This window comes from Aplidium turbinatum, chromosome 4, assembly GCF_918807975.1.
Source record: "Aplidium turbinatum chromosome 4, kaAplTurb1.1, whole genome shotgun sequence".
Classification (NCBI taxonomy): domain Eukaryota; kingdom Metazoa; phylum Chordata; class Ascidiacea; order Aplousobranchia; family Polyclinidae; genus Aplidium; species Aplidium turbinatum.
In genome coordinates this window covers 10,905,908-11,027,803 of record NC_137475.1, presented here as the reverse complement: position 1 = coordinate 11,027,803, position 121,896 = coordinate 10,905,908, and the positions used below count along the sequence as shown (strand labels likewise).

Below are 121,896 nucleotides of genomic sequence, written 5' to 3'. Positions count from 1 at the left end.
CTCGGCGCGCCAACGTCTCCAAATCATCACCCGCATGCGCGGCTAGAATGCGCCTAACGTCAGTCGGTAACTTGCCCAAAAACAATTCACGCAACAAGGATGTATTTTCTCTAGCAGCACTACCCAAAAGTCGTCTTATTTTAGTTAAATGAGTCGATGGCCTTTCGGCTCCGAGAGGAGTCTTGTGGAACAAGGCACTCACACGGTCTCCTTCAGTGAGACCAAACTCGCGCAGGAGGGCCCGTTTAAGTATGGCATAGGGGTCGTAACAACCGTCACGGTCGACGACGGCGCCGGCGACCCTATGCAATTGCTGCTCGTTGAGTGCTTGTATAACTAAGTCATCGTTCGTCAGTATTATCAATGGCCCTATTTCTAAAGAAGCTTTCGACTAGCTCAATCCAAAGGGATACGTCCGTCTCGAAGAACCTCGGCAACGACATGCCATAGGGCCTGGGATGCCTGCAGACACCACAATCCAGTGTCTGAAGGGAGTCGTCCGGACGGGGGCGAAACACATTGTCATCGCTGCTGTCAAGACGCCACGATCGCGCGCCACGAGTAAGGCGACGACCAAAGACGACAGCGACGAGGGAAATAAAAAGGCTTACGGCTACTACGATAATGTAAAAAGAGTATTCAAACATCATGAATTAACTTAACTTGAATCCCACGGCGTCGTCGTTGAAGGAACGTCCGATGAAAGGCAGGCTTGTTATAATCCGTGATGTAATCCAAAATAATCCAGTGCATCCAGTGATCAGTTCACATTTAGTCAATTCACAGTTAAGTCAAGTGGTTAATTCACAGTGAGATCACGTCGTTACAATTCACAGTTAGCAAATCACGTCGGGGTCACCATAAATATGTAGCGGACGCTGCTTTCAGCATATCCACCCATACACAGCCATCAGTGGGATGGCAACATTCCTGGGCGAAGTCGGCAAGGAATGATGGACACGAGGTCGACTACGCTGCTGTATTGTTGCTAATTCAAACTCAGAAGATCGATGCTTGCTCACAACGTAATTGTTTATAGGTTTTAATCTTCGATCCAGCAACACAGAAAGTAAAGGAAAACACCAGAATCATTAAAGCTCCACCACCAACAACTGGATACGAAATGTTGTCGCTGCTACATTATTAACAATAAACTGATCCAAACGTCATCCTGGCAGTGCCAAAAAATATAGAAACAGTAGCAACAACGAAACTGATATATTGCTTTAGTTTAGAATTACCAAGACTGATTTCTTGATACTGGTTTTAAGTTCTGATTTTAGATATTGCATTCAACTGATTTTCATATTGAAAGAAACGACTTTTCATATTGAACAAAAACTCAACAAACTGATTCCATATTAAACCAACTCTGATTTTTCATATCGCAAAACTGAACAAACTCTGATAACTCTGATTTTTCATAGCGCAAAACTTAACACACTCTGATTTAAAATCATGAGCTAAACTTCTTTAAGAAGGTTCTAGTGTGGGATTGCGAGTTTTACATGCGATCACACAACGCAACACGACTGCAAATCTACATAACGATGAACCAAGGTAGGAATTCGGCATAGTGAAGTTGATTACTGAAGTTGCATTCCCGATTACTGGATTGAATTCCCGAGACGTGCAGTTATGCGCTCAAGGCGGAGCCTTCTGGACAAATCTAGTGACGTGTACGTGTGACGTCAGAGACGACAGAGCTCTCTAGCGCTACAGACGCTATGGTGCAGACATGTTGCGTTGGGGCTTGGCAGAGAGTGCTGCTTGTGAGTGTGGCGAAATGCAGACGGCAGCCCACATTATCAAGGATTGCCGGCTATATAGATCACCCCATGGTATGGAAGGCCTAATTTCCATCGATGACGACACCAGGCAGTGGCTAACCAACGGATGCCCTGACATATAGCGACAATACGAGAGAGAGAGAGAGGTTGATTGGTTTTGAATCTTCATCCTCGGACTAACAAAGCCTTGATAAAATTCCTGGTAGTTTCGCATACTTGTAGAGACTTTTGACGCTGAGCCGGTTACCGAGATTGGCAGAGTGAAGTTTTCCAATTGTTGAAGTGTTGTTGCCGGGAAATTATATCCTCCAGCACTAGTTGCCGCCGAATGATAATGAAGAGCATTCCTGAAAGGCGTTGCTCAAGCGCACACTCCGAGAGCCGAACCGAATTGAATTTGAAAGAATAGGCTACCTACTAGGTTAACAAATAAATCGGACTGAAAAGACGAAATCTAAATGAATCGAATTGTCTGGCAATAGGCTACGTACTGTTTTGAAAGTAACTCACTTCCAAATGAGGCTACTCGAAAAACAATAGGCAATACAAGATAAAGCACAAAGATTAATTTGACTTGGCCACCGTGGAAAATATTTACCGTATTGAGTTAGGTATCAAAATAATGAAAAATCAACACAGGTTAGGCTACAGTAGGATATAACTTGCTATAAGTAGGCTAGGCTATATTTCTTTACTTCACAAAATAATGCAAGCTAGATGCTAACGACCTTTCTTTGTCGTGCAATGGGCGTAGTCTATGTTTGGCAATGGGAAAAATCATTAGGACTAAGCTGGACTAAGCTTGTGAAAAGTCGCAATTGCCGCAAAGCACAGATAACTCATTTAGTCTATATTATATAGGCTGCACTTTTGCACTTATAGGCAGAGATGTACGTATACGCCGCAGACTTGCGGCGTAGACTTTTTGTTTACGCTTACGGCCACACAGTGGCGTAGCCAAGGGGGGGGGGGGGTTGGGGGTTACAACCCCCCCTTTGGCACGCGTGTGACGTCACGATATTGAGAATGATGCTTTCAGTCTAAAAAAAATTGCCTAATTTTATACAAAACTGCATTAAAAGAGCGAGTTTTTCCAATACCAAACATTCAAACATCTCAGCCAGGAATTAGCAACAAGAAAACATAGAGACTTAGCTTTAGTTCCGAAAAATGCCGAAGAAAACATGATCTTATCCTTTTGCTATGCCACCGGACAGCACCATTTTACAAGAATATTCATACCCACATTTTTGTTGAAAATGCTCTCAGAATGCACCAAATTCAAAGTAATTTTTCAAAAATTTCTGGAGGAGGCCCCCCAGACCCCCCGCCGCTGAGTCGTCAAAACCCCCACTTTTTAAATTCCTGGCTACGCCACTGCGGCCACATATCTTTGGATAGTTTGCGCTTGAGGCTACGCCGTAAAGTTTTCGCGGATTTTTAGCGCATAGCGTCAACGCATACTTTTTAATGTCTTTTTTTCGCTACAACACGCCAATATCTTCCAGCGCTGCAGTTGAAAGAATGTTTTCAATGGGCAAAGACATATTGGAACCGAAACACAGCAAAATTACAGATGAACACTTTCAGATGCTTGTGTTTCTTTGTGGAAATTCATAATAAAACTTGTTTGTTTCGAGTGGTTTATACCGTGTGAATGATTGGCACCTAGCAAACAAAATGAGTTTACGCTAGTGTATGCGCTGACGCCGCCAACTTTTTTTACAAGTTACGTTGACGCATACGGCGTATGGTTTTTCGAACGTTTGCGTTTACGCTGACGGCGTCAATATTTTTTGTATGCGCGTACATCACTGCTTATAGGCCTACTAATGTAGGATAATATAGTTTCGGGAGATGCTAATGGTTACTATTGGTTACTATTGCTGGTTACTATTGTTGCTGGTTACTACTATTGCTATATGGTTACTATTGCTAATTTTTAAATACCTCGGATTACTATCTGAAACTGGACTCTATAGTCAATGATAAATCGAAGTTTGAACGAATTTCAGACAGCGGCAAATCACATCCCATCATTTCGAAAGAAAAGTCAATTGCGTACCACATCCGTAAGTACTTTAAAGACTTCGACAAATAATTGATAACGAAACTAATTCCATCGGGCAGTAACCCCGGTAAATTATACGGCTTGGTAAAAGTGCACAAGGAAGGTAACCCTCTTCGGCCTGTTGTTTCTATGATAGGCTCTCCGGAATATGAACTGGCAAAATTCTTAGATAGCGTGATCAAACCGTACATTCCAAATTCGTATATGCTTAACTCCACAAATCATTTTTTAGAAAAACTAAAAGATTATTCTCCGTCTTCCGGACAGATGATGGTTAGTTTTGATGTTAAATCTCTGTTTACGAACGTACCTTTGAAAGAGACTGTTGACATCATTGCTGACTACATTTATTCGGAAACAAAACCCACTCAATTACCTTTCAAGCGTGACGTATTTGTCAAGTTAATGACTTTAGCTACCAAAGGCATATTTATGTATAAAAACCAATTGTTTAAACAAATTGACGGCGTTGCCATGGGATCTCCATTGGGCCCTACTATTGCTAATTTTTTTCTGGCACACTTGGAAACAAAACTGGTTAAAAAGCATCTTACATTTCACCCAAAGTTGTTCTTACGGTACATTGATGACATTTTTGCGGTATTTAATAAGGATACGTCTTGTGCGGCCTTTTTAGAATTGCTGAACTCTCAACATAAAAACATCAAATTTACAATTGAAAAAGCACGCGAAACTTTGCCTTTTTTGGACGTTGAAATTAAAATTAATGCTACCGAATTTGATACTTGGGTTTGGCGCAAACCAACCCATACTGGTTTGTTTTTGAATTTTGATGCACTATGCCCATCGAAATGGAAATCTGGTCTGATCATGTGCCTATTAGCTCGGGCTAAAATGATTTGCTGTAATGATGCTCTTTTTAATATTGAAACAGAGAAATTAAAACAAATGTGCTATAATAATGGTTATCCAAAATTATACTTTGAAAAAATATTGAATCGCTTTATCTCCACGAATTCCGACCAACAAGAAAAGGCTGAAAATGAGTTAAATATGAAGCGTTGTTTGTCCATTCCGTTTGTGGGAAAAGATTCTAAAACGTTTGCTCGCAAAATCGGACAGTTTATGAAAAGTAAATTTGATGTGGACGTTTTTCCTGTTTATAAAACATTCAAAATCAGTTCGTATTTTCAACTAAAGTCCCAGACGCCTTCGCCTCTCTGTTCAAATGTCGTATACAGTTTTACATGTCCGTGTGATTCGGCATTGACATACATCGGTATGTCCACCAGACATTTGACCACGAGAGTACGGGAGCATTTGAACTTTAGAGACTTAAAGAATAGTGCCATCAAAGACCATATTATGGAGTGTTCCTTTTGCACAAATCGAAAATTCTCTGCTGACTCATTTAAAATTTTACGCAAAGGCAAATCCCAATTTGACACAAAAATTCAGGAAGCGCTATTAGCCTAATCAAACGCTACGACCCAAATTTAAACAAACAATTATTTGCTGGCGGCGCGTCCATTCTACTAAACATTTACTAAGTTAGATGGATCACGTTCCCTGTGGTGCTAATTCGTTTGTAGTCATGTGGTTGCCTTTTTCTAATGTAGCCTAATTTTGTTTTCCGTCCGTCTGTTTGTTTTCCACACTATTGCTTTTAACCGCTGCGTATTTCTTGATGCTTACAATTAGTTAGCTAGTTACCTTCAAGAAGTTGAAATTTATTGCATTTTATTAATATTTTCAGATTCCTGATGAGGGCTTAGGTTAAGCCGAAAACGTTTGAATGTTAAACTATTTTGTAAATATGTAAAAAATATATACTGTTGTAATGCTCAACCCTGTGGTATTGTTGTGTCTTGCCTGTCTAATGTAGGATAGTCATCTCTTTGTAGAAACGCAAACCAGCAAAAGCTCGATTAGCCTACGAGCAATAGCTCGATTAGCCTACTCATAGGATTGGCAGCCCAAGTAGGCTATTTTTCTTTTAAAAGCATACTAAATGAAATTTTCAAGCGGAATTAAGCATTAAAATGCGTAAACTGAACATTCAAGAATACATTTCAAAAAAATTACCGAAAAAAAAAATGTTTTCAATGGCACTGCCAAGGCCCAAAGTCCAATGTTTCATTTATTTTTTATTTTTTTCAAAATGACCAAAAAGTGCAAACACTGCTCGAGAATACGTCACTATCGACAGCAATAACAAAAGCCACGTTACCACTTCTGATGTTTCAACATCAGATCTGATGTTTGAGCAAACTGTCTGATGTTTTGATGTTGAAATCTGCTGTTTTGATGTACATACACCTACATAGCTTGCAGTTAAATCGCTCGCAGTAACAACTGTTGCGCAATCAACTGATTGCTCGCCTATAGTGACGTAGACTGTACAGTCGCACGCTTCGCTGCTCACGCCTATTATTATTTTGAAAGCTCTGACAAAAAAGGGCGCGGAATGCTGATCAGGCCGCAATGGAGCAAAATTTTATTGAAAATCGTTTTATGGTAGAATGTTAAACACAAAGAACGTGTACAATCGCCAAGACAGGCTTTTCCTTTAATATCCTTTTAAATATCGCTTTCATTCATTAATATTTGTTTACTTCGCCAAGGCACAGACATAGCAACACATTCAAAGAAGGCTGTGTCAGTTGGCTTCTGTGATACATCGATTCGCCCCGTTATCTCAGTGGTTGAGCGCCCGAATCAAGGTCATGCGGTGTTAGTAGCCTACGACTCTTGGGGTGTGCACTTGAGCAACGCATTTCAGGAATGCTTTCTATTCTGCGGCACTTAGAGTATAAAATAATTCCCCATAAACGGTTTCTCTTTATCTCTTTCCCAGCCACAACAATCGGAAACTTCCCTTTATCAATCTGTTAACTGGCCTTGAGTACCTTAAACATACGATTTTGACACCAACAAAGCAAAAGATGCCAAAATCGGTTCAAAAATTCAAACGATTCAAAAATTAAAACGTGCATCAATAAAACAGTGTTTTGAAATCGCCATCTTAAATTTGCACAGCCACAGAACCGAAAAGAGAAGAAACCATAATTTGCTATGAGTTTTGAACAATGTATGTCGAAGGTCATGAAGAACAATGTTTTGACCCACTGGGTCTCATCAGTACAGCGTTAATGCGATTGACGAGGCACAAAACACATTCAATAAAAAAGAATTGTCGTGTTTTCCCTTTGTTTTCTGAAAAAAAAAATCTAGCCAATTTTCAGTTTTGTCAAGAGCTTGTCAGTTGCACGGTTTTCCCGCGGAAGGCAGAATTGGCATAGTTTTGTTGTGAACTGTTGAAGTTCTGATTCAGTTCATTCAGTTGTTTTTACTTCTGACCATCACAGCAAAAACAATACACGTCGACGTAGCAAAGGTCAACAAAAAAGTAAAAGCGACAAAACGTGAACGTTAAAACGTGCTCGTGACTGAAGTGAGTTATTAATTTGAAAGAAATTTGGCATGGTTGCAACACCTTCAGAAAAAAATATGATTAGTGATGCACCAGAGACAACTTTTGGCCGGATGTTATGCGAGAGAATTGCAACTCTGGCCGAAGCTTTGGCTTTTAGTAATATGGTGTATGTGCAATATCTGTTGCATTGCGCATGGCTCACTACTTGCAGTTTGAGCACTTTGCAGTTGCAGTCTTCGAAATTAGCATATTTTTACTTCGGCAAAAACGTTGCCGAAGCCAAACGACAAAAGTTGAAATTGCCTCGGCAATTTGCTGTGAACGTTTATTACAAAAAAATTGTAGGCTACCACAACATGTAAAACAAAAAGCGAAAAATATAATAGAGTACCGGTAGTCTATCAAGACCGCATTGTTTGATTTGTTGTGATGTAATAATACCAAAAGTAGCGATAAAGTGAGCAACGCGATACGCACGCTGTTACAATAATTCATGTTGAATAACTCACGGGGGGGGGGGGGAGTATGTTAATTTTGGGTTGATTCAACGTTCGAGTCAGCACAAATAAATTTAATTTTCCCGACCGGTTGTATTGCGTAACAACAATGCCCAATAAGAAATGACAATGACGACGTCATTTCTTAAGACGCTTGAAGCTTAAAGACGCAAAACTGCCCGTTCATGAACGCGCGATGTCATAATGATCGGAAGCATTACTTTTCTTCACTGCCGAAGTACCATTTATCCAATTTTGTACTTCTTTTTTAACTGGGCCCGTAACTTTTCTAATTCCGATTTGTTTCCGTCATAAAATTCTTTACAACTTTGCAAAATACTACACTAACTTTTCCTTCTGTCCCCTCTGTTTCATAACCTATATTAGGTAAATTCCACTTCTTAACTGTATCTTCCTTTACCATGATTTATATTGACAATGACACTGGTAAAGAACAAGCATTCAATGAAAGAATAACTTTTGCGTAACAATTAAGCCAGTATTTATAAGGTTGCAAACTTTTTTTATAGTTCACATGAGCATTGTCAGCGCATAAAATTGCATCTGTTGTTGTTACGCAACCAGACATCTATCACAAACCGCAATTAACAAAGCTCACTCTAAAGGTTAACCCGTTAACCTATTACTTACATGTATTCGACGTCTGTTGATGTTGTGTGGTTCGTTGTGAAAGCGGCGCAATCATTTCTGATACAGCTGGACGAGATAACGGAAGGCGAAGCGCGATAAGGAGTAAATGTTTACAGGGTTATTTTTGTAATATTGTGGTCCCTACAAGCGCTCGTGTTGCCTCGGCATTTTTATTGCAGAGGCTAATGTGCCATTCATGCATCTGCCTCGGCGATTGCCGAGGCTGATTGAATTTCATTCATTAATAATAATATTTGTTTACTTCGCCAAGATTCTATTTAAATAAGGCCCTTATGATGATCCATTAAAGGTGAAACAGGCTGTTATGGATTCAGATAGTAATAACTATATTTGATTTAATTCGCTCTGCTTTGCTTTTTTGCTTAGCATTGAGCACTTTTTGTAGTATTAATAGTTTTTATTGTTTTTAATACTTATATTATTTATCTGATCTCCTGTTTACCCCAATAGCTCAGTTGGTTAACGCATGACTTCGTAAAGGAAAAAGCTTCAAGATCAAGTGGCGCCTCTACTCTTGGAGTGTGTGCTTGAGCAACGCGTTGTAAAGATTGCTCCTAATTCAGGCACCTAATGAATGGAATAATTTCGCGGCAACAATGCTTCAACAGTTGGAAACTTCACTCTGTCAATCTCAGTGAATGGTTCAGCCTAATATTGTGCTGATCTTATTTGTTGTTTTTTAGCTGTTGTTGCATTACATTAGCATATAGGCCTAAGGTAAATTATGGATGAGCTGTATGAATCACCTCGCCCAAGGGTAACTGCTGCTATGCTGCCACAGTATGTTGGAAAGTATGTAACAATGATGGGAACTGTTGATCCAAGTCAGATTTCATCGGATGGAAATTCTTTTAGACTGTCAGTAGCTAAGCAAACATATGTTGAAGTATTAATGAACACACCACTGAACGAATTGTTAGATGATGTTGTTGAAGTGACCGGAAAAGTGGATACCAATGGCAATTTGCATTGTGTTGTATACCATAAGCTAAAATCCACTACACCTATGAATATGGAAGACTACAACAATGCTATTGAAATGATTAATAATGATAAGAGCATTTTTACCTATGCCAGTTAATTATCACACACAATTATCTTTTGGGTTTATTTTAAATAAAAAAAACTTGCTTGCATTGTAGAAATTGTATTATTCAAACTGTTTTATAGCTTGTACAAGCTTTCCATATGTCTGAGCTATGTTTAAGCTTCAGCTCTTCTGCTATTAATTCATCATCTGGAAAATTTATAATGCTGTCCCACTCTTTTGACACAAATATTTTGATGCATCACAACTTTCTACTGTTTTGTGAATTCATGGCCAATACTTTTGTTAACTTCCAGTGCATATATATTTTACTGCCATATACATGTTTATTTCTGTTGTTTTTAGAAAGAGATAGATACTCAACATAACACACCAAAGTTGTACTCGTAGTATGATAGTATCAGTTTTGAAAAGTCTCAATAACTGCCGGTTTTTTCTTATTCATTATATTCCATATATATATACATGATTTTGCTTCATCTGTGGTATTTGTGTCATAAAATAGACACTCTTAAACTAAATGTTATAAAAAGCAATCATGCCATTTTTGTTTTCATTTCATTACACTGAAGTTTATATGGTTGAAGTATGAAAAGAGACAACAACATTTCATTAAATTAAGTTACCTTCAGTTTATTTTCAATGTAAGCAGTCATAATTATGATGGTTTCTAATTCATGTCTTTGTAGTCACAGTGTTACAGTGGTTAAATTGAAAATAAATGGCAGCACTGCGCTTACTTGCTCGTGGTAATAATTATTTAAGCAATGTTCGGCAACTTTCTGTTGCACTGAGACATTCTTCAGGTAAGCAAAGCAAAATCTTTTATTTATTTATTTTACATCTTTTACTTGCTAGTTCATGGATGCAACCTAGTTCGTACCATGAACAGTTCGGACCGTCAGTTCGTACCTTCAAAAGATCGAAAGAAAAAATTAAAAACAGCCGAAGTCGCTGATCGCAGTTTCCGCAATCATTTTAAAATTTTCCCCCTGAAAAGATTAAGAAAAAAATAGCTCAAAGCCGAAGTCCGCTGATCGCAGTTTCCGCAACGATTTTTCCGCAGTTTCTGCTAACCCTAACTCTAACCATAGAGTAATCTATGCTCTAACCCTAACCCTCGCTGATCGCAGTTTCCGCAAAATTTTTTCCGCAGTTTCCGTTTACCCTTACCCTAATTCTAACCATAGAGTATTCTATGCTCTAACCCTCGCTGATCGCAGTTTCCGCAAACATTTTTCCGCAGTTTCCGCTAACCTTTACCCTAACCATAGAGTAATCTATGTTCTAACCCTCGCTGATCGCAGTTTCCGCAAACATTTTTCCGCAGTTTCCGCTTACCCTAACTCTAACCATAGAGTAATCTATGCTCTAACCCTCGCTGATCGCAGTTTCCGCAAACATTTTTCCGCAGTTTTGCAGTTTCCGCTAACTGCAGTTTCCGCTAACCCTAACCCTCGAGTTTGTTATTTGTTTCCAATTGTTTGGGGAAACTCCGATCAGCGACTTCGGCTTTGTGCTATTAAACTGCGATCAGCGACTTCGGCTTTTTTTAATTTTTTCTCTCGATCTTTTCAGGGTACAAACTGACTGTACGAATGGTTCAAGGTACGAACTAGGTTGCACCCCTAGTTCATCAACGGCTGCATCGGCTATGATACTGTAGTAGTAGTACTTGCTATAAAATATGAAAAGCGTGCTACTGTACTTCATTTTTTTCTGCATTTTCTTCTAAGATTAAAAATACGTTCATCATAATTAGAGATGTACTGATACCAATATTTTGGCCGATACCGATATCACTTTTTTAGGCCGATACCGATATTTTGGCCGATACTTTAGTGTTACAAAAAGAAGCAATTTTGGTATTTGCAAGTAATTATATCAAATGCTAAGTTTTACCTTATTTACATAAAACTATTAAAAAAAGCTTTGAATTGGCGACTGACACTGACACAGTGACAAATTAGTCTAAAACTAAAAAATCCCCTAAATTCAAAATTAGTTGTGTTCAAGTTTGGCGCTTACAATAAATAAATTCCAAAATACGCCACAAAACCAACCAAATTTGGAAATTTATAGAGCAGCAAGGGGAACTTTAAATGGGCAACATTAGGTGCCAAAGGGGGCATTTTTACGTCATTATGAGTGACAATGAACGGAATTGGAAGTCCTTGGCACTTGAAGATTCAAGAATCCAATCCCAACTCAATATTGTGTCGTAATAGTAGGTTTTAGTAATGAAAGGCTTCCGTGATTGAGAACTGGGGTATAAGGGAAGAAACATGATATCATTATCATAATTGGGGTTTCTGAAAAATTAATACAGGGTTTGCGCAAACTCTCCAAATAGGCAATCATAATTGATAATAAGATGTAAAATGTAAACCAAGTCATTTGTGTAGTCGTACAAAAACTATTCGACAAGTAATATGCAACCTAAGGGCGGTAGGCACTTTAACATACTGATATCCCATTGAACCACGAACCATCAACCAATCAGAAGCTACGCTGTTCATGACATCATCAAGGTTGCGTTTCTCGGAACAAAGGAAAAATGCAACTTCCCACCACTGCTATTGCTCTTGTTTGTTGTGTAATTACCAAAAAAAGTTTAAAGTAATAATCAACTCTCTGGCTGAATGCTGAAATGGCCACAATTGGACGGACAACCTAACATCTGATGGTTCGGGTTCGTTCAATTGGATATCAGTATGTCCAAGGTTCTACCCCTAAGGGCGCTTGTCGTTTGGTTGAGAAGCTTTTGCCAGGCCAAGACTACTAAGGTAGCAAAAATGTATAATTTTGCATCGTTTTTACGTTGCTAAACGTTTAAAAAACCCATGTAACTTGGTTGTTTTTAGTAAGCTGGTTCTATCAGTTTGTGATTTAATTTCCACCTTTCGTTGTAATAAACTCATCAAGCTTAAACAATGTCAGAGTAGGCTAAGTAGGCTGCGCAACAAACTCCCACAGCCACAGTTATCACCACTTGCTGCTGACAAGTCAAAGAACGTCTATGTCTTTTGATGTTGCCTATTTGCGTTGCATTTTTGTGTTTTTTTATAGTGATACTTGCTCTTCGCTATTTCTGTTACGTTTAGATGATGTCACGTTGTTATGCCGATTTGAGATATAATAATTTAATTCATGACGTTGTATGGATGAAAAACTTTTACAAGTTTTATACTCTGCTGAGAGTAAAAAAGAAACACAAATGATAAATATTGGAGAAATTGAGTCTCCTTACACAACTTAAGAATCGAACAACGCAAAACCGCTGAAACAAAATGTTTTGTTTAAGTGAAAGAATCACTCTAAGCAACCAATGTTAAAACTTGCGCGCAAGAAGTCATGGGAGTGTGACGTAGCAAAAATTTGAACAGGTTGTTATTTTTCTACATCAATGTGACGTTAGTTACTACTTTAAAAAAATTATATCTTTGCTTCTGTAGAAAATCCGCAGCAAACGCCTTTTTTTACGTGTTTAGTATCGGCCACAGTATCGGCCAAATTTTGCCGATACCGATACTCAAAAAATGGCCGATAGCACCGATACCGATATATCGGTACATCTCTAATCATAATATAATTTTTGGCATATCATCTTTTTGACTATGTTTATCCAAAGTGATTCATATATAATCTATATGTCACTCTCAGTCTTTCAATTCTCGTGAATTTGGCAGTTATTGCATCACTGAGCAAGTGAGCATGAATATACTTTCAATCTATATGAAGAATGAAAATTCATTGTTTGAATTATATTATATAAATTAAATTTTCCTCTCAAATATGTATGTGACACAACTAGCACTGTATTCTTATGTGTGCACCTACTTTATACAGGGCCAAAGGTAAGTCGAAAAAATGAAGAAATAAAATTTTGTGAACATGATCCAGACCTGAAAAGCTGACTACATGTTAAGTAACGCATTTTACACATTTCTTTTTGACATCATCTGCTTAGCTTTGTTAATCGCAGTGAACACTCTGTTATGATGTTAATAATATCTGTTGCATTTTATGTTATGTCCGAACCAATTTATGTTTTTAAAGTTGTACGCTACTCAAACCTGTCTTAAGCTTTCTGCTGTATCTATATAGGCTACAATGCAGTTTACTTTACACGTATGGCTGAATAATTTTGTATTATTAATCAGGTTGTTTCTTCTGCTGTCCAAAGTAAGAGACACTTCAACAACAACAATGTTGTCTATCAATCTAACAACAAAATGACCCCAGCTGACATAAGGCAGGCTATGAGTTACATTTGGTATTCTTTTTATTTATGTATTTGAAATAAAGTCACCTGGACTGTTATGATTTTTCGTGAATTAATGTCTATACAAACTACATAGTACATATTTTAGAATAATGTGCCATTTTTTCCCTGACAATGTTTTATTTTTCAGGCAACAATGGGAAGCGGTCAGTGGTTCCAATCCAAGGTTAGCTTTTAATGTGGAAAAAATGTCTGAATTACTTGATCATGACAACCACAAAATGAGGAAGGACTTTCGAGCATTTATGAGCGATCCAGTTATGACGCCACGGTATGACATTTCCTTGGCAGAAGAAAGGGACATTGCTCTTCAACGGTTGCAAAGGATCTGTGATGTGAGTGTATTTTTACTCTATTTTTAATTCATTGTATAGCAATAGACGACTAGACGTGGTATTATTTCGATTTCATTGGGACCTTTTTAAAAAGCTTTTATTCAAAGAATGAATATTAGTATGAGGTAGTAGATTTCAAGAGAAAGTTGGTTCGGAAGAAATGATAAAATCTAGTTTATTTATTTTGCCAATGAATTGTTTTCAATCACTAGATTTTTCTATTTTTAAGTTTATGTTTAGAACGATTTTATTTCGGTTACCGACTTTTGGCACAACCCGCTGCGGATTTTTGCAGCCCATGAGATATCAGCCATCATTGACCCAGCCATGACTACAAAAATGACAGTAAGTAACGTTATTGCAATTTTATTTTTTTGAGATTGGTAACTCAATCACACAAGGCATTTGAGTTGGTGTAGGTACTGGCACATAGCTTTTGTGGGAGTGAGCTCTATACAACGCAATTTTTGACTACTTTGCAATATGTAGCCTACTTTGTTTTTTATTACATTTACATGTCTTGCTTGAAATCTACTCAGCTAGTAAGTCAGTTGTTTTTGCAATACATTAATTTAGCGACTGATTGATTTACTGCCTGGATTACTTATTATTTGGTTGGTAGTTTATTTGTTGGTTTATCATATCAATTGTCATTTCTACAATGTTTCAAAAGGAAAGAATTCGGTGTCTTTGATTTTTGCTTATTGCACTTTTACATATTTAATGTATTGTATATAATTTGTTTAGGTTCAGTTTAACCTGTTTGGTGGGACGGTGATTAAACTGGGCACGAAGATACACCATGACAAACTGATTAAAGGTTAGTTCAAGTGGTCCTTGACTATGTAATCATTAACGCATTGTTCGAATCAAAGGTTACGATTACCGATTTGTTCTGCGGCAGGAATTGACTCGCTCAAAGATATTGGATGCTTTGGATTGACCGAGCTGGGCTACGGCAACAATGCGGTGGAGATGGAAACTACGGCTGTTTATGATAAAGTACGTTCTGCTGATGACGTGTAATGTAATATCGTCATGGAAATGTGTGCTTTCTTTCTCTGGCAGTATGGTACTCGTACCTGGTTCCTTGGTTGAAGTCATAGTTTGAGGAAGACCTCAAACGCTTCCATGATTGCTCCTCTATTCATTAATTGGAGATGTGAAATTTACTTATAACATTAGATTTTCTTTAGAATTAAGAAAATTTGACCATTCCATAACCATCTTTTTTGGAGCTTATCTATACCGTGCTTGGCTTATGTTTGACTATCGTAGTTTAGGTTTGTGTTGTTTGTTTGACTTGCACGCGAGACATCAGGCGTGAAAATGTTTCAAAGTAACGCTATTAGTTAGGCCATTGGCGAATCCATGAACTAGCATTTAAACAAATACAAAAACGTAATAGGGTCATTCCATGCCAAATGAGCAAATTGGTTACACCACACCACATGTCATAGATTTTTTTGAAATTTGGCATACTTGTAGATGTCAAAAAAATATGAAGAATACAAAAAAAATTTTGAAAAAATTTAAATATTAGCAGAGTTATGGTCATTAGTAAAATCACCATTTTTGCCTGTTCCGCTTCAGTGATGTTGTCCAATTTCCTATAGTATTTCTAATTTCTTAACCTATGATCAAACAAAATGGCTGAAAATTGCTAAACAGACATTTTAAGATCCAAGGAAACCAAAAATGTAAATTAAAAAGTTGACAGAGAACTTCTTGATATGATTATAAAGGTTTCAACTTGCTACATGCATTTTTCGGAGGCCAAACTTTGAGGGCTTTAAAAAAAATGGGTATAAAAATTAAGAACTGAAATTCACATGTATTGGACTTATACCAATACTCTTTCATGTCAAATAAAAAAATTGAATTAATTTTGATAACTACTATGATAAAATAAAGCAATAGTTTTTTTTCAAGTCTAAACCTTAAACCATTTGACCAGGTTAACACTCACAATAGTATTTCAAAATTTTTTTTAATGTAATATAATTTATGTTGTGGAACCAGTTTTCTTCCTATAGGATTCATCAGCACAACTGGATCGAAACGAAAAAATTACAGAAGATTACTATTAGCACAACTAGCCCAAAAAAAACGCAAATTTACATGTTAAATAAATAAAAAAATAAAAGTCACTGAATGTCCAAAACCTTCATATCCTTGCTTTATTCTTTATCATTTCTTTTTTTTCTTCATAGTATTGCTAAATATACCAAATACAGAAAATATTGCAACATTTTGATACGGTAACTTACTAAAACTGTCCGTACAAGCAGCAGTAAAAAGTAGAATAATTGAGATGAAATTTACAAGTATCATTAAGAAATGCTTATGACGGTGCAATATGGAACAAACGCTTCTATTACATCATCATGCTAAACTTGCAAGATGCAAAAGGTTAGCAATCAATGCGGCAGAAATAGGTGACAAGGGATGGAAAAACTAGAAAAACCAATCTATGATCAAAAGTGAGAAAAACTAACTGGTAAAGGTGATCAGGTACTATGACACTTCCTCAAATGGGCGATCAACCTAACGCAGAAAGCAATCATTAAGAAAATAAATCAATAGTTTTTTTTCAAGTCTAAACCTTAAACCATTTGACCAGGTTAACACTCACAATAGTATTTCAAAATTTTTTTTAATGTAATATAATTTATGTTGTGGAACCTTTAAAAATTACATTTACATTAAAAACTTTTTTTAATGTAATATAATTTATGTTGTACTATGATAAAAGCTAGATTTTCTGACTTGCAAATTTTGACCTTTTTTACACTCATTGTTCAAGATTTTTGTCTATGACATCACAATTTACATTATTGCTTGTGGATGACATCACAATGTACATATTGTTTGTCATAATGCAGCTCATGAATGAATTGAATACTGGTAATACACTAAGGTTTAACGTTGTAGGCCATGCACTATAGTAGTTATCATATTATTAGTACTACATTAGTTTTACAATAACACAATTGTTATGGATTCATCACAGCATTATGACATTGGAAAAAAATAAGGTATTGTACCATAAAAATTCACTTTGCTAGAAGCATTGGGTTTTTGGACATTGGTGGACTTGCAGAAACAGATGAACATGTTTATTATGAACCTTGACATTTCTCTGCTTCAAGCAGGTAGACGGGCTTTGAACACTTGAACAGTGGGAAAAGTATCTTTTCTGGTTGCAAGATCTGTGGAGCATGTTAGGAATAATACATTGCTAATAGGACAACCTAAAATTGAAATCACAGTTAAAAGAGTAATTAACTCAATAACTCTACAAGTTACCACTACTATGGTGCATGGCCTACTGCACTAAACCTTAGTGTATTACCAGTATTCAATTCATTCATGAGCTACATAACAATTGTCATGACAAACAATATGTAAATTGTGATGTCATCAACAAGCAATAATGTAAATTGTGATGTCATAGACAAAAATCTTAAACAATGAGTGTAAAAAAAGCCAAAATTTGCAAGTCAGAAAATCTAACTTTTATCATAGTAGTTATCAAAATTAATTCAATTTTTTTATTTGACATGAAAGTGTATTGGTATAAGTATAAAACATGTGAATTTCAGTTCTTAATTTTTATACCCATTTTTTTTATAGGCCCCCAAAGTTTGGCCTCCGAAAAATGCATGTAGCAAGTTGAAACCTTTATAATCATATCAAGAAGTTCTCTGTCAACTTTTTAGTTTACATTTTTGGATTCCTTGGATCTTAAAATGTCTGTTTAGCAATTTTCAGCCATATTGTATGATCGTAGGATAAGAAATTAGAAATATGACAAAAAATTGGACAAAATCACTGAAGTGGAACAGGCAAAAATGGTGATTTTTCCAATGCCCATAACTCCACCAATGTTTGAAATTTTTCAAAAATTTTTTTTGCATTCTTTATATTTCTTCGACATCTACAAGTATGCCAAATTTCAATAAAATCTATGACATGTGGTGTAATTTTTCCAAAAAATTTGCTCATTTGGCATGGAATGACCCAATATGTAATGTGTCATGGTTTGTTGTTTCATTTAGGAGACCAAAGAATTTATCGTAAACACTCCTTCCACTTTGGCGCAAAAGTACTGGATTACTAACGGTGCTGTACATGCCAAACACATTATTGTGTTTGCTCAAGTAAGCAACCAAGCGTTTGTCATTGCTAGCGGTTGACATCAAATGGTTTGATTGTAAATTTCTTGTCAATTAAGTTTCCTCAAAGCTTTTTTTACTGTTATGAAATATATAAGAACCTGCTCTACATTGCCTGCATCAACAACTTGTTTCACTCTATCAATGGGTTCGCATACCTTAAGACTAGGCTTGCTTGAACCGGCTGAATCTCACCACTGGTGATATCAGAGAATATTAAAACCGTCATTATCTACCGTAACGTTAAATCAACATTTTTTTAAGAGTTTGTGTCTATAACTTGCAGAAAGCTGCCAAAGAAATGCAAAAGAATTTGTGTCTATAACTCAATCTCACATGTTTTTCGCCATTGAGTGAACTTCATACCTCTTTCAATGCCCATAACTTTCGCTTTGTGTACAAAATGTATGCAAAACCCACAACACAGAACCAAGAGTTAAGGTTTCGTTGCTTTTGTGGGTAAACTTGTGATGAGGAAGGTGTTGGTCTTAATTTTTATCCACGTTACTTTTAAACGTCATGATTTTCTTTTGGGTGTGTAGTTGCAAGTAGATGGAGATTGGAAGGGGATTCATGGAATCCTTGTGCCCATCCGAGACGATGACATGAAGGTCATGCCAGGAGTACGAGTGGAGGACATGGGACACAAGATGGCTTTGAATGGAGTTGATAACGCCAAGTTGTTTTTCGACAATGTTCGTGTTCCAAGAGAAAATTTGTTAAACAAGTAAATGTACTTTTTTGTTCAGGGAATGAATGATTTTACATGAACATTACCTACTACAGATAGTCTATCCAGACAGAAAATCAGCCGTTTTATACATTGATTTAACGTCTGCAGACGTTGAATTAATGTAAAACACAACCGGTTTGCTGTCTGGGTACTGAGTGTTGTTACCTTATGTGTGAACTGCTTATGCGTAGTTTTCAGATTATTTGTATTTTGAGATCTTTTCGTGTCTACTTATCCAATCCAAGGGTGTTTTTCATCCTAAAGTGAAGTTGGTGCACTCAACAATCAATATCATTGCGAAACAAAGCGCAACTGATGAAGATCAATCTATATTTAAGAAATATCTTCTAACAATGTACCGTAACAATGAAAAATATCTAACAATCCGCAGATACTCTGACGTCAGTGAAGACGGAACGTTCACAACTTCAATCAAAGGGAACCGGGATCGATTCCTCACCGTTGCAGATCAGTTGCTTTCTGGTAGGATTTGTATTGCTTCGATGTCAATGGGAGCTGCAAAAGCCAGTTTGACCATCGCACTGAGATATGCAGCTACCCGTCTCACTGTCGGGCCGCGAGGAAAATCAGACATGCCGATTTTAGCTTACCAGGTTGGATTGTATTTGGAACATTATGAATGAATAGTTTTGTCAAGCAGTGTTCACTGTTCAGTACATAAGTGGAATACGTATACGCATTATGCAGTTTAGGATTTCACGTACGTGTTGGATTTTCTTGTATACCGGTATCTGTATCCAATATCCATACATTACACTGGAGCAAATGTTTTCATAAAGGATTTTTAAACTAAAGTGACACAAAGCAGACAAAAGTGGCTCGAAGGGTAATTTTTTTTCTAGAAAGCGAATCCCCTGTTTGATGCTGAACCACTAAATATGCATGCATGAATAAATAAAATAATATGCATGCATGAAAAAATATGCATGATTTTTAGTAAGTGCCAACATTGTAATTTTTTACAGCTACAACAACGAGCCTTGATTCCTCTTCTGGCTCGAACCTACGTCATGAATATCGCGCTTGATTACGTCAAAGAGCGTTGGGCTGTCACTCAAAACAGCGACAGGGTCGATCCGAAGCTACACAGCGAAGTCGTCACTTTGTGCTGTGTAATCAAGGCTCTTGTTGGCTGGCATGTTGGAGAAGTCACGACGGTATCCCGTGAGAGATGCGGGGGACAGGTATTAGTTGTATTCCGTGCGCGTTGCTGGTGTGCTGGTCTGAAAACTGAAAAGTTTGGCTGTTTATCAGGATAATTATTGTTTCTAGCACTAGTTGCAACGTTCACCTGATAAAAGTAAAAACGAAGACAAATGAGTTGATTTATTGCTTCACTGACGTTTCGCGCACCATGACAATGCGCATCCTCAGAGCGAATAACATACAAAACAAAATTTACGAAATTTTATACTGCAGTGCAGTTGAAGGCAAGAGAATGTTGTGAGATAGCACATAAAGTTCAAAATAGGAGATAGAAAACTGTGTTCGCTTCTTGCTAATCGCCATACCAGATAGGTTACTTTTTTCATGGAATTTTCAAACCGTTTAGTTGTATTGGAGTATTTGAAGAAGCCATTACTATGGACTTCATACTTCAATTGTAAACTACATTGTTTAACTGTATCAAAATCACTGCTCCAATTCGTTTGTCAAATTGGCCTATTGCCTGCGCTAAGTGGATTTCCTTAGATTAAAGTTACTTAAATCGGTTTATCATATTTCAATATGGATCTGTTTTGCCATATGGCCTGATGAAGTAAAGTAATTTGAACCTTTAAAATACGTTGCTTAAGTTTCCATCATATCTTCCAGGGTTACTTGAGTTGCAACCGATTCGGTTCCTTCCTCGGCTCAGCACACGCTTCCATGACGGCAGAAGGTGACAACAGCGTTCTGATGCAGGTAGCAGGCTGCTTTAGTTGATAAAATGCATTTGTTTGTGACGTGTTAGCAAGCTTACCTTACCAAGCTTAGGTGATATTTGGCCAATGTTGGCATTCATCAACACTACCATTTAAATACAGTATTTATACTGTATGTTTGCAGAAAGTTGCCAAGGAAAAGCTCGGAGTGTTTAAACCGAAGAAACTGGACCCAGTGCCTGAGGGTAGGCGGATGTGTTTTACTTAAACTAACGCGGAATAACAATTCCGCGATGCTTTATTAGTATGGATAACCATAAGTAACTAAGAGATTGATATCCAATGCTTTGTGTCGGCTACGATGAAAACAATTGGTTAGTTTTGCTTTTACAAAATAACAACTCGCACTGGAGAAGCTTTCATAAGGTTCCATTGTATGAAAATTACTGCGCCTGTGCGAATACATTGGTCAATCATCTTTCTCAGTTAAGGGATTTTCTTTCAAAACCCACGACCATGAAATCTTAAACGCCGGCTGGAGGGACGTTGTTGAGCCGGTATATGGATAAAAGACCTTTGGGTTCATTTACTCACTTATTGCACAACGGGTTTTGATCTCTAGATCTCAAGAACGATGAATATCTCCACTTCCTCCTGGAAGCGAGGGAGCTGACTAGATTTTCCGAGCTAGCGATGAAACTGATGAAGGCGGGAAAAGAAGGTCTTTTTGAAACGTGGATGATGCAAGAAAGCGATCTAGTTCAGGTTGGTGAATATTAAAGTGTTGTTAATATGTTTATTGCTGATTTGTCTACTGCCGTAAGAGCACAATTTTTTTATTTCAATACATGCTTCGAATTAGCTTTGTTGGATGGATCGCTGGTGTATTCATTGCTCAGCATGGACAAAAGTGTTAGTTGTGCTTTTTGTTTTCTGAAAAATTATCCTTCCACAGTCTGCTTTCTTGTGACGTAGGTTAGTTGAATGTCATGAGAATAGAGTTTTGTAGTTTAATCTTCTGCAGTCGCCTGAAACTTTGCACGAAAATGAAATTCAAAAACGTCTCATCTACACTTATTTTACAATATTTAGTTTTTTCAGTGTCACCTATATTGGTGAAAAATATCCATTCTCATTGTATTGAATTCAGGCAATAGGGTCCTCCAGCAATTAAAAATAATCCATTAACTTCTTTTACTCAGGGAGCAGCTTACGCGTTTGGTGAGCTTTTAATATCACAGCAAGTCAAAGCAGCGTTGAATTCACCAAGCACAGACGAGTCTCTCAAGCCGATCTTGTCGGAGCTCCGAAGGTTGTTTTTGCTTGATGCAATCTTGAGAGACCTCGGCTGGTTCGCTGCCTACGAGCTGATATCACCAAATGCCGCCAAACAAGTAAGGCTCCAAAGCTCACAAACTTGTAGTTGGTTTGAGACTTTCCGCTTAAATAAATGGTTTGGGTTTGGTTTTTGAATCTTTATTCTCGGACTGACAAAGTTTCGCATACTTGCAGCTAGGCTTTTGACGCAGGGCCGATTACCGAGATTGACAGAGTGAAGTTTTCCGATTGTTGAAGTGTTGTTGCCGAGGAATCATCCATCCATTAAGTGCCGCTGAATAGAGAGCCGTCCTTAGAATGCGTTGCTCAAGCGCATACCCCTAGAGACGAATCAGCGTCGGTTCACGAAGTCACGCGCTAACCTACTGAGCTATAGGGGAGGACAAATAATATGTACCTGTAGGAAAAAAAATTACGGCATATTTTCACTTGTCTTCTCCAACCCAACAAAAGTAGGTTATGTTGTTCACTTGGCATGATTATGTGTCTGATCTGATGGAGACGTCCAAATCTCTTTTGATGCTCTGCAAGTGAACACAGCCTACTGGATTGTTTCGAAAAATCCTCGTTAGTTCTATCTGTCACAAAGCTTAAATGATTGAGCATGATTAAAATTCCTTTTTTACATTACTTTGGTGTTAGCGATAACGCCACTTTCTCTGACCTTTAAACTTTTATTATTAGGTCAACGAAGAGACTGCTGAGTCATGCCGCACTATAGCGCCCCATGCTTTGCGTCTTTGCGAAGCTTTTCAACTAACCGACGCCATGCTATCCGCTCCCATAGCCCTGGACTGGGTTGATTATAATGTTGGAGATAACAGGGGTGAAGTTTGATGCCTTCGCAAGAACAATTGGACCATTCTAAAATATGCAACACTGAATGAATGTTTGGCGACAAAAATTTTCCATTGATATTTCTCTTTTTGTTTCTAAATCTATTTAATTATCGCTTTGTATTCTTTGTTTTTCAATTTTGTGATTTCACAAGGCCTATTGTTACGTAAAACATAAAGGATCCAATGTAAAATGAGAGGGATCTTTGAAGCATGCTTGGACACTATTAGTGATACCCATAGCGAACTGTTCCATTTTAATTCTAATATTTTTTCACGCATTTGCCAGGTAGACGAGAGCTATCTTGATTTTTTTCTTACCCCGTATTAGATGTCTGTATTAGATGTCATCTAATTGTGAGAAGATCTATTCGTTGGTTTTCGCAAAAGCAAATATAAATCGTTTATATGATGGTGGTGCCATACTTTGTTGATGCTAATTTCTATTATACTCCGTATGTCCCGATGAGAAATATAATGGTTTTATTGAAGGGCTGGTGCGTGCGGCTTTCTTGAAAAAACAAACAAACATAGTCTGAAATTGAGTACAAGGCTTGTAACGTTACCGTCAGCAGCGAATATCTAACGTTGGCAATCGTCGATTTGAAATGGCGGGAGTACAGTAGCGTAATAATTGCATAGCTCGGTCACTAACAAAAAACATACGGTAAGCTACTTTTTATGCTTTTCCTGATTCGACTATCGACCCCACAAAATAATCCATTTGAACGAATCGTTATCACAGACAGCTCAGCCAGGTGTAAGTTTTCTTGAATGCTGTACAGGAACTTCTCTGAATATTTTAAAGATTTAATTCTACAAGAATGTTCAAATTGACATCATCGTTCTAAAGTGCTCGTTTGAATGGCTTCTTGCACGGCTGTGCGGAGGTCAAGGATAACTTTCGTCGGATCATTACTTTTCATGATGGCTGAACCTGATACGATCATGTTGGCGCCTGGAATAGCAAAATATCTTTGTCACAACACCTACGTCAACTTGCAAGATCAGCTGTACAGCTTTAGGTGTAAATCTAAAGTAAGATTTCGAATCTTTTAATATCACGTCTGATGTTGCCCCTTAGCTACAGAAATTTCGGTTAAATTCCATGCAGAGCTTAACCACCAAAGGACTCGATGCAAAGCTTTTTGAAACACTGTTTAATTACTTTTGCAATAGCCTATACAATACATCAACACTCTGTAGTTAATTTAATCCCGACAATGTAAACACCTTTCATTTGCTTTGTATCATTCATGAACAAATTGGCAGGAACCCACCACTGCAACTTTACCAGTCCTTGAAAAGTAATTTTGAAATAATAATACGTGTTTTGATGTTAGGTGTTTTTGCGGTGTACCTATCGCAGATATACGGTATGTTGCTCTCAGCGCTTTACAAAGCAGACAGTGTCAAGCACAACCGAGTAAGGAAATACAGGACTGCTAACAAATTAGTTACGGTGCCGTAGGGTGGAAGCAGAATTTTATCGCCAATTAAAAACCTTTCACCTGCTTCTGCACAGTACTGGATTGTGTTAAGCCCCACTCCGCCGTCGACACCAATATCAAGGGAAGGGTAGGTTTTCCTCAATTCTTGTACCTACGAGACAAAAATTTCACGAAAAACGTAATTTAGATCAGACTACCATGACCACAGAGGTGTCTAAACTAGTAGTCAACTAAAGCTTCACAAGTTAATTAACCTCAGCTCAAACGAAGCACATTCAGTATGAGTAACTAATGGCTAGCAGTAGGCTAATATTAAAGTGCCTCTGACAGGTAAATAAATTCGCTAAATTTACCTAAGATACCAAAAAGATGACACTAACAAACTTCCCTGACCAGCAAATCGTAAAAAATATCAACAGGCTACTAAGTTACACGCTTGCAAACTTTCGTTGACATCGGCGAATTTGGCACTCATTCAATTGCGAAAATAAAAACGGCAACACCGCTGTGACGTCACAGTAAGCGGGAAGAATACATTCTTTCTCTGTAATGACTTGGTAAAGTATGGTACGGCTACTGCAAAACGTGAATGTGTGGGGCTCTGTTGGTCTAAAGCATGTGCAAATTAAGAATTACCGAAATGAAAAAGTGAACTTATTATTACTATCAGGTTTCGATCAAATAGGTTGAGTTTACTTTTATCAAACAGCATCTCAATTCAATTGAAATTGCAGTTTCATAGGGCTACAATTTTCATACTTTTTTATTTGTCCTAATCTGGCTATAGACATTTGCAGTGTAACAACAGTATCTCACAAACAGTACCTTTAAATTATGGTTGAGGCAATGCCTACAAATTGCTGTTTATGTGACATTGTCAGTGACAAAGACCGTGTGCTTTTCCCACTTTCCCACAAAAGAAGGTACTGAGAAGAAAATGGTCAAAGTTTTCTTCAAGTGTTTGAAAACTGGTCGTATATGTTCACTTCACTGAAGATGATTTTGTTAATACCACTCAAGTAAAAATGCCTACAGGCATGTGTTGGAGTGTATACTACAAGGTGATGCTTTCGGAAGCAACAATCGGATTGTGATGCCGTCATGCATTGTTTGGCGAATCCGAAACATTTTTCCAGATCCAGATGGCCGTTACACAGGATTTCAATGGCCAACTGATGGCACATTATGAGAGAGAACTTTTATTTATTTTTGAATAGTGATGATGAATTAAATATGAATAGTGATTCGTACGATTTCTTCATTTTTCGCTTCAAGTATATTTTAGGTTTTGTAGGAACGTCTCCAGTACAGTTTTATTAAACTGCAAAAAACAATAAATCTTCGAAAAAAGCAACCGCTTTTACCAACTACGACCAAACTGTGATCCACCAATTACATCTAGGAAGCGTTTGTTTCATCCGTTGCTACCGACGTCCACTTAGGATGACGTAATACCACCAAAGTCGTCCCAGAGCAGTAAAATATGGAGTTTTGCCTGTGGTGGCGCTGCGGAGCAGTCGTTTGATTAAATTACGCCCTAACCAGTCGAGCTACGAGGTTAAGATTAAAAAGTTCGCAAATTCTGCGTTAGGAAATGCTTTAAAAAGTTACTATACTTGGATCCAACCTGTCAAGGGCACTTTAAGTACGGTGCGGTACTGGTGTATGAAGTAAATTACAGTAGAATTCGCCTATAACGGCTTCGTTTATAACGTCAATTCGCCTATTACGTCACATTTCGCTCGGTCCCGGCAGAATTCCTATCTTTTACGTACATTGTAGTTCCGCTACAACAGCATCGCCTATAACGTCAATTCGCATGTAACAGCACCCTTTATTGGTCCCCAGACGTCTTTTGTTCGTTTATAACGTCACTTTAAGCCATCACCTTCACCACGAACTGTCAGTCTTTTAATCCAGTTAGCGCTGCTGTTTGCAAAATGTCTTCCCTTTATTTTGCTACGTCGTTTGCAGCAGGGACTTTAATTAACTGAATTAACTTTTTTCCCGCGGTGAAAAACTATCACGTGTAAAAACTTCTCTACTACTGTATGTAACGAGCTGTATTGCGCAAATTTCCTGTACCTTTCGCTGTAGGTTATTTTTTTTTAAACAATTTCTTTGTTTACTGTATTTTCTGCGTGACTTTTGTCAGTTTGGTGGTACACAGTAAATCTGACTGGATTATACACCTCTTTCTTTAATCAAAAGACAGTTTTAGAATAGTTTGCGGTAGTTCGTCTATAACGTCAATTCGGCTATAACGTCAGTTTTTGCAATCCCCTAGAGGTGCCGTTATAGGCGAATTCTACTGTAGTAGGATGATGAAAAGACTCCAGTAATGGTGAAAGAGATTTCTGTCCAAGGGGAAAAAAACTTGGGAGACCACAGAAGAGTTGGTAAGAAAAGACATAGACACATGGCAACTAGACAGAATCACTCCCAACAATCGGGAAGGATGAAGACAGGGATGCATAGTATAAACAACGAGATGTATGGATTTCACTGGATGCGGCAAGATTGAAGATAGGTAGAATGGATGATGAAGTATACAGTATCTTGAGTATATAATGATATTGATTAGGTTCACAACATAACATAAACGCAACACCGGCAACAGTAACGTTACCTTTTCCATCATGGGCTGCATGAAAGACTGTCCACCAAAACCAGGCTCCACGGTCATGACAAGCGCAACATCAGCCATTTGTGTGTGCATCAGATCAATTAGTTCCTTGACTGGAGTCCCTGGTTTGATAGCACAACCAGCCTTCATACCTACGTCTCGAATCTAGTACGAGACAAGTGTTTAACATCGAGCGCAAGGCTGTATTTATGAAGTCACTATGAAGTTATAGGCAACAATGTTCTTTGCACATATAAAGCAGAACAGGTAAGCGCCAGCACATCTTTCGATGCTTTCTTTCGTGAATAGCTCAAAACTTACTCATTAAAAAATGTTTTCTTAAATCCCACAACCAGAACATCATTGATCAAGTTAATAGTGATACAGAATGCAGTCAAGTAAAGTGTACCATTTTCTGTTGGTTCGCCTCTTGGAATGTGCGCTTAAGCAACACATTTTGATTTAAATGCGGTTTGTTAAGGTGCATGTTTGCATATAATATTCATGAGCTCATTTAGTTTCTCACTTTTTTAATCCAACTGGCTGGAGGAATTTAAATTATTGCATTATCATATGAAACACTCTACAATGCAACCATAAAATAGATTACTATCTTTGTGTAACTACCAAATGAAGAAGGCTTTTTGATGACGTAAGAAGTACAAGCAAAAAACTTGAAACGTTGAATGATTTTGTGAAACTTTTTAGGCTATGAAAGACTGCATCTTTATCAGCAAAAATAAACAAAGATCTGCCACTCAGGGAGCAGTGAGATGGTGCAGCGGATAAGGCGCTCACTTACCAATCATGCAATCCTGGTTCAACTCTCGGCTTAGGAAAACGTCCTCGGCAGACGCCTTTGCCTCGGTCTGTCTCGCGCCAATCCAAGAATTTCACCTCAAGCTGGTTGCTAAACAACACCGCTCATCTCTACCCAGGGTGTAATAAATTGGGTGGGCATAGTTGCTGAAGGAAAGGTGGCCGAGAGAAAGGAACTGGCCACCCTACTCTCATTAGTGCCAAAGGCTTAGTATAATGACTCTTAATGAGAACCTTATCTTCTCATCCCCGATGCTTGGATCAAGTATGAGACTCACCTTTACCTTATCACTCAGGAAAAGGCAATGAAGCTAAAATATACCTCTTTAATCAATTGCTGAGGATTTTGTGACGCTTCAATATGAAAAGTGTAAATGTTGGCGCCGGCATCTGCCATAGACTTGACCCACTGGTCAGGCTTTGCCACCATCATGTGTACTTCACAAGTTGGAGTTTGTCCAACAGTTTTCCTGTGGAACAATATTTTTAAGAGTCAACTAGTGGATTCAAATATAAGTGTAGCTGTATTTTCAACAGCAAACACTTTTAAAATATTAAAAAAGCAACAAGAACTCATAATCAGGGATGTCTTTTACAAGAACATAATTCAAAAATATATAATACATAAATGAAATAGCCTACTACAAAAACTACACTACCTCACTACATAACTTTCTAGTGCAGTAAGATGGAAAGCAATAGACTGAAAAGGAAGGATATGATATATAAACAATAGTACGCATGATAAATATATAAATCAGAAGCATGCAATTGACACATTTTCAATTTCAGATAGGCTAGCCTACACACATTATAATATATATTCTAAAAATAAAAACTTTTGTAACAGATAGTGGACCTAATGCACTCAACCACAGGATGACCAAACGTGAGATTGGGAACGAAATGACCATCCATGACATCAAGATGTAAATAATCTGCTCCACACTTCAGCATTCTTTCACATTCATCACCAAGATGTGCCAAATCACTATTCAAAATTGATGGGCCAATACGACACTGATAGGCACACATTTTGCTCTTACTTATTGACAAATGTTATATGACCTATAAGTAAAGATCATGTTGGAATTACCTTAAGCCCCATGAGTCTATCAAATTACCCATTGGTCACGTCAAATTACCTATAAGTTGCGCTAACCCAGGCCTCAAAACTGAAGGCGGCCATCGCCGCGATTAACCTACAAAAACCAACATTTTGTCCGCCGGGTCTCGCCCTTCCGTCGGCTGCATTTGTCCGCCATGAAGTTCCGAAAAAAAATCTACGCAAACGGCCTTGTGAATAAAGTACTTTGCCACTTATAATCACAAAGGATTAGAAAGCAACCAAAGCACCCGATAAATCACAATACACACTGTCTATTAGAGTGGTTCAAAAAAACACAATTTTCTCGGAATCTTCCTCCACAAGGCTTAAAATGTGCCATTTCCCCATAGAAGTGCCCTTGCAAAAAATTAGACTGATTAGAAGTTGTTTAAAGGTCAATCAGATTTTCACTTTTTTACCACATTCTGCCTATGTCAAACCCTATCGCACACAGGCCGATATTGTGTACAAGACTTACAGAGAGGGAAATGCCCCGATTGCCCCCTATTGTTTTGAAAACCACAGCAGAGAATGAGCTAGACTTCTATATGATGCAGAATTAAACTTCGTGTGTATGTAAACAGATTTATTAACTTAACACCCAGACCCAGCAAAGCAAAAATCTTATTTCCATACTAAACTATCGGCAATTCGGCATCTACAATTTTTATTGAAAAACACTCGAAACCGGCAGTAGTCTCATCAGTCATCACTTCAATTATTTTGATAGGTTAAATAAGTTTAAACATAATACAATTTTCCTTTTATCACAAAGAGACATCCATCAATATCACAATAATTGAATTAAAATACAATGTTAACATCAAGGACTGTGGTGTTAAATCAGATATGACATTCGGCCACTGTTTTCGTCACAGTCTCATTTCAGGCTTTGTTGAGATTAAGGTTGCTTTGGTTGGCACCGGAAACATTTTCCTGTGGATGCTTACTAACTGCAGTAGGTACTGGTACTGTTTCTGAGTCTCATGAAAATGATTGAAGTGATGACTGATGAGACTACTGCCGGCTTCGAGTGTTTTTCAATAATAGTGGTAGATGCCGAATTGCCGATAGTTTAGTATGGAAATAAGATTTTTGCTTTGCTGGGTCTGGGTGTTAAGTTAATAAATCTGTTTACATACACACTAAGTTTAATTCTGCATCATATAGAAGTCTAGCTCATTTTCTGCTGTGGTTTTCAAGGTGATAGCACCCTCTCTGTAAGTCTTGTACACAATATCGGCCTGTGTGCGATAGGGTTTGACATAGGCAGAATGTGGTAAAAAAAGTGAAAATCTGATTGACCTTTAAACGACTTCCAATCAGTCTAATTTTTTGCAAGGGCATTTCTATGGGGAAATGGCACATTTTAAGCCTTGTGGAGGAAGATTCCGAGAAAATTGTATTTTTTTGAACCACTCTACTGTCTATGCTTGAATTGTTTTTATTGATTGATCCAGCAGGACGGTGATGTCTGACATAAGCAGGATGCAAGTGACATCACAATGTACTTTATTGATGCGATATATTCAGTCTTCAAAATTAGCGTCGGCAATGCGTGAATGGATCATTCAACGTTGTTAGATGTCAAATTAATGTAAAACGAACGTAAATTTCTTATTGGGCATTGTTGTTACGCAATATAGCACGCCGAAAAATTAAATCAATTTGTGCTGACTCGAACGTTGAATCAACCTAATTTATTTAAGGTGAATTACGTGTGACGTGCGTATCTTGTTGCTCGCTTTATCGCTACTTTTGGTATTATTACATCACAACAAATCAAACAGTGCGGTAGTGATAAACTACTCTAGTATATATATTTTTCGCTTCTTGTTTTACATGTTTTAGTACAATTGTTTCGTAATAAACGTTTACAGCAATTGCCGAGGCAATTTCAACTTTTGTCGTTTGGCCTCGGCAACGTTTCTGTCGAAGTAAAAATGTGCTAATTTTGAAGACTGTACGTTGATGCATGTCGAAGTTCCGATGGCCGCCATGTGCTTGTGATTGGCCGCCGAACAGCTTGCTTCAGTCGGACACGTTTGGCCGCCAGAAAAAAAAAGTTGTTTCGAGGCCTGGCTAACCCATGAGTCATACCCATAACTTCCATATAAGTCCAGCAGAATTACTCATAAGTCTGGGCGAATTACCCATCAGTTGAGTCAAATTACCCATACGCATTACGCACCTTTAAGAATGATCATCGAATTACCTATAAGTTACATCAAATTACCCATTACCCAAGTCCGTTGAATTACCCAATAGTCACATCAGTAATTCGGCTGGTTTTATGGGTCATTTGATGTGACTTATGGGTAAGTCGATGTCACTTATGAGTAATTCGACCCGACTTATGAGCCATTCGACATTGATGTGATGTATTTGTGAGTAATTCGCCGGACTTGTGGGAAATTTGAAGGACGTATAGGTGAGTCGACATGGCTTATGGGTAATTCGACGTGGCTCATGGGTAATTTGTGGCATGAGAATCTCAAAGGTCACTGCATTAAATGGAGTTAAACAGATCACATGATGCGGTATATACTATAGCTACAAATAGGCAAAGTACAAAAAACTAATTTTAATTGGATAAATATGTTAAATTTGATTGCGTTTCTCAGCTCCGTATACCTATCTATGCACTTAACTTGAAATTAGACTTAATTCTGTTAACAAATTGCAATTACTAGTAATAACAAAAACTAAAAAAAAAATTAAACAAATTGCATACAATTCAGAAATTAGAATCTGCCCAGTTAGCTCAGTGGTTATACGCCTGTCTCAAGATCATGTGGCGCTGGTTCGACTCTCGGGTTGTGCACTTGAGCAATGCATTTCAGGACTGCTCCCTATTCAGAGACAACTAGTGAATAGAATAATTTCCCAGAAAGCAGCAACAACACTTCAACAATCAGAAAACTTCACTCTGTCAATCTCAGTAATCGACCTTGCGTCAAGAGCCTCTACAACTATGCAAAACTACCAGGAATAATCTATCAAGGCTTTGTCAGTCTGAGGATAAAAATACAAAATCAAACCAAACCACATTTTGCTGTTATCTCTGTATGCAGGTAGGCATTTAAACATAACAAGTTTTGTAAGACAGATGAATCATTGGACCAATGAAAAGTTACAGGAACAGCATTTCATCCAATCAGAAGTTGTAGGGAAAACATTTCCGAAATAAAGTTAATTAAGTCAAATTTTCGTCATCAACATCTTGGCGTAGAGCGTTAAGACAGTGGCATAATACGGTATTCATTTTGATGATGGGTGTTCGATTGGCATCTAAACCATAACTTTTTCTTTGTTCTGTTATTACTTAACAAAGTTCAAAGTAGGATCAACTCTCTGGCTGAATGCTAGAAGGGTCACAATTGGACGTAGTCACTTAAACATGTTCTGATTGGTTAGAGGTGTCAACAGGTCTTACAGGGAATTGTCATGTTTAAGTGGCTACCGTACCCTGTCTGCACTCTGCAGTCCTGTTTTTTTTTTTTTTTCAGTCATTTATTGGTTATTGACCAATTCTTTAGCAAAATGTCTGAAAAAAATACTGTCAATTCGGTCAAAATGTCCGAAAAATATACAGTCAATTCGGTCAAAATGTCCAAAAAAAAACAACGTTTCTCAGCAAAACTTAATGTTGTAGCTAGTCAGGAAGTGCAAATTTTGGTTTGTATCAGCCACTGGAAAGGAAATATTTTTATAAACCGAAATAAATGAAAAATGACCGAATTTTTTTAAGTCATTTCGGACAAATGACCAAAAAGTCTCAGCGAAAAAAAACCCAGCTGCAGTCTCTAAATAACTCAAGTCAACTCTAAAAGTACTTTGTATCAGTTCAGTTTATTTTTGTTTTGTTGGCGAAAAATAAAAAACAAAATTATACAAAAACAAGAAAATAAATCAATAGCTTTTTTTCCTTGGTCTGAACCTTAAAACATTTGACCAGGCTTCCATAACATAAATTTATCTTATTGAAATACTATTGTGTGTGTTAGCCTGGTCAAATGTTTTAAGGTTCAGACCAAGGAAAAAAAGCTATTGATTTATTTTCTTAGTGATATTGCTTTCTGTATTAGGTAGATCGCCCATTTGAGGAAGTGTCATAGTACCAGATCACCTTTTTCAGTTGGTTTTTCCCATTTTTGATTATACAAAAACACAAATAATTTGCACAAGAATGGCAACGAAAGACCAAAAGGTCACCAAAGTCAGCTGCCACCCAAAAGTATCATACTGTTATATAAGTTCTAACGTCCGCGTTTTGTCGCCTTTACCTTTTCTAGACCTCTGCTATGTTTGGCATATTTTGTTCTTTCGTTGAGATGGTCAGAAATAAAAACAAACTGAACTAAAGTGGACTGTCACTGTCTGAGTGTCAGAGTTGCCAACCTTTGAAAATGCTTCCAGCCCAAACTGTTTGTTTGTTTGTTTATCTTTATCCTGCATTGCGGGAAAGCGGACTTGAGCGCTATGCATCGGTGTACGCCTTCCGACATACACCTGACCCACGCTGCAGCCGACGGCAATGTCAGTTTCCGGTTGTCTACTCTACTTATGACTTAAATTTGGTACTACCCATTACTCAAAATCGATCACTAGGTAGAGGCAATTATCGTTAAGTTTCTTGCCCAGAGAAACAACAGCAAGTGCGGGTGGCTGGAGTCGAACATGCAGGCTCTCGACTGCGAGCCCAACGCGCTAACCACTCTGATTCGCAAGACAACGCAAATAAAAAAATGAAAATAAACACAAAAGTAGAGAAAATATTAAAAATTAAATTTCTATCTCTATATTAGTGGGAGGGGGGTAATTTTGCATTAGTTACCCCCCACTCCAATTGGTGGGGGGTAATCACCCCCGCGGTCCCCCTCTAACGGAGCCCATGAATGGCTGACATGACAGCACTAGAGCAGCAACTTACAGCGTCAGCATTCTATACAACCTACCTCAACCTTACTAAAGTACATTTGAATTTCGACTACATTCTTTCCTTTTAACAAGTTTTAGCAATCTCATGTTGTTTTGAGACACATTACTTAAACCAGCCCAACAACGCAACCTTCAAAAAAATTCTGCAACTCAGGACGAAAACCAGCCCGATTGGGCTTGAAAACCGTAAGGTTGGCAACTCTGCTAAGTGTCCGCACTCAGCAGAGTTGCCAACCTTGCGGTTTTCACGCCCAATTGATGGCGTAACCCAAAGGTTTAAAATATTCATCGTTAGAACAGTGTTACCATTATCTTAGAATTGTACAACCACCAAACCTAGAAGCAAGATAGAAAAAACAAAATTTTTGTGAAAATATTCCTACAATTAACACTTGCCAGTGCAAGGAGATGTCATCGAGGTCATCATTATTACACATTGATTGTTGCCTGGTGTATAAAAAAAATTATCGTCAAGTGATTTTCTATGACGAAGCAAAAAAGTAGAAAAATGTGCGACTGGTAGGCTATAGAAATTTCTATTTTTTTACTTGCTTTAAGCTATGCTTTTGTTGTTTAAAGGCCGAGTTGAGATGTAGGGGAGATCCTCCAACAATGCCCAGTGTCCTACAGTGCTCAACCTCCGTTTTTGGCGCAATGCATTCTGATTTAACGCTTTAACGAGTTTGAGGTATTGCCACGTGACCAATGATATCCCAGTCACAACTTGAAGGCTTAACTAAAGACAGGCAGCTAGCTGCGAAAGGATGTCAAATTTGAAGGAAATTATTGTTATTTTACAAAAAAGGAAAACCGTGCTCATCAAATCAACATTAACTATACCGGTATCAGATATTTAGCAATGCCATTGTAAATAGATAGCCTATAGTCTTATATGTTAGGCCTACGTTTTGGCAAGACATAACTGCAACAATTAGGAAGTTACAGCTTGTTTTGTTCAAAATGGTGTCAGTGCCCACCAACGATAGTTCCAACAGTGCTCAGGGTGGGCACTGTTGGAACCTTGCAGAAAAAAATTGTCAGCTGACAACTCGGTAGGATAGATGGTCTGTAGGCTATTAGCTTGATCAAAACTACATTATCAAACGTTTTACGGTTCTCCATTTTTAGTTTTCTCCCTTGACTACATATGTGTAGAGTGTAGCCTATAGCCTACGTATAACTTAATTGCCTATTGTTGCATAGTGATCTAGAAAGTGGTCAAACATTCTCCGGAAATCATGAAAAGAGCTTGCAAAGAAGTCCGTACCGATAGAAAGTCTATCAATTATGTTTCCAAAGATTTCGGCATTTCTCGCAGGACACTGAGGCGTTAGTTAGAAACGTGCACCAACAATGAGTTAGAAACTTTAGCACTGAAAAACGTTCAACCGAACTAGGCCTATAGGCTAGGCTACTGTTAACAGAATATTCTCCAACGAAGAAGAGAGGAAGCTTTGTGAATATCTTCAAGACGCGCAAAGCATCACTTTGGCTACAGGACCAAGACAGCTAGAATAGGCTACTGGCATTCGAACTTGCTGTAAAATAGGCTACAATAAAAAAAAATGCCGAAATGTTGCTGGAACGAAAATAAAACTTCTGGAAAGAAATGGTTCCGGTTTTTCATGCTAGTTAGTAGTTAGGCCTAGTAGACTGCTTACAAAATAAAGATCGGTTTCGACAATATTGGAATTGCTATTGATGTGTTCTTCAATGTGTTTACAGAAAGTGGGCACTGTGGGAACCCTACATGGGCAGTGTTAGGCATTCGTGTCCTAGGCTACAGTGCCCACTTTTTTTAAGCATTTTTATATTGCGATTATGCAAATACTGCTTATCGTAGAATTTAAACTAAACTATCAATAAATAGCATAAAGATAGTACTAAGACATAGCGTAGAAAGATGAATATTGTGGACAAGCTTTTGAGGAAAAATTTCAAATATTTAGAAAAACTGGGCACTGTTGGGCTATCTCCCCTATAATTAAAGCAAAACTACGATACTGTCAACCGAGGTGAACCACTTGCTTGAATAACCGATCTATTTTTTACTGGTGTATAATCCTATTTTTAGTAGGCTATAGTTTTTCACAGTGTGTTGGTCTACTCGCTGTAATTTAACGAGACTAACTTGGCTTTTCAATAAGATTTGATTTTGGTGAGTTGGTTATCAGTTTTATGTTCAAAAGTTTTTAACATAAAACTTTGTTTCATTTGGACCAAGAATTATTTTTCGATATATTATTTCAAAATCGTAGCTATTTGTTCTCGTAATGCGCTTAAAAATATGAAATCTAGATAATGTTACAACGAAACAAGAAAGCGTCATGAAGTGCTAAATCTTCTTCGTCGTATGAGCTGTTCTTCTGGACTATATGTTTGGGCATGATGTCATCAGCCACTCGACAGTCTCGTCATCCAGGGCCTTCAGTCCAAGCGCTCCATGAAATGGGGACCACGTGAAGGTGCTTGTCTTCCAACACCTGTCGAGGGCAACATCTCTGGTGAGTTTACCCCAGAAGAATTTGCCTCCGTCCTCCAGCACCTAAAGCCAGGCAAATCCCCGGGACTTGACCACTGTTCCAGCCAATTATTCACCAAATCAAACGTCATATAAAACCGTTATGGTCTACTTAACCTAGCTGGCATCTTACGTCATGGAAATTGCTAGAAAATGTCCAAATATTGCACCATCGGTCGTAAGACCTGATGAAATATTGCATTAGCCGCTTGAACACCTGTTTGAATGACTTCATAATTGTTGTAGAACCCTGTGTTCTACGTAGCAAGCGATTTCACCTATTGAGATCTCTCGCCAAACCCGAACAGCTAAGATAAGACGATGCGGCTTTCTTAGGCAATTGGGTCGCTAATCTTCTCGTCTGCAGGTGCCAAACGAAATGCTCTCAAGTGATTTCTATTAAAATATCCAACGTCTCCACTCAAATAGACAATGCACTTCCAATAGACAAATTCGAGACAAGCAACGTATCAAATTAAAAATATAAAGAGATTTCGAATAGTTGTGGCAAACACCTACAACGAGCTTAAATCTGAAAGATAGTACAAATCTATTACTGTTTATATTCATGCCATAAATGAAGCTGCACTAAAAGTACGAATACATGCTATGCTCACATCAAGCTACTAAACTGGTCAAATAAATTGGACGAAGGATGGAAAGCGCTTTCGACTGGACAATTGTGCGCTTAGGAAGCAGTGGCCCATATCATACTAAATACATAGAAGTTACGTTGGACATCAAAACACAGACATCATAGCGAGAGAGAAAGAAAGTTGCTGTCCTATGACTCCACATGATTCAACGCCGCGGCGCCGCCACTCTGGCGACAAATGTAAACCTAAACATGACGTTGTCAGGACGAATATTTACGCAATATCTACTTAACATTAAAATCAGAGAGAAAGCATTACAACCGGCCCGAACCGACGATGTGTTTGTAACATACCGGCCCCAAAATGATGATGAGAATTCTCATTTTCTAATAACAAACACAAACATACACAGTTTGTACAAATACGCACATACACAAGTAAATTGCAACTTTGACCTCAAGAGTTGCCAGGAAAGTTCACATAATTATGATGTAACGTGGTGTCACGATTGCAGTTTGGAGTTAACACTTTACGCGCCTTCGGAAAGACACAATCTGCGAATGTCCCGCTGTAAAGTCGAATCTGCCGTGCGCACACGGGCTCGTCGAACGAAACCGTCCTTGTCAGGAAGTACCTCTTCAATAATGCCTTTGGGCCAAAGGCCACGTCTACAAGTGTTGTCGACCACAAGAACCAAGTCTCCTACCGACATATTTCTGACTGGTTGAAGCCATTTTCGCCGCCTTTGCAGCAAAGAGAGATATTCCTTCAACCACCTCTTCCAGAATTGGTCAGCCAGCAATTTTTCCTTTAGTCCAACCAACCTTTTCTCCGCCATAGAACGGTTGTATGGCAGCTTAACATCGGTTTTCCATGGTAAGCCTATAGAAAAGTGTCTCTCTTCCCTTTTAATGGTATCCTGCATGATGCTCAGTGCTTGTTTGTCTTCTGCAGAGTGAGTTGTGATGTCACTATACTGATCTTCTACAAATTCTTTTTCAAACATTCTTTGCTTTTGGACATGTAGATTCTCCGGTTGAGACGTTACAAAATTTACAAAACAACCTGTGTCACGATTCTGTCCACCAGGAAGCGACTCGCGACCAACCAGAGCCCAGCCAAGTCCAGTCTTCACTGCTCTTGGCTGATCTACTCCTTTTTTTCGGATTTTGTGAATATCATGCACTTCTTGCGCACCGGCCCCGATCAGCATATCCACTTCATCTCTATGAAACGATGGCATGGTTCTCTTGGGTGCATCAAAACCATCGCGAATGGTAGTTGCCACGAGATGCATGGCTTGCATCAAACAATTGTCCGTGTTCTGCCCGCGAGGTTGATACTCTGTCGCCGGCCCCGTGATCTCACACGGACTGTATTGTAACACCTGAGCAACTGGAGCATTCTGACTTGACTTTTCCAACGTTGGAGGTATGAAACCTTTAGCCAGAAGTTGCTCGCAATCTAGCGAAAACTGAGAAGGATGCGAAAACCCCGGGGGTGGTCTAGTAGATACTTCGCACTCAGCCGGGCTGATAGGCATCGACAGGTTGAGTGCACTACCATTATCCTTCAACTCAGCAAGGCGGATGGAAGGAGTTGGCTGAGGTTGTGGACGTTTTTCCAGTTCCGAGTTTCCATAAGAAACAGACTGAGTTGAGTCTGAATGGAAAACATCCTCAAAAACTGGGTCATCAGGTTGTTCTTCAACATTAATGGGGGAATTTGATCTCAGAGACTTCAGTTCCTCTTCGATCTTGCTTGTCTCGATCTCATACTCTAAGGCTTCTTTCTTGGCGGCAAGCCTTTCTTCTTCTTCTTCTATTGCTCGCAACGCTTTCTTTCTTTGCATGAGCAGTTCTAGAGCCTTTTTCTTCTGGAGAAGTTCGACCTCTTTGGCGGCTCTTCTGCTGCTGCTTGCATTGGACGAGCTCGATGATGTTCTGGGCATCATAAATTTTAAAGGAATATCACGACGTCTTATTCAAATAGAATGTGAACGAACTTGAGCCCTGCACTCACGTCGTTGAAATAATGTAATAGACTGTTGAAAATAATTCAACCACTATTCGAAATAATGAAGAACCCTGTGTTCTACGTAGCAAGCGATTTCACCTATTGAGATCTCTCGCCAAACCCGAACAGCTAAGATAAGACGATGCGGCTTTCTTAGGCAATTGGGTCGCTAATCTTCTCGTCTGCAGGTGCCAAACGAAATGCTCTCAAGTGATTTCTATTAAAATATCCAACGTCTCCACTCAAATAGACAATGCACTTCCAATAGACAAATTCGAGACAAGCAACGTATCAAATTAAAAATATAAAGAGATTTCGAATAGTTGTGGCAAACACCTACAACGAGCTTAAATCTGAAAGATAGTACAAATCTATTACTGTTTATATTCATGCCATAAATGAAGCTGCACTAAAAGTACGAATACATGCTATGCTCACATCAAGCTACTAAACTGGTCAAATAAATTGGACGAAGGATGGAAAGCGCTTTCGACTGGACAATTGTGCGCTTAGGAAGCAGTGGCCCATATCATACTAAATACATAGAAGTTACGTTGGACATCAAAACACAGACATCATAGCGAGAGAGAAAGAAAGTTGCTGTCCTATGACTCCACATGATTCAACGCCGCGGCGCCGCCACTCTGGCGACAAATGTAAACCTAAACATGACGTTGTCAGGACGAATATTTACGCAATATCTACTTAACATTAAAATCAGAGAGAAAGCATTACAACCGGCCCGAACCGACGATGTGTTTGTAACAATTGTCTTTCATTATTGCGTCACAGTTACTGTCTACGTGCATTTGAGATATCGCAAATTATTCTAGTCATTCGTAAAATTGTTTGTTGGAAGTCAGTCGCAAGTTTAACTGTTTGCTTGGTGCTTGCTAGCTGGACAAATTTTCCGTCTTTTAACCAAGTAATCTGTTCTGTAGTGACAGTTTTAGAGGCGTACGGTGTTGCGTCCCATTTTCGATAGCCGCGGGCTAATTTTACAGGAATACACTTTTTGAATAGACGTTTCGAGGAGTGTTTCTTTTTCGGTCATTACATGCAGACGAACGGATCCGGGAACTTTATGTTACAATTTTCCCACGAAGAGATTATGGTTTACCGCTGTGACCAACCACCTATGCCCGGAACTAATACTCCAAGCTGCCCCCTCTATGAGGTCCTGGTTAAAAGAATTCCTTTCCTGCTGCTTGCGTCACCTGCGCATCCCAAGAATCTGGAGAAGAGCCCTAGTGGTTGCAGTCCCAAAGCCGAAGAAGCCCCCAGGGGATCCGAAGAGCTACCGCCCCATCTCTCTGCTCTGTATCCCCTTCAAGATACTCGAAAGACTTATCTACGCCCGTGTCGAACCGATAATAGACCCTCAGCTCCCTCGGGAACAAGCCGGCTTTCAAGATCAACTGTAGACCAGGTCACTCTGATGACCCAAGACATCGAGGACAGCTTCTCGGCAAAAAAGAAGGCTGGCGCCGTGTTTGTCGATCTCACAGCTGTCTACGACACTGTATGGCACAGCGGCCTTACCTGCAAACTACTCCGTCTCCTTCCTGACAGGCACATGGTCCATATGATTATGGAACTTGTGCAAAACCGCAGCTTTACCCTTTCCACCGGTAGCGGCCGACGAAGTAGACTACGTCGACTCAGGAACGGCGTCCCACAGGGCTCTGTCCTGGCTCCCCTCCTCTTTAACACTTACATCTATGACCTGCCTGACACCATCTCCAGGAAGTATGCTTATGCAGACGATCTGGCTCTCCTGCATCCAGCCGGAGATTGGCAGTCAATGGAGAGGAACCTAAGCCAGGACATGTCAACTATATCAACATATCTCCAGAAATGGAAGCTACAGCTCAGCAAGGCAAAGACAGTGTCGGCGGCCTTCCACCTAAACAACAAGGAAGCAAAACGTGAGATCAACATTACCACCGATGACGAACACCTCCCCTACTGCGCCGAACCCACCTACCTCGGCGTAACCCTGGACAGGTCACTCACGTACCGACGACACCTGGAGTCACTGCGCAAAAACTATCTGCGCGCGTTGCACTTTTGAGGCGGCTGGCGGGTTCCGGCTGGGGAGCTGATGCGAAAACCCTTCACACAGCTACCTTGGCCCTTGTCCATTCTACCGCTGAGTACTGCCCACCAGTGTGGTGCCGCAGCTCTCACACCCGCCACATTGACACCGCCATCAATGACGCACTACGCACTGTGACTGGATGCCTGCGTCCCACTCCAACGGACTGCCTTCCCATCCTTGCAGGCATCCAACCTGCTGAGCTTCGCCGTAAAGGAGCCATGATTTCCCTTGCTCGTCGCGCACTGGACCCCGACCACTTCCTCCACAGTACATTCCAGCGCCTACCTGGAGGACAGCAGCGACTGAAATCAAGACGCCCATTTGTGCCCGCCGCACGACAGCTTCTGAACAACGTTGAAGATCTTGGAATAAGTGCGGCACACTGGACGAACTACACATGGAACATGGAGTGGCAAAACAACACCTCCCGACTCCGTGATTTCCTACCCGACGTCGATCCCCACCCTCCGGGAATGTCCCTCGCAAGTGCTAAATGAAAGACCTACAAACGTTCGAAAAACCATATGCCGTATGCGTCAACGTAACTTGTAAAAACAATTGGCAGCGTCAGCGCATACACTAGCGTAAACTCATTTTGTTTGCTCGGTGCCAAACATTCACACGGTACAAACCAATCGAAACAAACAAGTTTTATTTTGAATTTCCACGAAGAAACACAAGCATCTGAAAGTGTTCATCTGACATTTTGCTGCGTTTTGGTTTCAATATGTCTTTGCCCATTGAAAACATTCTTTCAACTGCAGTGCTGGAAGGTATTGGCGTGTGGTAACGAAAAAAAAGACATTAAAAAGTATGCGTTGACGCTATGCGGTAAAAATCCGCAAAAACTTTACGGCGTAGCCTAAAGCGACCACTATCCAAAAAATAGGCATAGGAATAAAGGTTGCGATGAAACCCTATCTGACAATAGGTAAATATACCTTTCTTCAGCTAAAGACCCCATGAAAGAAGGTGAAGTTTCTGGATTGATCTACCAAGTTCCGTGTCATGACTGTGATTTAATCTACATTGGACAGACAAAACGTGATCTCAAATCAAGAATCAACGCGCACCAAAGAGCTATTAAATTTCAACGTCCGGAGCAGTCCGCTCTATGCAAACACTCTATAAATTCAGACCATAAAATTACTTGGACCAACGCTACCATTCTTAAAACTGAAAAGGATTATACAAAAAGATTGTTTATAGAAAAGTGGTAGGCCTACATAAACCAGAAAGCACAACATGTTCTTAACCAGAAAGATGGTCAGAACTTCCCCTCTGTGTACAAAAAATTACTTTAACTTTACCTTTTCCTTTGCTCAGAGCTTTTTCTCTATCGTTGTTGTTGCTAATCCCTTTTTCTGTCTGGTCTGATGTCTTTTCAACGTTTCTTGACGGTGGCCCTAAAGATAGATAAATTTACGCTGTTGGAAAGTAGCTTACTGCTGGTTTTAGGCTTTCACTGTATTCAGTTTAACCTGCAGTCATCTTGTTGCGTGTTTTAAATCTGATTCTTGCTGCTTTACTTTATTCATTTTATCAATAGCCTATGTTTTTGTGTTGTGCCATCGTTGCTGAACAGGTTGTGTTAACCTGTTTTAGCCACCTTGATAAAGTCAGTCGTGCTGACTGACGAAACGTCGGAAATACAAAAAGCTAGTTATCATCTTTAACATCAGGAGGTGACCTAGTAAATAGTCACCAGAAGAACGCAAGTTACTTTAATTATCCAAAAAAATGTGGCCGTAAGCGTTAGCGTAAACAAAAGTCTACGCCGCAAGTCTACGGCGTAGAATTTGCGGCGTATACGTACATCTCTGATGAAATATAGTTTCGCGTAACCTAGGTGTGTTTAAAGCAAAATGCAGTGTAGGCCTATTTCAAAATTTTGCTTCTGTTACATAGGCCTATAATTCTTTGCCTTGGTTTTCTTTTCGTGTGAAACTTTTTAAACAAAAATGTCTTGCTCTATTCGCGTCAAACACGTCAAGTTTATAGCGATTTGATCATGTTTCAACAAAAGCAATCAAAGTTTGTTTTCAATAAAATAGGCCTATCACAAATTTGTAGCTCAATACGCAAGGTTGGAAGTAACGACTAGTTGTTACTATTCGATTGCATTATTCGTTGCTTTCTGAATATCGAATGCTTATAGCCTACCCATTCCTTTTAAAAATAAACATCGAATGCGCGTTATTCACTGCTTTTTTATGTAAGCAACGAAATCATTATTCATTTTTCCCTAATCGATAGGCTATTTAGGAGAACTGCTGAATCAATTTTTGTTGTTTACTTACTTCGTCGTTAAACGAATTTACGAGATAGTTTTCGGATTACTATCCGACCTAGTTCTCTTCCGGTTTTCGAACTTTAAAGGGTTGTGGAAAACTTGCGGCAACACAGTTCAGAAAAACCATGCCAGTGAGAATCGTAAACGGTGTTGCCAACCTTGCAGTTTTCTCGCAAGTTTATTTACTCGAGTTTGCGTATTTTTTTTTAATTTGCGGGTTGCTTGTTTTTGGGATTGTTTTTTAGCCAGTCAAACTTTTTTGACTTGTTTTTGACACTGAAATTGCGAGGTTTTTATTGTAATCAACATTGTAGGCTATCCCTTCTTTTCAAGATAATTATTGCTTGGAATGGCGTAAACAAATGTCATTCTTGAAATAAACGTGATGTACAAAGGTTGTATTGAAAATTCTTAACTGCTAAACTACGTGCTTTATTCTAATTGGTATTGGTTGCAAATTATTGGGCTTGTTTTTGTGCTGATTTTCCTGTTTTGGCCTTGTTTTTTAGATTCACTTGCTTGTTTTCAAAAAAAAAACTGGCATCACTGGTCGTTAACTACGCAAATACAATATTTTTAGTAATTGCTAGTATTCATTGCTTTTTTTAAGTATCGATAGCGGAAAGTCATTGCTTTTTTGGGCAATATCGAATAGTGAAATAGTCATTGCTTTTTGACTAACGACTTCCAACCTTGTCAATACGGTTTAGCTTTGTTTTGTCGGTAGTTTTTTGAAGATTTGTTTGCGAGCCAATAGAACTTGCTTGGTCGAAACGCTGTGTCAAAAAAGTATGGCCTAAGCCTGTGAGATATTTGCAGAATTTTTAGAATTGTTTTTACCATTGACGTAACTTACCAATTGTTTTTGCTTAAGTTAGAACAAAAGTAAGTCACTAGGTTGCAACAGCAACAAGTAACCTACTCCAGAGGCAGAGGTGGGCATCCGCTACTTTAAAAGTAGCTCACTATTTGCTACCGCTACTCGAGCTAAAGTAGCTCGCGCTACCGCTACCCGCTACCGATCAAATCGATAAAAGGATGGTGCTACTCGCTATCGCTACTTTTGTCTTAAACTGACACAGAAAGCACTTTCTTGTGACGTCAAAATGACCTTGAAAACCAATGATATCATTCGCCTTACACTGCAATTTCAACGTCGTTATAGAAAACACGTTCTAAGCAAATTTAGTGTCACTCATCTTACAAAAACTCGAGCATTTAGAAATGCGAGTCGCTGAGTTCTTTCGCTTTGGCTTCAGCACGTCTTTTCCAGCGGAGAAAGGTCTCTCTACCGCAGCACTGGAAGGAATGAGGAGTTGCATTTAATGAAGAGACGTTTTAAATCGTCACTTGGAAAGCTAAAGGACTTGCTTCCGACTAAAAAAAGGTCTCCACAATTGACTTGTATTTCCGTACCGACGTTTGATACGATGGCACCAAGTCCAATAGGCTACACTAAAAATTCATCTTCGGAGTCGTGACTGGTGTTGGACTAGAGATTGGCAAATTTTAAATAGTGGGTTCGAATCGATTCAAATCCTAAACTACTTAAATAATTCGAATCTAGAAATAAGATTAGGTATGTAGCCTATTTTTTTTTTATCACGTCAGATTTAAGCTTACGTTATTTTCACTGATGGACTGAACAACCTTAGTGGCCGAGGCCCGAGGGGCACTGCCGGTTTTGGGGTGTGCAAACCGTGCGATCGCACAGGGCCCGCAAATTAGGAGCCCCGCAATTTACTCAGAAAATGCTGTAATTTTTGTCATTTCTAATGGAAAAAATTCAATTCGATACACAAGCAAGTACCGGTATCCTTGAAGTCAGTTGCGGCTTTAGGGTGAGGCAAGTGCTGAGATTGTCGCGTCGGGCCACCTTTACAAGCTTACTTTACAAGCTTACAAGTTTTTGGCCACTTACGACATTTCACTATGTGCCAAATACTGTAGTTAACATTGCACTGTGACAACAGAATTTCGTTTTATGGCAATTGCATTTAAATAGAATACATGTTACTTTCAATATAAAACCATCGTTATTATGCCATATCAGGGATCAGTAATGTACGCGCATACAAAAAATATTGACGCGGTCAGCGTAAACGCAAACGTTCGAAAAACCATACGCCGTATGCGTCAACGTAACTTCTAAAAAAAAGTTGGCAGCGTCAGCGCATACACTAGCGTAAACTCATTTTGTTTGCTAGGTGCCAAACATTCACACGGTATAAACCACTCGAAGTAAACAAGTTTTATTTTGAATTTCCACGAAGAAACACAAGCATTTGAAAGTGTTCATCTGACATTTTGCTGTCTTTTGGTTTCAATATGTCTTTGCCCATTGAAAACATTCTTTCAACTTATTCAAAATTTGGGAAGTTTAAGAAAAAAATGCAAACAACAGCTAAGACATTAAAAAGTATGCATTGACGCTATGCGCTAAAAAACCGCGAAAACTTTACGGCGTAGTCTCAAGCGACAACTATCCAAAAAAATGTGGCCGCAAGCGTTAGTGTAAACAAAAAGTCTGCGCCGCAAGTCTACGGCGTATACGTACATCTCTGTCAGGGATATCTATAACTATAGTAGTTATAGATATCCCTGTGCCATATAAATGTAGTTTTAAAACTAAAAATTTAAAGGGCCCGGATTTTTTAAACGCCATGTATCAAACTGCTTAATATTCTATGAATTCAGAAAACTTCACTCTTGTGAAAATTTAAATGCATGTCACTTCCAGTATTAAACTATCATTATAATGCCCTGTATGCATGTAATTTTTAAAATCTAATATTGTGGGGGATTTTTTTTTCAAAACTCCATGTACCAAATGTTTAACACTGCTCAGTGACAACAGAAAATTTTAAACGAAACTACATTAAAAGAGCAAGTTTTGCCAATAACAAACATTCAAATATCTCAGCCAGAAATTAGCAACAAGAAAACATAGAGACTCAGTTTTATTTCCGAATACTGTCAATGAAAACATGATCTTATCCTTTTGCTATGCCCCCGGACAGCACCATTTTACAGTAATATTCATACCCAAATTTTTGTTGAACATGCTCTGAGAATGCACCAAATTCAAAGTAATTTTTCAAAATTTTTTGGTGGAGGCCTCCAGACACCCCGCCGCTGGATGTCGTCTTCGGTGAACATGCCACCAGGCTTCGCCCGCCGGCCGTCAAAAAACCTCTCTTCCCCTTTCAAAATACCTAGCTACGCTACTGAATTGGATCATTGTTATTAGGGCGGGCCTGCAAAGCGTATTCCGCACAGGGCCCGAAATTCCATAAGACCGGCACTGCGAAGGGTTTCGGCTTTGGTGCTGGTAGATCTGAGATCGACTCCAGCTCGGGTCAAAACAACGACTTTAAAAACGGTTGTGTTCTTTCTTGCATAACACATTGAGAATAAGTTGGGTAATAATGTGATGACGTTGTAAACCTGATATAAAATTAACCTGTTAAGTGTGCATGACAACAATTGTCGTCCAAGACAGTCGTTCTTGCTGTGCGTAAGGCAACGATTATTATTTTCGTGATCGCAGCTAATTCATGGCACTTTTAATTTCGCTTTGTCCGAACGGCACTATGAAGAAACCGAGGAACATTGTTTCCAATGAGAATTACAGTCTGACAGAAATAACGCAGTGATAATGCGATTACATTACAAAACATTAGTCCAATATTGACTTTTCCGAAATGGTCAAAATGAAAAAAAAAAAAAAATTAAAACAAAAGCTTGTCGCGCTGTGGCCTAGGGATTCCTCAATACTCTACAAAGTAATAACGCGACGAAAAACGCTCGGTGTTGCTAACATTACATGCGCACAGTAACTGGAGTTGCTAAAAATTATTAAGCATTTAACGGATTAAAAATGAGCCCTGTCGCAAAAAGACCGTAGCTGTTGTAGAGCGACAATAAATAAAACCACCCAGACAGCAAATCAAGTGTTTTTTACGTTTGCAGACTTTGAATCAAAGAAAAAAAAATGATTGATTTGTTGTCTAGGCATAACATTATCATTACTGATGGACTGCGCGCGAGTAGTGCAACAAATAAGTCACACAACAGCCCGCACGTTGATTTGCATCGCAGTTGCCCGCTTTGAGATTCCCCACAGAATTGTGATAATCTTATTTTGGAGTTGCCAGTATTTGCTCGACATTTCACAAATACGGGTAGCCTATTGAGTGCACGATTCTTAATAAAGTTAATAAGTTTGACAGCATCTTGTACAGAAGTGTTAATAAATGCAGTGGTTTAGTGCAATTATGCAGTTTAGTGCAAAATTGCTATAGGCCTACTCTCTACGACCCCTGAAATTCGAAATTCGACCCCTTGCGGAGTTGCGACCTCTAGTTTGGGAAGCCCTGGTATATAACACAAAAAGGAAAGTTTTTCTGACAAATTTCATTTAAGTTACAGGTTGTTATCGTCTTGACGCTAAATGTGACAAAATCGTCACATGAAGCTGCCTTTGAGCTTCACTCGATATGCACCAATGAACTTGCTGAACTTCATGTGCGACGGATTCGTTCTTTTTTGTGCGTCATTAAGCTCAATTCTGTTATCTAGCGGTAAAAGCGTTGGCCTACTTGTCAGCAATTTCGACAATTTTCTTGTTTTTGACTTGTAGCCTAATTAGTGGACAGCTCATTTAGCTGCATTTTTAGTGAGAACTTTGCATGAAATAATTGTTTGCTATGTTGAAAAAAATTAGACGTTATAAAGTATTATCACTTTACGTATGCGCCTTCAGTATTTTAAGATTATTAGGTCAATAGACGGCGGTAGGATGGCGCAGCGGATAAGGCACGCGCTTTCCAATCATGCAATCCTGGTTCGACTCCCGGCTTAAGCTGGTTGTTGAAAAACACCGCTCTCCTCTACCCAGCGTGTAATAAGTTGGGTGGGCGTAGTTGCTAAAGGAAAGGCGGTCGAGAGAAAGGAACTGGCCACCCTACTCTCATTAGCGCCGAAGGCTATAATGAAAACCTTATCTTTCATCCTCCGATTGTTAGATCAAGCATGGGACTCACCTTTACCGTTTAGGTCAATAGGCCTACATGACTTTGGTCACATACATGTTGTTTGGTGGTTGATCTCGTCATTAGTGTACGGTTTGAAACACTCTCTCCTAGCTGGTCACAGCGGTAAACCATAATCTTTTCGTGGGAAAATTGTAACATATAAGATTCCCGAATCCGTTCGTCTGCATGTAATGACCGAAAAAGAAACACTCCTTCGAAACGTCTATTCAAATTTGTATTTCTGTAAAATTAGCCACCTGGCTGTCGAAATTGGATGCAACGCCGTACACCACTAAAACTTGTCACTACAGAACAGATTACTTAGATAAAAGACGGAAAATTTGTCCAGCTAGCAAGCACCAAGCAAACAGTTAAACTTGCGACTGACTTCCAACAAACAATTTTACGAATGACCAGAATAGATAGCAATATCTCAAATGCACGTACGCAGTACTGTGACGCAATAGTGAAAGACATTGTCACGCAATTCAAACCGGTGTTCAAAGGTAGTGATGCAATATTTAATCAGGTCTTACGACCGATGGTGCAATATTTGGACATTGTAAGATATTTTCTCTTCACTTTCTAAGTTTTGAAGTTCACGTGTTTACGAGTGATAATATATTGATAAATGCCCTTTTTTGACGGCATAGTAGCTTTCTCCTGGCGATTGATCAACCGTAATTGATGTACTGGAAAGTTGCTTAGCTTAAAACAATATAGAAAAAACACTTTATTTTGGAAAACATTTTGGTGATTTCATATGCCCTTGCAAAACACGGTGGCTCCAAGTTTATTGTGACGTAACGATTTATTGAAATCATCGTCCCTTGGGATCTTAGTTTATCGCGTACGGAAACAACATTCCGTGATTCATGGAAAATATTGTGTTCGATTTGTTGCTTCTTTATTATAATTTGGGAACTTCAAAACATGTAAAAATTTATCTTAAATAAGCCCACTTGTGCCTTAAATATTATCAGACAGTTTGTAGCCAACGTTGGGCAAAAGTTCTGTTCATCTGTGAACTTGGGTTGTTTTGTCAGCCAGTTCGGACTTATTTAGTAAGTCGAGATTTGTAGAATTCGGGCAAGCAGCTTTAAAGAGATTGCTTCATGTGAGTACCGTACAAATTGATTGCTAATTTGTAAATTTAGCCTTTGCTACTGTATGTGTTAATAGTCTGACGTATCTAAGCTGAACATATCTATCACTATCAGTTTTGTACGCGCTGTGTTCACTTGTAAAAGGGCTTACTTAATGACACAGCTTTATTGTGCATGATCTACGTATTTTCGACGTATCGTAACGCGTTAATTTCATTTGTTATAGCTGAATTGTAACCGCATTGGAATCCTGTGTAAAGAATTTCAGACTGTTGCTGTTGTCGCAATTCACCGGCTTACTTGGCAAAAATTGGTATGAACATTTTAATTATGTGGAATTTATTGCTGATTTAATTCACACTATCTGTCCGTAAAGCGCTAAAGGTCGACGCATATTCACGATGGATGTAGCAATGTAAAAAACTCACATTAATCATTATTGCCTTGTACTGTAGTTTTAGGCAAATGCGTGATTTGTGCTTTTATGTTATTTCAGAAAACGACTTCTTTGATCACACTCCTGTTCTGATCACTCGGGATTGTGGTTTGAGAGACTGTTGGCAAAAACGTCAAGTATCATTGTTATTTCGCTCCAATTTAATAAACCATTTCCATCTATATTCGACAACAGTCGGATTGCCTTTGCGGTCGAGCCTAGTGATAGAGGATAATATCACATTAGTTTTCAATTTTCTTGCCGTGGGTCGGCAGATTTGTTTTCGTTATTCCTATTGCCTTTGGTAGGCAATATTAGTTTTCAATTTGTCGCCGTGGGTCGGCAAAGTAGTTTTCTTTATTTCTTGTTGCCTGTGTTAGGCAATAATTAGTTTCACTCTCTTGCCGTGGGACGGCAGATTTGCTGTTTATTTCCCCCTGCACTCTGTAGGCAAATTAGTATCTCGTGCTCTAAAGTCGGCACACTAGTTTTCGGGTTTCTTTTGCCTATTGGTAGGCAATTAGTTCTAGTGTCGTTGCTGACTATCTGTTCACTGTTTTGCAAATTGCTTATCAAGAAACTGCCCTTGGATAGGTGATTTTTAGGCTTCCCATTCCTTTGTTACTTTATTATCCTTCGTAGACTTGTGCCAATATTTGCTGTTGATTACTTCTCATCTTCTACATTGAAACTTTCAGCACTACTGTAAATAACGATGTCTCAAACAACAGAAACTCCAAATGAGCAGGAAAATCCATCTTCTGAGGAAACCCAGAACCTTCCATCGGTTTCAGCGTCGGTTTCGCCGGAAACTCATCATGTCGAGGAATTCTCTCCTGACAAAGCAACGCGAGAAGACAAAAGGTTAGCCTCTTGGTTCGTTTTGTGCCAGAAAGCTGCAAAAGCTAAGAGTCTTGTAGAATTTAAAAACGCTGAAGAGTCGTTTCAGCGAGTTTATGACCGGCTGTTACCAATGATGGAGGCTCACTTAAAAACTTTTAAATACGCAAATGATGAGTTTTGCGAACTAGAAGCGATGAAGCAGGCTTGGATTCAAAGGAAATTGGACATTAGCGTTGCTCGAGCAGAACTGAGCGCCGAACCCGAGCCGCATGTCGAACGTTCAGCTTTGCGAGAAACGCCAGCGGCTAGTGTGGTGTATAGTCGCCGATCGAAGAGGTCTAGCCGTTCTCGCTCTTCGTGTAGCACATCTGCCAGTGAAAGGCAGAGAACGGAGGCGGCACTAGCCAAGAAGCTTGCCGAACTTAAGTTGAAAAGCATAGAAGAAGAGCAAAGATTGCGGGCTCAAGAATCTCAGCTGCGGGCCCAAGAATCTCAGTTACAAGCAGATAGGGAACGATTCGAGGCCAAATTGGCTGTCGAGACAGCAAAAGCGCAGTTAGAAGTTTTGGACCAGTCTGAAGAATGCAGACGGTCCACGTCTCTAGCCAGCTTATGCGAGGACCAAGTGGATTCTGGCACACCGAAGGTGCCGGACTGCCAGCCTGGTCTTGCGCTATCTGGTAGAGCGGATGCTAGTAGGCATGTGGGTCAGGTGGATCTCGGTACAGGAAAGGTGCCCGAATTCCAGCCTGACCGTGCTATGACTGAGGTAAATAAAACTGTTCGTTTTCAGCCCTCGGACTCTGAAATTTTGCCTTGCATTGTGAAAGCTGTTGGCGAGGGCATGTGCATGCCTAAGCCAGAGCACATGACATTTTCAGGCGAGCCAATTGAGTATTGGACCTTTATTCGCCATTTCGAGACCCATTTGGAGAGTCGAGCTCACACCGATGGAATGCGAATGACTCTACTATTGCAGCAGTGCCGAGGGAAAGCCAAGCACTTAATCGAGCATTGTTCGATTATCGACTCCAGTGGAGGATACGCAGAAGCGAGGAAACTTCTGCACGACAATTATGGCGTGCCCCATATTGTCGCTAGGTCTTTCGTTACAAGGCTCATGGGAAGGCCTGATATAAAGAGCGAAGACGCGTTGGGCATGCGCGATTATTCCCAACTCTTACGTCAGTGTTCACTGGTGCTAGGGAAGCTCGAAAACTTGGGCGACCTTAACACAGTGGATACCATGGTGATGCTGGCTGCCAAGTTGCCGATGGAAACGCAGAAGGGCTGGAGGCGCCGCACTGCTAACATTATGCTGCAGTCAGGGAGACAAGCTACATTTAACGACTTTGTAGGGTTTGTGGAAGAAGAATCGAGAGTATTAAACGCTTTTGGAGGTTTACTGTGCAGGTCGGTGAAACGAGATCAAAGGGTCCCTGCCAGCCCCCGATATACCCAGAAGAGCTCTTGTTCTGCCGTTGAAGCGACGGTTGCTTCACGGCCGAGGATGGCATGCTACCTTTGCAACGGACCGCATCCAATAGGTAGATGCAATGAATTTCTGAAAAAGTCAATTTCTAATCGCAGGGACTTCATCAGACATAAAGGAAGGTGTTACAACTGTTTTAGCGACAAACACGTTGTCAGGTCTTGTGATAGACCACCGGCTTGCACAGTAACGGGTTGTGGACGTCGCCACAACACTCTGCTGCACGAGGAAATGAGACCTACTGGCTCGAGGCAGCAGATTGACTTTTCACAAAGTCCCAGTAACAATGATCAAACCATAGAAAATAGCAATAATGGCAGGCCAGCCACCATTGCTAAGTGCGAAACGCTGCCTGAGCAAAGGGATAATTTCTTTTTCTGCGTTATCCCGGTCAAGGTTTATTACGAAAATAAATGCTTGACCGTTAACGCATTTTTAGACACCGGAAGTGACACCACGTTTTGCACCACGTCACTGGTGAAGAAATTGGGTTTAAGAGGTCAGCCAGACAGAATCCAATTGACAACTGTGGGCCAAATGCCGAGATCGGTTGATTGCCGAAAATTAGATTTTAAAATTCGGCCGCTAGATGACACTGATGAGCTGGATATAAGACAAGCGGTGTCGCTGGACGATTTGGCGTTCAGAAACAATCGTCCTTTAACAGATTCAGATATAGAAGCATGGCCTCACCTGAAGGGTATCCAGTTCCCTCACCTGGATACTGAAGAGGTCTCATTACTAATAGGCACTGACGTTCCATATGCTCATAGGCATCTGGATTCGAGGTATGGAGGGAGAAGAGATCCCTGTGCATTAAAGACTCCTTTAGGATGGAGCGTGATTGGACCCGGAATCAAGCGGGCAAACTCAAAACAGGCAATGGTTAATCTAATAAGCCAATATCAGGTACAGAACTCCCAGACAATCTTTAGGGACGTAGATTTTCCTACTTCAGTGGAGGACAGGAAGGGCCGTGATGATGACCGCGCAGATGCGGCACGGTACCTCCCTCATGACCCAGTGTTCGACCAAAATAAGTCAGACGCAGTAAAAATTGTTTCCGATTGTGTGGCCCAACACAGAGGAATTTCATTAGACAATGTATTGATGCAAGGGCCATTGTACCAGCCCGATGTAGACGAATGGAGGGAGCGGTTCCCTCAACTCTTTGAATTGCAGAGTGCCACTTTGCAACATTGTTTAAAGTCATTGCAGTTAGGTAGGGTGAGCATAGACCGACTGCATTACTTTTTCGACGCTTTCAATCAAAATTACAGCGCGATTTCGTATCCGCACTCTGTTAATGATAACTTTACAGACACCTTGAGGGTAGAAGGACGCTTGGAGAATACAGCGAGTCCTTGCAATATCAAACATCCAATCATTCTTTCGTATTCAAGTCAATCTAAAATTTCGTTTATTTTGAAGCAGAATCTCCATGTTGGTCATGCAGGAATAGCACACACTTGGACGTCTTTGCATGAGCGGTTTAACTTCTTCAAGGATTCCGCCGCTGTGCGGAAGATCGTTAGCAGCCATGTGACAACAGGAGAGCAGAAGATGACTGATCTACCTGATGTTTGTCTACGCTCTGAGAAGCTTCTTTTCAGTTCTGTCGGAATCGACTACTTCGGACCCTTCATGGTTAAGCAGGGAAGGAGCATGGTAAAAAGGTATGGATGCATTTTCACTTGCTTAACTATGAGGGTTGTCCACTTAAAGATTGTCTATGACATGTCTACTGACGCATTTCTTAATGCTTTTCGACTGTTCGCTGCCAGACGGGGAAATCCTAAGGAAGTGTTTAGTGATAATGGCACCAATTTTGTCGGTGCACATCGCGTATTAAAGGATTGTTTGAGATCTTTACAGGACCCCAGCATTGAACAATACTTTCGACGAAAAGCAATGAGGTGGAATTTCAATCCACCAGGGGCGTCTCACTTCGGAGGCGTTTGGGAACGAATGATCCGCTCGGTTCGACTGATTCTCGATTTTATGCTCTCCAAGTTCGGCACACTGACGGACGACACGCTGAACACCTTCATGATTGAAGTGGAGAACATCCTGAACTCACGACCGCTGGTTCCAGTGAACTACAATTCGACGGATCAACAACCACTGACACCAAATCATTTATTACGACACAATTTGGAGAGTGATCCTCCAATGCTTTCCGTGAAGGCAAACGAAAAAGACTGCTATGCGCGACGACAATGGCGAAGAGTTCATTTCCTAGCCGATGAGTTCTGGCGAAGGTGGAAAAAGGAGTATCTATACCAACAATCGCTTTGAGACAAAAATGGCCGGACCGAAAATGCAACTTCGAGACGAATGACGTCGTCTTAATTGTTGACGATAATTTTCCACGACGACGTTGGACTATGGGAAGAATCATCCATACATATCCAAATAAGCACGGAGTAGTGCGACAAGTAGATGTTCGAGTCGGTACCGGCATCCTGAGAAGGCCGATTGCAAAGCTGTGTCTTATCTGCAAGCCAGCCGAGGCCTCAAATGATACTGCAATCAACGCAAATTCTGTATAGATCGAAGCAGTGCAAGAACTGCGATTTCATGCGCTTCTACGAAGCAATTGCCTGGATTTGAGGGCAAATAATAGACGCTTTGCTGATTTTATGAACGCTCTGCTGATCCGTTGCTGCGGGAACCCGATGTACCGGAAGTCAATTGTGGATTGTATTTTTCGCGGTATCTACGCATTGTCGTTCCTGCATGCGGTGTGGAGACAACAATGAGTAGATACATAATGTTTCGTATCTGTGTTTTATGACTCGCTTCAGTATTGCAGCCGTAGAGTTTTTTGCCTTTACCCTTCGTAATTGCGAAAATATCTTGTTCCACGTTAAAAATAGGCTTGCATAGTTTTCCTATTTTTGGAGGGAGTGTAAGATATTTTCTCTTCACTTTCTAAGTTTTGAAGTTCACGTGTTTACGAGTGATAATATATTGATAAATGCCCTTTTTTGACGGCATAGTAGCTTTCTCCTGGCGATTGATCAACCGTAATTGATGTACTGGAAAGTTGCTTAGCTTAAAACAATATAGAAAAAACACTTTATTTTGGAAAACATTTTGGTGATTTCATATGCCCTTGCAAAACACGGTGGCTCCAAGTTTATTGTGACGTAACGATTTATTGAAATCATCGTCCCTTGGGATCTTAGTTTATCGCGTACGGAAACAACATTCCGTGATTCATGGAAAATATTGTGTTCGATTTGTTGCTTCTTTATTATAATTTGGGAACTTCAAAACATGTAAAAATTTATCTTAAATAAGCCCACTTGTGCCTTAAATATTATCAGACAGTTTGTAGCCAACGTTGGGCAAAAGTTCTGTTCATCTGTGAACTTGGGTTGTTTTGTCAGCCAGTTCGGACTTATTTAGTAAGTCGAGATTTGTAGAATTCGGGCAAGCAGCTTTAAAGAGATTGCTTCATGTGAGTACCGTACAAATTGATTGCTAATTTGTAAATTTAGCCTTTGCTACTGTATGTGTTAATAGTCTGACGTATCTAAGCTGAACATATCTATCACTATCAGTTTTGTACGCGCTGTGTTCACTTGTAAAAGGGCTTACTTAATGACACAGCTTTATTGTGCATGATCTACGTATTTTCGACGTATCGTAACGCGTTAATTTCATTTGTTATAGCTGAATTGTAACCGCATTGGAATCCTGTGTAAAGAATTTCAGACTGTTGCTGTTGTCGCAATTCACCGGCTTACTTGGCAAAAATTGGTATGAACATTTTAATTATGTGGAATTTATTGCTGATTTAATTCACACTATCTGTCCGTAAAGCGCTAAAGGTCGACGCATATTCACGATGGATGTAGCAATGTAAAAAACTCACATTAATCATTATTGCCTTGTACTGTAGTTTTAGGCAAATGCGTGATTTGTGCTTTTATGTTATTTCAGAAAACGACTTCTTTGATCACACTCCTGTTCTGATCACTCGGGATTGTGGTTTGAGAGACTGTTGGCAAAAACGTCAAGTATCATTGTTATTTCGCTCCAATTTAATAAACCATTTCCATCTATATTCGACAACAGTCGGATTGCCTTTGCGGTCGAGCCTAGTGATAGAGGATAATATCACAACATTTTCTAGCAATTTCCATGACGTAAGATGCCAGCTAGGTTAAGTAGACCATAACGGTTTTTATATGACGTTTGATTTGGTGAACAAAATTGTCGGGAACATAGCGGCCCCTAGTTATGACAGTCTAGCATGGCATAACTAAAAAAGAATTGACGACAATTGTGAGCCAATGAATAAAAACACACGATACACAAATTGTTTGAATCACTCACTTTTAAGTTAATACGTAAATACAAAGGGCATGCAAAGAATGAACAACAATACGGGATAATACACTACGATACATGAAATTGGTACCATAGGTACATGCTAAAATGACGCTATATACAATGGTTGCGATAATAACCGACTGTTCCGGGCTCAGACAAGGGTCGGCCACCGCAGACAAAACCAGGGTCAAACCCTAACACTTAGGTGTTCTTTACGGGGGCGAGGCACGAAATATCCCTCAACACATAGTCTACTTTCACTTTCCCCGTACTCTCATCATAGTTGCAGACGGCAACTTTAGCTCTACGAACCACAGGCTTCCCTTTCCTAATTTGTGGAACTACCTCATGCACCCTCCCAAGTTGATACTTCCCACGTTTACCAATGTCTTGGAGAGAACCTACCACTACAAGTTGACCAGGCTCCAAATTCTCGGCCATTTTTAACCATTTTTTCCGGCCCTGAAGCCCTGGCAAGTAAAAATCTATCCATTTGCTCCAAAACTGCTGAAAAAGTGACAAATTGAACCGATAATCCCTTCTTAGTTGGTCACGATCATGTGGTTGCCCAACAGCACAGTATGGGTCTAAGTATGGGGTCAAAAGTGAGGCAGGGGTGATGACAGTAAAATCCCTAGGGTCGTCACTCAAAGGTACCAAAGGGCGTTCGTTCACGATCCGAACGGCACTGCCTGTGTACGTAAGCAGTTCAATAAAATTGGGCTTACGTATTTGTTATAGTCGTCATCTACGTTGAATATATGTAACTCGTGACCAGCGTCACTACATAATCACCGTTCAGCGTTTTCTGGTACAGACGTTGGAATTGATTACCACCGCACTGCGCGTGTAATCAATTGAGCGTTCTGTACCAAGTTCCTTAGTTGATTGTTTTGCGTTTCTTTCTTACTATATATTGCGTTGATTTTATACACTGAATCAGTAAGTAACAAGAGGTAAATGGTTTTCTCACTTGGTTGGCTATCGCTACAATTATTATTGTTTATTTTATATTAAACGTCTGGAAATACAACAGACATTTAACTGGCGTCGCCGGCAGGATCTTTACAGAATTTTTACAGGATTTTAGAAACATGGAGAAACTGATCGAAGTCCTGCAACAACAAATTGTCAACCAAGAACGTCAGACGAAGGAGCAAATTGCCAGACAAGAAGAACGTCACCAGGAACGTCAAGAAGAACAAGAAAGGCGCCACCAAGAACAACTACGAGAAATACGAGCCCAAACTGCGAGATCACAGCCAACAACAATACAACAACAGGTATCTTTACCTAAGTTCGTAGCGTTCGAAGCCACCACTGAACTGTGGGCAGACTATTGGAAGAGGTTTAACACCTTTGTAGCAGCACATTCAGTCGCACAAGACAAAATGCCGCAGGTTTTTCTCACCAATCAATCACCTACAATCTACAAAATGTTAACAAATTTGGCTGCGCAGGAAACAAACCCAAAAGAAGTCAACGATCTCACCATGACGGAAATTACAAATTACATGGCTCAACAATTCGACCCAAAACGTTTCATCGTGAGGGAGCGATTCCGTTTCTGGAGCGAAATGAAGCGCAAGCCCGGTGAAACAGCTCAAGAACTAGCCATCCGCATACGCCAGGCAGCTGCCACCTGTGACTTCTCGTCCATTTCAAATCCATTGGACGAAGCTTTACGTACTCGTTTTATTTGTTCAATAGGTAACGAGGCGGTGCTTAAGGCGTTATTCAAAATCAGAGCTGATGAACTTACTTTCAAACGTGCGGTGGAGGTTGCATCAGAAACCGAAGAGGCAGCCAAGGTGGCTAAAGAAACTGTTTACGGCACTCCACCAGCACCAGTTGCGAAAGTAAGGACCATCAGCAAACCTCCAAAAACTAGGCAACTTACAAGTACTTTCTTTACTTCTAAAAATAAAGAATGCTATCGCTGTGGTAATTCCAACCACAACGCCAATGACTGTAGGTTTAAGAAAGCCACTTGCCATTTCTGCAATATTACGGGACACTTACAGAGTGTTTGCCGAAAGAAAGATAGACAGTTCAAACCTTCTAAGATAAATTGTATCGAGGAAATTAACATGCTTTCTAGTTCTTGCAGAAAACCTCGAAATTCAAAGTTGGAAGTACCGATCTCCATTAATTCGGTAACCACACACTTAGAACTGGACACTGCTACGAATGGAAATTTCCTTTCCAGCGACGTCTGGACTCGGGTAGGCGCACCTCAACTGCAAGCACCAGTGTCGCAGTTCCAATCTGCTACCAAGCATCTAGTACCAATCACGGGTTCTTTCACGGCCCAGGTAACTTGTCCTTCCACGGGAAGGTCAGATAATATTTCTTTTGTAGTCACGACAGTCAAAGGACTAAACTTGCTAGGTCGTGATGCAATCTCGTCTTTAGGGATTTCTATCGATAAATTCCTTCTGTCTAACTGTTCTACTTTACAGAGCATCCAGTCATGCGACAAGCCTGATAAGAGTCTGGAGAAGGCATGCTCCCTCTTATGTGACGAGTTCAAAGATGTTTTTAAGCCTGAACTCGGGTGCTTACGAGATTATGAACTAGACATAGATTTTAAGTCTGATGCTAAACCTGTTTTTCTAAAACCTAGGCCTGTACCTTTCGCGCTAAAGGAGGACTTAGCACAAGCCTATGATTCGGGCATTGCACGTGGTGTATGGACACCAGTTCAGTTTTGCGATTGGAGCACACCGGTTGTTCCAGTCCGTAAGCCTTCAAACTCTTCAGGAGCGAAGGCCAAGTTACGCATTTGTGGCGATTATTCAGTCACGGTGAACCCTTCCCTGGAGACCCATCGTCACCCGTTACCCTTACCAGAAGACTTAATGCAAAAGTTGGGTGGTGGGTATGGTTTCAGCAAGATAGACTTGGCTGATGCCTACAATCAGATTCGACTTGGTCCTGACAGTCGAAAACGACTCGCATTAAGCACTCACCGTGGCGTACTTTTACAAAATGTTTTACCTTTTGGCATATCTTCTGCTCCAGGGTATTTTCAGAAGATCATGGACGACCTTACAGCCGACCTTCCAGGGGTTGCAGTCTACCTAGACGACATTCTTGTCAGTGGCACTACTGCTGAGGAGCATCTCCAGAATCTTAAACGGCTCCTCGATCGACTTCACTCAAAAGGCCTGAGGTGTAGGAAAGACAAGTGTAAGTTTGCACAACCTCAGGTAGAGTATCTCGGACACATTTTGTCCAGGCAGGGCATCTCCAAAGGTCCCAAGGTAAACGCCGTACTGGAGATGTCTGCCCCCACTGACGTATCTTCTCTTCGTTCGTTTTTAGGTTCCTTACAATTTTACTCGAAGTTTCTACCGTTGAACGCTTCTACTGTAGCAGAACCACTACACCATCTCACGAAAAAGGACATTCCTTGGAGATGGGGAAAACAAGAGGAAAACTCTTTTGTTCAGCTGAAGCATTATCTTTCTACTGATGAGGTTCTTACACATTTCAATGCTTCACTTCCGGTAGGTATCGCATGTGATGCTTCTAGTGTGGGCATCGGTGCTACTTTGTTTCACCGTTACCCAGATGGCACAGAACGGCCTATAGCAAACGTTTCAAAAGTATTAACAGCCTCTCAGAGAAACTATAGTCAAATTCAGAAAGAGGCTTTGTCGATAATTTTTGCGCTAAAGAAATTCTATCAATATCTTTTTGGTAGATCATTTATTTTGGTCACAGATCATAAACCATTGCTTAGTCTTTTTGGCCCGACCAAATCGACACCTTCTTTGGCAGCAAATCGTTTGGCTCGTTGGGCACTCTTTTTGTCGCAATTTACATACACTATTGAGTACAGGAAGACAAAGGATCATTAAAACGCTGATGCTTTGAGTCGCTTACCAGCAGGAGGGGATAAAGTCTTCAATGAAGAGGAAAGTGCGGATGACATTGATATCGTCTGTGCTATCGATGCTTTGGATTTGCAGGTCCAGACCCCAAATGCCGCCTCACTGCGTAAAGAATCTTCTAAAGATCCTATCATTTCCACGGTAATGCGTTTCATTCATGAAGGATGGCCGGCCAAGTCTTCTCCACAAGACCCGGTCGAACCGTTTCGTAAGTACGCAGACTCTCTTTCTACTTGTTACGGATGTCTACTTTACGGTTCCAGAGTGGTCATCCCTTCCAAACTTCGTCCTTCCGTCCTTCAGTTGCTTCATGAAGGACATTTCGGCATTGAGAGAATGAAGCAGTTGGCAAGAACGTCCGTCTACTGGCCAAACATCGATCGAGACATCGCGGAACTTTGTCACAAGTGCAGTACCTGTGGCGAATATCAACAGCAATCTAAAACCCAGGTCCAATCATGGACGGTTCCAGAAGCACCGTGGAGTCGCTTGCACATAGATCATGCGGTAGAATTCATGGGTTACCATTGGTTACTCAGCATTGATGCTTTTTCTAAATACCCATGTATTCATGCTACTACTTCCTTATCTTCAACAGCTACTATCAACCTGCTAGAAGAAGATTTTGCTCATTTCGGCTATCCCCATACTGTAGTTACCGATAATGCTACTACTTTTAAATCCACAGAATTTCAAACTTTCTGTAAGGAGAGGGGTATGGTACACGTCACGGGTGCACCTTACCATCCGGAAACCAATGGAGCGGCGGAGCGCCTCGTACGTACGTTCAAGCAAGCACTTCGCAAATCTTCCCTGCCCCCGAAACAAGCCGTCTTGGAATTCCTACAGCAGTATCGACGCACGCCAACTCCGAGTGGCTACTCTCCAAGCCAATTACTCAACAATCGTCAGATTCGAACCAAGATCGACACGCTTCTCCCCACATCGTCTCAAGTGGTACCCCGACAGAAACCTCACAACACGGACGCCTCCGAAGGTACAAACCGGCATTTCAAACCGGGAGATCCCTGTTACGCGCTATCATTCACTCCACGACGGAGCCAGGATCCTCGTTGGGTTCCAGCCGAGGTGATCAAGCGACAGGGTAGCCGAATCTTCCTGGTACGTCTGCTGCCACATGGTCCGACGTGGAGGCGCCATATGGACCAACTGCAACCTCGCTATGCATCATCGGAGGACCAGGAGCCGGGAGATACTCCTGCACCAACAATCGACTCTTCCGCTGTCTCCACCTCAGCCCGAACGAATTCGGACGACACACCGACTGTACCGGAATTCGGGCCACACAACCCACGAAGGTCGAGCCGTCGCCGCAGACCTCCGGCTCGTTTCGGACTTTGAGTTTTATTGTTAATTCGGTGTCTTGTTCATTTTTTATGTTTGTGTATAAAAATTATCGGGGAGGTGTTATAGTCGTCATCTACGTTGAATATATGTAACTCGTGACCAGCGTCACTACATAATCACCGTTCAGCGTTTTCTGGTACAGACGTTGGAATTGATTACCACCGCACTGCGCGTGTAATCAATTGAGCGTTCTGTACCACGTTCCTTAGTTGATTGTTTTGCGTTTCTTTCTTACTATATATTGCGTTGATTTTATACACTGAATCAGTAAGTAACAAGAGGTAAATGGTTTTCTCACTTGGTTGGCTATCGCTACAATTATTATTGTTTATTTTATATTAAACGTCTGGAAATACAACAGTATTGAAGAGTCCAAAATGTGAAAAAAATACTTAGTCATATCGGCCACGAAACCAAATCTACTCAGCCGAAATCTAGCCAAGAGATCTGCCAGAGTGTTTAACAAATCAAGACACGAAAACAATACATCATTAACACAAGTTCCTCAAAATTCAGACTTGCCGTCGTAAACAATACGCTTTTTTAATTGTGACGTCACAAAGTATGGTAAATACCACTGAAAGCCCTTTACATTTCCTGCTTTACCAGCACGCTCAATATAACCATTAGATTTAAGATCTTTCATGGTGTCGGTAAGGAAATCACGAAGTTCAGGTTGTTTTAAAGCCTTCTTCCTTAAAGCAGCAGCTCTATCTGACGCCAGCACAAAATTGTTAGGTAAATCAATATCTTCCTTCAACGGTACAGGTATCTCAAATCGACCATCTTTCAACTCAATATTCGGTTCAACAAGTTCTCTAGCCAAAATATCATTGCGAGACAATTCACAGGTTTCATTTTGCAAGGTCAAATCTTGAATGACTTTATTCAGGTCTGCTATTTCCATATCACGAGACTCAATTTTACGCTGAAAGCTAGAGATGACATCCGACTCTGAAGACGTTTGCACTCTGCACACGTTAGCAACGCTTTCATCTAAGGGTGACTTACCACCACAAGCCAACCAACCGAGAGGAGTGAGCAAAGCATGTGGTTCACTACGATTCTCACCAACACGCTCTTCTTTAGCACACATCAAATAAGCGTTGTCGTTGCCAATCAGTACATCTACAGTACTACAATCATTCAAATGAAACATATTCACGTCATGAAAATGACGGAAACTACTTAAATCCTGCTTATGTGGTAAAGTTTTAATATCGTCAGCCCAAGCTGGGTTAACCACCGAAGTTATATCACAAAACAGTTCATTCGTCTCTAACGACTGAATGTTGAGTTTAACAAGGTCAGCACAAGTAGGTTTCTGACCAGCCAGAGTATCCATTTTAAACGACGCTTTGTCATACGGTTTAACGTCAAGTTCGCAGACCAAATCACTCGAAACAAAAGTCAACTGCGAACCAGGATCATGCTGACAATACACCAACTTCGATTTGCCAGTCATTGGATTCAAAACACGAGCAGCAGTAACGCGGTTAAAGGCTGCTTTAACATTTCCAATCTTAACATTACGCACAGGAACTCTGGCACGAGCATCATCTTTACCGACCGAATCCAGAGAATCACGTGACGTCACATAAAAATCATGCAGAAGAAAATAGTGTTCCTATCGTTGTTAGGGCCACACTGACGACAGTTGTTTGCATGAACGCAATCCCTAACCATATGCTGGCGCAAACAATTCAAGCATTTGCCAGCTTTCACAATGACATCTCTCCGATCTTTAGGTGTCAAGCGCAAAAATTCTTTACAATTAGACAAAAAATGATATTCAACTTGACCACGTGACGAACAATAAAAACATGCCGGTATGTCTCTACGTCTGGCCACACCACCGCGCGGTGCGCCAACAGCAGTCGAGTACTGCGAACTCCCTGAAATCACGTTATCATGGGGTTTTACGGACGTCTGCCTAACCGGACATGAAGGCAATTTTCCTTTGCCAAACTTTTTAAAATGCTGCGACTCACCAGAATCGCCCATTAGCATAATGCTAAAATCAGTCGACTTGCGCGTTTCCTCCCGTACTACAAATTCAAACAAACTCTGCAAAGTAGGCTCATCAGTACCACCATACTGATCACCTAAAAAGTCAAGATAACGCTGCTTAGCGTCAAACGGGAGTCGCTTAGCCAAATCCAAAGCAAAACGTCCTTCCGATTTGTCACGCTGACCATAAGCTTGCGCGTAAAGCAGACACTGCGACAATTCATCTTTAGACTCTTTCAAATCACTGGAAAAGATCGAAGTCAATTTGCTACCATAGCGATACTTTCTAATTTCCGGTTCGGCGAAAAGACCTCCACGAACCCCAAAACGCTGGGACAAGCGAGCTAACGACATTTCTATCCTGTCTTCTTCTGACAAGCCAGGAGTGTCGGAAACCAAATTAGCAATCGTTTGCGCAGCTGTTCTAACACAAACTGCTTGTAACAAAGTCAAACGAGTTCCTTTAAACGGTGAAGCTGCCATTAAGGCCGTAACACGATTTTTAAAGAAGATAAATGGCATATTATTACCATCGTAACCAATCAAGGCCGCCTTATCGAAAAACGTCCTACTATTTTGGTATTCAAAAAAGCAATCCTGTTGTTGAGAACTCGATTTAGCGGGAGAAGACAAACTATATCCCTTAAGGGGCTGAGTGGGCTCAGTCACATGCACAGCACGATCACGATCCTCACACACGTTAAAATCAGGAGACGCGATACGCCTCTCACAACCACCCAAATTACGTGTAGCTGGGAGATCAAAAACTAGCGGCGCAGAAAATTGTGAAGGGGGCAAAACATTACTTCTGATAGCGGCCCCGTGACCTGTACGCTCTGGGGGAGGAAATCGGCTATAATTCGCAGGCCTTGGCTCTACAGCCTTCGGAAGACCCTTAGCCGCGGCCCCGAGACCTCCTGAAACAGCTGGAAAACGTGTGGATTGCACTGGTCCACTTACAGATTGAACAGGCGTCTGGAAAAGGTTATGTAAATTAAACTGCGATTGATGTTCATTTCTGGAATGGCTAGAAGAGCCCTTCTTAGAACTACGCCGGGAGCCCAACTCTCATCGATATTCAGCTAAAACTACCTCTTTACGTTGTTCAGCCCTCAACTGAGCGTCTTTGAGTGCGAACTCAGCAGCTCTCACTTCTGCTCTCGCGGCGGCCTCAGCAGCTCTCGCTTCAGCCTCAGCTCTCGCGGCAGCCTCAGCTCTTATGGCCTCAGCAGCTCTCGCTTCGGCCTCAGCTCTCGCGGCAGCCTCAGCTCTTATGGTCTCAGCTCTCGCCATGGCCTCAGCAGCTCTTGCTTCGGCCTCAGCTTGTATCTGGAGCTCCTCTCGTCTTAGCTGTAGGTTAATTTGTGCCACTATCCGAGACGAACTCGTAGACATCCTAGTGCTTACATTTGAGGCGCTATCCTCAGGATGTATGTCAGCATCCAACATATCTGAGAACTCACTTACTTTTTGTTCAAAGTTATTTTTTAACGAGTTAAATTCGGGGTCTACCCTATCACGAAGTTCTGCCAAGATTGCAGAGTTAAAAATTTTAGTCAAAAGAGCATGGAAATGCCGTAAATCCTCTTCCAAAGTAGAGAACTTAGATCTAAAAATTAACAGTTCCTGCTTATCACTCAAAGAACCTAGGGCTACAGAAAGTTCCCCAATTTGAGTCAAAATATCCCGTCTAAGATGCCGGGCCTCTCGAACTGACTTAGCCTCATCGTTATTGGGTCCCTGCCCGACCGCAAAGAACATCATCAGGCTTAAACTCAGTCGAGTCGACGGCGGTCGAGTCCCTGTCGCCACCGAGTGTAGACATATTAAGTGTTGGGGCTCAATTTAACAATTAAAAAAATTAAGTTACACAAACACACAAAATTAAGTTATAAAAAACTTAACTGCAAAAACCGTAAAAATACAAAAAGAATTTAAATGCACAATACCGTAGTTGTACGGGTATATGAAGTCCTAAAGTTCCACACAACTTGCTTGGATTCGTTCACTTGAATCTTCAAGCACAGATCGATTGTCTTTAATCTTTTTTCTTCAAATGAATGTCAATGTTGTTTTTTCTTCAGAACCAACTGTTATAGTCGTCATTTTATTTACGTTGAATATATGTAACTCGTGACCAGCGTCACTACATAATCACAGTTCAGCGTTTTCTGGTACAGACGTTGGAATTGATTACTACCGCACTGCGCGTGTAATCAATTGAGCGTTCTGTACCACGTTCCTTAGTTGATTGTTTTGCGTTTCTTTCTTACTATATATTGCGTTGCTTTTATACACTGAGTCAGTAAGTAACAAGAGGTAAATGGTTTTCTCACTTGGTTGGCTATCGCTACAATTATTATTGTTTATTTTATATTAAACGTCTGGAAATACAACAGACATTTAACTGGCGTCGTCGGCAGGATCTTTACAGAATTTCTACAGGATTTTAGAAACATGGAGAAACTGATCGAAGTCCTGCAACAACAAATTGCCAACCAAGAACGCCAGACGAAGGAGCAAATTGCCAGACAAGAAGAACGTCACCGAGAACAAGAACAACGTCACCAAGAACAAGAACAACGTCACCAAGATCAGACGAAACTACTCATGGAGCAACTACGAGAAATGCGAGCCCAAACTTCAAGACCACAACCAACAACAATACAACAGCAGGTATCTTTACCTAACTTCGTAACGTTCGATGCCACCACTGAACTGTGGGCAGACTATTGGAAGAGGTTTAACACCTTTGTAGCAGCACATTCAGTCGCACAAGACAAAATGCCGCAGGTTTTTCTCACCAATCAATCACCTACAATCTACAAAATGTTAACAAATTTGGCTGCGCAGGAAACAAACCCAAAAGAAGTCAACGATCTCACCATGACGGAAATTACAAATTACATGGCTCAACAATTCGACCCAAAACGTTTCATCGTGAGGGAGCGATTCCGTTTCTGGAGCGAAATGAAGCGCAAGCCCGGTGAAACAGCTCAAGAACTAGCCATCCGCATACGCCAGGCAGCTGCCACCTGTGACTTCTCGTCCATTTCAAATCCATTGGACGAAGCTTTACGTACTCGTTTTATTTGTTCAATAGGTAACGAGGCGGTGCTTAAGGCGTTATTCAAAATCAGAGCTGATGAACTTACTTTCAAGCGTGCGGTGGAGGTTGCATCAGAAACCGAAGAGGCAGCCAAGGTGGCCAAAGAAACTGTTTACGGCACTCCACCAGCACCAGTTGCGAAAGTAAGGACCATCAGCAAACCTCCAAAAACTAGGCAACTTACAGGTACTTTCTTTACTTCTAAAAATAAAGAATGCTATCGTTGTGGTAATTCCAACCATAACGCCAATGACTGTAGGTTTAAGAAAGCCACTTGCCATTTCTGCAATATTACGGGACACTTACAGAGTGTTTGTCGAAAGAAAGCTAGACAGTTCAAACCTTCTAAGGTAAATTGTATCGAGGAAATTAACATGCTTTCTAGTTCTTGCAGAAAACCTCGAAATTCAAAGTTGGAAGTACCGATCTCCATTAATTCGGTAACCACACACTTAGAACTGGACACTGCTACAAATGGAAATTTCCTTTCCAACGACGTCTGGACTCAGGTAGGCGCACCTCAATTGCAAGCACCAGTGTCGCAGTTCCAATCTGCTACCAAGCATCTAGTACCAATCACGGGTTCTTTCATGGCCCAGGTAACTTGTCCTTCCACGGGAAGGTCAGATAATATTTCTTTTGTAGTCACGACAGTCAAAGGACTAAACTTGCTAGGTCGTGATGCAATCTCGTCTTTAGGAATTTCTATCGATAAATTCCTTCTGTCTAACTGTTCTACTTTACAGAGCATCCAGTCATGCGACAAGCCTGATAAGAGTCTGGAGAAGGCATGCTCCCTCTTATGTGACGAGTTCAAAGATGTTTTTAAGCCTGAACTCGGGTGCTTGCGAGATTATGAACTAGACATAGATTTTAAGTCTGATGCTAAACCTGTTTTTCTAAAACCTAGGCCTGTACCTTTCGCGCTAAAGGAGGACTTAGCACAAGCCTATGATTCGGGCATTGCACGTGGTGTATGGACACCAGTTCAGTTTTGCGATTGGGGCACACCGGTTGTTCCAGTCCGTAAGCGTTCAAATTCTTCAGAAGCGAAGGCCAAGTTACGCATTTGTGGCGATTATTCAGTCACGGTGAACCCTTCCCTGGAGACCCATCGTCACCCGTTACCCTTACCAGAAGACTTAATGCAAAAGTTGGGTGGTGGGTATGGTTTCAGCAAGATAGACTTGGCTGATGCCTACAATCAGATTCGACTTGGTCCTGACAGTCGAAAACGACTCGCATTAAGCACTCACCGTGGCGTACTTTTACAAAATGTTTTACCTTTTGGCATATCTTCTGCTCCAGGGTATTTTCAGAAGATCATGGACGACCTTACAGCCGACCTTCCAGGGGTTGCAGTCTACCTAGACGACATTCTTGTCAGTGGCACTACTGCTGAGGAGCATCTCCAGAATCTTAAACGGCTCCTCGATCGACTTCACTCAAAAGGCCTGAGGTGTAGGAAAGACAAGTGTAAGTTTGCACAACCTCAGGTAGAGTATCTCGGACACATTTTGTCCAGGCAGGGCATCTCCAAAGGTCCCAAGGTAAACGCCGTACTGGAGATGTCTGCCCCCACTGACGTATCTTCTCTTCGTTCGTTTTTAGGTTCCTTACAATTTTACTCGAAGTTTCTACCGTTGAACGCTTCTACTGTAGCAGAACCACTACACCATCTCACGAAAAAGGACATTCCTTGGAGATGGGGAAAACAAGAGGAAAACTCTTTTGTTCAGCTGAAGCATTATCTTTCTACTGATGAGGTTCTTACACATTTCAATGCTTCACTTCCGGTAGGTATCGCATGTGATGCTTCTAGTGTGGGCATCGGTGCTACTTTGTTTCACCGTTACCCAGATGGCACAGAACGGCCTATAGCAAACGTTTCAAAAGTATTAACAGCCTCTCAGAGAAACTATAGTCAAATTCAGAAAGAGGCTTTGTCGATAATTTTTGCGCTAAAGAAATTCTATCAATATCTTTTTGGTAGATCATTTATTTTGGTCACAGATCATAAACCATTGCTTAGTCTTTTTGGCCCGACCAAATCGACACCTTCTTTGGCAGCAAATCGTTTGGCTCGTTGGGCACTCTTTTTGTCGCAATTTACATACACTATTGAGTACAGGAAGACAAAGGATCATTAAAACGCTGATGCTTTGAGTCGCTTACCAGCAGGAGGGGATAAAGTCTTCAATGAAGAGGAAAGTGCGGATGACATTGATATCGTCTGTGCTATCGATGCTTTGGATTTGCAGGTCCAGACCCCAAATGCCGCCTCACTGCGTAAAGAATCTTCTAAAGATCCTATCATTTCCACGGTAATGCGTTTCATTCATGAAGGATGGCCGGCCAAGTCTTCTCCACAAGACCCGGTCGAACCGTTTCGTAAGTACGCAGACTCTCTTTCTACTTGTTACGGATGTCTACTTTACGGTTCCAGAGTGGTCATCCCTTCCAAACTTCGTCCTTCCGTCCTTCAGTTGCTTCATGAAGGACATTTCGGCATTGAGAGAATGAAGCAGTTGGCAAGAACGTCCGTCTACTGGCCAAACATCGATCGAGACATCGCGGAACTTTGTCACAAGTGCAGTACCTGTGGCGAATATCAACAGCAATCTAAAACCCAGGTCCAATCATGGACGGTTCCAGAAGCACCGTGGAGTCGCTTGCACATAGATCATGCGGTAGAATTCATGGGTTACCATTGGTTACTCAGCATTGATGCTTTTTCTAAATACCCATGTATTCATGCTACTACTTCCTTATCTTCAACAGCTACTATCAACCTGCTAGAAGAAGATTTTGCTCATTTCGGCTATCCCCATACTGTAGTTACCGATAATGCTACTACTTTTAAATCCACAGAATTTCAAACTTTCTGTAAGGAGAGGGGTATGGTACACGTCACGGGTGCACCTTACCATCCGGAAACCAATGGAGCGGCGGAGCGCCTCGTACGTACGTTCAAGCAAGCACTTCGCAAATCTTCCCTGCCCCCGAAACAAGCCGTCTTGGAATTCCTACAGCAGTATCGACGCACGCCAACTCCGAGTGGCTACTCTCCAAGCCAATTACTCAACAATCGTCAGATTCAAACCAAGATCGACACGCTTCTCCCCACACCGTCTCAAGTGGTACCCCGACAAAACCCTCACAACACGGACGCCTCTGAAGTTACAAAACGACATTTCAAACCGGGAGATCCCTGTTACGCGCTATCATTCACTCCACGACGGAGCCAGGATCCTCGTTGGGTTCCAGCCGAGGTAATTAAGAGACAGGGTAGCCGAATCTTCCTGGTACGTCTGCTGCCACATGGTCCGACGTGGAGGCGCCATATGGACCAACTGCAACCTCGCTATGCATCATCGGAGGACCAGGAGCCGGGAGAAACTCCTGCACCAACAGTCGACTCCTCCGCTGTCTCCACCTCAGCTCGAATGGATTCGAACGACACACCGACTGTACCGGAATTCGGGCCACACAACCCACGAAGGTCGAGCCGTCGCCGCAGACCTCCGGCCCGTTTCGGACTTTGAGAGTTATTGTTTAATTCGGTGTCTTGTTCATATTTTTCTTTGTGTATAAAAATTATCGGGGGAGGTGTTATAGTCGTCATTTTATTTACGTTGAATATATGTAACTCGTGACCAGCGTCACTACATAATCACCGTTCAGCGTTTTCTGGTACAGACGTTGGAATTGATTACTACCGCACTGCGCGTGTAATCAATTGAGCGTTCTGTACCACGTTCCTTAGTTGATTGTTTTGCGTTTCTTTCTTACTATATATTGCGTTGCTTTTATACACTGAGTCAGTAAGTAACAAGAGGTAAATGGTTTTCTCACTTGGTTGGCTATCGCTACAATTATTATTGTTTATTTTATATTAAACGTCTGGAAATACAACACAAACAAAGGAACGCCTTTAATTTTTAACTTGAAGTTCTTCAGTACCAACTGAGAAAAAATGTCTTTAATTTTCTTTTGCTTCTGTAGACTAACAACCAACAAGATCTTCTTTTATTATTTTGCTTTAATTTCTTCTTGACCTACCAACTGACAAGAACGCGTCTTTTATTATTTATGCCTTCAAGTGCTTCTTGGCCTACCAGCTAACAAAAACGTCTTTTGTTTTTTATGGTCACAGCGGTAAACCATAATCTTTTCGTGGGAAAATTGTAACATAAGATTCCCGAATCCGTTCGTCTGCATGTAATGACCGAAAAAGAAACACTCCTTCGAAACGTCTATTCAAATTTGTATTCCTGTAAAATTAGCCACCTGGCTGTCGAAATTGGATGCAACGCCGTACACCACTAAAACTTGTCACTACAGAACAGATTACTTAGATAAAAGACGGAAAATTTGTCCAGCTAGGAAGCACCAAGCAAACAGTTAAACTTGCGACTGACTTCCAACAAACAATTTTACGAATGACCAGAATAGATAGCAATATCTCAAATGCACGTACGCAGTACTGTGACGCAATAGTGAAAGACATTGTCACGCAATTCAAACCCGTGTTCAAAGGTAGTGATGCAATATTTCATCAGGTCTTACGACCGACGGTGCAATATTTGGACATTTTCTAGCAATTTCCATGACGTAAGATGCCAGCTAGGTTAAGTAGACCATAACGGTTTTTATATGACGTTTGATTTGGTGAACAAAATTGTCGGGAACACTAGCCTCCTGACACTGCTAAAGCACAGATTGGCAATTTCGCTTTTATAAAATGTTGTGGAAGGAAGTTTTCAAACTTCATCCCCTTGTTGATTTTGTATCGTAGCCTTTCACTCACTAGCACTAGACCCTCTAGGAGTCTAAGTTCTCTCGTGTTGCCGCTATATATCAGGGCACACATCGGTTAGCCACTGCCTGGTGTGTCATCGTCAACAGAGACTAGGCCTTCCGTAGCCTACTATGAGGTGGTGTGTGCAGCGGGCAATCCTTGATTGTGTGGGCTGGGGCTGCCATCTGCATTTACCACACTCACAAGCAGCACTTTCTACCAAGCCCCAACGCAACATGTCAGCACCATATCGCCCAACACCAGTGAGCAAACGGTTACGCCTTGATGAGGAAAGTCTAGAAAGGCCATGACCCAACTGGTTTTCAGACAGAGATCCAAATACTTGGCGAAGTGGTGATGTGCTGCTTGACCATTGTTCACACCACGCCTCATGGCACCACTGTTTACTAAGGTGTCAACCAGAGGCTGCCAGAAGATCGTGTGCAGCGCGTACAAATGAATTTCATGATTTTAATCTCTGCTTTAGAAGTTTTCCTAGGGTGGTTCTGGTTGCATGTAACAGGTGGCCGAGGTTTAGGGTTTTACGGCTGAGGAAAAAGACAAGCATGCTGTAGCCGTAGACAAGACTATTTTTTGTCGAAAATCAAACTACAAAAGTAAAATTGCCTCCAGCCAGAGTATAAAGGCGACAATAAGTGATCTGAGCGACAGTGACATATCTTTTGACCCGTTACGTTTTGTCCAGACTTTTTTTTACGTATGGTTTATTTCTATGCAGCCTTCATACCGAACAAAAATGTCTAAATGAGCCTACATTTATTTTTTTCGTAGGCTGTTGTTGTTTGTTATCATATTTAGTGTATAATGTTATGTTTATCAGGCAATTTCTTCCTGCATGAAATTTAGTTTACTATCTGTTGGAGTTCCCTTTGGCTATCAATCACGCAATCAAATAAGTTTACAACAATTTTAATCTTTTTTACAGTATATTATTTTTTTGTTACTTTTGTCTAAAAGTGACTGATTTTACTGTCTGGGTGGCGACAATATAACAAGATTTGGCTTTGTGAAGATGTAATAATTATAATATAGTAAAATCGCCATGGTGAGCGACTGTGACCAATTCGTCACAATAGACCCGCCACTCCTTTGAAAGAAATAGTTATAGGCCTACTATGACATTTGAAAATAAACCAACCGCATAATACTAAGAGAGTTCATTTGCAAATAACACCACGCAGTGAAAAGAAAACCCACCACGTCAAACTAACGTTCGGATATGTTAAAAACAGACGAAGTTTAGAAACCTGAAATCTATAAGACAAAATAGCAAAGTGGTGGAAAGCAATGCTTAAACTAAAATTTCTATTTGGCTTTCAGTTGCAAAATAATTTGTTGGAGTGGAAAAGTAGCCTACCTAGCCTACTGTGAAACTGACAGAAGCGACGCTATTATGAAAGTGTTGCTGTGGTTGCTAATTTAATATTGGTGTGAGGAATTTTGCTAGCAGAGCTGTTCTTGATGGTAGGCACTTATAAACATAAAATTATTGATAAGACAAATGAATCATTGGAAAAATCAGAAGTTACAGGAACAGCGTTTCAACCAATCAGAAAGTTACACGTAAAACAGAGAAAAGTAGAAAACATTTCTGAAAGGCTAGAAAGTAAAATCAGTGAACGTTTCTTTATCCGCAGTTAATGTTAGTGATAGAGCTTCCACAATATTTTTTAAAATCACGTTGGACATATTTATGCATACTGTAATATATCCAACAATTCTTTGTTTTAACAATTACCTTCAGCTGCGGTCAACGATAACACTTAGCTTATGCCACTTGCAGGTTGCAGCAGGTATTTCATTTTCTATTCATGAATTTTTTAGAGTGGTTCCTTCCATCGGTTTACTATAAGCCGATGCGACGTTGGAAAACCTGGATGCAACCGAATATATCAAGTAAATGAAATCAGCCGGGTTCGATAACTTTATAATTTTCACAAAGCTTTCACCACTGTAGTTTTGGCTTCAACGTTTTGGATTGAATAGGCCACTATAAGTAAAAATGGGCCAAAGCCAGTGGCGTACGCAGGGGGGGGGGCCATCGGGCCATGGCCCCCCCCCCTAAAAATGGTTTAGTAGTTAACGACGTAGATTAAGGCATTTAATATGTTTTGCATTGCTCTGTCAAAGCAATCACTGTAACAATGTTGTTTTATAGACTAAGCCAATACGAAATACATGGCCCAATCCACCTACCCCACCCCAGGTATAGCCTACCAATGTAGCATAGTGTTCTGTAAGCCTATAGTGATTAGTGAGAGTGAAATGGATAAAGTCTAAACTAAAACCATACTGGGATATCAATGGCCAGTGGCGTAGCCAAAGGGAGGGGGTTGGGGGGTTACAACTCCACTTGGCACGCGTGTGATGTCACGATATTGAGAATGATGCTTTCAGTCTCTTTATGCTTGGGAATGATGCTTTCAGTCTAAAAAAAACTTGCCTAATTTTAAACAAAACTGAATTAAAAGAGCGAGTTTTGCCAATACCAAACATTCAAACATCTCAGCCAGGAATTAACAACAAGAAAACATAGAGACTTAGCTTTATTTCCGAAAAATGCTGAAGAAAGCATGATCTTATTCTTTTGCTATGCCACCTGACAGCACCATTTTACAGGAATATTCATACCCACATTTTTGTTGAAAATGCTCTGAGAATGCACCAAATTCAAAGTAATTTTTCAAAATTTTCTGGGGGAAAGCCCCCAGACCCCCCCACCGCTGGGTGTCGTCTTGAGCGAAAGCGCCGTCGGGCTTCGCCCGCCGGTCGTCAAAATCCCCCCTTTCAAAATTCCTGGCTACGCTACTCTCAATGGCCCCCCCCTTCAGAAAATCCTGCGTACGCCACTGGCCAAAGCTATAGGCTCATTGGCAATATTAAACAATAAAAACCTTTGCTAAGATAACAACTTTAGAATTCTAATACCCTACTAGGCTACTGGTGGTAAAAAAGAAGCTTTTGTAGGCCTACATAAACACTGTAAACTTTTCAAGCAATATAACTTTAGGAAATTTTAGCCTACCTTTCAAGTAATCAGAACATTCCTGGTAGTGGCCTATCATTGTTCGGCACAAATTATTTTGTCATTTTTATCGTCCGCCCCGATACCTCGAGTGGTTACGCCCCTGTTTAAGATCACGCGGCGCTGGTTCGACTCTCGGAGTGTGCGCTTGAGCAACGCATTCTGAGGACTGCTCTCCATTCAGCGACACCTAGTGAATGGAATAATTCTCCGGCAAAAATACTTCAACAATCGGAAAACTTCACTCTGCCAATCTCGGTACCCGGCCCTGCGTCAAGAGCATCTACAAGTATGCGAAACTACCAGGAATAGCCTATCAAGGCTTTGTCAGTCCGAGGATAAACATTCAAAACTAAACCAAACCAATTCGAAATTAATCGTTTCGAACGTATAGGCCTATAAAGTGGAAAGCAAGGTAGGCGATATTCAACTTTCGACTTTATCAAATGAGTAACCGACATTAATATCGTTTTAATTTTCCATCTTTTTAAGTTTCTGTTTATCTATCTGCCTGTTCATAGCCTATTACATTTGTAGTCATCCATACTTTCGGTTCCACATGAACAGTCCCCTAAGCATACAGCCTTCTTCTTGCGCAAAGCGTCAAGCGGCGTGGGGTTTAATAGATATTGATGTGTTTATTTCAGGAAATGAGGAACCATTTTCTGCACAGATTATTTCATAGTCTTAGCGCTGGTATTGTTATGTTTTCTTGTCCCAGCCATGGGAAACAGAAATTTTAATCAAGAAAAAGAATCTGCTTCAACAGACGTTAATATCAGAAGAGCTGATTTTGAAAAAAACCTACGGTTGGCTCAAATACAACGTTTGAACCTTTCAAAACCCCCAGCAGGCAGCTCCAAATATTTGGTTGAAAACAATTACACACCAGAACCAGTAGTAGAGCTAAATTATGTTGCTGAATAGGAATTCCAGGGTACTGGTCCTAACCAAATTGATCTTGCCAAAGGTAAGAGAAAGTTTGTGTTTAGAGTCTTTACTGTTAAAACATCGGTTTTAATTTTTCATGCATGAAAAAAATTTCAATTTTATACTTCATTTTGATAATTTTCTCTCATAATAACCTCTTTTCTGATGTTAAGGCTGTCTGTAGCCTACTACAAATTATAAATCTAGATTAATTTAAGTGCCAGCTTGAGCGAGCACAAGATATTTGCTCGAATAGTTAATTTTAACATCAAACTTAATCGATTACGTTTTTATTTTCATTCTAATAACACGTTTTTTAATAAAAATGCTTAGGTTTTTTTTAAACGCACGTTCCATTGACGTTCAAATCGAGTAGCGTGAGTTTAAAAATGTTTTTACAGTCTCTTTCATTGGTGAGCAATCTAAAAGTTTTTATGAGATTGAAATTGTTTCCACTATAAAGTCTTTAAAACAGGTTACTATTTTCAGTTGAAATGAGGAACTTCTGCTTATGTTCAACTGCGGTATGCAGGTTCACTTGTTTGCAAGACGTGAACTGTACATAAATTGATATGACTACCCCAGACGACAAAATCCGTCATTTTTACTTTGATTCAACGTCTGCAAACGTTGAATTTTTCTGTTTGGGACCAGGGGCGCCGGAACGATTTTTGACTGGGGGGGCAAAATTACGAAAAAAGGACACTTTTGTTTACTAAAAGGCCAATTTTTTTTCAAGTTTTAAGATAAGATATAGCGATAATGCTAATCTATCAGCTCACTATGTATTGAGTAATGATAGCCTACAAGTGTCCGGTATACAACGAAGGGCATCATGCTATGTTATAATGATGTAACCTACTGTCAAGCCTTAAAGCAGTCTGCGGCCATGGCCGCTAAGTAGTGCTTGAATGACCGCCGATGCTACCTCCTCAATCGGCCAAATTTGGTCGCCGGTCTCTTCTAGCCAATTATTTAATTTCGCTATAGAATGATCGTGGATTAACTGTCGAAAATATGTAGTATCAAAGAGTGACGTAAAATTAGGTCAGCGCGTCATAATCGCCACTGTTGCATTGTGCGGGAATATTTGTTATTGATGGAATATATCCATCTGCGATCACCAGCGCTGTAAGTCTTGTTTGCAATTCCCGATGTTTATTTTAACAAAGTCTTAATCCGAAGTGCTAATTTACATGGGCTGGTAATATTGTCGTTTTTATGTCGATTCGATGTTGTCGGACATTGAATCATTGTTAAAAAGGAGAACTAAGTTAGTTGACATCCGAGGAGAAAACATTTTTTGGTCATATTTCGCAAAAATTATGCTTCTTTTTAGTAATGTCCTTCACATCATTGAAATACTTATTTTATTACCTTGCGGTCATCGTCAACACATGTCGAACGTTGTTTTTCGTTGCTAAAAAGAATTCTAGGGGAGTGGCCAACTTCTTTAAAATCAGCCACATTGGAGACACTCGTGCGAATGTCGTTAAATGGTCCCGCAGTACTGGATTACAATCCCGATGAAGCAGTTATTGCGTGGTGCAACGATTCTATTGTAGGACGTCGCCCAGGCCCAGCCTTCAACAACGCTAAGTGATCATTTTAGCATTGTTGTAAGTTTAATTCTATTTACTTGTGCTATCGTTATTTGTATTTTGGCCTCCGAGCACGCATATTTGGCCGCCGAGAAGGAGCTCCCGTATGCCACGATGGCTGCCGAAAAAAAACGAGTTTTAAGGCCTGTACTGTGTTGCAAAATTTTGTGCCGTAAATATTATTTTGAGGCAAAAATAAAAGATTATAATTAGGCTAAAAGTGAATAGCAGGAAATTGTTATATTGCGAAATGTGCAGTAGCTTACATGACTTTAAAAGGGCACCATTGCCCCCCCCTGCCCCTCCATCTGCAGAAAAATTGAGGGCAGGGGGGCATCCGCCCCCCTGCCCCCCCCGCTTCCGGCGCCCCTGTTTGGGACAGGATATTTGGCCACGAGAGCCAAGGGGCACTTAGATATTTCTACGTGCAATCAAACCGCCATGTGATCAGTAGCAGCGTACAATGACCAATTTTTTGAGTGTTCTCTTTTTTCAGCAGGCTTTAAAACACACCCTGGGTTTTCAGTTTGCTCAGTAGCTGCTCATATCATATCAAAATTAACTAATGTGATCAGGGCCGGATTTAGCTGATGGGGGGCCCGGGGCACTTTTAGAACGGGGGCCTCCGTGCAAAAAACCACGTCTACGTCTACAGTACCATTAATCCAGCACTGCACAGCATTTTACAGAAACTTCAAAGGCTGAAAAAAAATTATAACACAAAATCACGTTTTCTACATAGGGGGGCCTTCAAAAGTCGGGAGGCCCGGGGCACCTGCACCCTCTGCCACCCCTAAATCCGGGCCTGGATGTGATATGATGTAAAGAGTCACTGTGCATTTGCATATCAAGCATGTGTTTGAAACTTATTAAACATGTAAACACAACAAAAAAATGGTCACCGTATGCCACTGCATGTGATGTGCCTAAATCTTTTTTTCCGACCAGTTCTGATTTCTCTCGGAGGCCCTGCCAATAGCCAACCATAGGTAGCGCTGAGCTGCCTGACTGAATCTGGATTGGCTAGTGCTACAGCATGGGTGTTGATGTGTTGTTATAGCTACGGTGCAGTAGGCTATTAACGGCGATTCTGTCATGAGCAAGCTTTTATGGCATGGTTTTCGGCTGCGTTTGAGAATGTAGGTGTATGGGCGCTGTGAGGACAAAGCGAGGCCTGCGCTATTAGACATATCCTGTAGCGTACCCAGCATGGGGCTAAAGGGCTCAAGTCTCCCCCAAACCACCACCAAAAATGAACTTTTGTATGTTCCCCATTTATACCTTTTGCTTACAGGTTAGACATGAATAAGTTAGACAACAAATGTTCCCTGTTCAGATGAATGGTACCAAGTTCAGATGTTCCCGTACTCTCGTGGTCAAATGTCTGGTGGACATAGGCTACCAATGTACGGTACGTCAATGCAGAATCACACGGACATGTGAAACTGTATACGACATTGGAGCAGAGAGACGAAGGCGTCTGGGACTTTAGTTGATAATACGAACTAATTTTGAATGTTTTGTAAGTAAGAAAACGTCAATATGAAAGATTGCGAGAGTGGACGTCGGGATGAGGATGCTGCTAGTAGCATGGGGTTCACTAGGCCAACTTCTAATCTGATTGAAAGAACAAATCCTGATGTATCGGCAACCGGTGGGTTGTGGGCCGTGAGTGCCTTTAAATATTAATCAAAGGGATGGGCAGTGGCCTAATTGTTACTGTCAATATTGTCGCAAATCACTCGACCGACATTTCTGAATTAGCCCTCCCCCTAATTTTTTTTCTGGGTGCGCTACTGGTCATATCTGAGTATTTGTTACGATAACGACATTTACTTACCAACTCGGAACGCTTATTCAATAGGTGGTCACGGTCAGTCTGCAATATTGCCAGCTTTTCAGCAAGGCAAAGATGGCAGAGACTTTGGCCACCACCATAAGGTCGGGCAAACACACTCTTTTGAGAAGAAAATTTTATTTCAAATGTGGCATGCATTTACGAGGCATCTGCGGAAAGAGAAGGAAAGGCTAAACACATTAAACATATTTTGCAGTTAAAAAAAACAAACAAAAAAAAACAAGCAAACAACCTACAACTCAAACTTGTAGCCTACCTAACTCAAACATATACCAAAACTTGCACTTGGTCACGTGCATCTCCAAAACTGAGAAACAATTCGCCGTTTTTGGCTAAATTTTCTCGCTCCCTTCTCTTGCTTAATCATCTTTCATTAACAACCAGTTCAATGAGGCGTTTGTACATTAATTTCAAAACATAGGCCTGCAGTATGTCGATTAAATTTTCTACAAAAATATACACAAACGCAGCCGTTTTTGTGCAATAGATCTATCTTTTGACAAATATGGCAACCAGAAGACATCTCATCAGCTTCATCAATTTATTAATAAATATCAAAACGTTAGCCTACTCAGTGTAAAGTTGTTTTTCTTTATCCTTCTACACTACGCAATAGTTGATTGGACAAGTTAATAAAACATAAAATTGAGGGCCAGAAAATCAGCAAAGGTCCTTTGCCCAAAAATCTGGGAAGCATAAGTCTGAACGGACCCTTAAAGTTGTAGACAAGGTATTAAACTTGCATATATGTATTTCCAGGTTCTACTGTCCAACTAATCAAATCGAACGCCACAAAGGAATGGTGTGAGGTGAAGAATATGCGATCAGGAACTAAAGGTTGGATTCCAAGATGCTATATTGTACGGTACTGAGTTCGAGTTTGGAAGCAAATGAATGGTACCATGGAGATGTTGACAGAGCCACTACTAAATTCTTGCTTTCAGACAACGAAAGTGGGACATTTTTGGTGAGAATAAATGGACGAAACGTAACGCTTGAAAATAACGAAATTTATCAAGTTTGCAGTACCGGTATAATAAAGTCAATAGACTTACTGCTTTCTAACCAGATATTAATGCTTTTATGAATAATCTATAACGATTGTTCTTAAAATGGGTGTGAAAAGTTTTCGTGAGGCATGACGGTTGACAGCTAAGCCGATTTGGTGTCTTGTTTAATCACAGTTTTTGCATTCCATTTTGATTAATTTAATATAAAAACTGCAAATGCACTTAATAATAACTTACTAATTTTGATTTGAAGAAGTATTCTACTAGAATAGGCTACTTATTTAATGACATGCAGTAATATACACCATCACATTGTGCTGTATAACTTATTGCGTAGGCCGAAACGGAAAAAGTGAGTCCCATACTTGAATCCAAGCATTGGGGATTAGAAGATAAGGTTCCCTACCACGCTTATGGCACTAACGAGAGTAGGGCGGTCAGTTCCTTTTTCTCGGCCGCCTTTCCTTCAGCAACTACGCCTACCCAATTTATTACACCAGTGGTGGCCTTAAGGTTTTGTGGGCCCTGGGCAAGAAGTAATATGAGGGCCCCCCTACAGCCCGGTATCGACCAGTTAAAGTACGCAAACTCAAATAACCATAAATCACAACAACACAAAAAAGAATTAACATGATGCAACCAGGGGCGAATTTAGCTGATGGGGTCCCGAGGCACTTTTAGATTGGGGGGCCCCCGTGCAAAAAAAATTTTGTGCCAACGGCGCGAAAAACCACGTCTACGTTTATAGTAGCATTAATTCAGCACTACACAGCATTTTGCATAAACTTTAAAGGCTGAAATAAAAAAAAATCAAAAAAAATCACCATTTTCCACTTCGGGGGGCCCTTCAAACGGGGGCCCTTCAAAAGGAGGGCCTGGGGCACCTGCACCTTCTTTTCCCCCTAAGTCCGGCCTGGATACAACGACAAACAGGGATGGTAAGCAAAAAAGGTATATTTCATGCTGTGACATATTCATGTCACTTTGATGCTATGTTGCACCACCACACCCAGTTTTCTCCGAGTCCTACACCACCTGTCTGCAGCACTTACACAAAATGCACCTTTCTAGCTTTTATTGCGGCAAACTCTTTAAAAGAGAAGCATTGTCTAATGTTTTTCCCCCGTTGTGCTCAATTGAAACAACAGCTAGTCCAACCAAGCGTTCTTGGCTCACAGTATATAGAGTGATTAAGCAAAGGTAATTTTTTATCAACTTTAGTTTAGAAAATGATCTTTCCCCTGAAGCTACAGTTACTGGCACAGTAAGAAATAGTCTTAGCTGGCCTAACAAACACAAGTTAAGTGCACAACATTCAGTTTGTTTTGATACATACAGATACTGTAGAAGTATGTTAGCCTACTGCTTTCTGCTAGTGCTTAATGTAAATTTTATTTGTGCATATTTTGGATAAGCGCGGGCCCCATAAATTTGCGGCCCCTGGGCGGACGCCCAGTTTTCCCACCCCAAAGGCCACCACTGTATTACACCCAGGGTGAAGGTGAGCGGTGCTTTTCAACAACCAGCCCAAGCCGGGAGTCGAAGCAGGATTGCATTATTGAAAACGAGCGCCTTATCCGCTGTCCCATCCGCTGTCCCATCCCACCGTTAGGCCTACTGTTATTGAAACAAAAAAATTGCTACGCCTTTTTACTTTCAAATCAGTGAGTAGTTAGGCGTTAATCTTAGCTAGCCACTTTAACGTAACAACTTTTGTAAGAGCTTGTACCGTAAGGCAGGGATTCCCGAACTGTGGTCCGCGAACCATTGGTGGTCCGTGACGACTGCACAGGTAGTCCGTGGCGATATGACAAGAAATTAAAAAGTCACACATATACGTTATATAGCCTACTATACCAGGGCTACTCAACTGGCGGACCGCGGTCCGAATCCGGGCCTTCTGGGTGTTGAAGGTGAACCTCGGGCTTCTGGAAGAATAACTTTATTGCCACATTTTAGGGCCTCTTAAAACAGATTTCCATTAGGGAAAAGCAATTTTTTGTGATTATCCAAGGAGCTGGGGGCTTCGCCCCCAGACCCCCGAAACGCTTTGCCGTCTTCTCTGATGTGCAATCACACAGCTACACTACAAAGAAACACAATACATTTTTTCCTATTTTATTTCTTTGTTTGTGTCAGACAAAAATCCTAGTCATGTTACATACGGTACTAGTTACTAAGTACTAACTGAAAAGTGTTTCGGTGCTCGTACTGGTTGTTTTTCGTGGTTGCATGTGAAATATTCACCGGACCTCAAAAATATTCAACTTGTCAAAATGGACCTTTGCTAAAATTAGTTGATTAGCCCTGCACTATACAGTACGTACCCTGGCAAAGATAATTGCCGTAGTTCTTTACAACTCAAATGATTTCGAAAGCTTTTGCTATCCAGTATCGTAAATCTTACTTGTTGCACCTTCGTTGCAATTAAAAACTTGCTTACGAAAAATTAGTGGTCCGTGGCCCAAAAAATTTTACAAATAGTGGTCCGTGGCCCAAAAAAATTTGGGAAACCCTGAAAACTTGGTTTAAGTGGCTACCGTCCACTTGTGACCGTTCTAATTCCCAGCCAGGGAGTTAATCAGTGCTTTGAACGTTGTAAAAAGGAGTTATGACAGGGGTATGAACCGAACCCACGTCATCCAAATGTATTCTCTAGCCCTAAACCTCTAGGACACGCTGGCTACGGTGGAACGTTCACATAGTTTGCTTTCTATAAGAACTGTTTGCGTTTTTTTTCTGTTCTACGTCTAACTTCTGTTTATGTAATGACGTCATAGACAACGCAGCTTCTCATTGGTTCATGCTTTACAGGCGCTTACAAAAGTTGTTATGTTAAAGTGGCTATCTAATCTTAGCTATGACGAGCAAGAATTTTACGCTTGGTATGTTACATGCTAAGATAAATGAACCATAAACCACTAATATGATTTTATAATTTCGGGAAAGAGTTTGCTTTCTTATCGGCTACCTCAGACATGCAAGGCGCAACAAGAGCGTTATGATAATATGTTAGGCCTACACATATTCAGAAATAATTTAAAAAGTCAAACTCTTCCAACTCTAAACCCTCATCAAGAATATGAAAATATTTGTAACAACAGCCTACTCAATTACCTTTTAAGCGTGACAGGATTGTTAAATTAATACACTTAGCTGCTGAAAGCATGTTCCCATTCTCAGTGATGGGCATTATCGGCGATAATTTATCGGCGATAATTATCGGCGATAATTATCGGCGATAAATTTTTATCGCTTATCGTTATCGCTTAATTATTTTTTCAGTTATCGTTTATCGTTATCGCCAAAGGCAATATTTGATTATCGCCGATAATTAATCGCCGATAAATTTTATTTCGGATCAACACACAAGTGGAAAGAACATGAAAAGTAACATTTTTACTAGCCACCTAGTTCATGAAACTAAAATTAAAACCAGTTCTTCTTCAGTGCCTGAACTGTGTGTGCACAGGTCGTTGTCATGGGAGGGGCACGCCCCCTGCAGCGACGGCCCTGACAACACAATAATTTTTAGAGTTGCAAATTGCAATGCAATGAAATGCATGCAACAAGTCTCTTGTTGTTTTGCTGCAATGGGCAATCGCGAGTGAATTTTACAATTAAAATGTAAGCGCACAGGCGGTACAGATTCCTTTGAAGCGAAGCGAAAGAAATTGGCAAGTGGTTTATGAAAATGTCGCAATACGAGGCCGCTTTTACATCGGAAACATGGTCTTTCGCGCCACCATCACTGAAACAAGTCATTGCAGAATATGATATTGCTTGAAGCATTTGACATGCAGACCGACATCACACTTTTTGCATCTTGTAGTAGTTTTTGCATGACAATAGGCGCATCGAGTTGCGTGGTAATATTATGCTAAATACAGTATAACCTTTCTCATTTACCTATGCTGCATGACCGAGTGGTGAGAGCGCTGGAACGGCAATCGAAAGGGCGCCGGTTCGACACCGCTCATGAGCATCGAGTTGCGTGGTAAAATTATGCTAAATACAGTATAACCTTTCTCATTTACCTTTGCTGCATAGCCGAGTGGTGAGAGCGCTGGAACGGCAATCGAAAGGGCAGGACACAGCATGCCTGAAGGTGGACATGAAGATTGGCTTCCTTGCCTTCCCGTCCACTTAATCTAAATCTTCAACCACCGGGCGTAAGCCTGGATACGACGACGATTTACCTATGCGACATAGCCAACGCTCAATCAAATATTTTTATTCCCACTAATAATACAGTGCCTACATTGTAATTCTTATCTCAACAACTCAGCGTTCTGCCATTGGTGTTCAGCGTTCTGCCATTGGTTCACAAAGAAAACAGAAAAATTTATTTGAAATTATCAGTAAATTACGATAATTATGTTATTGTTCTTGAACAAACACGACTAATTTGACAAGCTTGATGGATTTCACAGTATGCACATTTTTACTACCAATAACGCTTAAGATTACTGATAAATTTTCAAGCATTTTGCGTTTTTGGGAATTTTATCAATTATTGCTGACTTTGCTGTAAACAGCCCGTAGAAAGCAAAATACAAAGTTTGGAATTTTTTATGGTATTTTCATTTGATTTAATTATTTTGCCTACTGCACGTAAGCGGCAGTGTAACTCAATTGATAAAAGCATCCAACTGGTATCTGAAGGTATAATTATAAGCACGGCGGTTACCTCAGTGATTTGATTCTGGATCAAGAGGTTGAAGATTCGATACCCACTGCCGCTGTTGCGACTCTATTTATGCATAACTTACAAAATTTTTTGTCCCTTTACAGTACATTATGTTCGATTTTTCGTCATGTTGATGAAAACAGTTCGTGCTGCATGGGGAGGGGCAGAGCTAATCAAGAAAAAAAATTATCGTTATCGGACATTATCGGCGATAATTTATCGTTTATCGTTATCGCTTAACTTTTTTTGATTTATCGTTTATCGTTATCGCTTTAGACATTTTTCGTTTATCGATTATCGTTATCGCTTAACTGAAAAATGAGTTATCGCGCCCAACACTGCCCATTCTACTCTTGCTAATTTTTTTGGTGCACTTGGAAAAAAAAATCATCTTAGGGAAGACGGGGCAAAGCGGGACGCGGGGCAAAGTGGGACATCGCGATTTCTCACGTTTTGTATTCTTTGGCTCCCTCTAACCGGTAGCACTAGTTAGGCAACTATAAACTGTATTTTCTGTGAAAAAATGGCGACTGGCAGAGCACAACGCGTGTCGTGAGGAAGTAAAATGTGTTTTGGCATGGTTTGTTATAAGAAAGAGATGGAAAAATAGCCACCACATTCGTTAGCATAAGCGAATTTGTTGGTACCTAGCTTTATCTTAGACATTGAGACAGTATTTGTTGATGACAAAAGCAACTTTTACCTAAAACTTTACAGGTTTCAGCAGAGATGTAATTTTCTAAAAGCTATACTTTGGGGCAAAGTGGGACAGCTGTATTAGGGCAAAGTGGGACAGTACATTAGGGCAATATGAGACTCTAGAAGTCTAGATTGTATCTGTGGTTCTTCTGTTGATTGAATTTTTGTTTATAACTCTTTCAGCCTTCAAGATTGTAAAATGTTTATCAGCATTTATTTAAATTGTACCAGTAGGCCTACACAATTTAATTCTGACAATGGTTCGTCGCTATAAGAGAAAAACTGAAATTGGTAAATGGACGGATAGGCTATCAATATTAAGAATGCAATAGAATAGAAGATGTGAAAAGCAAGAAGTTGTCTTTGAGAGAAGCGGCTAAACAGTACCAAATCATGCAAAAATGAAGTATCCCGCTTTGCCCCACGGCTGGGGCAAAGCGGGACATTAAAAAAAAAAATCTTTTTTGATTTGTACTATAACAGTAAAAAGATTCCGCTTGATCTTCGAACCAAATATGCTGACCAACTAAGGCTTTCGATTAACAAAAAAATTAACTAAATCCAACAATCACTGTTGCTGAAATTACGTTTTTACGAAAAGTGTCCCGCTTTGCCCCGTCTTCCCCTAATATTGCACCCAAACTGTATTACGTTATAGTGATTATTAGGGAAAGTTTTTGCAACTTTTTTTTACTGCTTCCGACAGCTTCCTAAATACTCAGAATTTATGTAGTATGATGTTTTAAGCTGTTTGTATGAATTTTATATTGCGACTTTTTGCAACTTATTTCTATTTTACATGCAACTTTTTACTGCAACTTTTATATCAAGTAGCCTATTGCGCAAAATGTAAAGATGTGATTTAAAAAACATGTGATTTAAAAAACATGTTTCTAGTATGGTTCTATTCTCTTTGATTCGCATAATAAAGAAATATTTAGCATTATATGTAAATTGATCGCTTGAGTAAATCACTGTCGTTTAAATTTGACAGCTCTGCAGGAGCTGACAGCGAAATGCTGTGATGTAGGTTCCAAATCTCAAGAACATCAAAATGTAGGCTATGCATGATTGATAGCGTAAAGAAAAGAAAGCAAAAAGCAGACATCCTGAAAGTCTTAGGTTGTTGGGTTATACAACAGAACCTTTCGAGTATCTCATACCCTAATAATTTTAAAATATTTGTGCATAAATGCAACGTTTGTTAAAATTAAGTGCAAATTTCTCACGATTTTAATGAATAAAAACAGGGGTGTGCAACCTTTGTTACAGGAGGGCCAGATATAAATAATTGGGTGAAACCGCGGGCCGCACGTTTATTTACCATATGATTTCTAGTAGTTGCAGGCACAAAAGAGTAGTTTTTCTTGTTATTCATGTTATTCTTATATTAGGGGTTATCTCCTTCCAGAAATAATAAGTTAGGACGCATAAATTTCTGAAGAAAACTGCTATTCAATTTTATTGTCACACTGTCTTTAAACGAGCTCAGTGAGAAGTTTGCAGCTGGCTTCTTTTCCTGACGGCTTTTTCCAAATTTACTTTAATGGAAGTGATCGCAATTCGAAGTTCATTTTCCAAGTGTTGGTCTGTCAGAACCGATCAATAGGGAGATTTCATGACGCCCGTTTTAGAAAAAAATGTTCGCACAAATACGTTGAGCCAAAAAGTGCCATTTTTGAAGCCATGGATTTTTGAAATGTGGAAAGTTATCTTAGTTGAAATGTTTTCGGTAAAAATCGCCAAGATTCATTTTTAAATACTTTGCTTTCAAATCCTTTTTCTCTTGAAGATCAATCAGTTCAAGTTGGATATCAGCTGGTGCTTTGTCAATGTCCGTGTTGAATGGCGAAGAGAATATATCAAACAAATGTTCATGAGATTTGAAGTCCTTGAAACGAGCCAAAAATTCATACAACAATTTTTCAAATTTAGTTTTCTTCTCCGGATGCATTCCATAGTCTCTCAAAGTTGGAAAGTGGAAAAGATGTCCTGTCTGTATGTGAGCTTTCCAAAGTCGTACTTTGTTCATAATGCCTTTTATGTGACCATACAGTTTTAGAAATAATTGATTAAACTACCATTCAGCGTTTTATAGGCAGAGAAAACTTTTTTTCGAACCGTAGAAAATTTCATGATCAGATCACCGCTTCAATGTGTGATGGAAAGCTACAGATAAATCTGCATCTGGCATTACAGAGTGCAAAAAACAGTGTTGCAGAACGCGTTTTCGAATATTAAATTCTCATCAATGCAACTACGTTTATGAACGCAATAACAACGGTTAACTTTAAACTCAATAAGTTACAATACATTACAAACATTATAAGGACATATTCTCAGTGTTCAATTGAATATTAATAAATCCAGAGACATCAGAATAGAAAATTAAATACAATGGATTGGCGGTGGCCGGTGGGAGACTTCTAAAATGGTTAACAGAAGGTGCGAAATCTACAATATTCCACTCCACAATGAATTGTTCAAACGTACCAGACTAAACTAAATTACGGTATAAACATGTTTCGCGGGCCACACACAATTCAAAATTAGCACATCTTTGCGGGCCACATAATTTTTCTTCGCGGGCCACATTTGGCCCACGGGCCGCACGTTGCACACCCCTGAATAAAAACTTGCGCTAGTGATTATAGTCTATTGATAACCTTTTTGCGGTATTTAACTAATCAGTTCAGTACGCCATCCATAGCCCTCAGAAGGGCCGTAGGCATTTCTGTTTAGAACAGCAAATACTTGTTGATAATCATGAGAGAAATCAAGGTCTATAGTCAAAGGGGCGCCACTTCGCAATCGACGGAATCAAATTTAGCTAATAAAAAGATGCTAATAAGGAGATGCATAATAGATAGCTAATAAGGAGATGCAAATTAAATTAGATACTCGACATTGGGTCAGGGGCGAATTTAACTGATGGGGGGCGCGGGGTACTTTTAAATCGGGGGGGCCCTCGGGAAACATTTTGCAAGGTAACTTGAAAGTCACCTGCACTGTTGCTAATGCCTTTACGCCAAGCGCAGTCACCACCTTGCGACTAAAAATTAACCTTGAAAGAAAAAGGAAGCATTTTGCAGAAACTTCAAAGGCTGAGAGAAAATAATAATAACAACACAAACTCACATTTTTCCACGTCAGGTGGCACTGCAAAGGGGGGAAGGGAGGGGGCGGGGCAACTGCATCTTCAGCCACCCCTAAATCCGAGCCTGCTTTGGATAAACCTTGGAGATTCATTGAGGCGCACTATGCATGAAGCCGTCTCCAAGTATGAGGAAACGTGTATCACCAATCTAGCGCAAACCAACCCATAGGCTACTGGTTTGTTTTTGATTATTGATAAAATTGCCCACCGAAATGGAAATCTTGTTTGTTCAAGTGTCTATTGGATCTTGGTTAAACGATTTGTTGTAGTCAAGATATTTTTAATATTGAAAAACAAAAACCGAAAAACCTGTTATAGCCTATAGGCTACCGATAATGGTGGTTAATATAGCGTTGATTTTTTGCCTACCTTTCGCATTGTCACCCAACAAACACTCAAATTTGATTCTTGTTTTTTTTTCAGTGGTCAGGCACATTTTTGAGTTTCCTCAACACCGATTTGTAACAGTCCGCCCGGATAGCTCAGTTGGCAACGCGTGACTTCTGGAACGAAGAAGCTTCAAGATCAAGCGGTGCTGGTTTGACTCTTGGAATGTGCGCTTGAGCAACGCACATTAATGACTGCTCTCCATTCAGCGGCATCTAATGGATGGAATAATTTCCCGGCAACAAGACTTCAACAATAGGAAACTTCACTCTGTCAAATCTCAGTGACCGGACCTGCGTCAGTGATTCAAAGCCTCTACAAGTATGCGAAACTACCAGGATTAAGCTCTGCAAGAAGCTTTCCCAGTCCGAAGATAAATATTCAATCAATCAATGAACCAATTTCATAAGGATTTTCACTTCCGAACACAGATTCAGTATGCGAGGAGCATCTCCGCACTCCAACATCTTTAATACATGCCAGCCTTGTATTAGTGTTGAGCTCAGTGTGATTTTTCAGACCCGACTTCATTCCATGAAGTCAGACTCCACTCCAAGCCGACTCTGAAAATTTTCATTATTTTAGACTCCATATCCACTCACTCCAGAATTAAATTATGAGTTAACGTGATTTGCTACTTGCCAAAGCGTATGACACAAAATAGCTCAGGGGTGAAAGTCTATGTCAACTTTAGTAGCACAACATTTTTTGTGGCACACAATTATCAGCATTATCGCTAGGTCGAAAATCGTTGGAACAGTTTTTCTATTATTTTCTTTTACAAACAGAAGTGTGCAGAACCATACGAGACTTCAGTTCAGTAATCAGTGGCGTAGGAGCATGTGCTGCCGCCCCTGGCTTTCGTTGAAAAAGCCGCACTAAGTAGACTGCAGCAAATTTTGAAATAGTTTCATGTTGAAGCAATTTTTTCAATAAAAATAATTACAAATAATGTGGCTCGTCTCAGAAGTTTTATATTGCTTGAGAAAGAAGCCTCACTGTCTCAGCGTAAAGGACAAAAATAAAAGACACAAAATGGACAACAAATGTACGGTATTAGGCAAATAAAAGATCAATGGCCGCCTCAAAATTGAACTTTTCGAGCTTTCGCCGAAACAAAATCAGCGATAATATCTTCTAAATCAAGTTTTTGAACGTAGTCTCTTTCTATAGGAGAAAGAATCGATAGAGCTGATAGCCGATCATCATTCATGGTAGAACGTAAATACGACTATCATTTTGAGCTTTGAGGTGTGCTAGCTGTCTCTTTGTAAATCATTTTCTTGTTATATTTTTTATTGATTTTTGCATTACTTCATTTCTCGTGCTGTGTGCACTGCGCAGCCTCATTTTGCCGCCCCCTTGCAGCTTGCCGCCCCAGGCGCAGAGCCAGAACCGCCAAGTGGCTGCTACGCCACTGGTTCAGTTCAGTTCAGTTTGTTTTTATTTCTGATCATCACAACGAAAAAATATATATGTCCAACAGTGACGTAGCCAAGGGGGGGGATTTGGGGTTACAACCCCCCCTTTGGCACGCGTGTGACGTCACGATATTGGGAATGATGCTTTCAGTCTCTTTATGCTTAAGAATGATGCTTTCAGTCTAAAAACAAATTGCCTAATTTTAAACAAAGCTGCATTAAAAGACCGAGCTTTGCCAATACCAAACATTCAAACATCTCAGCCAGGTATTAGCAACACGAAAACATAGAAACTTAGCCTTATTTTCGAAAAATGCCGAAGAAAACATGATCTTATTCTTTTGCTATGCCACCGGACAGCACCATTTTACAGGAATATTCATACCCACATTTTTGTTGAAAATGCTCTCAGAATGCACCAAATTCAAAGTAATTTTTCAAAATTTTCTGGGAGAGGCTCCCCAGACTCCCCGCCGCTGGGTCATCAACCCCCCTTTCTAAATTCCTGGCTACGCTACTGATGTCCAACACAGCAGAGGTCTACAAAAGGTGGAAGCGACAAAATGCGGACGTTATAGTCATGATACCAAAGCAGAACAATCAGTTCAAAATACGACACGGTCGGCACGGTCACAACACCTTAACTTATTTGATTTAACTAAAATGCAAAGTTGCTGAACCAAACTCCGAATCCACTCTACTGTGAAACCTTTGTGAAAAATGAAACTCCAAATCCACTCCATTTTCTAAAGATCGGGCAAACTCGGGCTCCACTCCATGCTCAACTGTGTTTTGTATGACCTTTTCCACCGGTAGTGGTTGTTTATTTTTATCTTCATGTTAGATTCGGAAAGGAATCAGTCGTCCGGGATCGTGGTCTTTGTCAGTTTTATCTGATGACGACACCGTGGAACATTATCACATCTTGAACGACTTGAAAGGATTCGTAAGCATAAAATCTTTATCATCCACTTTATCTGGTTCAGATCTGGTCAGATCCGTTCCCGATCTGGACCGGATAAAGTAGTTATCTAGGTACTATAGTTTCGGCTATATGTAGCCTAGGCTAAATTATTTTTTTTAATAGTAGGCTAGGCCTACATGGTCGTCATACCACTCGGCATACGACAACTCAGCAAGTATATTTCAGCACTGCCAAGTCAGCAAGTACAATTTACTTACGGTACTCATTTCGGACTTGCTTGGTCCTCGCTTGTTAAACTGATTTTTCTGACTTGTAACATGCCAAGCTTCGGCTTGCTCAGTTGTTACTTTCTCAGGGATCATCATTTTCCAACTTCAGTCACTTGCTGAAATGTTGCTAGCTCAGTTGTCATTTGCTCTACTGCCATTTGCTCAATTCGCAACTGCTGACTTGTGGGAGACTCGGCCAGTCGGCCTACACAATATAGTAGATGGTTGTGTTTACTAATTCTTATTACTTACAATTAGGCCTATAAGCTATATCTCATAAATCATCAAATGTGAAATGAGCACTTCCCAAAAATAACAACTATTTTGTAGTTTTATATCGAGAGTGAGAAAAAGTTCTCCAGCCTGAAAGCTCTTGTCCAATATTATTCGACAACCAAGTTGCCCGAAAGTTCAATATATTTGCAGCAACCAGCACCGAAAAAGCGTAAACCAACGGTAAGGCATTCAATAGCCTGTACGTGTACATAATCCATTTAATAATACAAAAAGGTTTTCAAACAGTAGTTCTTTACCTTTTTTCTATCACACCTCCCTTTAGCAATGGTCACGTGGTTCGCGCTCCCTCTCCTCCCGATTTCAGCAGGTGCACCAAAGCATTTTTGATTGATGTAAATTGATCACAGTAGGCTACATGGGCATAGCCTACATATCAGTGAGATGCTTGACACTGTTTCTTAGCAACTAGATTTTGTTGGGGTTAATTGCAAAATTTCTCAACCCAGCCTAAGTCTTCAGGTCTCACCCTGTCCCTGGTCTTGATAGCAACTGCAGCAGAAAATGTAACTTCACAAGGATAAATGAAATCGAACTCTATTAGCGTTCCAATTGAGGCAAGTGGATAACTAAGAAGATAATTGGCCCAGACGTTTGAAATTTTTTAAAAGTGAATGTTAAAAAAAAATGATTGTTTGGGAAACCAATTTTTGTAAAATTTACCATCTCGCTAATCAAGTCCGATCAGGACACCCTCCCTTGCTTTACAGGAGGCAAAGTTCTGAATGCTAAAGTTTTGTGACAAATAATGCAATGAGTAGCCTACTACCACTAAATTCATTTTAACTTATATCCAAGGCTGTGGAGTCGAACGAAAAGTATACGACTTCGACGCCTCGGTTAATTATGACTCTTTGATGCCTTTCTTTTCCTTTGAAGAATTGCATTTGTTTAAACTTCCTTACTTCCAAGTGAACATGATATTGCAACTATACCCATCTTAAAACTACACGAGACTTATTTGATTCATCTAAAATGCAAAGTTGCTGAACCAAACTCCGAATTCACTCCACTTTGAAACCTTTGTGAAAAATGAAATTTGGAATCCACTTCATTTTCTGAAAATCGGGAAAACTCGGGCTCCACTCCACTTCGACTCTACTTCATGCCCAACACCATAATGTACTTTTTTGCGCCTCTATACGGCTGCATTGACACTGTCTACTTTGCAAAGAGCTGAGGAGCAACGCACACTGCGATGGATACAGCGCTATATAAAAACAAGCATTATTACTGTTTTTCATTTTCAACATCTCGTGGTTGGCCTAACTTGCAACCACCAGATTAGCGCAAATAAATCTACAATCTAGGGTGTCATTCTGTAGGCTAAATAATTTCGTCATTCAAGTAAAAAAAAATGTTTAGTTTTAAAAACTTGGTAGCCTAAATCAATTTTGAAAAGACGTTTTAGCTGAGACCTGCGGCTAAAAAATCGAATCCCATCTAAACCTAATGATCGCGAACACCATTTCATAGTTCTATAGGAAGCACTGTTTAAAACAAGTCCCAATGGTAGGCTACTCGTTACCACGCTATCAGGTTAAAACTTTTACGATATGCCTAAGCTACACACTGTAGGCCTATAGACTACATCCAATGCAGTTACTTCTCACTCAAGGTTTTTAGTGAGTAGGCTAGTAACTAAATTTGATGTAGGCTAATTTGCTCTGTTTGGCTTTTCTGCTTGGCACTGAACACTTTTTTTAGTATTGCGGTAATACATGTAGCATTTATTGTTTACTGTAGGCTATAGCCTATATAGGAGACGTAACTTCTGACAAATCATTCTCCCAGCTGACACTTTGAACAGTCTACTTTGAATAGGTCTACAGCTTATCGCCAGACAGGGATGACTGGGAAATTAATCCTGGAGATATCAAAGATATGAAAGTAATTGGTCAAGGAGGATTTGGAGCTGTTTTGAAAGGAACATGGACAAAGTAGGGATCGCATCAGTAAAATACATCAGTAAAAAGCAATGCTTCCCTTGCTTCCATTGAGGATACGCCCCTGGATAGGCTACTATAAAGTGATACACAATTTTTCTAAAAACTTTTTCAGAACAAATTCATGACATCGTAAAAAAGCGCAATAGAAAAATTACATAAGAGGCCTAATAAATGAGACTTTTTAGTAGACCTGTTGTATGTATTTAAGTTGTTACCCTACACATAGGTAAAGGTGAGTCCCATACTTGAATCCAAGCATCGGAGGATGAGAAGATAAGGTTCTCATTATACTAATCATTCGGTAATAACGAGAATAGAGTATCCAGTTCCTTTCTTTCGGCCGCCTTACTTTCAGCGACTTCGCTTACCCAATTTATTACACCCTGCGTAGAGGTAAGCGATGTATATCAGCAACCAGCTGAAGCCTGAAGTCGAACCAGGATTACATGATTGGAACGCGAGCGCCTACTCCTGCGCCATCCGCTAGAGTCAGGGTTGGAAGTAACGACTAGTTGTCACTATTCGATAGCGGTAGGCCTATTCGTTGCTTTCTGAATATCGAATGCCAAGACCCATTCTTTTTAAAAATGAAATTGAATGCGCGTTATTCACAGTTTTTTATGCGAGCAGAGAAATCATTATTCGTTTTTCACTAATGAATATTTAGGAGAACTGCTGAATCCTTTTTTGTTGTTCACTGACTTCGTCGTCAAAACGAATTTACGAGATTTAGTTTTCGGATTACTATCAGACCTAGTCCCCTTCCGGTTTTCGAACTTTAAAAGATTAAGCAAAATTTTGCGGCAATACAGTTCAGAAAAAAGCATTGAGAGTCCGCAGGATTGGAGGCTCACTAGTGGATTTCGGGGTAGTCCAATATGGTGCTCACACGGCTATGTACATCTGTTGTACTCTGTAAACCCAAACCTGATCCAATTGTTCCCGACAATTTTCACCAAATCAAACGTCATATAAAAACCGTTATGGTCTACTTAACCTAGCTGGCATCTTACGTCATGGAACTTGCTAGAAAATGTCCAAATATTGCACCATCGGTCGTAAGACCTGATGAAATATTGCATTAGCCGCTTGAACACCTGTTTGAATGACTTCATAATTGTCTTTCATTATTGCGTCACAGTTACTGTCTACGTGCATTTGAGATATCGCAAATTATTCTAGTCATTCGTAAAATTGTTTGTTGGAAGTCAGTCGCAAGTTTAACTGTTTGCTTGGTGCTTGCTAGCTGGACAAATTTTCCGTCTTTTATCTAAGTAATCTGTTCTGTAGTGACAGTTTTTAGAGGCGTACGGTGTTGCGTCCCATTTTCGATAGCCGCGGCTAATTTTACAGGAATACACTTTTGAATAGACGTTTCAAAAGAGTGTTTATTTTTCGGTTATTACATGCAGACGAACGGATCCGGGAACTTTATCTTACAATTTTCCCACGAAGAGATTATGGTTTACCGCTGTGACCACCAATTCTATGAGAGTACCGGTACCTTATTTATTCGAAAATGAAGAGTAGCTTTAAATTTATTATTATTATTTTAGATTTGATAAAGTGGTAGCTGTCAAAATTCTTCATAAAAATCTTGTTAGCAACGATGTGGAATTTAAAAAAGAAGCTGAAGTCATGAAGTCCAATCAACATCCTCACCTTGTCCAGTTACTCGGTAAGAATACACTTGTCGTTAACGGACATTCAACTTTCCACTTCTTGCAAGCATGAAACTCATACGGTTTACTGAAAGAGAGCCTTAATGCCCGGGCTGTGGTGTGGGAGTCGGAGTAGAAGTAGGAGGAATTTGGCATGTTTGGATCTCGAGTCGTTAAAAAAATGCCGACTCCGACTCCATCTTGATTCAAAAAGATAGGTAATAAAAGTTTTGTTTTCAATCTTTTTTTAACATTGTTTTTTGTTCTCTGTACTGCACTTTAAAGTTTCATCAGAAAATAAAGGTGTTTGTTTTTGGCAGCTTTTGTGAAAGTTGCTGTTTTAATATCTATCTCAATTTAAGTGAACTTAAATTTAAAAACAGGACTAAACTTAAAAAAACACTGAAGCCGGAGTTGTAGCATCTATGGTTGGAGTCGGTCAGTCAACAGATTGCAGAGTCGGAGTCGTAGGCTATATCTTTTGATCGAATCCACAGCTCTGTTTAGTACACATGATTTACTTACCACATAATCTAACTTTTCCCTGTTCTTTATAAAACTACCTACGCCATCTCGAGAGTTTTTCTACAACTGATGTCAACAAGTAGGCTATGCTTGTTAGAGTTCATCCTCAACTGCTATTCACTAAGAGGTTAAATTTTAATGATGTATTTTGAACAAGATAAGCCTAGTTTAGGTGGAACGCCCACCGATGTAACAATGACAACAAACATGCACAGATAATCTGTATGCTAACAATCTTGCAGGAGCTTTCAATCCAGTTCGATTAATTTAACTTGCTGAGTCAATTCTACCATGCACGACGATTTGCGTTTTTAATTGTCGGCAAGTGCTCGGACTCACGGAGACACGGAATGCTCCCTGAACGGAGTATTGAAAACATTTTTTCGGTCTAGTGGCCTACTTACAACACGCTTATCACTGTCCGAACAATTTAAACTGTTATATTTTAGGATTTTGCATAAAATGCAAAGTTTTGCGATTTACTAGTTACCAAGCAACTATCGTCTTGCTTTATGCAGCATCTTATAATGGCATAGCTCTAACCACCAAAGCTAGTGAAATCGTTTCAATTATATTGTTACTGTAGCCTATTAATTTTTATAAAGGAATATGCACTTCTGAACGACCTCATCAACTCATATCTGAGTTCATGTGCAAAGGAGATTTGGGAGAGTATCTGAAGAAAAAAGAAGAAAAAGATGTAACTTGGGTTGCTCTTCTTCACATGGCTCTGCAAGTAGTCATGGGGATGGAATACTTGGAAGAAAGAAATTATGTCCACAGGTGAACATCATTGGCTTAGCAACACCATCTGCCGCTTTAGATCCCAGACAGCCAATTCATCTGGTCCAGATCATTACCAATTATGGTACGGATCTGACCAGATTTTTATCAGATCTGGACTAGATAAAGTGGCTGTCTGGAGTGACTGTTTGGCATATCAGTTCAAATTGCGCCCTTCGCTTTACAGTTTATAAAACCACTCCCTCGAAAGTACATAGTAGCTTGATAGAAAATTTTTACAACGCAAAAAATACCAAATCACAAGGTAGAATAATACAAACAGAAAACGCTGCTGATGTTGGCCCAAAAAGCAAGTGTACCGCAGCCTCGTAAGTCTCTACTGGATATATGTCAAGGGTCTCAAAGTAAAATTGCTCTGAGGGCTAAATAAACACTTTTAAACTAACCCGAGGACCTCAATATACATAAAGTCAATAAATAAAATAACACAATAAAAACCGCAATAAAAAGATAGTAAGAACGCACCCAGAGCGTTAGATGGCAAGAAAAAGTATCTATCTATCCATCCATCCATCCATCCATCCATCCATCCATCCATCCATCCATCCATCCATCCATCCATCCATCCATCCATCCATCCATCCATCCATCCATCCATCCATCCATCCATCCATCCATCCACCATTCATCCATCCATCCACCATCCACCATCCACCATCCACCATCCACCATCCACCATCCACCATCCACCATCCACCATCCACCATCCACCATCCACCATCCACCATCCACCATCCACCATCCACCATCCACCATCCACCATCCACCATCCACCATCCACCATCCATCCATCCATCTAAAGTTAAGACGTATACAAAATAAAGAAGATAACAGAAAAAAACAGTTTGCCTCAACTGCCACACATTGAATAGTCGGAAAAAGATAGTATAGTAACGTGGTAACATCAAATACACTCGTGATAACATGAAGTAAAAAAAGAAAATCAAAAAAAAGAATTGAACAAAACAAAAAAGATTTGCTGGAAGTACCTCTTAGTCTGCTAAACGTCTTTGATTAAATCGTCATGTGATGTGTTCTTTGTTTACTTATAGAGATTTGGCTGCCCGAAATTGCTTCGTCGGTGAAAATAATCTTGTAAAAGTTGGGGATTTTGGACTTTCGCGTCTGCTACCAGATGGAATATACCAAGGAGGAGAGAATTGCAAATTTCCTTTTCATTGGACTGCACCTGAGGGAATATTGGAGAAAACATTTACGTCGAAATCAGATGTTTGGTGTATGAAGAGTCTTCAATCTTTGAGAAAAATATGAACACTGTAATATAAACGACGACCTCTTAGAGTACATGCATAAAAGTGAGACAAAGTCCAATTTGAAATTCTTTTGTTGCATTTTTCCAGTTAGAAATTCTTATTTTCAAGAATTTCTAACTGGAAAGATGCAACAAAAGAATTTCAAATTGGACTTTGTCTCACTTTTATGCATGTAGGCTACTCTAAAAGGTCGTCGTTTATATTATAGTGTTCATATTTTTCTCAAATTTTTGATGCTTTTGTATCTGCTTTACGCGGATCCCCGATTGACTTTACGTTGATACGGGTTTAAAGTAATCGCCCCTTTTTTTTAAAAAATCTTCAATCTTTGTTTGCATAGGCTATTCTTATAGTGATTGTAGAAATCCGGGATTTTTATGAATCAGAAGGCCAATAGCAACGATTGCTAATCACGAAGAATTTTGTTTCTGACACCCAAAGCCAACTTTTCATAAAAAGCATTAAAATTTTAGTTTTTACAAAATACATTTATTTTAGCATTTGGAGTCCTTTTGTGGAAAATTTCAACATTGGCAAAAAAGAATCCATACGAAGGGATTCCACCTCTCTTGATCGTTATAGCATTGCGACGAGGAGAACGACTCGGCTGCCCAGAAAACTGTCCCAAGCAAGTGCATCAGATAATGAAAGATTGTAAGTAGGCCAGTTTATTTAAGTGAAGGGCGTAGGTCTTAATGCATTTGCGTTATATTGTTTCAACTCTAATTTTAGAGGTTTTAGTTTTAAAGGTTTTCAAAACTTGCCCCAGCTTCTAACCAGAGTCATTTTTACTGTTTCAAGGGTAGTAAGAAGCATAGCCCATTAACCTTTAAAGCCAATTAAAGAAGCATAGCCCATTAACCTTGGCCTGGTGAAGAAAAGTTTAAACTAGAAAGAACATATTTGTTGATTATAGCCTACTAGCAATTTGTTTAAAAACAAAAACAAAAAATTCCTCTTAAAACTTTAACTAGAAGCAAAACTAAAACAACAAATCGATTTCGAATAAAAAAATCAACAGATTACTTGGAATTTTTGCTTCAAAATTTTTTAAAGATTAAAAATAAAAAGTCATGAGTAGCCTACGTATAGCATATTGCGCGAAGCCATTTGATTAAACTTTTACAGCGCGTTTACGTTTTGCAGTTTTCTTGCGTTTTCTTTTCTTTTGAATCCTTAACAAAACAAAGTCGCTTGGATTTCGAAACAAAACTAGAAGAGTTATGTGTCGAAACTTCCTTTATTTTAGAAATATAAGTTTTATCTTTGTCGTATTTTTTATGGCCTTGAATTGCAGATGTTGCACTTGTGATATGCTTTCAACAGTGCTAGTCTGATTGCATGTCAACTTGACTTCGTCAAATAAAAGCAATTTTACACTATGGTGTTTACCCTTTTAGTGTTTACTTTCTCATTTTGGCTAATGTTTTGCCGCATTGCAGTAGATTGCATGTTAAAAGTGTATTAAAAACACTCTTTTAAACCACATACCCCATATCAACAGGCTGGGAATTAGACCCAGAAGAACGTCCGACATTTGCCAAACTCAGACTAGTTCTCAATGCTACAAGCGACATATTTCGCCCGAAACATGACTTGACGACAGAAGTTGGGAAATTGCTAAAGACACTTTTGTTGCTGGAGCTTCTCAAGGCAGTGATTGAAGAGTGATATGTGACATTGGATCTTTTTTGTACATATTGTAAAGCTTGAAAACGTTTTCATAGTCTGGTCAGTTATGCACATTTCGGTGCAAACTTGGGCAGACATTTTTCACCTATATTTTCGAGTTCCTTAGGTGCAGTAGATGTAAAAACCGTCTGGAGCCCATAAATTTCGGGGGTGGAAAGTGCCCAAACGGCTGCTCCCACTTTTGGGGCTACAAGACAATGAAGTGCATACAAGAAAATGTCAAAATATTTTAAATCATAGCATGTGGGTGATCAATTTGAGGTAATTTGGCCCAAAAAATTGTTTCAAAGCACCTATTTCTATCTAAAATCATCACATAGCCAGTTATTTACATAAAAATAGCGAAAAATTGCAAAAAAAACAAAAAAAAAAACGGTCAAAAAGAACAATATTTAGCAAATAGTTAGTTGGTTACCGTACCGTATATAGTTGTTGTTTGTTTTACTCAATGAAATAATATACCCAAGCAGACAGCCTCTTCTAAATGATTGTACGCAGCATTGATGGAGATGGTCTGCCTGTGTTTTCCGGAGCCAAAGTCGACAGTTAATTGGGTGTTGGCATTCCAATCAATAAACTGCTTCATGAAAGCAAGGAGGATGATAATTGCATCTGTATCCACAGTCCATACACATAGTGTTGACAAACCACTTTGCAACATATCCTTAATGTGGCAAACAATCCTGTTATCAGCCTCTTCTAAAGCCAGGTGATCACTATAGCTTGTATCATAATTGCCAAAATTGGCCCAAACACTACTGCCGCTAGTGATGCAAAAGTCTTTTTGTCATGACCAATGATGCTCCTTGCTGATGTCAGCAATAAGTTGGTTCAATCTCGTTTGTTTGCCGAGTTCTGGGCTAGTGTCCGACCCACGTTGTTTCCTTGTAATGCTCTTTATGCTTAAGGCGTGGTTTTGATCTGCAATCAAGTCAATTCTGTTTGCCACAAACTTTTCTCCTATGCTGGCTCTGGCTCTTTTCTCCTTATGTAAGGTCGGCAGCAGTGGCCGAGTGGTTAGCGCGTTGGGCTTGCAATCGAGAGCCTGCATGTTCGACTCCAGCCACTGCACTTGCAGTTGTTTCTCTTAGGCTGAGCAAGAAACATTACGATAATTGCCTCAACCCAGTGATCGATTTTGAGTAATGGGTAGTACCAAATTTAAGTCATAAGTAGAGTAGACAACCGGAAACAGACATTGCCGTCGGCTGCAGCGTGGGTCAGGTATACGTCGGAAGGCGTACACCGATGCATAGCGCTCAAGTCCGCTTTCCCGCAATGCAGGATAAGATATGATAAAAAAAGAAAAGAAAAAGAAGACCATTACTTCAAATTCCTCAAATGTAGAATTCTTTTCCACGGTAGCTGCCTTGGCTCGAATGATGACAGAAAGATTAACCACAAGCCTATTTGCCTTTTTTGGATAAATGACTGACTTAATTGTCAAGCAATCAATGATCCTTGATTTTTTGTAGTGATATACGGTAGTAAGCCATCTTTGGTTGCCAGGCACTCTGGTAACCCTTAAAATACAGACATTAAGAATTGTGCGCATATTACGAAATACTTTCAATTAATTTGCTGGTTAACAATAAAACTAAACTACAGAAAGAGTAGACATGAAAAATTAAAAAAGGCCTTCTTTCAACCCTGTAAAGCAAAAAACATCCATGACAAGTTCTTTCTTGTTCCAACGGGCATCACGAAGCTTGTTCATCATTGCAGGATTAAATATCATTGTGGAGCATTCTATTTGAATTTTCCCAGCAGTGCTTGGCAACTTCAAAACGTTCTTTCTGATTGGTGTTTTTATTACATCATCTGTCCCTTCAACAAAACGGGTCTTCTTGAATTTGTTGTACTGTGCCCAAGTCAAAGATTTTCTTACAGTCAACAGTAAGCTCTACTGGAAAAATGGCCGACGAGTTCAACTTTGTAAACTGTTGTTGACTGCTGAATGGGTTAATGTGGAGCTTTCTGTATAGCTTTTTACAGTCCTGCACAAACTGCTCGATAAATGCCGCTGAACATTCTTTGTGTTGCTTGGCCATATTCTTACCATCGACTTTCTCCAGGCAGTGAAGCATCTCTGGAAGAGATATCTCGATCTTGCGTAGAAAGTCTAGACTCTAGAGTCTAAGAGTCTAGAGTCTAGACCTTCCTTGTTGACCAGATCGATATATCCTCCTTGGGATGCTTTCACTTGTTTGTTGTTTTGTTTGTGGCGTGGGTCAAACGCTACTTTGGAGAATTGCTGTCGCACAGAATTTACATCAGAGTGACCAGCCATAAAGTGTTCAAACAATGGACTGTGTAACACTTGGATTTCCTTTAAGTCTTGTATGAAGACTGACGACCACCGAGCATAATTGATGTGATCCAATGCAAAAAATAGAGGTATTAATTCTTCCATTGTACCTATGAAAAGTGGAAGGTTAGCCTCTCGCAAGGATCCCACGTATAGTAGAACTGTTTTTGTGATTTGTATAATGCTGAACCAATACTTGAACATTGTACTTTCATTGCTTTTAGACAGCCAATCTTGGAATGATTATTGTCCGTCTTCATGTTCTGATAGTTCATAAGCATCCTTTAAAAGTTTTTTCAAGCATACTGCTGTCACTTGCAAAGTGTATCTTACTTTTTTAATGTGGTTCACATGACATAGGCTACGGCATTGACCAATCTGACAGTATGTAAAGCAGTCGAGTTGATAATCGTATCAAGACCAGTGCCTTTCAGCAGCTGTCCAACACAGAGTAGAGCTGTATGTTCAATATGCAATCCACCCGGGAAACAAAAGTTATCGTCTTTGAACTGTTTTGGACATAACCACTGTATCTGTTTGTTCATTGCGTACAGCGGTTGATCTGAACAACCAACACTCCAACAGTGACCTGGCCTGGATTCAGATATGCTGTATAATCTTTGGCAATGCTCATAATGTGCAGTTGCAGATCCCAGCTATGACTCACGTGGTCAATTATTGGAAGAATGCTATTGATTGTTGTGATGTTTGCAGTTTGATCTGTTGCTTTAGTTGTATGGTATGCAACCCAGCATGAAGGAGGAGTACAGTTGCTGTAATCTTATTCTTCCCTTTGCGTTGCAGTAACTGCTGACAGCATCCAGTCATCTTTTTCCCAGCTTTGTTGTAGGAGTACCAGTTGAATGTTCTCTTTAAATGATTCTTCAAAGTCATGCATAGTGTATTGGGGGCGTTGTGCATGTTTAGGCAGATTTGCAAGTGATGCAATGAGGAATGTATCATGCGAACATGTGTTATTTGACTTCAGTTGGTGTACCTCGTCTGTGGCCATGTCTGCATACTTTCTTCTGACCCGCTGTTCACCTTGATCATTATGCAATTGAAACTGCGTGATTGAAACGGATGTTCCATGCAGGTGATGACTGATGAGTTGCAGCAGAACTGGAGCTGTTTTGGTCGATGTTGTCATCAACTACCACAGGCACAGTAAATACACCATGTCGAAGGGCAATTTGCAATACTCTTCCACCTGATCTGCAGTAAAGGTCTATTACTGTAATTGAGAGTTCTTCAATGAACCGAAGAGTGTTATAGTAAGATAAGGTTATCCCATGAGGGAACAAGGCTTGCATCAAGTTTTTAGACCTAACCATAGAGTACAACTTAATTGATCGCAAGGTGGCAGTTGATAAAACCAGCCTTGTCCTTTGTGCGTCCATGAGACAGCTGTGACTGAGTTGCAGGGATGCGGCAGGGACGAGTGAAAGTTTTGGTGTTTTTTACAATCAACCCAAATATAGTTTGATAAGGCAAACAAATTTTGTCATATTCTGGCTGCTTCTGACAAATTATTGTAACCAGGATGGTGAAATGATTGAAATGGTGAAACAACGTTGACAACTGTCGTACAATTACACTTGAAGCAAGTCAGAACCACAAAACTGATAGCTTGTTTATTCTAACACTAATCAGTTTTGATAGCCTATTGGATAATTCTAACACTGCCTGGTTTGTACCAATATTCGGTCATATTATAGGAGACAAACAGAAGAAGTACCGTACCGTACTGAAACTCAGAAAGATTAAAACTGTTGCAATGGTGTGTCTATTGATTGAGTAGCCTAAAGGGAAGTCAAACGTTTCTATTTCCTGCTGGGTATAGACTAAAAAAAAGAAGAATCCAATTTTTCTATTCCCTGTAGGGAAGAGTATAATTGAATTTTTCTTTGTGACAGACCAATCACAACGTTTCCCGAAGACTGACTGCTTAACAATCCTACTCTTAAAACTCAAAAATTAATCTGTCTGGTGCAAATGCAATTCAAAACTAAATTCGCATCTCTTTCTCTGCCCAGGTGACTGTGAACCTGCCTCCCGCTTTCACGTATTAGCACAAAGCCTACACAAAAACGGTCATTTTATCCATACGGTTTTAGTGTTTTGGACAAATATTGTCCATTGTCTGGTTCAATTATTGTTTTGGGGTAAAACTTATGCTTCCAAACAATTTTTCAGGCCAAATTACCCCCAAACAAGTACTCATATGCTATATTAAAAAAATAAAACAATTTTTCTACATGCGCTCTAGCCATCATTACCCCCCAAATGGGAGCGCCATTTTGGGGACCTTCCACCCCCGAAATTTTCGGGCTCCAGACGGATTTTGAGTCTAAGGTGTCTAAGGAACTTGAAAATGCATATGAAAAATGTCTACCCAAATTTGCACAAAACAGCCCTAAAACGTGCATAACTGACCAGACTATTAACGTGGCCGCTGAATTATGTGAATAGGCTTAGTAGAGTCATTTTCAGAGGATCCGTGACCGTGGTGAGGATACCAAAGTTTCTCAGTGGATTTAACAAGGGCAACTGATACTAAAAAAAATAAGCTCCCATATACCTCGCGAAAATGGCGGGAAAGTTGTTATTTTAGACGTTTTTCAAAATGGCCGCCGCCGCCATCTTGGATTTCAGAGGATCCGTGACCGTGGTGAGGATACCAAAGTTTCTCAGTGGATTTAACAAGGGCAACTGATACTAAAAAAATAAGCTCCCAAATACCTCGCGAAAATGGCGGGAAAGTTGTTTTTTTAGACGTTTTTCAAAATGGCCGCCACCGCCATCTTGGAAAACTGATACGGTTCTATTTCTTGACGTGGATGGCCAAAAATGACAATTTAGATGTCAATTCCCACTAATTTTGATGTCAGAAACACAATGAGATGGCATAATTCATGATTCAGAGTCCCCTTGACCTCAAAATCCAAGATGACAGACGTATGCGGTCCCCTACTGTATAAAGATTCAGTATCACTGCAGGACAAATATGATGCTTTTAAATTCACTGAAAAACTTTGGCATCGTATACACGGTCACGGATCCTCTGAAACTAAAATGTAAACCAAGAATGCTGACTGATCAAGATTTCTGTTTACTTTTTGCAGGTCTATTGCTTAAGATTCATTAAGCATGGATAGTAGAGATAGTGATGTGCCTAACCCAGGTCCTGAATTAAAATGCATATTATGTCAACAACCGTGTATAGCTGATGATCGTATGGACAATGCATCTGATACAAAGTGGGAGAATCTGAAGAGCAAGACTTTTAGGTGTAAGGAACTTGATAAATTTCAGCATGCCTATGCAGCAGTGGAGTGGGACAAGGGGCCTAAAGGCCTGTACATGCATAGTAAATGTTACATCCAGGTCAGCAGTAATCGCTATATTCAGCAAGCACAGAATCGTAAACGGAAATCTGAACAGGAAGAAGAAGCTCAAGCATCAACTTCAAGTCCACAACTGCCAGGAAATGTGCCTAAAAAGCTTCGTTCTAGTACTGGAGTGGTTCATGATAAGAATCTCTGTGTATGGTGTATGAAGGGACCACAAAAAAACAGTAATCCTGGCAAATCCAAACTTTTGCTTCTGTCAACAGAAGACGCATGGAACCGGTTCAAATTGCATACAGTTTGTCTGTTAGATGAGCTTATAAGAGAAAGATTGAATACCCTACTCGCATCTATTCCAGACAGTCGAACGGCTTTTGGATTGGAAATTCGTTATCATCGTGGATGTTGGCGCAATTATGTCAGCAACCCTCTGAAGAAGTCTTTGTCTGATGAAAATACAGAGCATCTACAACAGGTTAATCTTCGAGAGGCCCAAGCAATCTTCTTTCATCATGTCCGTCAAGTTATCTTTGAAAATCATGAAATCCGTACACTGCAAGGTCTACTAATGGATTACAAACGCATTACTTCAAATTATGGTTACTATTCCACAGCAAAGTCCAGTTTCTTGAAAGAAATTCTGATCAAGGAATTCGGAAATGACATAGCATTTCATGAACGAGGTCAGAAGAATGTGAGTGAACTGGTATATGATACGAGAGCTGCAGGTTCATATCTTGAGGCTGCAATATCATCTCTAGGTGTAAGCGACGATAACCTGGTGAAGAATGTAGCTGGGAGACTCAGAGATCAGATCATCAAAACAAAAACTATTCCTTGGCCTCCATACATACATGAGTTAGAAAATGAAGACCTGAATGATCTCCTCTTGAAGCTCATCACTTGGTTAAAGCACCCCACTAAGCCTGAAGTCGATGACACGCCCCCAGTCAGATCAATTGCATCTATTTTGACCAGTTACATCACTGGAAGACGTACTGCATTTGAGACAAACCTATCTGTACTGCTACATGGTATGGCAAAGAGCAGAGAAATGGTAGACATATTACATAAGGATGGCCTGGGAATCAGTTACAACGATGTACTTATGCTTAGAGATTTCTGGTCAGTTACTGACCTGAAGCATTCAACTGAGTGTCCATTTGAACTGCATGAAGGAACACCCGCAATATGTATAGTCGACAATGATGACTTCAAAAGTGACACTTTGACTGGAAGTGGCCAATCACATCGTACAAATGTCATGTTTGTCCAGCCAGACCTGCCTGAGTTAAATCTACCTACCCTGATTGAAGATAGACCAGTTGTAAATACCACCTTGCCTTCCTACCTCTCTGCTAGTCTCAAAGAACTCGGGAGCCAGATGCAAAGAGTTGAACCATACAAAACAGTCAAACGTGGTGAACCACCCATCAGACCAAAGGTAGCGGATGAACAACATCTGGACACAGCTCCTCAAAGAATGAGAGGTGTTATCCATGCATTGGCCCGAGCTAAGGCAGACGGAACAAGACCAAAGCCAGAAGATCAGACCGTACCAGCCTTTTCTGGCTTCCAGGCCAAGCTATCACCAGAAACCCAGAAAAGTCAAGCAATTTATCACATGACTTATCCTGATCCACCAAGCAAGACCATTCTGTATGAAGTTCTGCGCAAGCTTGCAAAGGCAAGTGATGACAAGAACATGCCATTTTCCGTTATTGTCGGTGATCATCCTGTCTACGCATTATTGCTAGAATTGAAAAGTGAGAATCCAGACATGACTGCTGACATATTGCAATTCATGGGACCCTTTCATATCCAGATGTCTTTCATCAATGCGGTCTACAAGAGGTTCAAAGGCTCAGGCATTTCAGATGTACTGGTGGCTGCAGGTGTCGTTGCAGATGGATCCGTAGATCAAGCTCTGCGTGGAAAACACTTCAACCGCGGTGTGCGTTGCCTTCGACTCTTCTACGAGGCTTTAGTCCACCATGCACTAGACAAACGTTTGGAAGGTTTCACTCTGTCTGAAGAGATGCAGGCATCTCTCAGTAAGTTACGCTGTTCAGTAGACCAACAAGAACTATATGATGCAAATGCTGAGTTAGAGAACAATGCCGATCTCAAGGTGCTTGTTGACTTCCTATTCGAGAACTTAGATGGTGCTCCACAAGCAAATTTCTGGATTTCATTCTTGGAGATGGTAGAGATACTTACTCAAAATATCCATGCTATAAGGACAAGAAACTGGATGGAGTTCAAGTCCTCACTGAAGTTGATGCTTCCTTGGATGCGTATCTATGATAACGATAGATATGGACGTCATCTTCCAGATTTCATTGCAGTCCTGGAAAGTCTTCCCCATATCCAAGCACAATTCATGGAGAGTGGCATGTTTGCACAGTCAATGACTGGTAAACCCTACTCATGTGTTGCCCTAGACATATGGATAGAGTCAACAATGAATAAAGGATCTAAGCTTAAGTCTGGATGGTTGGCTATTCTCAAGAATGAGAAGCAACTGCTGTCAAACACCCGGAATGTTAATAACGTCAACCGGATAAGAGTCTGTGTCCATCGTCATGCAAATCACAAGAGGCTAGGTTCAAGAAAGCATGCAGATTGTGCCCCAAGTAAGATGAAGATAGATGAACAATCTGTGCAGGATATCAGTGCATGTCTCACCGAGTTCCATGGTGATCCATTTGACCAGTCAGATCAGACACTAAGATCGCTACAATCTGGAATTCAAGCCTCTCCAGCTCTCTTTGCTGATCTGAAGTCTGCAAAGGCCGATGGAGAAAGGAAAGTGGAAGAATTTCTAAATGAAAGAGTCTATTCCAAAACAAAGTCACTCACTGCTCGAATACCACGTAGTAAAAGAGGTAATTTTGCAACTCAAGAAATCGAGAAGACAGGAAGTGAAAACCTTAAACAGGCAACTGAAGAAATGCAGAGTAAGGCATTTTCCTCTGTCATCAAACTTGTAGAGGCAAGTGATGGCTTAAACATCGAAGACTTAATGCAGCATCGAGTAACAGATGAGTGCCTTTCAATATTTAATGCAAATGGTACTATGCGCAAAACGCAAAAGAGTAAGCTACAGGAAAAACTGACAATGTCATCCATGCCTTACCCTGATATTTACACATCAATAGTAGACATTGGACTGATATGGCGTCTAACAACCCCTACTACTGAAGACAGAGAAAAAGCAGATGGAACCAAGTTAACGTGGGGAGAGTATGGTGAGAAACTTGTGAACTTTGTACTGAACCGACATACGAATGCAGAACGTATTATCTTGGTGAATGACTCGTACGAGCAAGACTTCTCCATCAAAGATAGTGAACGACAACACCGTCAAAAAATTCAGTCCATTCGCAATGTGTTTATGAAGTCAGAGGACAAATTTCCTTCTAGTAGAGACTTTCATGGTCTTCTTAGTAAGCCAGAGAATAAAGTTCGCCTTCAAGCATTCATCGAGGCTGCCTTTAAAAGAAGGGCATTTACAATCACTACTCAGCTCATATATTGTGTTGTTGGCAAACCAGCAAGGAATCTCACCACAGATGAAGTATTGCAGAATCTCACATGCGCCCATGCAGAAGCCGACACAGCTCTGTTCACACTCTATGGTAAACTGCGATCCGAGGGGTATTCAGAGGCGGTTGTCATAGACACTGAGGATACCGATAACTATGTTCAGGCAGCCTATGTGGCTCGGCAAATATCAGGACCCTTGTGCTTGAAACGCAAATCTCAGCTGATAAGTGCTCGGTGTTTGTGTGATGATATAATGGCTGAGTCTTTGATCCCACTTCATGTTCTTACCGGATGCGATCATAACTCCGGCTTTTATGGAATAGGCAAGAAAACTATTGTTGACAGTGTACAACAATCATCAGAAGCCCATAACCTCCTTAAGAGTTGTGGCACAATCCTCCCGGTCACACAAGAAATCATCAATGACTTACAGAAATTTGTTATCCGGTACATCTATCGTGACACCAAACACCAGACACTGGGAGAGGTGAGAGCAGCAAAGTGGTCAGTACTCAAGAAAAAGACGATCATCAGACTGGTACCTGACTCTGACAGTCTACGACCACACTTGGAGCGCACCAATTACCTCACATATCTGCAGAAGAACTTCCAGCTTCAGAATCATCCATCACCAATTGGCCATGGGTGGTGCCTTGTAAATGGCATATGCCTCCCAGTACGCTATACCCAACCTGCACTTCCACCATCCCTGGAACGTCCGACAACTCCAAGTCATCTATATATAGATGATGATAGCAGAAGTGATTCTGACAACAATGATGATAGCGGAAGTGATTCTGACAGCTGTGCATCGTATTTGTCCTGCAGTGATAGTGAATCTTAATACAGTAGGGGACCGCATACGTCTGTCATCTTGGATTTTGAGGTCAAGGGGACTCTGAATCATGAATTATGCCATCTCATTGTGTTTCTGACACCAAAATTAGTGGGAATTGACATCTAAATTGTCATTTTTGGCCATCCACGTCAAGAAATAGAACCTTATCAGTTTTCCAAGATGGCGGCGGCGGCCATTTTGAAAAACGTCTAAAATAACAACTTTCCCGCCATTTTCGCGAGGTATATGGGAGCTTATTTTTTTTAGTATCAGTTGCCCTTGTTAAATCCACTGAGAAACTTTGGTATCCTCACCACGGTCACGGATCCTCTGAAATCCAAGATAGCGGCGGCGGCCATTTTGAAAAACGTCTAAAATAACAACTTTCCCGCCATTTTCGCGAGGTATATGGGAGCTTATTTATTTTAGTATCAGTTGCCCTTGTTAAATCCACTGAGAAACTTTGGTATCCTCACCACGGTCACGGATCCTCTGAAAATGACTCTACTAGCTTATCTATGAATATATTTCATGCTTTGAAGAACTTCCAATTGTCAAAATCACTCTTTCTTGGACGGTTATAGTTGCATAATATTCAACCGTACAACACTTTACAGCAGATAGATATAAAAAGCATCAATTTTTAGAGTTTGTGCTAATTTCATGTATAGTTCTGTTGAAAACTTGCTGTTTGAGGAATTCTTCGATTCCTCTACTTGAATTCGATGACATGTATCACCGCAACGCAACATCCATCACCATAAACCGCACGATCAAGCAGCGCTGGTTCGGCTCTTAGAGTGTGCGCTTGAACAACGCATTCTAAAGACTGCTCTCCATTCAGGGGCAGGTAAGGGGTGGAGTAATACACAGTTCTTTCAATCACTTAACCAGGCCTGCGTGATCGGTTCAAAGACTCTACAAGTATGAGGAATTGCCAAGATTATCCTCACAAAGAAACTTGCCAAGTCCAGGAATAAACATTCCCACAATCAAGCAATATGTTAACACACGACTGAAGATAATGTAATTTCTTTTTACTCAATAGCTGTTAACAACGAGAAAACGATTAAATACCTTTTAATGTGAATCTTAGGAACACCACTCCCTCTCACTGAGCCTACTTACTTTTGTTCCTTTTTAGCATTGTACTTTTTCATGTTATTTTCTCTTGTACTTTGATTATATCAATCGGATGTGGATGTTTATATTGTATGTTTTTAAACGAGATTGGCAGCCGAAGTTTTTCATCTTGTGATCTTTCGTCGTCAACTTAGTACCGACACCATACTCATTACTCAGTATCTGTATTCTATTTGCTTCTGCAGGCTACTGAAACTAAAGCCATGTACAAACTGAATAAGACAACTTTTTTATTGAACGTGGTCCAGACCTCCTTCAAAACCAACAAAGCGTAGCTTCACAAGTTATTACCATCAAAATTGTAGCTAATGCAGACAAATGGCACGCCATTTTCAAGAATCTAGATCAAGACATAGCCTACTTTGTAATCTCAAAGTTTACTACTGTATATTAACATTTCAGTTTTTCAGCGTGCATCAGGTTCTTGTAATGTTGACCTGGAAAGCGGAAAATACAGTCAGTGAAGAATGAAAATGGTATAGGCATTTGATTATAACCATACTTACAAATTTTAACAGCCACTTGTCCTATACCGTAACTAAAACTACAATGGCATCAAATTACAGTTAAAATACGCTATTACAAAATACTTGAATGAATGCAGTATTTGTATTCAACTTAAATAGAGACTAAACAAAGTTCGAAAAAACATTGGTTTCATAGCAAAAAGTAAAAATGTTGTCTAAACATTTTTTTCTGATTCCATTCATTTTGCTAATCACCTATACGGATGTTCAATTTGACTAAAAACATCATACTTTTGTTTAAATACTTGTGATTTTACGGGATGAAGAAAATAATCTAGTTGGTTTGTATTTCTAACCATCAAAACAAAAAACAACACATGCCAAACATAGCAGAGGTCCAAACAAGGTAAAAGCGACAACTGTACGGTGTACAGCGACTTTTACTACACCTGTGTTGCTGTGACGTTTCCATAGTATACTTAGTCTTGGTCCCCCCATAACAGATCTCATAATTGCTTCTATTGTACATATTGTTATTTGTGGCTTTATATTATCATGTTTTTCTGATTAATCTTGAACTTTATGTCACTTCGAATATGTACATTCTTGTCTGATGCAAATAAATAATAATTTGACTGATCTGTTCTTTTTTTTAATTGCCTCCGATATTGAAACAATACAATGATACGAAATGTGCCAGCATACCAGACAGCAACTTGGTCCAGATCTGGTAAAAATCTGGACCAGATAAACTGGTTGTCTGGGATGATACTATACTACAGGTGACTAAAGGATATAATTGATATGTAGCCTATTACTTTTGTTGACTTAAAATAGGCCAAACTTTGTAAGAAGTTACGCAATACGCATACCGGTATGTTAATAATATTTATGTTTTTCACTTCTTTGCCTGTCTAAAGAAAAATCCTAAGCGTTGATAATAATAGTAGGCTACTTTCGAAACACGATACCGGTAACAAAAGAAAATTATGTTTTCTCGAATTTTGTTCTTTATTTGAGTGGGGTCGAAAGTATATTTTTATCACGTAAAGGTGTAGATATTTAGCCTACCCGGATTCACTTGTTTTGGAGCATATTAGAAAGAAACGAGTTTTCAGTTTCTTCATTCATTCAATGTGCACGCGACTCCTATTGCATATAAAAAGTGGTGCAGTCGTCGGTAATGCAATTTATGTTTAAGTGTCTTACTCGCAGAAAGAGAAAGCTAACACTCTGGATTGATAGTGGGTTCGTATAGTGCTTGATAATTTGGTAGATAAATCCGCACACAAAATTATACAAAAGGTGTGTTATTGTGATTGAAAAAAAATGGACTAGACCAGGGATGTCCAACCTTTTATTATGGTGGGCCGCATTGTCACTTGAAATAATTCAATAGGCTGCAAAACCTATTAAATTTCAAGAAAAACGGGTACATAAAGTAACAATTAAAAACCATTAATTTCATCTTTGAAAATAGGAACAAATAACACACATATAAAAAGAAAGAAAATTTTATTTCTACAATGTTTTTGACATTGTTTTCCAGCTAAGATGTTATCAACATTTGCATTAAAGGACGTTGTCTTGATTCTTAGGATGTTTGCTAAGTGTTTGTCGGTCAGTCTGTTTTTTTCTGCAGTTTTTCATGGATGACAATAACTGCTCGCAACAATATGTGCTGGCCCACATGCACAATAATTTTCTGGACAAACTAACTAATTTATTAAATTCCTTACATGAATGTAATTCTTTATAAAATAAAGAGAGAGTGTGTTCTCTATGAAAAGTTTTCAAACTTTCTCGACTTTGCTGTTCAATCAGTTCAAGTTGGAATTCGGGTGGCGCTTTATCAGACTGAAATGAAACTGGGTCACTGAATAATTTTAATTCAATTTCAATCTTTTTGAAGTCAGAAAATCTGACTGTAAATTCTTCAAGCAAATCTTCAATTCTACAAGCAAACCAGTAATTCATATAACTTAGCATACTTTTCATAGTTTACAGAACAGTCTTGAGCTCTTTCAGATAGACTACAAAAATATACAATCGCGCTAGCTTTCAGTTGTGCTATGAAAAGTTTTAATTTCCTAGTAAAGCTACTTAGGCCTATTCGCTCGAACATTGAAGTACACAACTGACCTTTCCCTTGTAAATGCAAATTGAGTTCAGCTAGCATTTCTGTGATGTCAACCAAAAAAGACAAATTATTCAACCATTCTTCATTTTCTATCAAGTTCATATTTTGTTTCTTTTTATCCATGAACTGTTTTATTTCGGGTAGCAATATTTGAAATCTTTTTAAGGTGGCTGCTCTACTGAGCCATCCGACTTTAGATATAATCGGACTTACATATAATCGTGTTGCTCCCATACTTCGGGGAAAGTGGTGTAACGTGGACCAGTGTGTAATTTGGATCAGTCCCCTAACTCAAAAAATAAAAATCGTTTTGTCTGTATTTTTGAACAGCTTGAAAGAAAAAATAATAATAGCCCGGATGTGAAAAACTCAACTCATTAGGTTTGGAAACGTGGACGGGAGATTGGAATTTGTGGTTTTGGGTATGCTGATGTTATTTTGGGGAGTTGATTGCTAAGCGCTGAGACGTTATTGGCATGACGTTTGAGTCTGATATGATGTTGGTATTATCTTTAACTTATAAGGAGATGTTGTGCTCAATTACAAGACTTGTAACCAAGTGTGGAAGTCATAGTTGGTAATTTTTAACAGTGCATGACAGTGTGTAAGTTGGACCAGTCATCTCACCTATGCAGCATCGCGTCAGTTCAAAATTCCCAAAGCTGTAGTGTTGAAACATATCCATAACAGGCTACCAATAAATATGCTACACAAGTGTCAAAAACCATTGGTCGACAACTTGATCTTCCCGAAAATATTGAAGATCAACTGGTCAAACATGTTTTGGAGATGGAGTGAAGATTTTATGGTTTAAGGGCCATAGATTTAAGAAAGCTTGCATATGACATTGCGTCTGCCAATAATATCAATACCCGCTTCAACAGTGAAAAGGGTCTGGCTGAAAAAGATTGGCTTAAGGGATTCTTGAACCGTCATCCAGAAATTTCCTTTTGAAGACCTCAAGCAACTTCAGTTGAAATTACATACTCCAATGGTCCAAAATACACACCCCAATGGTCCAAAATACACACCATATGTGTAATTTGGACCATTTTTGAACATTTTTTATTGCATAATTATTCTGTATTTTTTTTATTGTATGTGATTTATATTTTCTACAGCGGTTTGCAAGTACCAAGACTGTATCTGGGTGAAAAATAATACACATTGACTGGAAGTTGGCTGAGTTGTGCTTATTTTTCTTTAAGGGGTTCAAAATACACACCTTTCCCCTATTACTACGCCCCTAAAAACTGACTGGTACATTTTAATTGGGCTGAGATTCCAAGATCAAAATACTACTTGGAGTGAAAATGATTAGCGGGCCGTACAAAAATCTCAGGCGGGCCGCAGGTTGGACATCCCTGGACTAGACTAAGGGCTGACTAAGAAAATGAGAAGCACTCGAAATGCGGTTATAATTGAGGAATAACGTTTATCAGAAATTCAAAATTACTGCAGACCCAACACTTCACTCTGTAGTGTCTGTTGTGATCTCTGTGTTTTCAATTAACAATGCACTGGTGCAAATTCTTATTTGCATTGCGTTTACATGATTACACCCCATTGTTTATGTCACCAACTGTTATGAGGTATCTAAACTATTAGGCATGTAGGCTATAATTCGATAGAAATCGAGAATAGAACAGCCAAATTGGTGAGGGTAGCCTACACCACCAATTTCTAAGCCATTTCTGATAGCAACAACAAAGCTTAATCAGAAAATTTGTAATGAAGATATGTAGGCTACGCTTCTAATAGCCGACACTGGTTAAAAAATATAACTTAACAGTAGTAGGCCTATATCATGCATAGTAGAAGCATCCTCTTAGAGAACGCCTTTAGCGAACGCTTTTAGAGAAAAATTTTAGCAAACTTTTATAGAGCACGTGTTCAACTGTTTTATTCGCATCAACAACGCCCGGGTACAAAGGATTAACACAGCGAGAAGAGCACAACAAACATAGCCAGGTCGAAGACTTTAAAAAACCAGCCTGCCACACCCCGTGGCGGCGGGGAAGCGGCGTGATTTAGGGGTGGCGATGCCGTAATTCCACCAGCTTAGATCACCTGGGCCAGCTTGGGGAGTCTAGGTACCTGTGGAGGGAGAGTGTGGATCGAAAACACTACATGATCAGTCTGCAAAATTTAGAAAGGTTGGAGCGGGCAAAGGAGACAGGCTTTTTCTGCATAGTCCACAAAGATGAACTGCGACCGGCCGGGCGACCCGTCACGTGTGGACGCTGGAACTGGCAGTAATTGACCGCCGGGCGGTGTCCACATCTCCTTCACGCAACCGCGGTGCAGGTACTTTTGATTCTTATTCCCGGTCTGCCCATAGGCAGAGCGGATAAAATTGAGGTCTTCTACGAGGAAGAAAAGTCAAGCTATTTGAAGATAATTTGGCTCTCGTGGCAGACAAAATTCAAATAAGAAACTGGAGCAGAGGCTCGCTCAATGGGTACATAAAAAAAAATATGGAGTTTATTGTATACTTACTAAAGAAATAGGCTTTGATCCCGGCGAGCACCGATGTGCACTGGCCAAACGTTGAGGCAGGTTCGCCCAGCTGGGTCGGTAAGGCTAGCGATCCAAGCGGAGGCACGGATAGGCTATATTACCGGAAAAAAAGACAATTTGGAGAGGAAATTAATTTTGAGGCTGGTGTAATCATGTTGATCAATGCTTTGAAAGCAGAGCGAGGTTGATCTGAGCGGGCAAGAACAGTGTTTTAATGCGAAGACAGCGTGTGATAATTCGAACGAATTGATTGATTAATACATACAGATCCAGTGATGATTCTTCTTCATCTTCGTCGTATGAGCTTTCTTCCGGACTATATGTTTGGGCATGAGGTCATCAGCCACTCGACAGTCTCGTCATCCAGGGCCTTCAGTCCAAGCGTTCCATATGTGTTGGTTGATGGATTGGGCAGTGATGGACGACATGGTCTACTGTCTGGTCTGTGGCACCACACTCGCATCCCGGTGAGGGAGCCAGGCCCCATCTGCACATGTCTGAACGAAAGCGACCGACGCTGGTTCGTAGGCAGTTAAGCCGGACCCACGTAAGTCTTGCGAGGGACATTCCCGGAGGGTGGGGATCGACATCGGGTAGGAAATCACGAAGTCGGGAGGTGTTGTTTTGCCACTCCGTGTTCCATGTGTAGTTCGTCCAGTGTGCCGCACTTATTCCAAGATCTTCAACGTTGTTTAGAAGTTGTCGTGCGGCGGGCACAAATGGGCGTCTTGATTTCAGTCGCTGCTGTTCTCCAGGTAGGCGCTGGAATGTACTGTGGAGGAGGTGGTCGGAGTCCAGTGCGCGACGAGCAAGGGAAATCGTGGCTCCTTTACAGCGAAGCTCAGCAGGTTGGATGCCTGCAAGGATGTGAAGGCAGTCCGTTGGAGTGGGACGCAGGCATCCAGTCACAGTGCGTAGTGCGTCATTGATGGCGGTGTCAATGTGGCGGGTGTGAGAGCTGCGGCACCACACTGGTGCGCAGTACTCGGCGGTAGAATGGACTAGGGCCAAGGTAGCTGTGTGAAGGGTTTTCGCGTCAGCTCCCCAGCCGGAACCCGCCAGCCGCATCAAAAGTGCAACGCGCGCAGATACTTTTTTGCGCAGTGACTCCAGGTGTCGTCGGTACGTGAGTGACCTGTAAAGGGTTACGCCGAGGTAGGTGGACTCGGCGCAGTATGGCAGGCATTCGTCATCGGTGGTAATGTTGATCTCACGCTTTGCTTCCTTGTTGTTTAGATGGAAGGCCGCCGATACTGTCTTTGCCTTGCTGAGCTGTAGCTTCCATTTCTGGAGATATGTCAATATAATTGACATGTCCTGGCTTAGGTTCCTCTCCATTGACTGCCAATTTCGGGCTGGATGTAGGAGAGCCAGGTTGTCTGCGTAAACATACTTCCTGGAGATGGTGTCAGGCAGGTCATAGATGTAAGTGTTAAAGAGGAGGGGGCCAGGACAAAGCCCTGTGGGACGCCGTCCCTGAGTCAACGTAGTCTACTTCGTCGGCCGCTACCGGTAGAAAGGGTAAAGCTGCGGTTTTGCACAAGTTTCATTATCATATGGACCATGTGCCTGTCAGGAAGAAGACGGAGTAGTTTGCAGGTAAGGCCGCTGTGCCATACAGTGTCGTAGGCAGCCGTGAGATCGACAAACACGGCGCCAGCCTTCTTTTTTGCCGAGAAGCTGTCCTCGATGTCTTGGGTCATCAGAGTGACCTGGTCTACGGTTGATCTTCCGTGGCGAAAGCCGGCTTGTTGCCGAGGGAGCTGAGGGTCTATTATCGGTTCGACACGGGCGTAGATAAGTCTCTCGAGTATCTTGAAGGGGATACAGAGCAGAGAGATAGGACGGTAGCTCTTCGAATCCTCTGGGGGCTTCTGCTTTGGGACTGCAACCACTAGGGCTCTTCTCCAGATTCTTGGGATGCACAGGTGCCGCAAGCAAAAGTAATGATTGAAGTTACGTAATTGATATTAATCCAGTCTCAATTCACAATGTGCATGAGGCATTTTATTTCTTTTCTTTGTATTGTTGAATATTTGGGTTTGGTGAGACTGAAGCATGTTAATAAATCGACACTGGCTTATTGACAGGTTGATATAAGATGATGGATTTTGGATTTTGAATGGACACGAAATGATGGATTTTGAATGGACACGGAGGGAACGGTCTACCGGATCGTTGAAGACAAAAATAGTGATTGTTGTTGCGAAATCCCACCTCAAGAAATTGAGGAGCGATTTCGACGCGACATGACTGCTCCTGAAGCTGGGAGTTGTTCACAGATGCCTGAGTGGATAAACGACCCACCGTTACGAGCATGATAACACAGAGTAACAAAAAAAGAAAAACATTTGTCCTTGGGAAATAATTGCTATTTTCAGTTTGCTTTTGCCAAAAAATAAAAAAAATCTTTATTGTACCACAATAACATGAGATTTGTGTTTCTCAGATTAGTTTGAATTTTGTCTCATTTCTCATGAAAATAGGCATAGTAGCCTATATATAAGGTTGAAAAATTGCTGTAAGCTGCTTCCAGCAATAGCTACCTAACAATGGGTAGAATTAAGTAACAATTGGATTCTGTTTGCACACAAAGCCTAGTAAGGTTTTGCTTTTGTTATGGAACAAAAAAGGCTGAGCATTTTTGCAGTCGCATATCCTACCTTACTTGAGCAATAAATTTACTGCTTTGCAAGATCCAACCCTACACAGTGTGTTTGTCTTATCTCCAACTCCGAGTTACTGGTGAAAAGTGCCCTTACTACAGCCATTAAAAAAATATAAACGATAGCGTCGGAAAATTGTCATTGACAAAGTCCACTGCTGAGCTACTCATTTCTACAATAGAGCAATGGGAATTATTGGATGACAGTGTTCAACTTATTTCACAAAGAAGCTTTTCAGTATTTTACACATTTAAGACGGTTTATTCTATACTGCAACTTTTTTAGGCTAAATAGGCATTTTGGGCAATCCTTGAGTGGAAGCTCATCATCGACAGCTCATCTAGAAGTCTCACAGCTGTATTGTTGAGTAACGCAGACATGTGTCCCTACATTCTTCCGGCTTACTCAGTTTATGAGAAGGAAGAATATTAAAACATCAAAATCATGATGAGTGTATTGAAGTAGGACCTCTACAATTGGGAGGTCATTGGTGATTTCAAAATGGTGGCTTTCATATTGGCGCTTCAGGGTGGTTTTATCAATTTTCAATGCTGTCTTGTTCTGGGATAACTGAAACACGGCTTTTCACTACGAGGAGCGGAATTGGCCTCCAAGAATTAGCTATGAGATTGGACCTTATAATGTAACACAACAACCTCTGGTAAATGCAACAAAAATACTGATGTCTTCTCTGCACATAAAATTAGATCTTAAACAACTCTACAGAGGGTGGAGCATTCAAGCAATTAAAGAGCTGTTTTAAAAACTGCAAGATGCAAAAACTAAAGTTGGAGTTTTTACATGATCTGAAGTGAAGCGACTGATAAATTCCATTTATTTTCCTGATCGAGATGCTGTCTGAAGTTTAACAGACAGCTTGGACCTGTTTCATGTCTGTAGTTAACAGATTTTTGGGCACTCACAAGACAGAGAGCTACAGGGTGCTTTTTGATCAACTCATGGATGCATATTAGAATATGGGATGCAGGATGTCACTGAAACTACATGCATTACATGCTCACCTTGATCAATTCAAAGAGAAAAAGGGCGACTCCTCAGAGAAACAAGGTAAAAGATTTCATCAAGATATCAGGTTTTTTAGGAACGCTATTTAAAGGCCAGTTGGCCTACAATGAAAGTATGCTGGAGGACTACATATGAACCGTTTACTTGAAAGAAAACTGATATATCATCGCCAATCTAAAAAAAAACATTTCTTTGTAATTATGTTATAAGACTAAGTGCTTTAAGTGACGACGCATAAGTTTGCTCTGTAATAACTTGGGGCCAAAGGCCTGTAGCATAGTATTCAGGCCTTTAGGTTTTCTATCGTGTTTGTAGCCTAAATTGAAATCGCGTTCTAGACATGTTTTTTTCTTGTTTATGTGTATTTTAACCCTTTAAAGGTTGGGGGGCTGTCAATTCAATTTTTTGTATCAACAGTTGTATCTCTAAAACCACTGAGGCTGCGACTACGAGATTTCTTGACTTTTCCTAACTTTTATTCACCTCTATTGAGCTGAAATTTTGGGCGAATAAAGGTTATAAATTGAGAGATATAAGGCATTTCTTAGCACACCCTCTGAAATATTTCATATTCTATTGTTCAAAATTTTTCCACCAGCTGGATGAAAGTAATTAATTTGGCCCATGTCTCGTTAATCCTAACTGTTTCACAGCGTGAAGGGCATTGGCTGTATGTACAATTATGTAAAAAAATTTAATCACAACATTGCAATGCATGTTCTTCATTACTCTACCAAAAAATAATGTGTAAACTCACGCTACAATTACAGTCATAAGTCACCTCAACATTTCAACGTACATGAGCAGTTCTAAAATTCACATAATTTTAATTTTCTGATATGCTCAGCGTGAATAATTTTACAAAGTGAATGCCAAATTTTGAAACCGTGCTTAAAAAATAACAGAGATATCACTCCTAAAGCATAAGAAAAATCGACAGCCCTCCCCCCAAAAAAAACTGAGCAAGACTCTAGGAGCCCAACCTTGTAAGGGTTAAGAATCTCTGAAACAACGTTCATTGTCATTATTTTACCAATGACAACACAGACAACAATAAGTAGTCTTAGATTTAACTTCTTTATATTGATTTAAAAAGATACAGTGGGAGCCATTGCATTAAAAAGGCACAATTAGCCAAAAAATCCAATAAATGAATCTCATAAAGTCGAAACCGAAGTTTGAACTTTTTGAATGCTCATTTTGGTTGATTTAGGCCATATTAAATCAGAAAATAATTGTTTTAACCCAAGGACAAATTTTGGGTTACATAGTGTAATGTGAACCCCTCTCCCGTCGATGACGGTGAAGGTCCCATTACGGCCCAAGAGGTGGAGGCGGTCCTCCAGTCGCTTGATGTCGGTTCCGCCCCTGGTTCTGACGGATTGTCTTACGGTTTCTGGAAGACCCTGGACCCAAGAGGGAGACTCTTGGCCAGCCTTTTCGAGACCTGCTGGATTAACCGTCGTTTACCGGACCAGTGGAGAACCAGCAGGATCACACTCATATGTAAAGACCCTGAGGGTGACCTGCACGACGTCAGCAACTGGTGGCCCATCTCCATCTGCCGAAACATCTATAAGATTTACGCCGCCGTATTGACCCGACGCCTGTAGCAATGAGCGGTGGAGAGAAATGTTATCAGCCGAGAGCAAAAGGGATTCATGCCCGCAGAGGGTATCTATGAGCATGTGTTTATGCTCGACACTATCCTCTTG

At 40.2% G+C, this 121,896-nt stretch overlaps 4 protein-coding genes across 10 annotated transcripts; 3 read left to right on the top strand and 1 right to left on the bottom strand.

The window, feature by feature from the left end:
- The first annotated feature begins 10,168 nt into the window (after positions 1 to 10,168).
- Positions 10,169 to 23,528, top strand: LOC145769654 (uncharacterized). 2 transcript variants are annotated; one of them, XM_082581322.1, is made up of 16 exons: positions 10,169 to 10,281; positions 13,325 to 13,398; positions 13,639 to 13,730; positions 13,891 to 14,095; positions 14,336 to 14,440; positions 14,843 to 14,915; positions 15,000 to 15,097; positions 18,157 to 18,258; positions 18,816 to 19,000; positions 19,398 to 19,620; positions 19,993 to 20,211; positions 20,843 to 20,932; positions 21,077 to 21,137; positions 21,515 to 21,657; positions 22,095 to 22,286; positions 22,915 to 23,528. In XM_082581322.1, the coding sequence occupies exons 3-16, from the start codon at positions 13,711 to 13,713 to the stop codon at positions 23,065 to 23,067; spliced, it is 1,869 nt and encodes a 622-aa protein (XP_082437448.1). In that variant the 5' UTR covers positions 10,169 to 10,281; positions 13,325 to 13,398; positions 13,639 to 13,710; the 3' UTR covers positions 23,068 to 23,528. The 2 variants fall into 2 exon arrangements, with proteins under 2 accessions (XP_082437448.1, XP_082437449.1); XM_082581323.1 differs by lacking the exon at positions 13,325 to 13,398.
- A 6-nt stretch (positions 23,529 to 23,534) lies between these two features.
- On the bottom strand, positions 23,535 to 29,026 carry LOC145769655 (ribulose-phosphate 3-epimerase-like). Its single transcript, XM_082581324.1, has 5 exons — positions 28,822 to 29,026; positions 28,285 to 28,432; positions 27,147 to 27,308; positions 24,578 to 24,668; positions 23,535 to 24,024 (listed from the first exon to the last, which is right to left on the bottom strand). Exons 1-5 carry the CDS (start codon positions 28,995 to 28,997, stop codon positions 23,906 to 23,908), a joined length of 696 nt encoding a protein of 231 aa, XP_082437450.1. The 5' UTR covers positions 28,998 to 29,026; the 3' UTR covers positions 23,535 to 23,905.
- A 20,123-nt stretch (positions 29,027 to 49,149) lies between these two features.
- On the top strand, positions 49,150 to 56,566 carry LOC145768357 (uncharacterized). 6 transcript variants are annotated; one of them, XM_082579835.1, is made up of 4 exons: positions 49,150 to 49,691; positions 49,907 to 49,993; positions 50,177 to 56,219; positions 56,403 to 56,566. In XM_082579835.1, the coding sequence occupies exon 3, from the start codon at positions 50,832 to 50,834 to the stop codon at positions 54,747 to 54,749; it is 3,918 nt and encodes a 1,305-aa protein (XP_082435961.1). In that variant the 5' UTR covers positions 49,150 to 49,691; positions 49,907 to 49,993; positions 50,177 to 50,831; the 3' UTR covers positions 54,750 to 56,219; positions 56,403 to 56,566. The 6 variants fall into 6 exon arrangements, with proteins under 6 accessions (XP_082435961.1, XP_082435965.1, XP_082435962.1 ...); XM_082579839.1 differs by having other exon boundaries at positions 49,150 to 49,993; positions 50,177 to 53,967; positions 54,028 to 56,219; XM_082579836.1 differs by having other exon boundaries at positions 49,150 to 49,993; positions 50,177 to 55,917; positions 56,133 to 56,219.
- Positions 56,567 to 78,768: 22,202 nt separating this feature from the next.
- LOC145768899 (tyrosine-protein kinase SRK3-like) lies at positions 78,769 to 100,153 on the top strand. The gene is made up of 11 exons (XM_082580504.1): positions 78,769 to 78,853; positions 80,177 to 80,277; positions 80,765 to 80,863; positions 91,626 to 91,772; positions 92,306 to 92,431; positions 94,094 to 94,209; positions 95,775 to 95,896; positions 97,010 to 97,187; positions 98,261 to 98,445; positions 98,981 to 99,136; positions 99,987 to 100,153. Exons 1-11 carry the CDS (start codon positions 78,769 to 78,771, stop codon positions 100,151 to 100,153), a joined length of 1,482 nt encoding a protein of 493 aa, XP_082436630.1.
- Positions 100,154 to 121,896: the final 21,743 nt, after the last annotated feature.

Bases quoted from the DNA above. Each gene is read 5' to 3' on its own strand.
- LOC145769654 (XM_082581323.1), top strand. From the start codon at position 13,711: ATGACCCCAGCTGACATAAG. The intron at 14,096-14,335 runs GTGAGTGTATTT...GTTTATGTTTAG, and splicing joins GGTTGCAAAGGATCTGTGAT to AACGATTTTATTTCGGTTAC. The intron at 14,441-14,842 runs GTAAGTAACGTT...TAATTTGTTTAG, and splicing joins CCATGACTACAAAAATGACA to GTTCAGTTTAACCTGTTTGG.
- LOC145769655 (XM_082581324.1), bottom strand. From the start codon at position 28,997: ATGTGTGCCTATCAGTGTCGTATTGGCCCATCAATTTTGAATAGTGAT. The intron at 24,669-27,146 runs GTAACGTTACTG...TTTGTCTCGTAG, and splicing joins TGCAGCCCATGATGGAAAAG to GTACAAGAATTGAGGAAAAC. The intron at 24,025-24,577 runs GTGAAAGGTTTT...TTGCTATTCCAG, and splicing joins CCAGTACTGTGCAGAAGCAG to GCGCCAACATGATCGTATCA.
- LOC145768357 (XM_082579838.1), top strand. From the start codon at position 50,832: ATGTCTCAAACAACAGAAACTCCAAATGAGCAGGAAAATCCATCTTCT.
- LOC145768899 (XM_082580504.1), top strand. From the start codon at position 78,769: ATGGGGCTAAAGGGCTCAAGTCTCCCCCAAACCACCACCAAAAATGAA. The intron at 92,432-94,093 runs GTAAGGCATTCA...TACTTTGAATAG, and splicing joins CGAAAAAGCGTAAACCAACG to GTCTACAGCTTATCGCCAGA. The intron at 94,210-95,774 runs GTAGGGATCGCA...TTATTATTTTAG, and splicing joins TTGAAAGGAACATGGACAAA to ATTTGATAAAGTGGTAGCTG.